Below are 139,532 nucleotides of genomic sequence, written 5' to 3'. Positions count from 1 at the left end.
ACACCTTGTGGATGCGTCGAACACCTTTTGGATGTGTCAAACACCTTGTGGGTGCGTCGGTCCGCTCTCCTCTGCTTCGTCCCGTCGGTGTGCCACGTCACTATTCTCCTCGGCCCGGTGAAATCTCGGTGAGCTACTCCGCCACGAGCTCCACCTCGACCTCCTCCTTCTTCCCGCTCCAATTTGGCCATTTAGCCGTCGCGCCGCGACCCCACCGGAGCTCCTCCACTCCGAGGCCCGACGACCGTCGTTGGTCCAACCGAGGCGAGGTCTGGCTCACCTCGATGAGGAGATTCACTTCCCGCATTGAGGCAATGCTCGTGTGCCCTTCGGTTCAGCCGAAAATGCACCATAGCATCGCCGCCTCGTAGCCCCTTCTCCCTCCCCTCTGGCCACCATGGGCAGCTCCGCCCGAGCCACTCCACTGCTGGCAAGCCTTAGAAAATTACTTCCCACATCAAGGCGATGCTCATGCACTTCCTATTTTGGACTGAGATCCACTGGAGTGCCATCTCCATCGTTGGCCCGAGCCCTCTCCACTGCGCACGGTCGCTTGACCTTCACACGTGCGCACGGTCGCTTGACCTCCGTGAGTTACGGAGGAGCGGGAGGGCCATGAGGTAGGCGGAGAGTTTGTCGGTAGGCACACTGTTCCTGCTTGTGGAGCAGCACATCGACAGCGTGGTGTGCACGGAGGAGGCCGGGTCACGCACCTGCTACAGCACGGTTGACATGAGTCACACAGGACGAGCGGGGCCGCGTCACCACATCGGCCACGAGCGCGAGGAGGCGGAAGGTAGGGTGGAGAAGAAGAAGATGCTGACAGATGACCCCCAATATAGGAGAGACTAAGTCAGCATGATCAGGCCACGTGGGAGGCAAGTCAGCAGTACCACGTGTGCAAATCCACTCTGAAACAAGTCGAGAGATGAGTTTCGGACGATTTTAAATGTTGTGGTATGAAATATTTTTGGTATTAAAGTTGAAGGATGAAAATTAAATCAACTCGATAGTTGATGGACGAATAATAGACTTTTTTCCCTTTAAAATATTTCAAACGGACTGGTACAAAACAAATGGACTACTAGAAGGAATAACTCTGCGGCCCGTCTCGCAGTACTACACAGCCGTGCGGGCCATAGAGTTGGTGGACCAGCCCATTTTTGAAATGGATCCAGCCCAGCCCAGCCCAAGGCGGCGGAAATCAAGAGCTCAAAATAGTCACCGACCTGTGGCCCCCACTTTGACCTTCGTCCTTGCAGTCCAGAGAGACATGGCTGAGGAGGCGTCGCCGTCGTCGGTCGAGCGGTGGAGGAGGTGCGCTCGTCGCTCAACGACCACGCCGACGTGGTAGCGCACCTCTTCGGCCGCGTCTCCTCCGAACTGCGCACCGGCTTCGCCCCCGCCCCCGACTCCTTCCTCGGTTTCTTCCACGCTGTCGACTGGAAGGTACACATCATACATCCCTCCATCAACACCCCTTCCCTTCGATTGGTGATCGAATCCATGCGCGGATCTAAGCTGTCCTCAACCGAATCCATTCAATTTCACATCGCGTTTGCACGCATCCAATTCCTTCTGGCGATGTGCAAGTAAAAGAGGACTACATGGCCCGGGGCTGCCTTTGCACCAGTGGAAGGGATTAATGGACCATGCCAGTCCTAAAAGAGTTAGGTGTTTTGTAGAGAAGACCACCTACTTTGTGGTGCGACAATCTTGGAGCTAATCCTGTGTTCCATGCTCAAACTAAGCATGTCAAGATCGATTTTCAATTTGTTCGAGAGAAGGTAGCAGCCAGAGCTTTAGAGGTGAAGTTCATTTCATCTGCAGATCAGATAGCAGATATCTTTACAAAGCCCCTTGCTCGTGATGTGTTTGAATGGCTGAAGTACTATCTCAACTTGGTGCTTATAAAGAGTGATCGAGGGGGACTGTCAAAGGAACTAGTCGGACATTCCGGTGAGTGTGATGCTCATGTCAAAAGTTGTTCCGGTGTGGTTGAAATAGAAACGGTATAGATAGAGGGAAGTTTATCTGTAGATTTTATTGATTGATCCCTGCTCTATTCGGCTGTAATGTTTTCATGTACATGCATGCAATTGTTGTATAAATAGTAGTTGACAGGCCTTGCTAGGGTCCAGAGCGGCGGATTCATCAATCCTTCATGTTTCCATCTATTTTTACAGTGCCACAGTTGTTTTCCACTCAAACAATACAATGTGAATAAAAACTTAGTCTTTGAAAAAACAGTTATATCTGAGAGTAAGGGGATCCAGGTACATCAACTCTGTGCAACAATCCTTGGAACAGAAGCAAAACAGAAACATTAGGAGCTGATTGGTTGGTCCAGTGTTAGTGGGCCAATCTCGATCATGATAAGATTGATTGACAAAACTTTGTTAAGTACTCCATTGGCACCATGCATGGTAGGCCCAAAAGCTCTTTCCAAATCTGGATCAACTTGATATACACATCACATTGCGTATTTCTGGGCCTACATCTAACTCATGGTGAAACTAATTTGTCGAGAACAGTTGCGGCTTGCCACATTAATTTTTCTCAGAACTTGGCGATATATATTCAACTATCACAAATGCGTAATAGAAAAATGGTGCCTTCATGTAGCCAGCAATCATGGAGATGCAGTCCCTTCACACTATTACAAAACACGCCATAAGTAGCGTCATATCAGTACCGATTGTGTAAAAACCACGACTGAAGACGTATCAATATCGGTTGTTAAACTCCCGCGTGCAAACAATGGCTGAGGCGCTAAGAACCGACACTGATAATCACTATCAGTGCCGGTTCCAGTCACAAACTAGCACTGATAGTTCATTTTCAGTGTCGGTTCCAATCACAACCGACACAGATGTGTTCGAACCTGAAATTTCTATGCAATAGAATTTTTGATCGTGGTGTCCGCTCGGCTAGGTTACGACTGGGCTTGGCCTTATCCTCTCGGTCTCTCACCTCGCATCCTCACTCATAAGTCCTTATCTCTCTCCACCTTATCTCTTCCTCTCTCTCCCTCCCTCGCTCTTGCCTCGCCACTGCTGCGACGCTCCCATGCTTGCCTCACGAGTGGGACACCGACAGGGTGGAGTGCCTCCCTGGCCAGTCGGAGAGCCCGAGCGTGTCCCAGTTCTCTGGCTATGTCACCGTCGACGAGCAACATGGGAGGGCACTCTTCTACTGGTTCTTCGAGGCATAGGCGCTGCTGGAGGAGAAGCCCCTCCTCCTGTGGCTCAATGGAGGTCGATGCTGCTTCTTATTTGCTTGTATTGGCTTTATCAGTTAAAAGTTTGTGAAAATATAAATTTTTTCAATGGGAAATTTATTGGGTTTTTACTCCTATGAAAAAAATATTGAGCTATTGAGTACTTGAGTGTACCGCTGCCTCTATGTGTTCTTGGTTACTTGCTCTGTGAAATAATTGTTGGTTGCTGCTTCAGTTGTTGTGCAATAACGATCTACCAATTTAGTTATTAGTACCTCTGTTCTTACTTGTGTGTTTGTGTATGGATGATGTTGCAGGAATAACACGAGCGCGCGGACAATTGCTTCCTGCGTGCGGATTCTTCTTCTTGTTCGATGAGCAGGGAAGAAAGGGGCACTGGAGATGCGTTTGAGGGGGTCGGACCTGATCTGGCGATAGAGTCATCCAGTTTTTGTGTTGATTTGTTCTTATGCATGAGATGGAGTAATGAAATGTTCAAAATAACATGAAACTGATTTGTTTTTTGTTGTGTTCTTGAGTTGATTTGTTCATATGGATAAGATGAAAATATTTGAGTCTGAGATGAGTCGATTTGATTGTGAGATGTGTTTGTACGGATAGGTTGAGTCGATTTGAGCATGCGGCAACAACGGCAGGAGCACGATGGTGGTGGCGACAGGAGTGGCAGCCGAGCAAGCTCTTTCAAGCCAGCTCTTTTTTTTTTTGGCTCGGGAACTTTTTTCAATACCGATTAGGGGTTCTAAACCTGGTACTGATACTAGTCGAGTATCAGCGTCAACTAGTACTGAGGCTATTTTCAACCGGTATTCTTAGACTTTTTTACAGTAGTGTCATTTACCTTATCCGATCGATCAATTGAGTAAAAGCATTGCATTCACCAGTCTAGACAGTGACAACCACAGCCATGACCACCGAAGAGCAGCTAAATTATACATCTATAGTTCTATACTGCCGTCCGAACAGACACGAATAGCAACACAATGATGAATGGATATATTGTGCTTCCCGAGGATAATCTGATCATAGTACGTATATATTGCTTCTCTCAGGTAGTGGCGGTCCCACTGACCGAAATTCCTGGTCAGTGGGCTCCAGAAGCGTAAACGTCATGCTCTTTTCCCCTGTCAAACTGAAACAAGTTGGAGGATATCCAAGAACCTAAGTTATGACTATAGCGTCTGTTCCAAGTATCACAGCCTTGCAGCACAATATAACGGCGCAATTGTTATATCTGTGCGTGCGACAACTTGTAAGTCCAAGGGCATTTAATGTATCAACGACGCATTATGCATAATTAATCTCCATTTCTTAGCAAGAAAAGAAATCTACCAGTGGACTAATTTAGGACAACTCTGGTTAACCCTTTTATGCACGAAGTGGTCCTACGATAATTCGTGTGAACTGTTCTATATATGTTGAGTTTGAATTATTCTTATGTTGTCTAATGGTCTTAATTACATTTGATCTACATTTCCTTTTGAAAGGGATTGCATTCCAGGAGCTCTGCCCTTTTATTATAGAAAAAGATAAAACAGATTGTCTTTTGAACTTTTCTACGAGATCTAGCTACAGAACGAATATAACAATCGCCATCAGATCTGCCGAGCTGAGATTGATTGTTCTCATGTAGTCTCAGCTAGTTAGTATTAAGTACTCCCTCTGACAAAAAAAAAGTAAGTCGTTTAAAACATCGATACAGTCTACTATATGACATTTTTTACTAGTAATTTCTATGAAAAATATAATATTTTAAATAAAAACGGTTACATATATATTATGAAATTATATTTCGTGATAAATCTAGTAACACCAATCTTACATTACCGATCTACTTAATTCTTAATATGTTGATGGTCAAAACTAAAAAAGATTGGCCAGTAGGAATCTTACATATTATGAAAGTATTTCTGATGTACATGCAAGTCCCTTTTGACACCTACAGTAGTTAGTGGGGTGGTGGTGGTCGCTTGGGGGCTACTTAATTTGTATATTAACCGACCAAACAAGCTATCTTTGTCTCACTGTGTTTCCCCAATCCATGTATCTTAGACTCGATCTATACCCGCTGGCTGCAGATCTCTCCACTTCCCATGCGCGCTTGCTATAGCTAACTAGCTAGATCATTGCATCATCAAATTACACTATCTCTAACCCATCTATAAATAAGTCACCCCTACCAACTTCGTCTTGGCATCGACGGTCCATCTCATCAGCATCGATCAGAGGCCATATAGTAGCTAGCTAGTACTCCTTATCATCAGCCTCGGCCTCTTTAATTTACCTGCTATAGCTACCTCTCTCCTGACTCGATTGGTGACTGGTGAGTGCCCACCATGCATGTATAATATTCATTATGTTTGTAAATATTTATGCATATAAGTTGTTAGTTGTATTACACTACATATTCTTTGAATCGTCTTAGGAAGCGCGCTAGCTTCATTCCTTTATCATGATCTGGTCGAGATGTACTGATGAGCAGGCATGCCATATATAGTTCTTCTTTTTTCTTTTTTTATCCGACATATATATATTATGTGGCCAAGACTGCAGCTTGTAGGTGAGGGAGAACGAAGAGTGTATGTATGTTTTAGTACTAGCATGATGTACACATATGGCAGCTGGTGGATTTCAGTGAGAGTAGCCCTGAAGTGCACTCCAAGGAACATGGATATACTCTACCATCCATTCCATTCCAAAAGCTAGCTTCTTCAATTCACACACGTACCAAGCTCTACAAACTAATAACTAGTTAGACATACCCTATGGCATATATCCATGCCGATCGTCTTAGATCGTACTTTATGTCTTCCTACTTTGGTATGCCACAAGCTTAATTAATTACAGATCGATCCATCTATCTATCGCTTAATTATATTTCAGGCATGCCTGTCGTCTGTAACCAAATTACTGTAATCAGTAGGTAGGTACTTCTTCTCCTCTTCGACATGATACCAATATCATATGTGATGATGTATGTATGTATGTACGGCTATACGTATGGTGCAACAACTTGATTAGGTCTGCACCTTGCATGCTGTGTCCCTGGCTATTTCTAGGAGCTTTATTTCTCTGCCTCTGGCCCCTCCAGCCGGTTGCCCAGATACACCAACCAATCTGAGTTGAAAGTTTGAAACTGAAGCTGCCGTTTCCTCGATCTGCGTGCATTGAGCAGAGAAGAAGATCAGCAGCTCATCGATCGAGGCAGGCTTTGCATAGCATCGATCATCAGCTAGATATAGCAATGGATCAGCAGCAGGCACCATGCGTACCGCCAGGGTTCAGGTTCCACCCCACGGAGGAGGAGCTGGTGGGGTACTACCTCGCCAGGAAGGTGGCCTCCCAGAAGATCGACCTCGACATCATCCGCGAGGTCGATCTCTACAGAATCGAGCCATGGGATCTCCAAGGTACGTACGTTAATTATATATGTTCTTGAACTGTTTGATTCATCGATCATTAGCTAATGGGCATGCATGCGTAAATTGATCATCGATCCTCTAGCTACATCACCATACATGAATTAATTTTACTCATGCAGAGAGGTGCAGCCATTACGGTGCCGGTGCCAGGGGGCAGGAGGAGGAGCCGACGGAGTATTACTTCTTCAGCTACAAGGACCGCAAGTACCCCAGTGGCACGCGTACCAATCGTGCCACCGCCGCTGGCTTTTGGAAGGCCACCGGCAGGGACAAGCCAGTCCTCTCTTCTTCCTTGAGGTCGAGCTCCATCAGTGTCATCGGGATGAGGAAGACGCTCGTCTTCTACCGTGGCCGCGCGCCCAACGGCAGGAAGACCGACTGGATCATCCACGAGTACCGACTCCAATCCAACGATCACGAGACCGCGCAGGTACAATAAATTTAATTTCCAGTAATTAAAACATTGAAACCTAGATTAATTGCGAATTTGCATGGTCGACGATCTCTGCAGGAGGAAGGATGGGTGGTGTGCCGCGCGTTCCAGAAGCCGATGCCCAACCAGCAGCAGCAGAGACACAGCTGCTACGCCGGCAGCTATCCCATTCCCGGCTACGCCAACATGCCCAGCTACTACTACGACGGCCCCAACGCACATGCACGTCTAATGAACATTGCAGCAGCCTCGGCGACGAACGATCACAGCTTCGCAGAGTCCAAGTTGCAGGTGCAGCTCATCTCCGACATGCCGCCGCTCCAGAGCCCAGCCGTCGACGGCGGCCAGAGCTATGATCAAGCCGCCGCTGAGGAATCGTCGGCAGTCGATTGGAACCTGTTGAGCAGCCTGCTGCCATGTACGCAGCTTAATTTCCATCAGCCTCCGGCTTCTCCTTCATGCTCCAAGAACAATGACATCTGATCCATCAAGATATATCCAGGACTGATTATGTATTAACGCGTAGCTATTCTGTAGACTGCATTGATCATTTCATGACCATTGAGATCTGGAACTGGTTCAGCTAGAGTTTAGGTGTGATCTTGATTTCTACTTTTGTGTTCACAACATCATTTCCTATAAACTATCGATGATTTTCTCCCTTATTATTGACTTGTTTCTGTAAAAACAAAAATGTGATTCTTTTTTATGTTTGCGTATGTATTCTAGTTTCTCATACCGCGTCTCCTTCATACGGGATATAATAATATACAAACGCGTGAATAATTTGAACTGTTTATGTGTAAATGAGATACAAATTAAATATATCCATCCACGGTTACTTGTTCCAGGCTTAAAAATCTAGTTGAAGTCTTCACTAGTAATCAACAAATTGAAGCCGACAGCAACTTCCACCAGCAATGCAATGATAACACGGTCGTTCTAGTAATGATCGATTTCGATCGTCTTTTGTGATCATCATGTACTTGCTTAAATAATTGTATTTCTCACAATGATTTTCATAGAATTTATTTACAGATGCCTCCATCGTTTTAGTAGCGAACAGACAAGGCTGCATTAAAATTTCGATAGAGATATCAAGTTGATAATGATCATGATTCCTTGCCACTGAAATAAGTGCTTCCCAACAATTAATCAAGGATAATCAACTAAAACAAGAAAAAAAAATACCCCTCGTCCTAAGAGAAATTTGTATGAACACCTGCAGTGTTAGGCCATCTCCAGCGGATGCCGTATCCAGCCCCTGACCCGCATCCACGTCGGATGCTGGTCGGCGTGAGGCCGGATGCGGTCTCCAGCGGATCCTGTATCGAGTCCAACAGGGTTGCAGAGAGGGCCTCGGTGACGGCAATTTTGCGGAGGGATGCGGCGTCCACTTCCCTGTAGGCGACGGGAATCGCTCACGGGTCGTGCTTCCCGTGGAGCGACGGAAGGGGAGCTGGTGGGCGCGTACGGAGGTGAGGCAGGCGGCCTCGGTAGCCGGCGGAAGCGAGAACCATCCGGCGACCAGGCGGAAGACACATCGTCCCCGGCGGCTGAGGATTGGGCCGCCGCAGATCTGGCGGCCGCGCTCCCCGGTCCCCCCCCCCCCCCCCCGTCGATTTGCTCGGCCATAGTAGTAGGTCTGTGGTCATCGCCAAGCCTCTGGTAAGTCCTGGTTCACAAATCGTTCGGTTTGCGGGGAGGGGGGGGGTGCCCAGATGTGCCGTTGGTCGCCACTGTAGGGAGGATGGGGGAGATAGAGAGGGAGAGGTCGGGGGAGGAGCGATTCATCTGGCTTGTTCTTGGTCAGTGAATCGGGGTGCTTGCTTGTCTTCTTCGTCTTGCCTCGCTCCACTGGTCGTCCTTGGTGTGGTTATGCCGATGTAGTTGAGGAATGGATAGCTTTGACGCGTGGTGAAGTAGGAGATGATATCGTTGTGCCAGAGTCGAAGCAAGTGATGTCGTCCTGCGAGTTTGACAAATTTTAGGTTGAAAGTGGAGAGGAGCTTTTGCAAGGTCTTTACTGGCGTAGATGAAATGCTTGGATCTATAGCTTGAACTCATATTCTAGTGTGAATCTTACTGATGATTAATACCTAGGTTCATGCTGGTTGATTGTTGTATGCATAGTAATCTGCCTAGTGTCATGGCAACTTGCAATTGAGAAGAACACAACGTCGGTCATGGGCTTTAAGTAGTTTGGGAGTTTTCAAAGTTCAAAGATCATACCTGCTAGGTTATGCAATTTAGTGTGAATCTTTCTGGAGTATGAACCGACTATTAGCTTGTTTGTAGCTTGTGCAATTGGAGTTGTCAAAGTGCTTAGGTCATACCTGCTAGCTTATGTTCAGAAATTGAGCAAATTTGGTTTCTTGCATTGGTTGAATGGTACAAACTATAGGATATGCTTTCTGGAGTATGAACTGACTATTAGGTTGTTTGTAACTTATGCAATTGGAGTTCTCAAAGTTTTTAGATCATACCTGCTAGCTTGTGTTAAAAAATTGAGCAAATTTGCTCTCTTGCAATGGTTGCACGGTTCGAACTATAGGTTATGCATTCTGGAGTGTAAAGTAGATATTTCTTAATATCCGAAGTTCATATTGTTTGTAGTTGTTATTTGGTCATGTCTGCTGTTGAGATTGTCTGTACTTGTTGCCATATTGGTAAACTCCATTGCCCCTGATTTTGGAAACTATGCTCATTCATGCATGCCCTGGTTCTAGATGGACGCCACAGCGCTTGGCGCTCTTGTGTCGATGCTCCAGGACCATGTGCAGGAGGCAGCTGATGCGTTGAAGAAGGTTGCCAACGATAATTTGAGTACGGATAGCTGCCTTGCTGGCGTGGATCTAAACCGAGAGCTTCTAGAGGTGGACAGCATAGCGTCGGACTTGGAGCAACTTGTGTTCCAAGTGGAAGATGCTTTGATCAGCGGTGGTGTGCCCAACCAGGTTGGTATTGTTGACAACATGAGCGTTGCAGTGGATGAGGAAGCGTCGGGATCAAAGGACATTGATGACGATGACATCCTTCCCGCTGACTGGAGCTCCGAAACCATTTTGTGTGCTGATTTGGATGATGCCATATCCATTGAATCGGATCGTTCATGGAGGCTGTAGTCGGGTAGGTTTAATAGTTAGTTGTTTGTGAATTAGCGAGGCGACTAAGCCGGACCCTATATGTTCACGGTTATCCTCCACTTGTGTGAACTGTCTACGAGTTTTTCAATAATGTTTGATAAGACATGTGGTGGAAGCCCTTTTATTTAACAGGAAGGAAACATGTTGAAGTTATTCAATACATTTTTATTTCAATGCTTATTTGCTAGTGTGCAGGGACTCTATGGAGTATGCCGACTTCCTTCGTGGTGACGATGATGCAATCCCTTGGGACGACATTGTGCCGAACACCCAAGAAGGCATCATCGGCACACAGCCTCCTTTGGCTGAGCTGCAGTCTCAAGAAGCACCGGTAGAGATGTCAACTGGGGGTGGCCATGGACAAAGCTACACCGTGAAGGAAGATCTACTGCTTGTGGTGTCATAGCTGAACGTGAGCATGGATCCCGTGGTGGGGTCAAACCAGAGTTTAGGAGCTTTCTGGCAGAGGATCGAATCGTACTTCCACGAGAACAAAGACTTCCCATCTACCCGCAATAAGAAGTCGCTGCAAGGGAGGTGGGCCTTCATCAACGATATGGTGCAGGAGTTATGCGGCCATTACACTAGGGCCATGTGTTCTAGGAGGAGTGGGACGACCGAGGGCGAGACGGTATGATGTTTTTATGTTTGTGATTTATAGGAGATCTTGCTTTGTGATATTGTCATGATAATCGTTGTTAACTTATGGCCGATCGTGGAGGCTTGCAAGATGTTCCAGGCCGTGGAGCACAAAGAGTTCACGTTGCTGTCATGTTGGCGGGAGTTGAGACATCATTCGAAGTGGCAATCGGAGTCCTCGCGCAAGAAGTAGAAGACGTCAGGCGTCGCCAGCCCCGCGTCCACACAGAACATCGAGTCATCGCCCGGAGCAGAAGGAGCGGATGCACCTGCGTCCAATGCCACTCCATGACCGAAATAGCCTCCTGGGATGGCTCGGTCCAAGGAGGTTGCCTGCGGTTCAACATCGTCCAACTCAACTTATGCCCCCATGAAGGAGATATTTGACCGACAATTCTCCTTGAAAGAAAGGATTTTGAAGGATAGGGCCGAGAGGTTCGCTGAGACGATGAATGTCGAGCGCCAGAGGCTCCAGCTGGAGGAGGAGCGAATGCAACTGGAGAAGGTAAAGGAGGAGATGCTCATAATGAACATGGATATTTCACAAATGGATGACGAGCAGAATGAATACTACAAAAGCCTCAGACAGAGTATTATTGCAGCTAGGCGCGCCTCTTCTGGTCCATCCGTCTAATGTATGATTTCATTATGAATTTGGTTGACAATTTGGATCCTATATTATGTTATGATGTACATTGGTTTGACAATTTGGGATGTTAAGCCCTCATTTCAATCATGGGGACATTTTTCCAGCAAACCGAGCTCGGTCGGTACATAATTTTTGCATTTGTTGCCATCGTTACATGATACAAACCGAGGATACAGCATTGTTACAATCCGGAATGCACTCCACAAAACACGCATTGCTTATGTTAAGGATACCCATACTAACATAGAACTAGAGGAGACTGCTAGTACTCACCCCCGTGTATCTGCCAAAGATGTCCAACTAGGTCATCCCGGAGGTGCGGATGCCTATGCCTGCTTCGTATAGCATCGTACCATTGGCTCAATGCCACCAAGGGAGGGGTTAGGTCGTGCGACAGCTGCACGTCCTCACCAGCACCCTCGTACACGTATTTGACTTCGTCATCATGTCGCTCATCTTCGATTATCATGTTGTGCATGATAATGCAGGCGGTCACGATGGAGCTAAGGGTGTCCCATCCCATAACCTTGTTGCCCCCTTGACTATGGGAAACCGGGACTGCAGGACTCCGAATGCGCGCTCCACATCCTTGCGTGCAGCCGCCTGCTGAAGCACGAAGTGTTGCTGCTTCCTACCAACTGGCGATGGAATGGGCTTCACAAACGTGGCCCATTCCGAATATATGTCGTCTGCAAGGTAGTAGCCCATGGTGTAATGATGCCCATTAATGCTGTATTGTACCTTTGGGGCCTCGCCTGCAGCAAGGTCGTCGAGGAGATGTGACCAGTGCAGAACGTCAATGTCGTTTAGCGAACCTAGCAAGCCGAAAAAGGCATGCCAGATCCACAGGTCCTACGATGCAACCGCCTTGAGAATGATCGTCGAAGCGTTGACATGACCGGTAAAAGAACCCGACCACGCCGTCGAACAGTTCTTCCACCTCCAATGCATACAATCAATGCTTCCCATCATCCCTGGAAACCCTCTACGCTCATTGGTAGCAAGCAAACGAGCAGTGTCCTCATCATTCGGAGAACGAAGGTACTCATCGCCGAACACATCGACGACGGAATGGACAAACCGTCTCATGCTCTCAATGATGGCGCTCTCCCCTAGGCGGAGGCACTCAACTAGAGAATCGGCCGACGCATCGTATGCTAGCATACGAAACGCCTCAGTCACTTTTTGCAACGCGGACAACCCTAGCTCGCCTGCAGCGTTCCTCCTCTATTGAAACCACAGGTCCTTCTCCTCAATCGCCCCCACAATCTTGAGGAAAAGGTTACATTTCATCCTGAACCTACAACAACATACATCATTACGCACAGCACACATACATCAACACATAAGACTTATGAATGTGGAGAGTTTCCATTTGTAACAATACCGGCGTCGGAAAATGTAGTCGGGGTACACAGGGGGATCGGCAAAGTAGTCGTTGTACAACCTAATATGGCCCTCTAACCGATAACGGTGGATGCGCTTCCGACCAGGCACTGAACAGCCCCAAGGTCACCTCTCCGATGCCTCTGACTCGGCTTGCCTGGCTCTCATAGTCTCTACGAACATATCATCTTCCTCATCGGAAGAGTCGTTGGAGGAGAAACACAGCTCTCTCAAGTACTCTTTCCAGGCTAAATGAGGATCCATTTGGGTGGCTTCCATATGTTACACTACCCCTGCCTCATATATATAGTGACACGCTGAGCCTTGTGAGGGAAGCCACCGCACTTCCTTCCTCAGGAAGCCACTAGTCGGGAGGCTTCCGGTGCAAGCCGACAGACCTTCCTCTACAAGCTCGCAAAAAGACATGCCAATAAATTTGGTCCCGCTACACTAAATGACTATCAAAATTTGTCATGCAACAGTCCCTACGGAAAAACAAATATTTATTTCTGAAAAAATAAAAAATAATTCACGTCCAACCGAATTTTTTGGTACTATTCAATCGCCGTTGCAACGGGAACATGTAAAAAACAACGCTGCATTGGCGGTTATGTCGGTTGGAAAAAACCCATTTAATATAGGACAGAGAAAATAGTTGATGATATATAAGGTTCCTGCTGGAGATGGAACGAATGAGGTATGCTGCAATAGTGATAGGGGGTGCTGTAATAGTATTTTAGAGTATGAAATTTTAGAGTAGCCGCTGAAGATGGCCTTAGCAGTATTATTTGAAGCAGTGTATCGTGTCACAACTTGATGTAGGATAGATGTAACTAACAACGGTGTGGAGAGCCAATCACCACACACATATATATATCCTATTAGGCGAGCGCTATTCAATGTGCTGCCCAACGCTACCATTCCTACTGAATCGGAACCCAACACCACTCAATCTAACCGCACCGCGTCTCAATCCCGTCTGACCCACCTTTTTACGCTAGAACGTACTTTTTACGGTTTCGTATTGCAACTTACGGTTTATAAATGCATATTCATTTGGGCGGACCCACCAATGCAGAATGGAATGAACTTTTCCGGTTTGTGGCTGGCGTTTACGGTTTATAATTGATTGTAATTCTGGTTTTATTGTTTTAGATTTTTTAACAATTTAAGAGACAAATTTCTGGTTTATAGTTCAAACTATTCCGGGATTCAATTGTTTCGAATGTTGACACGCATTTGTATCATACAACCAGGTTTTAACCGTAAGAAATTAGTATTTTAACCGGAATTTCATCTTTAATTTACCTTACCGGCGTAATATTATTATTCCATTTTTTAATACCTATGAAAGATTGTTTTAAAATTTTGGTTAAAATGTTATATTTGATATTTCACCCTACAATTTTATTTTTATTTTTGTTTAGAATTTTTTGGTACTCGCACCTGTTAGTTCCGATATGTGGGCCCTAATCATGTTTTGGTTGTTATGTCACGAAATCTCCTGTTAGGACCCCAACCTCAGGTCCCCTGTGCCTCTTGTATCAGTCACTGGATCAAGTAGCAGATACGTATATAATTCAACAGAATAATATCAAATACATACCTTGAATAAAATAATTACCTGAACGAGCGAGCGAAGGTCTCGTGGACTAGGATCCATGGTAGACTAGCCAAGCAAAAGAGCCTACAGCAAAATGAAGTGGTACAAAGCGGAATAACCCAATATCATAGGCAACTCAGGTGCGGACACGACCTTAGACTTTGTCTCTTTAACTTCATTTGGGTTGAGATTTATCTACATCTTAACAATCTAAAAGCATAAGAAATCACTTGTGGTAATCATCCTATTTTCAGAGGCGGTTGTTGTAAGCAGGCATCTGTGAAAATTTATTTTCATGGGCGGCTCCAAACCTCAGGGGCTTGCTCATACGATTTGTCATATGAGCCGCATGTGGAAAGACACCCTAGGTGGCAGGGACAAATACAAGTACAAGAACAACAAGCACAAGGGTTGTAACAACAACTCCTTTGGAAACATCACCACAGCTCCTGCTCTGCTGAATCGTATTGGTTTCTAGGTCAATTCCTGGAACGACACAATTAAAATCTCGCCGACCATGAATGCCGGCCATGGTACCCTCTCCAGCATACTTGGCCGTGTACCTTAGGATTTCTTGACCCCTCGCGTACCATTCCTGGAGACCAGTACTACACTGACCTCCCACAGTGCTTCTCCCAGCCTACAATACATGAGCATGCCCGTCCAGGGCCATGGCACATTTTCCCTAAGCATGGCGCCCTCATGGGATCAGGCATCCCTAATCCAGGCACTCAACGCCATGTCCATGACCAACTCCGGGAAAAATTGGATCATGGATTCAGGCGCCTCCTCCCACCTTGCCTCCGACCCTGGTAAACTATCCTCCCAAACCCTCTCTTCTCACGTCGTGGTTGAAGATGGATCACAGCTTCCCATCACAGGCTCTGGCCACACCTCCTTCCCAACTCCATCTCGTCCTCTCCACCTAAACAATGTCATGGTGTCCCCTAAACTCATTTCAAATCTCATTTCAGTCTACAAATTTACAACTGATAATCATGTTTCTGTTGAATTTGATCCCTTTTTGTTTGTCTACCAAGGAGCCCGCTCGCTCATTCTTTCTTGTGCTCAGCACTCACTTCCGTTACTCCTGCCCCCACACCACCCCTCAAAACGGCAAAGTGGAACGTGCCATTCGCACAACCAACAATGTCATTCGTACACTGTTGTTTCAAGCCTCCTCTCCTCAAACAATACATGGGATCTTGTTCCACCCCCTGACGACTCCAATATAGTCATCGACAAATGGATCTACGCCATAAATTCAACCCGGATGGTTCCCTCTCTTGTTACAAAGCTCGCTAGGTTTTGCGAGGTTTCTCAACAATCAGGCCTAGACTACAATGAGACCTTTAGCCCAATTGTCAAACCCGCAACAATTTACGTGGTTCTCTCTCTTGCCTTGAGTCAAGATTGGCCGATCCACCAACTTGATGTCAAAAACGCTTTCCTCAACGGTACACTCGAGGAAACCATTTACTGTCTATAACCTCTGGGATTCATTGACACTGACAAGCCTAGCCATGTGTGCCAGCTCAATAAGTCCTTATACGGTTTGAAACAAGCTCCCCATGCTTGGTTCATTCGTTTTCAGTCATTCATCCTCTCCCTTGGTTTCCTCGACTGCAAGAGTGACCCTTCCCTTTTTATCTTGCATCGTGACAATGACACAACCTACTTACTCCTATATGTCGATGGCATCATCCTATCAACATCCACACACTCTTCTTGAGCGCCTCATAGCTGCTTTGCGCCGAGAGTTTTCCATGAGCGATCTTGGCCCGCTACACTACTTTCTTGGCATTGTCGTGCATCGCTCCCGATCTGGTATGTTCTTATCTCAAGAAAAATATGCAGTAGAGATCTTGGACCGTGCCTCCTTGACTCATTGCAATCCATGTGCCACACCTATTGATGTTCGCTCAAAACTTCCTACTATCCCTAGTGATCCGGTCACCAATCCCACCCTCTATCGGAGCCTAGCTAGAGCACTCCAGTACCTCACTATTACACGCCCTGACATATCCCATGCTATACAACAAGTTTGCTTGCACATGCATGACCCCGTGAACAGCATCTTCAGTTGGTCAAGTGCATTTTGTGTTATATAAAAGGCACATTCTGCCACGGTCTTCAGCTGCACCACTCTTCCCCCACGACCTCATCATGTACTCCGAAGCCGACTAGGCTAGCTGCCCCGACACACGTTGCTCCACTTCCGGCTACTATGTGTTCATCGGCGACAACCTTGTCTCATGGTCTTCTATAAGACAACACACGGTCTTGTGATCCAGAGCTGAGGTGGAGTACCGTGGTGTCGCCAACGCCGTCACTGAGGCTTATTGTCTTCGGCAACTTCTCCTCGAGCTACGACGGCCTCCTCCCAAGGCCACAGTAGTTTACTACGACAACATAGTAATGTCTATTTGTCCACCAATCCGGTTCAGCATCAACATACGAAGCACCTGGAAATCAACCTCCATTTTGTCCGCAAAAGGGTCCTGCGGGGGCTGTTGGAATATTTCTCTCCCTACCGAGCTACATTCCCGTTCCGGCAACAGACGTGATCAGAGGACGAGATCAGAGACCAGCTCAGGATCCGGATTGTCCATCTTTGCTCCTGATTTGTAGCTTCCATTTATAGCTCTGTTGTTAATACTTTTATATCTTAACAACCTGTAAATCAGCTGTAAAACGTGTACATATACACGGCTAAACATCAATGAGAACTATCTTGCTATTCTCCGAGATATCTCCTTCTTTCAATTATTCCACAATTCCCGTCTTTCAATATGTGACCCGCTATTTGGAATAAACCTCATGACTAATCAGATCGAGGCATACTAAGTGCTTGTTCTTCTGCCCAAATTATCGGAGCGTCCTATTCCATCGAGCAAAGCAGAATGCAAAGTGAGCCAAAATGCCACTCTACTCCGCACATATTGTCTGAAATTACGAGAGTATTTGGATTTCCGCAAGGTATTAGTCAGAGTGAGTAATTAGCTAGCTAGAATTTGAGTTCGAAATGTCTTTATCTTTCGTTTTTTCCGTGAGAACAAAGAACAAGTGGTTGTACATTTTGCACAAATCGTGTGATTGGGGCGGCAAAGGGTAGGCGATAAACAAAAGATGCACCACCGCCAACTGACTGACCAAGCACCACCGAGTCATCGTCAGTCCTCACCCATCCCTTCCTTTTGAGTCGCAGCAGGGCGGCACGGCACTTCCTCTGCTGCTCGCCGAGGCGACGATGAGCGGAGGCCTGAGCGCGCCGGACTCCCGCGTGGAGGTCATCTCCCGCCTGGCGCAGTGGCGCATCGACACCTTCGGCCCCTGCTCCTACCGCCGCTCCGACCCCTTCAAGCTCGGCATCTGGAACTGGTAACTGCGTGTCTCCCTCCCTTCTTACCCGTCCCGATCCCCCAAACCCAGCTGCTGCCCCTCCAAGCTCCCTCCTTTCCAGCCCCTGTGCTCCAATTTCACGAAATCCGACGCCCTTTCGGCACAAATCCCTGGAATTTGGCAGGATTCTGCTGCCTGCCGGTTGGAAAACTGCGTAATTTGGTGTCTTCGCCTCGTGAGCCTCACTGCACCCTGTTGATTGAATTTTGTGCTGTACTAGGTACCTGTCGGTGGAGAAGAGCCGGTCCATATACGTGCGGCTCTTCCCGGAACCCGGTCGGATTGCCAAGGAGCAGCCACCGCTCGTGCGCTTCGTGCTCCGTGCCTCCTGGGCCGGCCCGCCACGGCGCTCCTGCGTCTCTCCCGGTATGCTTCTTAATTGGCTGGATAACTGGACTGTTCGGCGCATCATTTCATTTCTGATGGGTAAAGATTGAACCTTTATAATGACAGCTGTTGTGAGGAAATATATTTACCCATACGAGGTAAAAATGGACTACCATTCAGTTATGACTAGTTACAAGTGCCTCACATGACGGCTGTTGTGAGGAAATTTTTGTTATCCACCTTGATCTCTGCCCACTGAATCTTACTTAACAATATCATTTGAACCTTAAGAAATACCGAGAATTAGCCAATTCGGATAAGCTGAAAGTATATGAGGACGTTCTTCGATTTTATTTTGGGGAAAAAACATTCCAAAGTTCCAAACAATTGCTAGTCAGAAAGTAATTTCAAGCTCATTGATTCAGTAAACAGCTTTCCTGCAGCTACTTTGTGAAGAACAAGAAATATGTATTGTGATTAAGTCATTGTGAAGGAATATTGAGTATCTGGAATCTTGAGACAGCTCTGAACCCAGAAAATATGGTCGTTATATTGTGGTGTTGGTTGCACTTGCATCCTTTGTAAATATGAATGAAATGTTCATATTCTACTCTGTTCGGAAGGCCTTCCTAGCCTGTCCGGATTTCCCCATGTCTCTAGTTCCAGCTTCTATTAACGGACTGTTTTTGTTATCAATGAAAAAGGTGGGGAAATTCTCCCCTAGAACTTCTGAAAAAAAAGAGGATTGTTCATAACTTGATGCTATTCAGCATTAAGAGCCTACCTTGATGGGTTTCATTGTGACATGTGTGCCGTCCATTTCTCTTATTATTCTCTGGTCTCCTTGCTGGTTTAAAGACTTGAGTGAACTTTGCTGATAACACTCTCAGGCTCTGTGAACATCGCTGTTCTTAGTTTCTTATCCTTTTTTCTGACAGTGCTCGAGCATCTTCTCCGAACCAGCGATGACTTTGCCTGGCAAGTTGATGTGATGTCCCATGGGCGTTTTACAGTGGATGTTGAGTTTTTGGACCTGAGGATAGGCACTAACAATGCAAGTACCCCCCCCCCCCCCAAAAAAAAACTTGCAACAAACTTGTGCTTCTTTTCTAGAACATTATATATATATAGGCTCCTAAATGCAGAAAATTCCATTACTTGGAAGATTCATCATCAGGAGTCCTACTGTTAGGGCATCTTCCTGGTGCTAATAAATGTGCTAACATTTTCCGATGTGCTCACAGGCTACTGAATTGTCATCATCAATTTGGCCGAATGATGGCATGGTGCAGAACATTGCTAGTAAGAGCACTCTTGGGTGTCTTTCCCGCATGCTCACGGAGTCTATCCATGCTGACGTGACCATCAACACAACAGATGGTGTCCTCAAGGCCCACAAGGCTATCCTCACAGCATGTTCTCCCGTCTTTGAGAGCATGTTCCTGCATGATCTCAAGGAAAAGGAGTCGTCCACGATCAACATCAACGACATGTGCCTCGAATCTTGCTCAGCGTTGCTTGGTTTCATTTACGGGACCATAAAGCAGGAGCAGTTCTGGAAGCACCGCCTTTCACTGCTCGCTGCAGCGAATAAGTATGGCATCAGTGACATCAAGGATTGCTGTGAGGAGAGCCTGCTGCAGGATATAAACTCTACCAACGTCCTTGAGAGGCTTCACGTGGCGTGGCTGTACCAGCTCGAGAGGCTGAAGAAAGGGTGCCTGACCTACTTGTTTGTGTTTGGGAAGATATACGATGTGAAAGATGAGATCCATAGCTTCTTCCACCATGCCGATCGTGAGCTGATGCTGGAGATGTTCCAAGAGGTCCTGAGTGTTTGGAAGCCGATATGAGCCCCACCCGGCCATCTGGGAAAGCGTCAGTGCAGCATTGTGCTTCCAACGCTTTCCTTGTGAGTTGTACATCAGTACTTAAAGCTTGTTCAGTTGCAAGGTGTAGAGCAATGTGGTGGTTGTGTAAATAGTGTACAAATCTGAAAAGCTTGCGACGAATTCCAAGGGCAGCTATCAAGCATGGAGTCCTGTGTGTCCTTAATTCTTAATGCAGCCTGCTTGCTGTGCAGTTTGTATGTGATATTCCTTGTTGCAGGCAGCTTATGGCTCATATATAGGCTCTGAACTCTGGTTCAAAGCACGTGATTATGTTTGTTGGAACGCAATTTTTTTGGCGTGGTACATATGATCTAGATGGATGCTATTTAGTTGATTGCTGAAAATGGTACCTTATACGTGTTGATTTTGTCGTCGGTCGCAGACAGCGGGCATATGCTGATGATGACACATGGGAACGCTCAGTTGACTTGGCAAGCTAATCAAGCAAAAGCTGGGATTCACATAATGTCGCGCGATTTTGAAAGGCAGAACGGCCTTGGAATTGGGCCTCATTCGCAGAATTGGGGATGGTAGGAGCACAACCGGATTCAAGTGTCGAAGGAGCTGAAGCTGAACATTCAAGTTTTTTCACTAACCAAATGGATCCCTCCACCTTCAGGAGCCTTAAAGGTAAATGTTGACGGAGGATTTGACGGATAGATGCTAAACGATTTGATGGCGGAAGCTTATGCATGCAGAGATGGAGTGAGCCAAATTGTTGATTGGGGTAACCCAGATGTGATCGTGGAGACATACTCTCAGGTCCTGGTTAATCTTTGGCGAACAAGAGGAGAGCACAGGGTGGTCGTCTTACTTGTCCTAGTGCAAATCCAAGAGCTCAGCAGGATTTTCAATTCTTTTGATTTATTTTTTCTAAAACGTGATGCTAATATGGCAGCTCATGTAACTACTAAACAAGCGTCGCCTGATTTACTAGGGTGTACCTAGCTAAATCAGCTGCCTGTTTTCCACGAGAGAAATACTCAAATTTCTCTGTGTATGGTAAAATTGAGTGTGGATGTGCCAGTATACAATTGTATACGAGTAAATAAATAAAACACACAAAAACACAAACTAAATAGGAAACTTGTATCCTTTATTCATCCCTAAGAATTTATAAGTCTCCTCTTCTTACATAGATCCCTGTGTGGCTTTAATATACAGATGATTACATAATCCTTGAATTCTAGAGCCTCATAAGAACTCTAGTTAATTATATCCACATGTTGGGCCTACGAAATACCTCCGATTAAGTGTGTCAAACGCCGTCAATCTCAAGTCTCATGTCCTGTACTCCATAGATGTATGATGTGTTGCATGAGAGAGAAAAAAATGCTAGGCTCATCACCCTCGAGCAATTTAATGTCATATTCTGTCATGCACGGAGTTCAAGCTAAAAGCTTTGGATTGTGTTCGGCCTCGTCGATCACGAACGTAATGTGTCCAGCCTCATCTATCAGGACATTGTAAAGTTTTTCGGCCTCGTCGATCATGGAAAATAATGAATCGAACGTAAGACTTTTTGCTAAATCTCCGACATCACTAAACATGGTCTTGAACCTAACTCTGCCATGCTTTATCATATTGTATCTCATTTATGGATATACTTGGCACTGATCGATCCTAGTTAATTCTTTAAATAAAAACATCATGGTTTCCTGTGCTTTAGAGGGAAAACATTGCCACACATGTACGTAAATAATCATGTGTGCACTTGTGCCTTATACCCAATAAATTTCATATGACTTAATCCGCGAGAGCGTGGCCCTTTTACTCAGATCTACAGCATCGCCATAAGGCATACTTAACATCTCATCGCCCTCGATAGATTCTATAGCATTGTCATATTGATCTCATACTGATCACGAGTCATTGATTGTGAATGCAGTTTTCTGCCACCCGTACCACAAGCCCACAAATCATGAGTTGATCCCAACCAATCATACCACTTTTCCAACCACTCATATCACAAACCCATAGATCATACATCGATCTTATGTCATCACACCACTTTCCACATCATCCGTATCTACCACGGACCCATGAATCATACATTGATCCCTACCAAACATGCCACTTTTCTGTGCCATTCGTACTACCAACCCATGGATCATAAGGCGACCCCCACCATCATACCACCTTTCAAACCATATGTCTCTACCACAAACCCACGGATCATATGCCGATCCCCACGAACATACCGCTTTGCAGCCATCAGTCCCACAACCCATGGATCATAAGCCGATCCCCACCATTGTACTACCTTTCAAACCATCTATCTCTACCGCAGATCCACGGATCATATGCTGATCCCCACCAACATACCGTCTTCCAGCCACTCATATCACAAACCCATAGATCATACATCGATCCCAACCCAACCATACGTGTGTAAACGCCGATGACCAAATGACATGGGTCTCACGGACCTTTTACCTATGAAGCGCTGAAACAGCTAGCTTGTACATGTACATCGGATGGATATCATCATACAGCAGCCTGCGAGCTAGCCGGTATCTGGTTGGCACCTGCCCACAAGTCGCCTCATCGGCGTGCCAACCTAGTACATGAGAAGGAGGGAGGGGAGATGCAAGAGCCGGCATGGTGCCTCACCATTCAGCGACGATCGCCCACCTTGTGCGCTCACTTCTATGTGTTCTTGCTTCTCTCAGATGGATGGGTGTGCGTGCTGTGTATGGTGGCGGTGGAGGTTGGAAAATATGTGGTCCCAGTACTGGAGATCAAAGACGCCCTCGCGAGTGGAAACCTGATGGCCTTTTATAGGCAAGTGTTGTGGTTGGCGGTGGAAGGAGTAGAGGCGATGGAAGGGCGCCGCCACTTTTCCGTTTGACGAGAGCGTCGTCCGACCGAGATAAGTGAAGGCCGTTCCTCCCCTCGTGCGTGACTTGTTAGCTCGTTCAAGGCTCCAACTTGCTGATCCACGTTCTCGATCTATAGCCATGCATGCATGCTAATCACTGAGATAGAGGCCCAGCTGAGTGTGTGGTCCCATCGACAAGAGAGATTAGCTTAAAGACGCATGCATGTGTGTTTCTTTCTCCGCCTGCTGCCTTCTATTACTCGACGCTCCGGATAAGGAACGGCCTTTGCCGAGCTGTTATGCAGCCATGCGTTATGAGTGTAGAGTTTGCCTGGAAGCTTCTGGAACACACATGTACCTGCAACATGCAAGGTCGTCGTATACATATGTGTATACATATTTGTATTTAATTAGCATGGGCTGCAAGCTTGCTAAGGCTGAAAGATTATTGGGCTGGACCTGTCAAATTAGTTTCCTTGTATATATTATTCTTCTAGATGCCCACATACATGTGTTACTTATCTCATTTTGACAGTATTTGCAGGAGGCCAGCAGTCTGACGTGATACTCCATCGCCATTCAGCCGAACGATAGATCCCAGTCAGACCACCTCGAGTTGATGTTCCATGCATGCAGCCACGAGTAGTAGGCTTGTATTAAGGCATGACAAAAATATAGTCCAACACTGCCTAGGTATATACGGAAACTAAATCATCATTGCTTTGATGCGTCATTCCTTTAATCCTCCTGTCGTTATCTGTATGTTTCAAGATGCTATATGCTAGTACATGCATGTAGATTGTTGAGTGAGATTGGCACTAGTACAGGCCAGGAGTGGGCATTGAATGAAACCCGAACCACAAGGGTGTCATTGCAGAAACTTGTGTTTGCAATGAACAGCATCCAGTTTGCTTACCTTTGAATTACGTACCAGGTGAATCTAGCACATATTCTCAACTAGAATGTTGTTCTTTACCCTTTCCCAAATCTCTTAACAACTTTATTGACCTATGTAAATGTGTACAAATATAGGGGATATGCATCAGGTGTTTGTATAGGTAGTTATCCATTCCCTTCATTGTATTACCTGTACATGGCTATATATAAAACGACGGCCACCAGGATTGAATGTGTTGAGCCTTCCCCAATTTCGTTTTCATGGTATTAGTTCGGTTTTGATGCTCAAACAGCAAGTTATGTTGCTCCTCATACAAAGGCACCGCTACCACCCCTCTCCGCCAGCCTCTCATGGCAACCTCCCCTCCCATGGCGAAGGCACTACCTCCTCCATCAGCACAGACCCAGTTGCTTCCCTCATCTTTGTGTTCATGTTGCTCCTTCACAAACCCTCCCTGACAACGCTGACCTTTAACATGTCCTCGGTCAAGGCTCATGTCCCCGTCATCCTCTCCAACAAGGCTGCCAACTACACCTGCTGGTCGACATTCTTCGAGGCGATGGTCGGCTGGTTCGGTCTCCTCTCTCACATCGACGGTTCTACTTCGGCGAACCTCGATGACTCCTCCTGGGTGCAGGCGGACTGCACTGTCCGGATATGGTTGTATTGCTCTGTCCATGAAGAAGTCCTTGACGTCATGATAGAACTGAATCAGACGGCACACGATCTGTGGACTCGCATCCATGATTTGTTCTACGCCAACCAGAACGCCCACGCCATCTACCTCAGCCACCAATTTCACTCATTGATGCAGGGTGATCTGTCTGTCACAGACTACTTTCAGTGTCTAAAAACCACCGCTGATGCACTTCGTGATGTTGGCCACCAGGTTGAGGATGCGGTTAATGCTCTGCGTGGCCTCAGCCCACGCCTCAAGACCGCTAATGACATCATCTCCTTTCAAGATCCACTCCCATCGCTCTCTAAGGTGCGCTCCTTGCCGCTCCTTCACGAACTAAAGGTGACTAACAACGCTAAGGTCGCCTTGGCCTCTGTCCTCCTCTCCACGACAACATGCAACAACGTCTCTTCCTGCATAGGCGCCTCTCGCTCGTCTACGCCATTGCATCCATAGGGTGCGTCGTCCACGGGCTCCTCCAACCGCGGCCACACCAAGGGTTGTAACAAGAGTCGCGGCAAGGGCGGTGGCCACCGTGCTACAGCCCCACTGCCGGTCCCTTCCACTGGACCATGGGTGTGCAACACCCTGTGGGGACCACAAACTGTGACATTTGCGCTGGCACATCAACGCTCCTTCAACACTCCTGGCATCCTCAGGCCATGACCGACACCAGCGCCCGCGCAAGCATACTCCACCATGATTGCGCCCATCCACGACTACAGCTTGCAATGGGACCAGGCATCTCTCGTTGCCACCCTCAATGCAATGCAAACCCCGTCTCAGGCCGATTAGGTTGTTGACTCGGTGCCACTTCTCACATGGCATCCGACAACAGTATTCTTCATTCCTCCATACCTGCTACCTCTCATTCCGTTGTCACCGTAGGCAATGGCCACACGCTTCCTATTACACATTACGGTCATCTTACTTTTTCCACACCTGCTTCTTCTTTTCATCTATATAATGTGGCAATTGTTCCATCCTTGGTTAAAACTCTTACCTCTATGCGTCAATTTCTCATGAAAATTCTTGCTCACTTGAATTTGATCATTTTGGTTTCTCTATCAAGGATATATGCACTAGGAATGTGCTCCTCAGATGTAACAGTGACGACGACCTTTACACCATCGACTCCACTCCTGGGCGTTGCATCGCTCTTCTCTCTATCGTTGCTCCCGTCGAGGTGTGGCACTGCCACTTGGGCCATCATGGACATGATGTTATGGCCTCTCTACAACAAACTCGTTCGATTTCCTGCAATAAAGCACAACCTTCCTTGTGTCATGCTTGTCAAGTTGGAAAACATGTGTGCCTTCCCTTTGATAAGTCCAATTCAATAAGTGTTGTCCCATTTTAACTCTTACACTGTAATCTCTGAACCTCACCATTTGTTAGCAATTATGGGCATAAATATTATCTCATTATTGTTGATGATTACTCACATTATTTTTGGACTTTTCCTTTGCACCAGAAATCAGACGTCCACAACATTCTTGTCACCTTTACTGCTTACGTGCACATACAGTTCAGCTTGCCAATCCTATGCATTCAAACAGATCATGGTCGTGAATTTGTCAATCTGCTCAACTTGACATTCTTTCACAACCATGGAATCTTTCTCCGGCTTTCTTGTCCCTACACCTCTCCACATAATGGGAAAGCTGAGCGAGCAATCTGAACCACAAATAATGTCATTTGCACGCTCCTTTTTCAAGCACACATGCCCGCTTGCTTCGGGGTCGAAGCTTTAGCCATATCTACCTATCTCGTCAATAGGCATCCGTCGGCTTCCATACAATCCCTCACACACCCCTCCAGCACCTCTTCGGCCATCCTTTGGACCTCAGTAACTTACGTGTGTTTGGTTATCTCTGCTACCCTAATGTGCTCTCCACAACCGCACATAAGCTCGCACCTAGCTCTCTTGCGTGCGTCTTCCTTAGCTATCCCTTAGATCACAAAGGGTATTGCTGCTACGACCCCTCCACTCGCTAAGTGCTTATCTCTCATCATGTCACATTCGACGAGACGATCTTCCCTTTTGCCAAGACTCCCTCGCTGGAACCCCTAGACTTTCTTGACACCATCGTTTGTCCTGCTAACCCCTTATCTCTGAACAAATCTTCGCATGCAGGTACTCGTGCTCCATCAACCCAGTCGTGTTAGCGATCCGCTCCTCGCCCCACCAGATCACACGCACCACTCACTAAAGTCTTCTTGACTCCACTTGCACCAAGCACGACTCCTGTGCCCGCAACCGCGCCACGCGTGGCACCCACACCGCTGTCCACGCCCTTCGTGGTTGCTGCCCCTGGTGCGACGTGAACAGGAGCATAGCCGCCAGACATTTCAGTGCAGCTGGCACTATTAGCACCAGAAGTTCTGGAGTAGCCGACCCTGTTGGCGCTGGATAATCTGCAACAGCCACCTACGACACTTCTGCTCCTATCGTGCCCTTTACTGCTCGGCAGGAGGATTCATCTTCACCAACAACTTCATCTGGACCTTCATCCCCTGAGACGGCCTCAACACCACACATCACTGGTCCGATCGAGGCACCTCTTGCTGCCTCATCCATTCATAATATGATCATCCAGGGCAAAGCTGGGATTGTCAATCCAGTTCACCGGTTGAATCTCTCAGCAAATCATGTGGATATCTCTCCCATCCTAGACACTTACAAGATTACCTTGACTGATCCACAATGGCGCCAAATGATGACAGATGAATATTAGGCTCTTATTGATAATCACACCTAGACACTCATCCCTCGACTGCCCGGTGCCAACGTTGTTACAAGCAAATGGATATTCAAGCATAAATTTCATTCTGATGGCTCTCTTGCTCGGTACAAGGCTCGCTGGGTTGTCTGTGGATATTCTCAACAGCCGGGAATTGATTATGATGAGACATTTAATCCGGTGGTCAAGCCTACAACCATTAGAGTTGTTCTTAGTCTTGCTATCTCCAAATCATGGCCTATCTATCAGCTTGACATCAAAAACACCTTCTTACATGACACATTGGACAAGACAATCTACTGTCAACAACCTCCAGGGTTTGTGGATGCTGCTCACTCACACTATGTCTGTCATCTTCTGAAGTCGCTCTATGGACTGAAGCAAGCATCTCGAGCATGGTACCAACGGTTTGCCTCCCACATCCGCACCCTGGGTTTTGTCCCATCAGTCTCAGACACGTCTCTGTTTATGCTTCGTGCCAGTTCTGACATAGCTTATCTCCTCTTGTATGTCGATGATATCATCCTGACGGCATCCTCGACAGCTCTTCTTCACTGTATAACTGGACGCCTCCATGAAAAATTTGCTATGACCGATCTAGGTAGCCTACATTATTCTCGGCATTGATGTAAGTCGGTCCCCTGATGGTCTGCTTCTCTCACAAAGACAATATGCTCTTGATCTTCTTCAACGCACTAGCATGTCCAAGTGTCATCCTACAATAACGCCCGTGGACACCAAAGCAAATCTCTCCACCGTTGAAGGTGCCCCAATTGCCAATCCAACCAAGTATCACAACCTTGCCAGAGCCCTGCAATACCTGACTTTGACACGGCCGGATCTCTCTTATGTCATCCAGCAAGTATGTATATTCATGCATGATCGTCGAGAACCCACCTCAATATGGTCAAGCACATTCTATGTTATGTCAAAGGAACACTGGACTTTGGTCTTCACATGTCGACGTCACCTTCAGTACACACTATCACGACATATTTTGATGCAGATTGGGTTGGGTGTCCTGATACACATTGTTCCACATCTGGCTATTGTGCCTACCTTGGAGACAACCTAATCTCTTGGTCTTCCAAGAGTTAGACGACGGTCTCTTGCTCCAGTGCTAAAGCCGACTATAGTGCAATGGCACATGTTACCGTCGAGTGCTGCTGGTTGCGACCGTTGCTACAGGAACTTCACCAACCCATTCAGCATGCTACCATGGTCTACTATGATAATGTTAGTGCGATCTACATGACTTTGAACCCTGTTCATTATCGGCGTACAAATCACATTGAAGTTGACATCCACTTTGTGCGGGAAAAGGTCACCATTGGACATGTTCGTGTTCTCCACATCCCTCCAGTCACTAGTTTGCTGATATCATGATAAAGGACTCTCAATCTAGTTGTTTCAAGAGTTTCGGTCAAGTCTCTGCGTTTAAGAACCCCACGCTTCAACTCTGGGGGGTGTAAACGTGTACAAATCTAGGATATATGCATCAAGTGTTTGTATAGGTAACTATCCCTAATTTTTCCCTTTTCTATGTAATTGGAATTCCCTTTCTTGTATTACCTGTGGCCACCACGATTGAGTGTGCTGAGCCTTCCCCAATTTCGTTTTCAACTTACTCTACTTCGTGTAGTTGAAGTTTTTGGTTTAAAAGAAGCTACTTTTGCAGCGTGTTCTTTTAGGGAATAAGGATCTTGGTTTCTTTTATAGATACACATGAAAGTTGTCTGAGACATGAAAACTGCTAAGGCGGCTTAGCACTTTACATAGATAGACCAATGTTCTCTCTCAACCTCCTCGCATTCTCTTATCCAAAAAGAGTTGTCGACGATATTGTGCCAAATTTTCCTATTTCTTATGGAACTTAAACTTTATTTTGTATTCCTTCAAAACTTTCATGACCCCATCTTTGTATTTGGAACATGGAAAAAAATGAAAATCCAAATAATTCATCTCTACTTATCATGTCATAGCTATTTGTGCATGGATCTAGATCAAGGTACTGGTATAAATTGAAATTCCCCTGCAAAGCAACAGTACATGGTCCGCTGACGCTCGTACACGAGATGACAGCAACAATAAGTGATTATTGCCCTCTATTGCAAAAACGAAATTAAATTGCTACTCAACAAACATCACCCACCGAATAATGGAATATTCAGACTTAATTCAGCGATCCCAGTGTAATGATACAACTAATCGATTGTTCGCTAACAGAAGAAAATTAATTCAGCTGTCGAAAAATAAAATAAACAAAAAAGAAAAAGAATGAGAGAAAAAAATGAGAGAAGAGTGTAGAAGAGAAGGGACGCTTTCTCCTTCTTCCCCTTCTTTAGCTGGCTCCTCCCAACAAATCCAAACATTTTGGGGTTGCCAGCCTAACTGAGGTAGGTCAGTGATTGATTTTAGTACTAGAAAAAACACCAAGAAGCAACGATGCTGCCGTGATGGCATCCCGCTTCCGTGCCCTCCTCCTGTGAGGCGCTGTCCACCTGGACGAGGAAATCGACCGAATAGGAAGGGAACGAGGGGTTTCCTGCTTGGACCACGCCGGTGTCCATGGCCAAGCAGCTGCGGGTGTACCAAGTCTGGAAAGGCAACAACGTGAGATTGCATCACTCCTCCATGATCCTTCTCGCTTTCTCTTTCGTCCTCCATCCCTCTGTTCTTTCTTGGATTCTTAAAGTTCGCATTTTTCGTCGCTTGGATCGGTTTGTTCATTCTTGGGATCTGCTAGTGTGGCAGTTTCGTCTCTGCTCGTCTTAATTTGTTTCTTGTTCAGGCCTAAGTAACATTTTGCCATGTGACATATATATTTTTCTGTTCTGCTCTGCTGCTGAAGAGAAGGTGACGGGAGTTCGTGGGTAAGCCGATTAGGCTCTGTATGTTTATATGGCTACCTAATTAGTTAATTCATGTGTGTGTGATTTGCTTATTATATCACAGTGTTAGCGAGACCGGTGAATGAACTATTGGCTGGCGATTTGGAGCTGGGTGCCAATATAACTGATAACCTTGTTCTTTCCCTAATATGATAATCCCGTTGGTAGGTCTAAGTGCTCAACATTATGTGCCTCTTCTTGGTGCTGATACAACACAGAGTCATGTTGCTTACAAAACAGTGCCCAAGACTTGCTACGCATCATTGCATCTACTCCATGAATGTCTTAAGATGCCCACTTCTTTGAACTGTTTTAGGATGATAAGTTCCAGCATTCCTTTTTGTTCAGAGTTCAGGCTACTGTTGTACTACCTTTTTGTCATCATGAAGCTTTTATATTACAAGAATTATCAAGTCTCGCTGCAATATTTTGTCACGATAACCTTTGATTAATTGTATTTTACATGAATTTTTTATTTAGGTATTTGATTGTTATAATAATTTGATTTTTTTCTAAGACTATATTTTATGTGGATCCTTCTTTTTTCTATTCTAACCCCAATTTTAATTATTATTTTTTATTTGGACTCTTTATTTAGATATTTTGCTTCCTAAACTGTATGGAAATCGAAATGATAATTTTCCATAATTTTTAATCCCGAATTCAGCTATTTATTAATCGTATTCGGTATGGACTCTTTGGTTTAATCTGTACAGTTATATGTTCATAACAATGAGTGATCTAGATTTTTTTTCCGATTAACGTGGTATTTTCATTACCTTGAGAGTGAACATGGTGGCTCGTTTTAACACTCGAATAATAATATAATAGATATCATACAAAAACGTGAAGTAGCTGTTGATAGTTTTGTTTCTCTTTGTTCAGACAATCTTGTGTGGTGGAAGGTTGATCTTTGGACCAGATGCCAAGGCCGCTCTACTATCGTTATCTCTAATCGCTATCCCTGTTGCTATCTTCTGTGTCTTTGTAGCGAGGCATCTCATACACATCTTTCCTGCATATAGTGCAGGGTACGCAATTCTTGCTGTTACCATATGCCTTACAATTTATGTGAGTAAGCACTCTCTGCCTGTATATTTACTTTAGAGTTATGCTAAGGTTCTTGTGTAGGATCTGCCTTGTTGCGACATATTATTTGTCTGTTACTTTCAGTTGGACAAAGTTTTCTAATGAGAGTAAAAGTGGCAGACAATACAAGAATTTTTAGGCATATATAAATCCTGAAAGATGCAAAGTTGCTGGTTATTTTGTAATTATACTGAGTTAGTCACAAAAATAAAGGTAAATATGCTCCACAAGCTGTAGTATTGCAAGGTGATTGAATATTTGGCATCATTATGGTCATGTGGTCATGAAAGGAACCTTTTGTGGCACTTTTTTTTAGTTTAGTTACCAACTGAAATAGCAAATGCTGTGTCGTTAGATTTGTGATTTTAACCTCCAAATCCTTTCATCAACCAAATAGAACTTTGGTCCTTACGAATTCTTCTGTATAATGGGTTTGTTGATACTTTGAGCTTGCTTTTCTCGGTTTCAGTGGTCCTCTCTATCTCTTAGATATGCTCGGGTTCTTGTATATATTTGTGTTCCTTGACTTGGAATGCTCCTGATTACTTTTAGATTTGACCCATGAGCAGTCCTAAATCATTTAATTCATATTTTGCTCCAGGATATTAATATGTTCATTTAGAGTGTTCTCCAGAAATTATGTTATCTGAAGCTTGTGAAACTTGTCTTCCTGCTATTTATTTCTTGCTACTTTTTTTAAACAATTACCACCAAAATCATAGTATCCTTTTCTGCAAAACCTGATTGGTAGGTACTGTTACTGCTCTTCCTTACCTCATCTCAAGATCCAGGTATTGTGCCACGGAATTCACACCCACCTATGGAAGAGTTTTCTCGTGATGCTTCAGCTCCACATACTCTTCAGTTCCCTTGGGTAAAAGAGGTCATGGTCAATGGCATGCCTGTGAGTAAAATACTGTGAACTTGCATGATATATCGGCCTCCTTGTTGCTCCCACTGCTCCAAATGTGATAACTGTGTCGAATGTTTTGATCATCACTGCCCTTGGGTTGGGCAATGTATTGGAGAGGTCTGCTATGTTCATTTCTTCATTTTTTAAAAAGAAACAAGTTATGTATTGTTTTTCCTTTGACAGCGTGACAGCTTTTCCTATAAAAAACAGCCTAGGCTTATCTGTACCCCTTTATCCTTTGCAGAGAAATCACCGCTATTTCTTCTGTTTTGTTTCTTCAGCGGCAGTCCTGTGTATCTATGTATGTGCAATGTGTGCATTATATATCAGGTTTCTCATGAATAAGGGTCATCATTCGGTGTGGAAGGCCATTAAAGAATCTCCAGCCGCAATGGCTGTCATGGCATATTGTTTCATTTGCTTCTGGTTTGTCGGTGGCCTCACTTGGTTCCATTCTTACCTTATTGCAACAAACAAGGTCAGCCCGCTAAGTAAATGTCAAGGCTAGCCCACTATTTGAATTACAACAGTCTTATTTTACTGAACTGAATTCCTGTTTCCTTTTCTGAAGACGACATATGAGAATCTCAAGTACAAGTACAACAGCCAACGCAACGTGTATGACTGTGGTTGTGTGCGCAACTGTCATGAAGTCTTGTGCACGAAAAGGAAGCCTTCTAGGATCAACCTGAGAGCTATTGTTCAAGAGGAACATGAGATACCACTGCCATGGATCAGCCGTTCCAGTATACCGGAAGATGAGACACCCCGTCGTCCACGAGCCAAAGTTGAGGATGATCTAGAGATGGGTCTCGACATTCTGAAGACCTCAAGGCACTGGACAGATGAACTCAGCGATGAAGAGTTGGAGACTGGAAGCAATGGTGTAAAATATTGCACACCAGATTCAGATACTGAGATTCCTGTTATCAGAACCAAGATCAGGACCAAGAGCTCTGGTGAAGCTGGTGATCTGGACTTGTCGGTTAGCAGTGTTGCACGACCTTCCTCTCCTGAGCAGAAACAACCATCCGGTGAACTTTGTTGATGTATATGAACGTGCATGTTCAACGAAAAGTGTTCTGCAGATTTTCATATTGCAGATTCGCTATTCATCAGATCTGTGAATGATTGGATTTGAAGGCATTTGGCATGTGTTCTCCTTTGTCATCTCTGCCTGGGATTTAGAAGGTTCCTTGATCAATCGTAGGCCCTGCCTGTAAAGACCCCCAGTCAGGCAGTGTATGAAGGTTTTAAGAGATTCTAGGAACTCATTCAAATTCTGCAGGACGAGTGTCTGAAGATTGTTTATTGTTTGTTGTACATAATTTTGGATAACGATAAGATCACTGAAATGCGAAGTATGCCCCTTGTTTATTTACATGTGTCTTCAGGAATATACAAGCTATAGCTGGTTTCTTTGAATTAATTTCTTCAAAATCCATTGCAGCGTTGCATGAAGCAAATAATCATGGCATAAATTTTGGACTTAGAACCTAGGTTGTCCTGTAATCCGTATTTCGTATTTGAACCAAAAAGAGATGTTGCGTTGTTTATTAAGCAGTAGGTGGAGGTGGAGGTGGTTGCGCAAGGAAAATAAATCAAAAGACTGGCCTACACCCATATACATGCAGGTGAACCTGACGAATTGCAGGGTTTACAGATTATTAAAGGAACCACATGTGAGTACATCACTAAATCTGAACCGTGGTGCTTTGAAGCAGAATTACATCAACAGACAAGTACGTTGAAAGGCTCAATCCATAAGGAATTGTAATTTCGAGTACTGAGGCAAGGTCTGCATTTTTTGCTGTTACAAACAGGTTACAGAAATGAAAAATGCAGCAACCATATGCACCTCATCTACCTTGCCTGTTCTTAGGTTTGCCAAGCCACGATATAGAGGAACAAAGGACTAAATTAGAACATTAATAAACAACACCTGCACACACACAAATAATGTAGTACTACTTATTACACACACCCATCTACATGTTTTCTTATCTCTGATCTATTCACAAGCCAACTTGGCGTCGAAGCTAGTCAAACAGATGGCAAAGGCCTGGAATGCCGAGAGCGGGTACCGGTAGTCCATTGTGAACATGTCCTTCGCAACCTTACCAAACTGCAGGATCACCTTATCATGATCGGAAGTTGAAGATGAACTCGAAGGCTGAGTTTGCTGCTGGGCTGGCTGTGAAGATTCAGAAGACGCAGAATCTAGCTGTGGTGCAGCTATCAACTGGAAGTTCTTCACAGAAGCCACGGTAACCCGGCCACGGAAGTTGAGGCACCAACATTGCAGCTGCTCGTGCCACCTTGGCTCTTTATTGCGGAGAACCAAAGGCATCTCCTTAGCCTGGCCATTGTCCTCATCTTGCTGGACCCCTCCGCTTATCTCCGAGAAGCGAGAGCTACTGAAGTCCAAGGAGCGGTCTGTAACCAAGAACCTCAAGCTGGAGGAGGTGTTGGCACTGCGAAAGGATTCTTTGAATGAAGATGAACCAGGGAGCAAGAGCTGGTTGGGTTGGCCAGGCACCACACCTTCAGGGCCCAGTGCAGAGGCTGGGATGGAATGCATGGTGCAATTCATACGCCTGGGCCCCCTTGTGCCAAGCACATTTAGCTCATAGTTCACCCGGGCAATGGGATAGCTACCGGTGGGTACCTTGGGCGAAACCCTCCTTGAGATCCGACGGCTGCCACGCTCACACGAGACAAGGCTCCCGGCATTGTATGGTGGCTGCGTGTCGTATACGACGAATTTGGTGCCGAGAAAATTTGACCTATTGGCACTACATTGTCAGGTCCAAATGCACATCACCATGCCAAACTCAAGTCATTTGAGGTTAGATTAAAATATTGTTGTCAAGTAAGGTACTTCACCTCATTTTTCCAACATAGCCATTACTTGATCGTGATATATTTTTAGGATCCACAGAAATTATGTACTCGGTGTATGCTGCACGGCGATTCCTCTTTGCTGCTAGCATAAATTTTCCATTCTCGCTAAGCACAACTACATAATCCAAGGAGCTTAGCATTCAGCAAAGTTATTTAGTACTCCATCCAAGAATACAAGGCGTGTTTTATTATGGCCCAGTCTTCAAAATTAGACTTCGACCATGGTTTTCTCACAAAACATATCATTTATAGCTACAAAACTAATAGTGTGAAAGCATATACACTAGACATATTTAACTAATTGTTGGTCAAAGTATATAAAGTTTGGCTTTTTTGAAGAAAAAAAAGATGCCTTGTATTCTTGGACAGAGAGAGTAGATCCTAATTCGCTAAGGATATAAAAAAATCAACTCTTATGCATTTTTAATTTACCGTTGTTATCAATATTACATCATACATTTGTTGAGAAGAATCATTCAATGGAAATGACATTGTATATTTGCATGCACCCATTCAATTATCAAAATGTTTGTACTATAATTTACAACTTTTATATTAAAAAAATAGCAGAAAAAAAGAACAGGTCCTTTGCTATGTTATTTGTTTCATATTTAATATTCACAGATTTTGAAAAGATTGAAACATATCACAAAAGCCATACAGATTAACACCTTTACTTCTCCAACATGTGTCAGGTGGAAAATCAATAGTGCAGGGAGTGACTGCAGAATTAGTTTCAGCATTTTTCCTATTCATATACAGTTACAAAAGTACAAAAGACATTTTGCAGTTTCATGTTTCATGGCAACCTTCCCATTGTACCCAGGATTGCTCAGCAGGATATTAATGAGAAAAGGCAGAGTATATAATTACCAGGGCTAAGACATAGGTAGAGATAATACATTAACGTTGATTTGTCCCGTTTGATAAAACACTGGATTATTCCATCTCTAGGTCCCGGCTGTATATGAAAAAACAAAGTTAGACAGGTGCAAATATCTGTGAGATAGGTGAAAACATTTGTAAGTGGGCATGTCATCTGCAGAAACACGTTTCTACTTCTCAATTGCAAGAGATAAAATTGGTAATAGCTTAAAGATTTGGGCTGGGGTGAGGAGATTTTTTTCACAAGGAGGAAATGGGAAAATATTCATTGCGAAGCGTGCAGCGACAAGTATTTGTCAACAAATAAAGAGGTTAACAATATCAAGTATTTGCAAACGGCGGGAGTATATAGATTTCTCAAGATTTTGAGCAGCAAAATCATTTATTTGTTCCATGTTTTGAGAATATAAGTAAATAAATATGACACCAAAATTCAAGCTATAAATCGATAATAAGACACCAGACTGGATTTAACTTTTACCTGTTTAAGTGATACTGGAAATGTGAGCTTTCCACAAAACTCCGGACTTGGCACTATATCCTTACAGATCTCTCTCCATGTTCCGCAGACCGCTGCACAAGCAACAACATCTTTGCGGGATGGCCAGGTGCTCTCGCCTTCCTCAAGTCTTTTCATTACATCGCGAAGCAATTCAGGAGGAAGACCAACCCACCTGCTTTGATCAACTACTAAAGGTCTTTCGCGCAGCTCGCTCAGAAATTCAACGGACTTCCCTCTGTGATGGCCATACAGACCAGGGAGACCTGAAATTCTCACATCAAAACTCCGCCTAGACAGGCTACCAAAGCTCTCCCTAACGTCATTGATTATACTGCGAAAGGACATGCCCAGTGAAAAATGCACAACAACCAGAAATTCACCAAATTTCTTGTGGTGACCAAGATCTTCAGAGTGAGCTTGCTAGCACTGTGTATGCAAAAGATAAAGCATCAGTAACTGCTAGTCTTCTATAATACACCCAAAAAGGGGAAAACACTGCCAATAGTATACCATGTACTATCAGAGTATAAATTAAGCAGACACCAAGGAAGATGATTAGAGTGTATGAACAAATCCAATCATGTGAGATTCAGTAAAGCCCATTCTAGAGAATACCATTCCCAATTGAATATTCTAACAGCATCTATAAAGTCAGTGGACTACCATTTAACTACTTGTGCTTGTCTCACACTTAACACAAGATCACAACTTGAGCAACCAACCCCTCTGATGGTGAAAGGCCAACAGAGAACAGCACACTATTGGTTAAAGGCCTAATTAAATCATACACTCATACCCAGGGTGAAAAAAATTGACCGCCTTTTTGCAGAGAGTAAAACTCGGTCATTATTATCCCTACTTTGTGATCTGCTGTACAGTGCACTCCTCAATTCTATTGTTGACAAGTACAAGATCTATTGGACATTCAAAGAGTTTTACTTTAACTTGAGCACTGAAGGTCTTTTGCAGTCTGACAAATGAGAAAAGGGCCCAATGGAAAACAAGAGATTTTATCTATTTTTCCAGAAATTCGCCCTGAAAAGATGTTAGCATTAAGCAGCTCAAGCTGATGTCTGGCACGAGAAGAAAGAGGAGAGATTGCAATCAAGTAGGGATTTCCTAAGAAAACTAATGAATCAGGTGCCAAATAGAAGCTTTGATGCTAGGGGCCGACGCAATCAGAATGAGGAAAGGAATCTTACCCCACCGGGGTCGAGCTCCTCGACTTGCTCCCAAATTTCAAACAGCACCTGTAACAAAGATCCTATTTTCCCGTGCAAAGCAAGCGATTTTTGCAGAGGAAATCAGCAAAAGCGCCCAGCTTTCTACACAGAAGCCTCACGGGCTTTCTTTTCCCCCTCCAATGAAAGCTTTCTGGTCCGAATTATCTTCCAGAGCACCGGATTTCTGGCCTGAAACCTTGGAAAGGTGCGAGCTTTGATCTAAAAGGGCGAGGTTTTGAGCAACAGGGGACAGGAAGAGCCCAAATCGCACAGGAGGAAGACGAGTTCGATCTGGTGAGGTATCGGCGCTGTGAATAGAGCGATGGACGGGGAATTGTAGAGGAGATTGAGATGGGCAAATCACGAATGGGTTTGGGGAGACGAGGAGAGCAGGGTAGGAAAGGGAAGAAAATGGGGAACGGGAGGGGGAATTGTGAGGGCCAAATTTGAAAATGACGTAAAATCTATTCTATTCAATTCATTTTCGGTTTCGTTTCGATTTCATGAAGGATTCGTTCGGATGATTCCGCTTTCGTGTGCATTGCATTGGTGAAAACTGGAGTAGATTAGTTAGCCATGTGTGACTTTGATGATCAGCTTAATTAAGGGTTTATTTGATAGAATTTTTTTATTTAATTTTTTTGTGGAGAGTGATTCTTTAGAGTAAATGATTTTATGATTGAAAGTGATTCTCTAAAATAAAATATATAGAGAAAATTGTTATATACAAAAAGTGAATCAGAATAAGTTATTTTTTTCAGCTTCCTGATTTCTAATTTATTTCAGATAATCACTTTCACAGATTTCACTCAGAGAATTAAAAACTAAAAGCTACTGTTTAACATAGCTCTGCTTGATTTCAACCCAGAAGCTACTTAAGAATTCTGCTAAATAAATTTTAAATTATCTTTTGAGCGTTAGTTTCCCTAACTTTGACTTGAGGATGCCATAATATGCACATGCATAGTTCATGTCATGTGTGATATGTCCAGCAACTACTACTACTAAATTAATTGAAATGTGCATGGAACGGAAGCATCTGGAAGAAGATGGGCATGCATGCCTCGGTTTACAAATAAATGTCACTTTGACCTCTACTGTTTTAAATTTGACTAAAAATATTTAGTTAAGTACGGAGAAAGTAATAATAGATATGTTACAAAGATGCTTTAAGTATATCATATTTTTGGCTATATGTATAAATATTTGTAGAAAAGGTCAAGTGCCGGTTATTTATAAATGGACTTAGTATAATGTTTCTGTTTGATTGATGCAGCGATAGTATTAGAACGGTTAAAAAAACCTCGAGACTAATAAGCTACTTGAACTCGAATTTCTATAGGTCTCCTCTCGAGATCCTAACAAGCTAAGTTTAAATTTACTACAAACTCACGAGCACGTCAAACTCGATCTCGCTATTTTCAGGCCAATATTACTGCAAGCTAGCGGCTTTTGCAGATGAACGAATGAATGGCCATACAGTAGAGTATATCGTTACAGATGGATCGAGTATTCGAGTCATTAGCACAGTGCGATGTAGTAGGAAACACAAGAATCCACTTGCACTGGTGCTAATCGGTCGGTCGATCCGTACGTCGTGCTTGGTTTATATACTCCATCATTCAGCAGGCTTCTGCTAATGTTTTACTCCATCATACACACTTCATGTTTTAGCAAATCCTCTGACGTTATCAAGTAAAGTCACCGTGACTTAATTTGGTCCTGCGTCAACCTTACTTACAGGATCGTCCGACCTCGATGACAACGCAAACTCCTCCGACTTTTGATCGTCACTGAAACTATGTCGTTTGCTTGAGATGTCGATGCATCAGAGGCATTTTGAGAAGGAGTCCTTGCATATCTTCGATGTATCTTTATCACGTAATCTTGGATATTGAATAACTCGACGTCTTGAGAAAAATTCTCCACTTCATATTTCGTATGTCAACATTCTAAATATTTAAGTTTAAATGGTTGAATAGCTCTTGCTTGTCGCTGAACACTGTTCCGTTTATTGTGGTAAACAGCCTGGTCTCTATGGCTACCTAGCATAGAAACTATAATATTTTTCTGAACACACAAGTAGGAAATCCACGTGGAACAACAAGAAAAGAAATGCAAGAGAGGTAGCGATAAATATTTAGCCGGTGGAGGCCCCAATCAATTTCACCGGCTGAGCTGATCCATCCGACGGGCCAGGAAAAAAGAGGCCCATCCGAGGGCTCAAAGCTCACTTACTTTCTGAACACAACTTATAAATGCTTGCTTATTATCGTATTTCTAGGTCCTAGTAGTATTAATTAATTATGAAAAAGACAACAAACAAACAATGGTTGTTGGTCGTAGAAGAAGCAAATTAAGGTGATGTAATACTGAATTTCGTATTCTGACCCTGCGTAGCTTCCTGCTTAAGTTTATAGTTTCTGTATCCTTTTATTTATGTATTTTTGTGGAAAGTTTATAGCTTCCTGCTTAAGTTTATAGTTTCTGTATCCTTTTATTTATGTATTTTTGTGGAAAGTGCTTGCAGCGTATGAGTCAGGTGACTTGTAAATTCTTCCAATCGATGTCATCAAGGACACTAAACTAGTAAAGCAAGTGGATCGGAGCGCGTTAATAAGTTGCATTATGTAAACACACTAACGTTTTTTTTTTAAATTTGCGTTAACTAGATTAATACCATTATAAATATCGCGGTTTTGAAATATATCGTTATAAATCCGGTATTTAAAAACATGCCATTATAAATCTTCTGAAATTACTATTATAAATTACGCACATCTTGTGATGACATGATCTAATTTTAAGAGACTTATAATGATATGAATTTAAATTTTAAGAGATTCATAATGATATGGAACTAATTTTTAAAAGATTTGTAATGGTATAGATCTAATTTTTAAGAGATTTATAACGACATGTTTCTAAATACCAGATTTATAATGATATAAATCTAATTAACCCTTTTAATTAGTTGCCCTTTGCATATTAGGGCGCTGCCTTAGCTTGCCCGGTCGACGACAGTAATTCATGCATGGAGATCATCGATCTGATTTTTATTGTTGGAAACTATGTAGCAGTAGCTACGCGATCCTGTATATTTGGCTACGCCTGTATATATATTTGGTACTGCCCGGCCGGCCGGCCGGCTGAATGAGGCTCGATCATGAAAACTAGGCGAAGCATAAGCCGCGTCTATTTTTTTAAGACAGTATAATAAAAGAAGACTGAAAAAATTAGATTCACTAATTTTAGACATCTTAATATTTATATTTAACATATTTATTTAATTATAAAAATAGTAGTACTTTCATATATACACATAATTTTAATACGTAGATGATAGTAATACGAACCTAACAAAATTTGTTTCATATTTTTTTAATTTTAAATATTTTTCTTTACATTATTTTAACCGATTTTTTAATATAACTAATATGTACACTTATATATATACATATACATATACATATACATATCCATATATATACACATACACGACCTTCTATTTTTGCCTTTTAATATATACATAAACTGTATCTACAGTACCTTAATCCTGACCTTCTATTTTTGCCTTTTAATATATGTAATAAAAAATTATTGTGTCAATCAGCATGCGATGACACGATCGATGGATGAGGTAATAATTTGGTCCTGCTCTTGTATATATATATACTCCTCTAATTATAAATGTAGGTTGTTTTAGACTTATGCACAAGAATTAAAAAAGTAGATTAAAATATCCTGTTGCCTTTTATTTATTATATATTAAAAAGATAAATCATTTATTTGTGAGAGTGGTAATATTTATTGAAAAGGATAAAAAAAGAATAAAAAAATACATAAAAATTCACAAATAACTTATATTTAAATAATATTTAAAAATACTAAAACAACCTATATTTACAATCAGATAAAGTATCATTTATGAGAGACAGTCACACACTAGCGCTTAGGTAGCCGGTACTACGTGCTTGCTGTTCCGTACCGTAGGTAGAGGGAGTATAAATATTCCGGCCGGCAGCAACACCAACACGTACAGTTGAAATATTGATATTGACCAACACGTAAATTCTGTATCGATCAGCAGCGATTGGAACGAGGATGGAGGCACAATCAGATCGATTGCTCCAGCTGGTCTGACAAACATTGCATTCCTGCCATCTTGGCCTCCAATTCCATCCCATTGGAGAATACCATTGATCGATCGAGCTGTTGCAAGATTCATTAATTTGACCTTTTCTTTCCTTGCGGGCTGCATGCAGGATGGGTCACAGTGGATACAATATATTGCAGGATTAATTTGGTCTTTTTTTTTATAAAAAGCGGATTTATTTCAAATACATGTTACATTATAGAGGTGAAACTCACCTTAGGAGATGAAATGCAGCGCCTCTAGAACATGGCATTGTTGATCATGAAAAATATGATTACACATGAAGATTGAAGGAGGCCTATCAGGAAGTTCCGAGGCTTTTCTTTCTAACCAATGAGGTGTTGTGTTTAATTCTTTTCGGATCTTGCATACTCCAAACTGTAACTCTTTGTTGTTGTTTATTATGTCAGCTAGAATCGATCTCAAATTCCAATGATCAGGTGCTGTTATGATGTCTCCTTTATGAAGAGTTGTTATAAGCACATGGCTGTCTAAAATATATATCACCTGGTTGAAACCGAGAGCTTTCACTGTCTTGGCTACCAACTTGATCGCTTGTGCTTCTACCTGAAGGGGTCAAGGATATCAACAACCGCTTTAGCAGTGGGATCATCTTCAGTTTCAACGCCGAGAAATCAACTTCCATTAGTTCCAATTAGAACAAAACAACTTCAAATCCAAGTGAGATTTTTATTTCAGAAATTTAACTGTACATGACCTTCATATATTCATGTCATTCACTTGTTGTTCTTAATTACCTGATATCAAATTTACATATTCAAATTTTAGTAATTGTAGATGCCTGAACTACTATGTACTTTCTTATACTGGAGAAACCCAAGTCTCTGGCTTACTTAACCATAAATGATGATCAGATGGAAGTAGAAACATCGATGTATCATGCTTCTGTTTTTTATACATTTTACATGTTTTTTACATGTGTTTTCTTTATAAGAACCTCTCTAATTTACTGAACTTTTATATTCCTCTACAAGTTTCAGAAGTAAGAATCAGGATGAGAAAAAATACTACGAAGGATAAAAGAGCACGTGATTCAATGGAAGAAGATTCATATGTATACTAACAATTTTCTCTGTTTTTTCTTCTAATTTCACAAATAAGTCTTCTAATACATTTGTAATATTAGGTTGATGACAAGATAAATTCTGAGATAAACAAGTGTATCACTATTTACAACAAGAAGGGTAAACAATGAGGTAAATACATGTTACACAAGAAAATACGTTCTTTTTTTTTTGAACATTAAAGCAGTAGGGGAAACCCCCACTGCGGAAGATTATTATTAATAAAATATGGAGGACAAATAAGAGAACTGTACAAGAAGGGAAGGGGGGGAGGGGGGGAACACAGCGATCAAGCCAACCAAGCTAAACAAAAGAAGACTAGAGAGCACCACTAAGAAAGAGAGAGACACCAGCCAAGGAACAAAAGTCTATGAACTTCCTTAAATCTATAAGATTGAAGCAAAAGGTCTTCCTTAAAATTCTTCTTCCAGAGAGCAAAGCTCAACTGAGTCTGATCAAAGATGAGAGCATTCCTCTGCTTCTAGATATTCCAAGATCCAATAATGAATATTTCCATGAAGAAAGGGGAAGCAAAGGTATTTTTTTGCTTGAATCATCATATCAAAGCAGGGCTTGGAGAAGTCCCAATGAATATCAATGTAATACCAACACCTTAGACTGAAGGTACATTGAAAGAAGAGATGGAAAACTGTTTCTTCAGTTTGACATCTGCAAAGAACACAGTTGTAATTGTCATTGTCCACTTTGAAATTTTTTCTTTTCAAGATGTTCCTTGTGCTGAGTCTATCCATCAGGAGGAGCCAGAGAAAACTCTAAGTTTGTTACTGCATTTAGAGTCCCAGATCCATTTGAAAGGCTGGGGAGGAGAGATGTGCTTATAAGGCAAATTATAATATTTCTTGAAAGAATAAATCTGAGAACCCCATAAATAGTGTCAGGTATCCTTGATATTATCATGAATACAAAGGTTCTGAATGAGATCTTGCAGCTTGGTGAATTCATCATATGCTTGAGCAGAAATAGGAGTGTGGAATTGCCTTTGTAAACTATTGTTCAACAGAAAATTAGCCACTGAGATGCTCTTGTTTTTTGCAAAGGAGAAGAGTCTTGGAAATTTATCTTGCATTAAGTGATTGTTTCAAATGTTAGACCAGAAAAGCACTGTGTTTCCACATCCTAGAGAACATGAAGCAATTGCTCTAAACAAAACATGACGCCTTAAGATATTTTTCCACCAAAATGAGCCTTTTTCACTAGAAGCATGAGGAACTTGACCATTATTGTAATACGAGTTCCAAATTAACTTCACCCAAGGTAAGTCTTTTGATTATAAAACTTATCCAAATGTTTGAGCAGAAGAGCACTATTCTGATTTCTAAGGTTAACCACACCAAGACCACCATTGGATTTAGGTTTGCAAACCTTTTCCCAAGCAATCAAAGGGTTGCTTTTTGCATTAATATCAGACTTTCTCCATAAACAATGTCTTCTTGCTCTATCGATGTAATCAATTACTACAGCAGGAATCTCCAGAGTACACATTGTATAAGTTGGAAGAGAAGAGATGACTGAATTGATTAATTGCAGTCTACCAGCATGGGAAAGAAGAGAAGAAGTGGAGTTAAGTCTTCTTTTAGTCAGACTCATAAGGGGAGTGAAATGTTCCACTCTAGGTTTGGTAGTTCCAAGAGGAAGGCCAAGATAAGTAAAGGGGAGGGAACCCAATTTACACCCAAAGACAACCGCCATACATTCAGCCTTTTCCTGACTGAGATTCAACGGAATGAGGCAGGACTTAGAATAGTTAACTTTTAACCTTGAAGATTGGGAAAAGGATTCCAGAACTCCTTTAAGACAGAAGAGCTCTTTTTGAGACGCTTTCAAGAAAAGAATTGTATCATCAGCATATTGAATGATGGGAAAATCATTTGTATCTATTGTCGGAATTGGAAGGCTGAATAGGCCCTTCTCGTGAGCTTTGTTAACAATACATTGGAGCAAGTCAGCAGCTAAAATAAATAAAAGAGGTGAAAGAGGGTCACCCTGTCTAACACCCCTTTGACATTGGAAGAATTTGCCAGGAACACTATTCAAGAAAATGGCAGAGGAGCCAGATTCAAGAATTCTTTGAGTCCAATTCAGCCATTTATCATCGAAGCCAAGTTGATGAAGAACTTTCAAAATGGTACTATGTTCAATGGTGTCAAATGCCTTTTTAAAGTCCAATTTGAGAACCACTATTTCTCTCTTTGAGTGTTGACATTGGTAGATATATTCAAAAGCCCAAGCCAAACAATCCTGGATTGTCCTATTTTTAATAAAACCATATTGGTTATGATGTATGATTGGAATAATCACTGACTGAAGTCTATTGGCCATAAGCTTGGTGAGCAGTTTCAGGACACAGTTCATTAGGGAGATGGGCCTGAAGTCATTAATTCTAGTTGGATTGCTATTCTTTGGAATGAGCGTGATGAAGGAGCTGTTTATAGCCTTCAAACTGAGGTTGCCATTAAAGAAGTCATGACAAAGGGTATAAAAATCCTCCTTGATAATGTTCCAACAGCTCTTAAGGAAAAGGCCATTGAACCCATCTAGCCTAGGAGACTTGTCATTGGGCATTTGATGAACCACGCTATCAATCTCGCTCACGCTGAAAGGCGCCGAGAGATGGTGTAAGTTTGCATGGGTATTCAGGAGATCATCTAGATTATAGTGCATCTGAGGATTGGAAGAGGATCCCATTCTGGACTTGTAGGCTTCAAAGAGGATTGCAGCTTTTTCCAAGTAATTAGTCACCAATCTTCCATCTTGGGCTTCCAAACTTGTGATTGTATTAAGTCTAAATCTTTCTGTAGCAGCTGCGTGAAAAAATTTTGTACTTCCGTCTCCGAATTTAGTCCATCTGATAGTGTATCTTTTCTTCCAATACTCTTTCTTATATTGAAGTAATCTTATGATATGCTTTTTGAGAATCTCTCTGAAGTTTTTTTCTTGAATAAAGAGGGACCTTTGCTCTTCCAGCTTATCTAAGATGTCCAGAATTGAATTACAATCTTTGATCAGATTATTGAGTTTAGAGATTCCCTTGCTCCACGTTTTCAAATTTCTTCTTAGAAGCTTGAATTTAGCTGAAATCCTGGCAGCACTATCATTCACTTTCACTTCAGAGTTCCAAACACTTTCCACAGTTTCAAAGAAACCTGGATGATCAATCCAAAAAAATTTAAATCTGAAGACAACAGCTTTAGGACTGGAGGTACCAATTTGTACCATACAGGGAATATGATCAGATAAAGGCTTGGCAAGGGGTAGTAACAAAGTATTTGGAAAATCAGTAGACCAGTTGATCGAGGTGAAGCACCAATCTAACTGCTCAAGCAAAGGGTTATGTTGCATGTTACTCCAAGTATATCTTCTCCCTTTGAGGGGAACTTCAATCAAACCCAAATTACTGATAATATTATTGAAGATGAAAATATCATTCATATTTGCACCATCTCTGTTTCTATCCTTTGTTGCTCTGTAGAAGTTGAAATCTCCGATAAACATCCTGTTAGTTGTGTTATCAATCTTAACATTATTAAACCAAGTAACAAAATCATCTCTTTCTGGCCCTTGACAGGGGCCATATACGGAAGTGAGAGTCCAAGTAGTATGATTATGTCTAGAAGTGAAGTTAATTGTGATGGCAAAACTAGAGACATCGACTACTTCTCCCGTGAAACGGAATTGTTCCAACCAAGGATAATAACACCCGAGGCTCCTCTGGAGGGAGAGACGACAAATTTGTCAAATCTTTTGGGGGCAATATTTCTGATGAAGGAATGATCGAAATGCTCCCTCTTAGTTTCCTGGATGCAATAAATGACACAAGCACTTTCCTCAATTTTGGATTTGATGGCATTGCATTTATCAGCTGAATTGATACCTCTAATGTTCCAGTTTAATATATTCCAACTTTTCTTATGATGATTATCCATGAATAAACCTTCAGAGAGGAAATCGAACTCTGGGTCTCTGGCAAAGCCAGAGATGAAAAACTACCAGGATAATAATAAGCAAAATACCAGTAAGAAATCCAGAACCAGGAGACAAGCAAAGAATACTCATCCAAAGAGAGAGACCAGAGAAGTAGAATCACCACATGGATCCACTTGAGAGACATCGAACCAAACCAAATATCCAAATAGAAGTACGAAGCAACATAGGTCAACGTACACCAATCAACTAAAGTCTTCAGAAGGATCCATCTCCCATAGAAGAGACCATAGATAAGATTACACCAAAAGTCATCAGGGCATTCCCTGATAGTCGCAAAAGATCTAAGGTAACTATTCATGTCTAACTAGGCTAAGAGATTGTATGCTACTCCCATCTCCAGAATCCATTTTTTGGTCACGCTCTGCGTGTAGTTCTCCGCTTGAAATCTTCCCCCTCCTTGCCAGGAGCAGCTCCTTTGTTACCTCCAAAGGAGGTAAACTGCATTTCTCTATAGCCACCTGTTGAATTTGTGGGATAGGAATTTCCGGAAAAATTAGGCCCAGTTTGTTGTATTCATCAATCTTTGCAAGATCAGGAAATTCAACAGATGTATTGAAACTGTCTTGAAGAGAGTTACCAGCTAGGAATCTTTTGTTAGGAGTTCTCCTGATTTTTGTCCTACTCTTGGTTTGTATCTTCTGGAGATCATTGCTAGGGCCAACCTTGTGACCATCAAACTTGATCTGGAGCCTCTTGCTTCTTCTCAAGCTTTTATCAGATAAGGGCGTGGAGACTCTCTTCATTGTCATCGTTTTTTCATCTCTTTTTGTAGCTGGCTCCTTTTGGGTAAGGATTTGTTTGAAAACAGAGAAGATTTTGTCGCTAGTAGCACTTCTCTGATCATCTTTCCTTTTCTTTCTCAATTTCTTTCTGAAGAAAACTCTGGTGATGGCCGGTTTGGATGAATAGATGTCATTGGTATTCAATGTAGGCCAAGGTGACTCTGAATTTTCTTTCCATGTCAGAAGAAGGAGAGTGTTGTTTTTGATGTTAGCTTCTAAGAAATCCTTTTGGGTCGGAGACTGATATTTTCTGACTTCTATCAGGGCTTGAATTGTGGAAATTTCTTGAACCTCCAAAGAATCCAAGGTGCTGAAAACAATATCCTTGTTGTTGAGGATAGTTTTCCAAAGGTGAGCAGGTATTGAGACTGGGAAAATGTTTCTTGAGTAGCTTTGGACTTGTTTGAGGTAATTCTCCATGGCTGACCTCAAATGGTTAGCCATGAAACTGGCAACCGTATCCAAGTTATCAATCAACTGGTTGTTTGAGTTTGAGGTCTCAGCCTGAAAAGGAGAGTTTATTGAAGGTTTATGTATCATCAAGGTCCTTTGTCCGCAGGAAATCTGCTTCCCTCTAACTTCAGCATTTCTCACAACTTCAAGAGCTTGGACAAAAGGGACATCTAAAGAAGAAGCTTGATTGACAGAACTAGCTTCAGAAACTTGATCTATCTGCATTTGCTGGGCCTGATCATGAAGACCACCCTGACCAAAGAGCTGATCAGCAAACTGAGCCATAACTTCGAGTTCACCAGGAATCACATGACCTTCAAAATGATGAGGGTTGCCATTGTTGTGAGGGGGAACATCCTCATCCGGAGGAATCTCATCAGCCATCATAGAGTTGAAGATGTACACTGGACAAGTCCAAGAGCGACCATCCCCATCAAGCTCACGACCAAGCTTGATAACCATGCTTCTAGGAATATCTAGAGGATCATCAATCAGAACTTTAACCAGAACACGAGCCAGACTTCAGTAAGAGGAATGCCAATAAAGAAGCTTACCAAAGGAAGAATAGACTTGCTGGATTAAGTGAAATTCCTTAAAGTCCAGCGGGAACCCAAGGAACATAATCCAACATTTTCTGGTGAAAGGAGATCTCTTAAAGTTCTTGGCATTGTCATGTTTGACAAAATTAATCACATGGGGACCTATCCAATGGGGATTACCAGCCAACAGAACATCTCTTTCACACAAGTCTCCTAGCTTAAATATGCCAACTCCATGCGGATAAGGACTGAAGTGAAGAACATGCTTAAGGAGTTCTACCTCAATGTATTGCCTGATATCATGCATCAAAGCAAGTTCTTGAGCTGGGGAAAGTTCCTCCTCTGAGACCGCGATCGCCAAGTCTTCATGCCTCTTGGCAGGGTTGCCTGCTATACTGACAAAGGACCTAATCTTGCGATGCTGGCCACCATCTTCAATGACAAGTCCCGACGGAATGAAATGAACAGGATCAACGGCAAAGTTCGCCATGATCGAGCTTGAGAGAGAGGAAGCAGGAAGAAGGTGAAGAGACGAAGAGGGTTTTCTGGGAGAAGGCAAAGAGGCCAAGAGGAGGGGCGAGGAAGACGAAGAGGTATAACTCCTGTGCTGGGACGAAGAATTATCTTTTTTAAGAGAGAAAGAGTTAGGCCCAAACTTGGGGGCAGCAGATGAGCTGGGCTTTGAGGCCCATTTAAATTTAAGACTAAAGCGCCTTTTGAAACAAGAGGCCGCTTTATGACCATAATTAAAGCAGAATAAACACCTGGAAGGCCCTTTGCACTTCCAACAATCATGGCCCAATAGCAGACAATTTCGGCAGAGCAATAAAGAATGCTGGCGAGAAGAGGAATAGAATTACCAGACCGAGTAGCAGAAGACGAAGCGAGAGCCGCCGGAGCTTTGGCTTCCCTAGAAACAGATTGAATACCCAAGACACTTTTTAGTCTATCAAAGACACTCGAGATCGGCGATTGAGTTGAAAATTGAATGCAAGAACCATTCTCTGCAGACTGATTGAATCCAAGAGATGAACGTAGAGAAGATTTTCTCTGAAGAATTGGAATGGGACAGAAAATTTCTCCAATCTTGATCACAGAGTTAAGTTCAGGTGGTGAAGATTTTCTCAAAGGAGAATCAAGGACCAAATTATCCTTAAAAGAAACCCTTTTTCCTTGAGAAAACTTCTTCTTCTTGCAGTGAGAAACTAATGTCCAACTATTCCTTTCCTCAAGCTCCCATCTTCTTTTTTCAGAAAGCCAATTATCTCCACCATTTCTCCAAAGGTGGAAGTAAACATCAAAATGCTTAGAGATAAACCTCTTGAGGGAGCAAATATGAAAACCAACAGATTTGGAGGCAACCGAGAACCAAAAATGCCGATCACTTTGAAATGAGACATAAAAACCAGCCGAAGAACCACCCAAACAGGCATGAAGTGCAAGACTAACAGAGGCTTTATTTAGGTAGAAGGTGTAACGTCAAAAAACAGCAAGCAAGAAGAAGGAGCCTTCAGGAGAAGAAGAGCAATGATGAACTGAAGACTTGAACTTGTTTAAAACCTCAGTTTGAAAAGAAAAACCGTGTGAAAAATCCCAAAGCCTAACAAGCTACTCCAAATCCTTGTCCTCCTCAAGTTCAAGGAGGTTGGTAGGAGGACCCACCATCTCCGAAGAAATCTAGAATAGAGAGCCATGGCAATGGGGCGAGAGGAGGGAGATGAGGGCAAAGTGGAGGAGAGGAAGGAGGTGGAAGAGGAGAGGGAGAGGAGGGAGCTCCATCTCTTAAGAAAATACGTTCTCATAACTATATATTTTTTACTCCTGTTCTATATATATTCGTTGTTCCTCTTCCTTCTTTTTCTCAGACCATAAACAACAAGTGTTTCGCAATACATTTTGCCAAGTGAACTATCTCTTTATGTGAAGCTACTTTTCCAGTAAAAGAGCAGCATATCTTTTGATGTCTATAGAACTTCTAAACAAATGTTACATAAACTATGTCTTTTGATGTGTATATAGCATTGCTACCTTCATAAGATCGAACTTGATGCAGAAACCATGTCTTTTGATATATATAGTTGGAAAAGTTGTATCCAAAACTACCTACAACTATGTTTAATATAAAATTATCATAACTATAATTCATCTTCCCCTTGGCCGGGAACGATGTTATTCCCGTCAGCATTTACAATAATTTTGTTCCAGCAAGCATTTACAATAAGCTAGAACAATCTGAAATATGTCTGATTGGACGCATTTTAGGTTGTTCTAACTTGCCGTATCAGACATATTTCAAATTGTTTCAACTTATCGTAAATACTCGTAGACTCTATTTAAATTATTATTTTTATAATTAATATAGAAATATTTATATTCAATGAGCTTCTATTTTTAGTTTCGTTATGGGCGCTGAAGTCTAAGGCCGGCCCTTGTTACATCCAATGTGTTTTTCTTGTCGTTGAACCCAACAAGTTCCTCAAGACCTGACCCACGTAATAGAGTAGCTCTTGTTCCCGCCCTGACAGCAGATGGGCCCTGCCGAAACGTACTACCAATTAATAATTCAAATATAGAACAAAATTTGAATTTAATTTAATTTCTCAACCACTTGGTTTGGTTGGGTCATCTCTCATTTTTTGCACTCCAGATTTCATTTCCATGGCCGTCGTCGTCGTCTTGGTCGTCTCCAATCCGATGGGCGCTCAGCTCGTCGGCCGGCAGCCCGGAGCCCCTCTATAAATAGATACTCCCCGGCCTAGCCTACCCCTACCAAAGCCGGCCGGCCCCACGCCCGAGAATAAACCCTCGCTCGCCGCAACCGCCAATAAAAGGTTCACAGATTCCGATGGCTCCGCCGCCGCAGTCGCCGCGAGTAGGGGAGGAGCTGCAGGACTGGGAGGAGGGCACGGGCGAGAGCTCCCCACCGCCGCGGTCGCCACGGGCGCTCAAACCGGACGTCCACGAGGTGCTGAGGAGGATCTGCGAGCGCCTCAGCCGAACGGGGCGGCACGTCCAGGCGCTCGCTAGCCCCTCCTTCCACGGCCGCCTCGCCCGCCACCTCCAGAGGCTGCCGCGGAGGTACCTCGTCGACCTCGACGTCGACGACAAGGCCGAGGACGTGCTGCTGCACTGGGAGATCCTCGACGAGTGCGCTGACCCCGACAAGCGACCTGTCTTCCGCGCGCGATACGTTCAGGTCCACTACTCCCAACCCAAGACCTCTCCTTTTCTCTCTCGGGGGAAAAAAATAGAGGACTGATTTAACAATGGAGTGGCAAAAAAAAAAGATAACTTTGTTAGTGTCTCACAATTGTGTTGCTCTGCCTGCCTTGATGAGCAGTGTCTCACAGTTCGAGGGGATTATGATGGCAGCAATCAAGATCTTGATGAGCCGTGTCAAAGGTTGATGGAGGACCTCAGTTTGGAGAGAAGAAAGGCCGTCGACGGCAATGATTCCATGTCTATCTCCTCTAGGTACTTCTTCGCTTTATCTCCACCCCCTTCCTAGGCTTGCTTCTTGTCATCTTATGGTTACTGGACTGATAAAGTGCTGTTTTTTCTTTCTTCCTTTTCCGCTTTCTAAAAAAAGAAAATATGGAGATAGATGCTACAGTTTACCATGATTACATCTTCCGTTCATGACTTTTGCTTAAGACTGACTAATCAATTTTTTACAGGGGTGATCTAAAAAACCTCCTCATTCATGAGATTATTTTCTCTTCCCTCGACAGGCCGAAGCTCCTAAGCCGAGTAATGTTAACTATCGCCCTGCTAGTCAATTCCGGAACCGGTTCCTCTGACTTACCATATGCAAGCCAGAGGTGAACAGTGCTACGAGTCTATGCGAACAGTAACATACTGTAATGTACTGTTTACAAGGATTGACTGTGAGTTACTGTTTGGAAAATATTGTGCACAGAGTCACGTGCACGGTTCGCCCTCTGACTTACCTCTGGTACGTCAGAGGAGCCGATTCCGTCAATTCCATATCTTGCTCTTTTTATTTAATGTATCAAGTGTCTTACGGAAAATTGATTGTTCAACAGCTAACTGCATTGCTTTCTGAGATCGATTTAAATATTCGGGAAGCTCATGTTTACTCCACAACTGATGGCTTTTGTTTGGATGTTTTCGTCGTTGATGGGTGGGAGACAGAGGTAAACTTTAAGCATGCACATGCTTTGTGCTGTACTGTTTTTTGACATTACGAAAATATTATTTCTATTTTGTATCTTAAATTTGAATATATGAGCCCGAGAATTATTTAAACCATCAATATCTGTTACTTAGGACATCTCTTTTAGATGCAATGGTTGTTTGAAAATGCTATTCATTTTGCAATTGCTTATGCAGGAGACAGATGAGTTGATCGCGAAGATTAAGGAGACATTAACACATAAAAATGTATGATGTCCTTTTGTTTTCAACTTATTTGAATAAATTTAGTTTCGGACCTAAGTCATGAATAAGACATCCACATGCTTGTTTTATGTTACTTGTCAGAGTAAATGCGGTGTTATGCACAAATCTCTACTTTTAGTAAGCATCTCATGGTGAACATTTTCTCTGGAGTTCAATTATTTCAGTGTAATATGTAGGCATCGCCATCTAATTCAACAAATTCTTCGACATCGGAGAAAATACTTGACCTACAACAAAAGGTTGGAGATTCTGAAATTGACTCGACCATGCTAACAAAGGGGGAAAAGATTGCATCTGGATCTTCTGCAGACTTGTAAGAACTATTCTATACTTCAAAGTTGCTGGTAATATCATTACCTTATGATTCATTTATTTGAAATGTGGTGCCTATTATGCCACTTCATGCTAAGTGCTAACCTTGCTGTTGTGCCCGCCTAGCCTCTAGGATTCATCTATGTGCTGGCATCTGTCAACAATGAAATGGTTTTTAATTGGCATATTGTCATGAAGCCAGCTGACAAATTGTCGTGTGTATTAACCTATGTTTGGTTTCCATAGGCAAAGAAATACAAGATTTTATCATCCAGCGCTTCTCATTCATATTTTCTTTCACAGATATCGAGGAACTTATAATGGTCGTGATGTTGCTATAAAGATTCTCAGAATTGCAAATCTCAACAATCCTTCAGAAATTGAGTTCCTGCAGGAAGTACTTATTCTAAGGCAAGCTTTCACTGGACATAATAACTGAATGAACCAGTTCCATTTTGTTCTAACTAATTCTAGATCTTTTTCTCCAGGAGTGTTAATCATGAAAATATTCTTCAATTTTATGGGGCATGCACAAGGCATCCAAACTATTGCATCGTAACAGGTATCATCAATATTTGTTTTTGCTGTTTGGATGTGATTGAGTGATTGACTCTAACCATTGCTGCGAACTCAAATAACTGTGATATTGTTCTCATGTACACACTTACACTCGCAATGCAAATAAATGGTGATGTCATCTTCCTCGCAAAAAGAAAAGGTTGATATCATCTCGCGTTCACACTCTCAAAAATGTAAAGGATAGTACGCTTCTAATTCGTTTACTTACGTATTAGGAAATGGAGCAAAGAACAAGTTAGTGAGTCCCTCAACCATTAACAGTCCATTGTATTATTATAGGTGGCGATGTGTCAGGGCAGGGAAGCTTCTTCCTTGCCCAACTACTACTCTGTTCCTCTTCTTTGTCTAGAGTGCTGGCAGTGTAGGCAGCAATGTGTATATTCAGTTGCCGGGCGTGCTGGAACCACTGTTGTGGAATGCGTCAAGGAAGAGATGTTATACGGAAAACATTAAATGTATCCATGATACCAGCGGTCAAAGAGTTAGCAGCAGTGGGACGAGTACGTTCCGCCAGTTATCCCTACCGATCCAATCAACCCAACCATATCAGACTGCCTTGCTGGAAGTGGCGGTGAGGGTACAGCCTATCCAATTGGTGGTTCTGAGTTACTTATTTCCTCAATCTTTTTCTTTGGAGCCATGGTATGGGATAAAAACCTTCTGAATTAAGTAATAGTGATCTGTGAGATTCAACCACCTAGCAGAGATTTCACTGTTCTCTTCAAGGTCGAGATATAATTTATGTCTATCTATTGATTGATTCCATCCAGGTGTTTCTAATGTTTGTTTTTCTTTGCCAAGCCTAATGTTATGAATGCTGCTTGTATCTTAAACTCATACTCAGTATTCGTTAGTTTCCCATGAAAAATAAGTGTTTGAGTGAGTTATGCAAATTCAATGTAGTCCCATCTGTGTATTGTTCATATCTTCGCTCCCTCAATCTAATGTTTTCGCTTTCTATTAGCTCAGATGCAGATGCAGCTAATGACCTCACCTTTCTCTTATGTGGTTGGTTCTGTTCCTTTCAGAATACATGCCTGGGGGGAATTTATATGACTTTCTTCACAAGCAGAATAATTTGTTGGAACTCCTTACAGTTCTAAGAATTGCTATCGGTATCTCAAAAGGAATGGATTATCTGCACCAGAATAACATCATCCATAGAGATTTAAAGACTGCAAATCTTCTCATAGGCTATGATCAGGTATGCATACTTGTTTAGTATTTTGAAGCTATTGATTCTCAGTGCCCATTTCCTTCTACCTTTCCAATATCCTGTACGAAATCTGGAAAGTCAGTGATTCGCGTAGTAGTCCACTTGGTTTTCAATCAGATGTAACTGCTGTTGTATGGTATCATTTTTTTAAGTACCTAAAGATTTATAAATTACAATCCACTTCTGGCAGACTAGCAATGGCATGACAAAGAGCAGTTTCGGGATATCATTTTAATCTCCAAGATATCCTTTCGAGTTTCACAATATTTAGACAAAAGAAGCCCCTGCTGTTCAATGAGGATCTAGTTATATTGAGAAAAATATAAGTTTCTTATGCACTCAATTCTGATTGCAGCTCGTACTTATCTTTATTGTCAATAATGTTGAATTTGATTGTTTGTATGTTACAAGATTAAGCTGTGTTGATGACAGAGCATGGTAAGTGTTTTTTTTTTCACTGCATTCAGCTGACCTCCCAAGTTGTTAACTTGTAGATCTGCTTCTGGAAATAGGTTGTAAAGATCGCAGACTTTGGTGTGGCGCGACTTGGAAGTCAGGAGGGGCAAATGACTGCTGAAACTGGAACCTACCGATGGATGGCACCAGAGGTATGGTTCAGCTCTTGTTATCACCCTTTGAAGTTTGGTTTGTCTTTCATTTGTATAGGAATCTTTGATGCCCTGTTTACTTCTGTATTTTGCCTAGAAAAGTAATTCTTTGTTACCAAATGTGCCCCTTCCTCTGTAACTCTTTCACTAGTTTTAAACTCCTTCCTGAAATTCAGGGTCCAATCGTGCACAGGTCTCTTAAATAATTTAAGTGGTTTATCCTGTTAACATCATACCAAGTACAATTCGCTTTTACCTATTGCAATGGGTCTCCAAAGACCATTCAGGGGAAAAATGCAAAGAGCTGTTGGGCAGATATTTTCCATCCTTCTTTTCCTGAAACAAACAGACAAACTTATCTTTGCACAGTATGCTTACAAGAATTGGTTGTCTTGACAGATAATTAACCATAAGCCTTATGATCACAAAGCAGATGTATTCAGCTTTGCTATTGTTCTATGGGAGTTGGCTACTTCAAAGGTAGGCCCAGGTGTTGAATGCAGCTTGAGATTACTTCCGTGTCATTTGAACATAAATAACATGAAGTCGTGATTATACCATAGGTCCCCTATGATAACATGACGCCCTTGCAAGCTGCATTAGGAGTAAGGCAGGTATGTATCTATCTCTGATACTGGCTATGCCCGTTTCCTTTAATGATACTTCCTCTGGTGCCTTTTTTTTTATCACAATGGAAGTATGAAACCAACAGTCTAAAATCTAACGATCAGCTTTCTGAAACTGGGCAACGATAAACCATGTCATTTGACAAATACAAGTAGCATTTTTTATTTGTATCATGCATAGCATTTGTTGAGAAAGTCTTGTTGAACTGAACTACTTTTGTTCTTAATTATACATTCGCCCCTTTGCAATAGGGATTACGCTTGGACATTCCCGCAAGTGTGCACCCAAGATTGACGAAACTGATTCAGGGGTGTTGGGACGAAGATCCTGATGTGCGTCCGAGTTTCGCAGAGATCATCGTAGAACTTGAAGGCATGTTACAGCATGTTCAGGTAGCAAAGCAAGCAAAAAAAGTTTGAGCTATCATTTCCCCATTTTGTTTTATCTATGAACAACACTGATTTGAGCATTGCTTTCTGCAGGCACCAAAGGGAGCCAGTCGTCGTTCCAGGGCGAAGATGCAGAAGAAATCAGAACGTTAGAGAATGCATACCATCAAAGGAGAAGAAGTTTCCTCACCCCCTTTTTCTTTGGGCCAAACAACTTGTACCAGCCGATATGTGCCCAATTAGAACAGGATGCCGCTGCCTGTGTGATAAATAGGGTTAGGATGTCCTTTTGCCTGTGTGATAAACAGAATGGTGGTATTTGGTATGGATTGTTGTTGGTACTGCTGAATCTGAAATTAAACACAGGAAAGCACTGGGCCACTGGCAACCTTCTGGGGAAATACAGGAAACATATATATTTCTGTCCTCCCATTTCACGTGGAAGTCTGCGTTCCTGTTCGTGCACACTTGTGTGTTTTTGTTTTCGGGATACCTTTATTCATACTATATGGAGTGAGTAATAGGCTCATCCAACTCCTGAGAAGAATATTACTCCTGGCCATTCCATTCTAATTAACCTCCAACCAAGCACCTTAAAACACTAGATGGTCACGATTTGCCGTACGGCGAAATCGTGAAACACAACATTGCATCCTGATCGGTAGGAGAGCAAATACAACATTGCAAAATCAAACACAGCAATAGGCTTATAGGCATCTGCGAAATTACATACAGATTTCAAGATAAACAATGTCAAGTGAATCAGCAAGATTCAGGACAGAACTTCAAGGAAAAAAATCTGACCACATCAATTAACAGAAACAACCCCAAATTAAGGGTTAGGTACAGAAAAACAAAAGGACGTGAATTTTTGCACAACCCATTTTGATAGCTAACATCAAGGCAATATCTACCAATATTCCATTGCCAAAATAGCACGGCTGAAGTCACACAACAACAATCTATGTTTTGCAACCCTCCCTGGTGCATACTATACATAAAAAGGCGTGATTTCCTCTAACTGTGAACTCTTTTGCTGCCAAAGAATTAGTTCCCTCTTCAAGAACCTCCAGCTACAAAGGTCATTTTCTACAATCAAGAAACAGCCAGACTAGAATTTTATTGAAGGTCTGCACATTTCGATTACGGTGGCACGTATGAGCACCCAAAACAGCACCTGTTCCTGGTTCTGCAGGTACCATTATGGATATTATAGGAGTTCAAAGGCACAGATGTTGAACAAAGTTGAGTATATGATGCTTGCCAGACACCCAAAAATAAAGATGATATTGGTGCATTGGAACTTCTCAACACACATATTCTGACAGGAACACGAACGGCAGAACTCAGCAAACGGGCATCTCAAAGCAGGATAGGTCCACTTTAATCCAGAATATATCTAGTGCTCCTAGTAGGTTAGGTGCAACCGTGCAAGCCGGGAGCACGGGAGCATCTAACCCGCTGGGAGCACTAGATATGTCCTCCAGTGAATCGAAAGGTTTGGAGATCTTATCCTCGCTTAATACAGCACAGAAACATATCAGCGCCGTAGAAGTACTACCGAGCACTCAGAACCAAGGTCAAACAGCAAAATATTAGCACTAAGCCATGCAGACCAATAGCAACACAAAGGCCCAATGCCTGCGAAAAATTGATGTGAGAATCGTTGCTTATTAAAAAATAATAATAAAATTAAATATATCCTGTGAATCAAAGTCAAGATTTTACCCTCTCTTTTCCTTTTTACAGTTTCTGAAGGAATATTTCAAGCAGATGATTACCCCAGCACGGCATGCTGCTTCCTCCCTCAAGATCGCAATCAGACTAAACAACAAGCCATAATTATTCTCCAGCACCCTTGGTATCAAGACCGTGATCCCAATGATATCCGCAAGTGATTCAAACAAAGAACAGAACCAAAGGCCAGTACCATGACAGGACTTTTACCATCAGATCAAAAGAGAAACATGGATCCAGAAAACAATTAGATAGAAACAAGGCAATCCACTGAAGCTCCCGAGGAACTGGTTACAAGCCAAATCCAGATAAGAGCATTGGTAAAAAAACAAGCACAAGTCAACGCGGCTAACAGCAGCACTGAAACTCTTATGAGGCTAAAGAACAGCAAACTGTTTGCTGCATTATGTAATGAGGCAAACATACAACTTACTTAAAAGCATAAATAGCTTCCATACCTGAGGGACAACCTCCCACCATCAAGATTTGTATCCACCTCGGCTGGGGCGTTCATAAGGACCAGACTTGTCACGGTTGTATCGATCACTGCCCCCACCATTGCGGCTTCCTCCATCACGGCTCCCAGAATAACGATCACTACCACGATCAGGCCCATAGCGGCTGCTGCCATTACTTCCACCATACCTGTCATCCCTGCTACTGTACCTGTCCCCCCTGCCACCATCATCAGAAGGGCATTCCCTCGCAAAATGGCCAGGCTTGCCACATTTGAAGCAATCACCGCCACCGCCACGACCACCATCAAAATCACGACCGCGATCGCGACCACGGCCATAGTCACCATGGTAGCGATCACGCTCACCACCACCACGACTGTAATCTCGATCCCCATCATGGTCCCTACCTGAACTTTGAGGCTGAGCTCTTTCAACAGTGATATTCCTTCCATCCAGATCCACACCATTCATCGCCACAATTGCTTCTTCCATGACCTTCTTGTCATCGAAGGTCACAAAGCCAAAGCCACGTGATCGGCCAGAAAACTTGTCAAGAACCACCTGCAGATTGACACACATACTGCATCTGAATCCTTATACTAAGAGTTCAACCATAGAGCCAAAATACATAAATAAATGGTAAATCCAACCAAGTCTAACGAAGACTTGGGAGGCAAAGCCAATGATTATTAGGCCACATTTGGAGATTCCAGTAGGAATTTTGCAGTGAATTCCCACATCTACTAATAACGGATGTTTCATTTCCTACGAAATTCATCCTTTCCAAATGGGGACATCATACAGTGTGCAAACCAAGACCTTAAAATGGCCGCATCTCTTCTTTGCATGTTAACTAGATTGAAGCTAAAGTGAAAGGAGAACATTGGATGCTGTCATAGAATACAAGGATGAAGGATACAATATGCTAATATGCACTTTACCGAAATAAAAATGCATACTCCAAAGTAAATTCATGAAAAAGAAGTGACAGTCACGCAAATTGGCTGTATACAGAGCATGGATAAATCATACATCACATTCTAGCTGCAGGGACAATACAAATTGTGCAAGTGCAAAATTGTGATTCTTGGAGCAGAATAACCCAATACATAAATACATCCATTCATCTAAAAGAATCTTGCGTATGTTTCCCTGTATATACATAGATCCTTGCCCCCATAGGCCATATCGAAAGAAATCAATCTGGTACCTTTGCCTCAGTCAGACGGCCAAATTTCCCAAACGCATCCTTGAGGTCTTCTTCAGTCGTGGACCACGAAAGGCTCCCAACGAAGCAACGGTACTCGTCCACATCAGACATTTGGCAACTGGAAAACACATTTTTTAATTGCTGCTTATAACAGCACGAGAGGTGCTTTACTTGGCGGTGCTGCTTAAAATATTTCAGCGTGATAAATAAGGGAAACTGCATTGATTAGAACAAGGCAGATCAAATTGATGCATATCATTGAGTGAGCTACTATTCATATGCCAGGATGTGTTCTTCGCTTTTGTGATCTATGATGAGCTTAGTTTTTTTTAGTCTAAATTCCAGATAAGGGTTGCTGCATGTGCCACACCGAATGTATGCCAGATTGACAACCGAATGTATCAATTGCTTCACCGCAACTGACAACAGTTAGGTTAATTGCCAACCCTGAGAAATCTAGTCCGCAAATTAACAGCTATGTTGAGCCCGAAAGGGGGAAACCCTATATTCCTCACAATCAAGGCTACAGCTTTCAAGTAGAGAAACCCATTCCCCGTACAGATGAGGCATCAAAATCCTATTTTTATGCAGTATTATGCATCAGGCGAATATAGCAGAAGAGCACATGGATCTGCCTGCGCCGGGAAACAGAGGAAAAGCTCAGATCTAACCTGACAACTCAAACGCTGGTAAGATAAACATCAGATTAGATTGGAGAGATGGTATCACTCGTACCTCGATCTGCTGCGTCGGAGTCTGGAAGGTCTTTATTCGCCTTCTTATGGAACTGAGATGAGGCACCGCAGGACGAAGAAGAAAGCTTCTTATTAATGCTAGCAACTAGCGCCTAGTTTAATCAAGACTCCAGCCAATCACAGCGCTTGATTTACTCGTTTCATTAGATTAACCAAAGCGTTAAATGACTTGATTGATTTATTAGTATTTGCCTTGCCACGTATGCAGGAGCAGGGCGGATAAGGAGGCTCAATTAATGCTGACTCGGACAGCCACCGATGCTCCACCATAATTTTTTCTTAGACATTAAATTATTATGTCGCATAGTATTTTTTTATGATGTGTTAAATAATTAAAAGAGCGAGTACGAGCTAGTGTCTTCTATAAATACATTTATAATGTGTGAAAAAAGAGTCGTGAGCTAAAAAGATGATCTTAAGACCAATCCTTATATATTATAGGATGGGACTTTAAGATCCATATTGTTATAGCAAGTTTTTTAAACTTGAGAATAATAAAATATTATTTTGCATTTATTTTTCTTTTTTCTTTCCATCAACTGCCAACTAATACCAATCAGAGTCCTCGTGAAGTTTTTTATTTTTATTTTTGAGTGAGACCCACTTTAGAGTCTAGTATGAGTTCAAACTAACCCAAGCAGACGCTATCCAAAATTAGCACATATGTGACATATCCTAAGGCTCATTGAAACCTTAAACGTTAGTGATGCTCATATATAAGCTAGGTCAATATCCAACACAATAAACATGCTAAGAAATACAATGAAGTGGTCAATGTACATGTTTATGTGTTTTATGAAGTAAGCAAATAAAGATATATCAATTAAAACTTAAATGTGAGCACATATTTTAAGATGTGAAAAAAAATTGCATTGGAGAGATAATTTCTTCACTGGTGCCTATATGAAGCGGAATAAAATAGACATTATTGACATTTGTATTAGGAGTGGCTTTATCATCGCTTCTTTGGAGAACGGCTCCGCCACGACTGGTTAAGTCATCGGTTAAGATTGTGCACAGTTTTTTATTAAAAAAAAGATTGTACACAGTTTTGTGTGTCTGTGTGTGGTGGGTTTCATCTTCCTTTTGCTGTTTTTTTTATTGTTAGCTGTTGCTAGTCCATGCCATAATTGACTTTGCCTTGAAAATCATGCATCCAAGGAAGAAGTGATGTAATGAAGCTTTTCTTCGCTTAATGCTCTGAAAGTCATGGATATATATACTTTCATAGTCTTCTCCATGTTTTGAAAAAGTGTTGTAATGAAGCTTTTCTTCGCTTAATGTTCTGTAGCTCACAGATCAGACATATGACCACCAAATCTTACAAAACTCACAATATACCCTTCTAACCCTTTAGCAAATAGAGATTCAAACCGTAGTCATTATTCATAAGAAATTAACAAGTGTCATAATGTTCGGATTATCCATTGCTTTGGCGCACAAGAATGGACTTTTAGTTTATTAATATGGTTATCAAACATGTTGCGAAAGGCATGCTATTTCTTCTATTTGCAGTCCACTAAGCAAAACAAGCAAATGAACCTTCAAGAGGATTCTCTTAAGATCTGTTAGGCTTTACGATGGTTTTTCAAATAACACTTTCTTCTACATTATTTTGATATAACTAGTTGAGAACATCGTTTTTTAGCTATAATAGAATAATATTACTATGGTTAGTAAAGTAGTAATTAATTATATTAGCAGTGTAGCACAGTGCAATAACCCCAAACCAGCCTTTAAAAGTTTCTTTAGTTTCCTGTGCATGTATATATAGGAACCGGAACTATTCTATCACTTCTTCTATCCCTTTTTATTTGATTTGTATTTTTTATCCGCAAGTGACTTTGATAATTTCTTATTTTAATGTTTATAATTTTGTGTTATTAGAAATTACTTATGATAGTAGAAGAACCATTTAACAACAATTAAGTAATGTGCTTTTGGCACCTCCAGTACTGCAAAAATCATCATCAGTGTCGGTTTAAAATCATCATTAGTAACAGATTTTGAACGGACATTGATCACCCGACACTGATAGTTATTGATTATCAGTGTTGGGTATGAAACCGGAACTGAAAATCACTATAAGTACCGGTTAGAGCTACCAACCAGCACTGATAGTCTCGAACTCTATTTAACGATTTTTTGGGTAAAAAAGCTTAAAAAAATGTTGCGTGGCCAGGGGCACCCGATCAGAGGTTGTCCACCCGACTGCACCTAACATTCACAAATCACGCGATATTCACTCACATGCGGCAACCAAGACTTGATTTGAACTCAAGACCTCATAGCCTATGCACGCGTGTGACCCCTCTAACCATCTCAGCTATCGTACATTCATGAGTATAATAGCACAATAAATCCTTTTTAACATCTTCTGATCAAACATTTGAATGACTATTTGGACATCTAAATGATCTCAAATGAAAAGATTATCAACTACAAAGTTATACATCTTGTCGAGAGATACAATTTTCATATAAAGTTTTTCACCATCCGACTTCATACAATTTTTTTTAATATGAGCTATCATCGACCACTGCTGCAACTTTATTATAATTATTTGGCATTTAAATGACCTCAAATTAAAAAGTTTTGAACTAAAAAGTTGTATATCTCATCGAGAGCTATAATTTTCATATAAAGTTTTTCTATATCTGATTTCGTGTGAAAAAGTTATGAATTTTTTAATATGAGCTGTAACAGTAGCAAGCGGTTCGTGACTAGTATCAGTGCCGGTTCGTGGCTAGAAGAGGCACTGATACAACAATGCTGATACTAATACAACCACTATCAATGCCGGTTCTTTGCTCCTCGATCGTTGTTCGTGCATGAGAGTTTAAGAATCGGCACTGATACGTCTTCACTGTCGATTACTGTTGAGCCGGTATTGATGGGACGCTATATATGTGATGTTTTATAGTAGTGCTCCAATCTTAATAGCTAGCCCAAAATAATAAAATAAGAAAATGAAGAAATCTTTTTACCTGTAATTAAAATTCAGTATGTGATGGCGAGATTTTAAAAAAAGAATGAAGGGTGTTATCATCTTCTTGATCATCTATTTCCCGTTAATTTATGTTTCCTCCATCTGATGATCTGAAAACACAACGCAAGACACATTTCTGTTCTTGTTTGCTTAGTTCTAGTATTTTTTGGAAACCTAGAATTTGTACTAGGTTATATGCTCCATTGCCATTCTTTGCATGCACTCATCCTGGCTGGCTCCGTCGTTTGGCATTAGCTTGCTTTTCTAACGCATCTATCTTAAAAAATTGGATGAAGTGTAGTAGCTAATTAGAAGTATCTTTTCGGAGGCATCGAAGCAAAATCCTAATATAATTAGTAAAGGTTTTGTAATAAACTGATCCTGCAGCGCATCATAGCACACTGTGCACCACACAACAATCACAAACTGGCCCAAATATATACTATGAGGTTAAGATTCACCATTTCTAGAGCACATTCTTCTTGACAACTGAACAAATTAAAGGCTGCATATGTCGTGAACATACAGATCGGATGCATCACACATGCCCACGGTCAATTAAAATATATAGAATCCATTTCTCGTTGTGTTAATACACAACTTAATGTGGTACGACATATATGTGTGTCAAAAAGAATGAACTAAATATATATATATATATATATATCCTGTAGAACTGAATCTGACCAACCACCTCCAAAGGGGGTGCATCCTCAACTTATGTCAATAAGGGAAAAATGGGGGGAATTGAAGAAAGAAGTGTTGAAAAGAGAAGAAGCTTCGTTGCAGCTAGCAATAAACCTATAAGGCGACTCGATCGATCATGGTGCGTGCGTGCGTGCATGCATGGAAATGGAAATGGAAATGAATCACACCATCCATGATTGCAAGACCGACCAATAATTCTCGTCTGCATTCATAGGTTCTGGTGGTTGTTGAAGAGATCCCAATAGTACGCACCAGATGCGGACGGCAACTGTTGCAACACCGGATAATTTGGACTTGCACCGGCGGCGGTGATACCACTGCTGGTCGTTGCACCAAGAAATGCCGGGCTGATCAGCTCGCCGAACAGATTGATGCCGCCGCCCGCGACACCGGCTCCGGCCGGCGGGGAGAAGAAGCTCGCCGGGATCGCCGGGAGCGACCCCGGCACCGGCGACAAGATGCTCGGCAACGGCGGCAGGCCTCTGACATCACCGCCACCGCCGCTCCGCGCGGACGCCTGCTCGATGGCGGCGAGACGCGCGGCGGGCGAGAGCTGGATTAGCTCGTGCAGCCCTTGTTGCTGCAGCTGGAACGGGAAGTGCAACTGCGGGTGCGGCGCCGGCGGCGGGAGTAGTGCGGAGGACGACGCAACGTGGTGCCCGTAGAACGGGAAGGGGGGCGACGGCTGATGCGTCGCTTCTGGCAGCGCCGGGACAGAGGAGGATGACGAGGCGGACGCCGGGGCGCGCGCGCCGGTGAGGCGCTGCACGACAGACATGAACTCGCTAGGGTCAGCGTGCACGACCTTGGGCGACACCGTGTAGATGATGACCGGCTGCCGCGCCTGCACCGGCGGCGGCGGCGGCTTCCTGATCTTGTGGGAGTCCTTGCGGACCTTGAGCGGTGCTGGACGCGGGCCCTGCAGCTCCCGAGCACCACGCTGCGACGAGGAGGAGGACCTCGCGCTGGAGGAGGATTGCTCCATGTACGATGGAGCTGAGCTTGCTGATAGGGGAGTTCGTTGCAACTTGATCGAGCTGAGTTACGTTGTTGCTAGCTACAGCCTACAGCTAGGCTCCGGCCGGTGCGATCGATCGATGTATGTAGAAATTCAAGAGCGTGGCGTGCATGTATCCAATCCGCTCAGGTATATATATACAAGTAAATGAGGTGATTATATATATATGAGTTTACCTGTTAATAGCGTGTAACAGGTCAAGAAAGCACTCGGTTGCAAAATAATATATACGGAGTATAAAGCTACCGCACCGAAGAAAGTTGAGCAGAAAATTAGTTTGTCGCTGCAGCTGCATGCTTTGAACACGTCCAAGCAGATGTAGCTAGACGCTGACGCGTACGGTATCATGGATGGATTCTTCCTCCTCCTCCTGCTGCATCTGCATGCATGAGAAAGGATGGGTTTTGGCGCCAATTTGTGTACATATATGCATGCATACGCGTGGATTGATGTCTCATTGGTACAGTTACTCCACACACACACACATATATATATATATATATATAGGAAAACTAGTATGTACTCCTGGGTGTATGTACTCCCACCTCTCATATACCACTTTTACACGTGTGTTATACTTCTTTATCACTTTAAATATACTTCATTAGTAATTATAAGATACTACAATACAAATCCCACGAAAATTTTTATGAAATTCCATGATTTTTATCATAATTTGCGTATATACTTCTTTTATGTATAAAAAAGAGTATATAGCAAAAATGAAAGGCTAACATTGAATTTTTTTCATACAACTCATATTGGAGTATCTTAGAATTAGTATTAGAGTATACTAAAAATGATAAAAGAGTATAAAGTGTTTGTTTAGGTGGTATATTGCATGTGGGAGTACATACTCCTGGGAGTATAGAATAGGTGTCCTATATATATATATATATATTTGGGATTATTATTTTTTCAAAACGAACCGGCAGAAGAGCTACCCGTTATATTAAAAAGAAAGCAAAGTTTACAAAACCGTTACAACAAAGGGAAAAAAAGCCGATCAAAAAAGACAGAAAGACCTATTTTCTCGAGAAAAGAGACGTCCTAAGGGTTACGCCCCTGCAGATGCCCAAATGTCTATCTCCTCTTTTATCCTCTGGATCAAGGCGAGCGTAGCTATTTAATTAGATGCCCAAAAAGAGGTTTAATTTGGGATTATTATTGCATTTGAGTGATCCGTATATCGAAGAACCTAGCTATCTAGTCAGATAAATATATAATCATGCATTGTTTTTGCTCCAAGAAGCTTCCTTAATCGCCTGAAAAGAGAAAATATGGGTAATTATTAAGGGAAACAATAAATTAGAAAAGAAGTAGGTCAATCGAGCAAGCAGCTTCTGGTCTCTGATTGCGCAAGTCCTGTGTTGACTATATATGGACCCTTAGCATGGTTGTTTGACTGAATTCAAGCCTGGGTCCGACCGGAATCCAAGTAGCTAGATACATTTCAGATCAAGGAAGTGAGCTTAGGAAATTATATTAAGATGATAGAATCGTTTTAAAAATACTTTTCATCTCTGCATAATGAAGATACGTACAACTAAAAAAAGAAAAGAGAAAGCACAAAAAGATTAACAATGGTGATAACAAGAGATGCTAAGGCGTCCCAATCCACCTACTGGGCTGCCACCCATAAACATGGGTAGAACACTTCGTGACCATTCACTCTAAATGCTGATACACCACTATAATCATATCTTGAGAAACCGGCTTCTGTACTATAGCCTAGATACGGAGCCAATAAATACATAGATAGATAACCTACAAAGAAAAAAAATATTTCTCTTATCAAACATCATATCATTTCTGCATAATCAAAGTGATCAGTAAGTAGCAGCCGCCTCAATAGGACTTTCGGTTTCAAGTTTCTCCTAATACCCGACAGTCAAGTACTGAATATATGTGATACACTATAAGAACGGAAGAGCCCAGAAGCCGCTTGTATGATAGACCATACGGCGCAGGAAAAACGACAATCAAAGAACAAATGTTTAATTGTCCCTTCTTGACGACAAAAACAACCGTTCGTGCTCCCTTGCTAATTACACTTAGTCAAATTATCTTTCATCAGGACTATACCCTGGCGCAAGTACCAAAGGAAAATTCTGACTTTGAGTGACACCTTCAATTTCCAAAGGTGTTTGTTAACATTGGGAACATCGCTATACACTAAAGCAAGATAGTGGGGATTTTACCGAAAACTATCCATTCGGGGTTAAGTTCCAGCGGAACTCATCTTGCTCCTGAGCGAGTTCAATATTATCAATTCGAGGAAGTGAGGCATTCCACGCTATTAAATTCGACCCTATCAGATCCCTTCTAAAAGAAACATTTTGAAGGAATGCCTAAAGGACTTCTGCTACAGTATCATATTTGTTCCTTATAATATTATATAGGCATGGATATTGTTCTCGCAAAGTTGAATTTCCTAGCCACTGGTCTTCCCAAAACCTGATTTGTGTGCCATCTTTGATTATAAGGTTTTGAAGCGGAGGAATTCTCGCTTCACCTTCATAAGGCTGGCCCAGAAATATGAATTCTCAGCTTTCCACTGGACCTGCGATAGGGGTTTAGAGCCCAAGTACTTATTGCGAATAAGCTGTTGCCACATTTCATCAGTCGTGAGCAACTTAAAAAGACATTTGCTAAGTATGGCAATATTCTTAGAATCAAGATCCTGAATTGCTAGATCCCCTTGATCTTTGGGTCGACACAGAATGTTCCATTTAGCACGACAATATTTTTTTTTCTTTTGATCGTCACTGTGCCAGTAGAACCTGGAACGAAAATAGTCAAGCTTTTTAAGAACCCCCTTGGTATAGCAAAGAAGTACATCATGTATATAGGCAGACTGCTAAGCACCGAATTTATCAATGTCAATCGCCCGCCAGTTGAAAGGTGTTTTCCCTTCCAACTACTAAGTTTCATCTCCAAACGCTCTTCAACCCCTCTCCAATCCGTATTTCTTAGTTTCCTATAATGAATAGGAATACCAAGATATTGCAAAGGGAATTCACCAGTACTGCATCCGAAAAGCTCGGTCATGGCTTGGCCGTCACCAAAGCAAAACAGTTCACTCTTATGAAAATTGATCTTAAGACCCGATAGTTGCTCAAAAGAACAAAGTAGCAACTTCATTTTTGAACTTTCTCAAGGTTATGATCCATAAAGAGTATCGTGTCATTGGCATATTGTAGAATAAAGATATCATCATCTATAAGATGAGGCACCACTCCACCTATTTGCCCGTCTGCTTTGGCCTTTTTGATAAGAACAGCTACATGTCAGCTACAATGTTGAACAACATCAGGGAAAGAGGGTCTCCTTGTCGGAGTCCTTTTTTCGTTTGAAAGAAAGGTCCGACGTTATCATTCACTTTTTAATTGCTATACTGCCTCCCGAGATGGAAGTCTCAATCCAAGAGATTCACTTGGCGCGAGAAACCTTTCATCCGAAGAGTCTGTAGTAGGAAGGGTTATTTGACCTTGTCATAGGTTTTCTCAAAGTCTATCTTAAAAATAATCCCACTCGATTTCTTTCTGTGCAATTCGTGAATTGTTTCATGTAAGATGATGACTCCCTCTAGGATATTTCATCATCACATGAACACAGTTTGAGTTGGACTAACCACATGGTCTACAATAGAATTAATCTGATTTGTGGCCACCTTTCTGAAAATCTTGAAGCTGATATTCAGCAAACAAATAGGTCTATATTGTTGGATCCGGTTTGCCTCTTTGATTTTCAGCAGCAGAGTTATCACCACAAAATTGAGGCTAAATAACGGCAGTTCGCCCACATACAATTCCTGGAATAAATTCATCAAGTCAAACTTGATGACATCCTAGAATTCTTGGTAAAATTCTGTCAGAAACCCATCTGAGCCGGGAGTTTTATCGTGTTCCATGTCAAACATAGCATCCCGAACTTCCTTCTCCGAAAAGGTTGCCATAAGGAAATCATTCTTTGCTCCGAGACCTGAGAGACGTCCTCTTTCCTGGACTCATCAAGTGAGAAAGAATTGTCCTCAGGTAGCCCAAATAAAGACTTATAATAATTAGTATTATAGGCCTTTAGAGCGGTCTCACCTTCGATTTTACCTTCCTCTTGATCTAGGCAAAAGATTCGTCTCTTTCTATATTTTCCATTGGCTACTAACTCGAAGTACTTGGTATTATTATCACCAAGTAAGATGTCTGTCACCTTCGCTCGTTGGTACAACTTGAGTTCTTCTTCATGAAGAAGTCTGGCTAGCCGATCTCTAAATTGAGCCAACTGCTCTCTCTCAACGTTAGTCAAGCCGTGTACCTCGGTGGCAATGTCCAATTCATCTATGGTGGACTGAAGGTTGCTCTTTTCTTGTTTGTAAGTGCCACTGGTGTGGGCCGCCCAGCCCTTGAGATATCTGTGCTAGGCACTCATCTTGTTATTCCATCGTTAGGCATGGTTACATCCTTTTACTGATTTATTCCAGATTTCCACCACTTGTTCATAAAAATCATCCCGAGTGAACCACCATGTCCCCCGGCCAGAACATCGATGGCCCCCGGGCTTGACTTCCACCAGCCGCATGAATGGAACCAGTACCAGTACTTGCCATCACCACTTGAGCATAGGAAGGGGAAAGAAAGAGTTGATCGGTTGATTATGCTAAGGATGTGAGCAAGTCGATGTCGGAAGGTGATCGTGCACAAAAGGAAGCATGCCTTCTCCAGTATGTGCCAAAAACATCTTTCCTACTACTGCCACGCTGAAAAAACTCACCTGCCATGGAAATTTTGGAAACCTACGAGGTAATCACCATGAGATTGATTAGCCAAATTGCAAGAGGGCTTGCCAAATTTTGTTGATATTTCTCCTGGAAAGAAATCCCCTAGGACCACCACTGATTTTGCCCGCTGCTTGGGGAGAGGTCCACACCAAGGTCGCATCAACCATCCCCGACTCTTCCCATGTCGGATCCCATTCCCTGGCGCTTGAGAAGGACCTGCTAGACTCGGTGATGGGTTAGCCGCATCGCAAACACCGAGTTGCAGAACAACAGCTTCAACTAAGCGTGAGGCCAACATTGGAGTAGTCGTGCCGTCAACGATACTCTCCTCCGCGCGTAGGATATCTTCATTAGAAAAACCACCAAGGCATGCCGCCTGGATGACCTCCCAAGTTGATGGAGTTCGCTGATCGCCGAAATCATTCCCAGAGTCTGCCAATGGTGACGAATTGCCAACCATGCAGTCTCCCCCGTCGATGACAGGGTGCACTCAGAAGATGTACCAGACACAACCTGAGCAGGCCATCACGGTCCGCTGCCTGCAAGCGCAGGGGGGACACCAGCGATCACCCGTGACGTCAGAGCACCGCAGATGCAGATCCAGAGTCGCCTCCAAAATCACCACAGCAAAATCCGGTATTCAAAATTCAAAATCCCAATGTCCACCGTCCATAGAAAGCCTTTTTTATCTATTGGAATACTCCCCCCTCCCTCTGTTGAAGAATATAAGACATATTTTGTATAATTAGTCTAATTATATGCATATTTAGTATACAAAATTTGTTTCAATAGATTTGCATTTTAAAGTACTTTTAATATGATGTTGATTTTATAGAAATTGTAACATATTATGAGAGAAATCAATGGTTAAAGTTTTCTTTTGATGATTTTTCAAAACAAAATACGTCTTACATTCTTAAACGGATGGAGTGCTATATAGCTGTTGCTTTAAATTTGGTGTGTTTTGATACTGTCAACCACGCACTAATTAAGTTTATTAACCAAGTAGCAGGTATTAACCATCTCGATCAACCCGAGAATCAGTTGGTTTATGGTTGGACTTGTAAACCTGAGTCGTAGAAGTAACTTTATTTGGACCGATTCAGAGAGGAGAAATAACCAAGCTTAATATTTTTTGATGCATCTGATGGATCGATATATATAATTCTTAGTTAACCAACAAATAAAACTAGCTGGGAGAGAGAGAGAGAGAGAGAGACGCAGTCAAGGCGAGGAAGATGTTTGCACCCATCATCCGTTGTTGGGTCGCCGCCGTTGAAGCGATCCAAGATAGATAGCGCGCGTGCTGACGTAGTACTGCACCTGCTGCCTTGCTTTGTTCGACTCGGTAGTCGATGTGACGGTGTCCTTGCTCATTATTTTGATGCTTTCAACTTGGATCAATCCCTTGCTGTACGTGCATGTACATTCATTTTTGAATGATTATATAACTATACTTCTCCTCTCCCGTCTCTATCTTGTTCTTAATTTGATTTCTTCAATCCTCCATTTATAAGTACGATTTTTTGGGTCCTCGGTACGTACATTGCCGCGGTTAGAATTGGTCGGTCATTTGCCTTGCTAATTAGGACTTACTGAGGCGAAGTAGCCTAATTTGTATTTTTTTAAGAAAGATCCTCTTACTTATATTAATAATAACTATTGCATTGAATATCCTAGATGAACAGTTTGCTACTATCAGGCCATTTAGGCGATGGACATGCTGAACTTCTTGATCTTCCTCGCCGAGGGCCCGAGGTCTTGCAACGACAATATGACCACCAATGATCACAGATGCAGGAAAGTAGACTTCCATTGATGTTTATGGATCGGTAGGACTTACGTCTTGATAGCAATGTCATTCGTCAAAAGAGAACCAAAGGATGATTATTTGTAACCATCGCAATTAGTAATAATAGTTTGTGGACATGTGGAGCATAAACAGAAGAAGGCCGGTCCAATATGAACCCAGGGCCTGCACCAGAGTTTCAGCGGGTTGGGTTGGGCATTGTGATCGAATTCTTCCCTTCACAAGCACAACCCACCACCGTCGACGGAAGAAGCGATCCATGCCGGTTGCTGGCTCCTCCTCCTCCTCCTCCTCCTCCTCCTCCGGCGCCGCCCATCGGCGCCCAGGTTAGTTGTTATTCATCCGTTCCCTCGCGGCTTCCTATGACTATTGAATTCGTTGCTGGGGTGCTCAGCTCAGGTGATTTGCGGCGCTGTACGTGCATTCTCATGTGGAAATCAACGCGCAGACTCAGCTGCTTGCTGTGTGTGTGTATATATACTCTTTATTCAGAATAATATCATGAACCTAGTAGGTCCTCAAAAATAGTTTTTTTTGTTGCCCCCTAGTCTGCCTTTTCGAACAACTAGCTCATATAAGACGAGGCTGCTTGACTTCCTCTGGAACGGGGCAATTAGTGTTTGTTTTGGTTGGTTGCCAATAAATGCAGTATAGTATATATGCACTTACCACATGATGAATAATCATAATCTGGGAGCAGCTTTCAGGAAAATAACTAATATCAATATCATGAATCATCGCTCTTTCATTTAGTCCCGGTACTAACCCATTTATGTGAGGGTTCTGCCCCTCTATGCGCAAAATTTCATTCTCAGAACTTATCATAAGTTTGACAAAACTCTGCTTCTGCATACCGTACCTAATTAGTGTGCCTTAGCTGAATTGGTGAAGCGCCCTGAGTCATTTTTGGTGCTTAAAACTTTATTATACCAATCTCTGATCAGTTACTGGTAAATACAGGTTTTACAACAGATGATATCATAGTCATACAATAAAGAGAGCGATGAAATAAATCCATCAAGCTAATAATACGTAAAGTTGTCCCGTTGGGTTTACATAGAGAGAGAGGAACGATGGGGAGACGTCGCCGACCGCTGAACGACATCGGGTGGCATCGCTGGCTGAAACACGGCCCGCGGCAGAGGGCTCACCGGAGGCTAGTGGGAACGGTCGTCTGACCACCATTCTTGACAGCGAGGGCACGAGGAAGAAGGCTAAGGCACGGGGATTCCATTTTGCTGAGGAACAGAGCGGGGGAGGGGACGGGGACGAGGAGGTCCAGCGGCATGTCGCCATTGGCATGGTTCATGGAGCTCGGCGAGGAGCTCAATGGAGGCCAGAGGAGGGGAGAGGAGCAGAAGAGAGGGTGAAGTAGGTGGCTGGGGTACTCTGGGTAGCTCGATATTGGCGGATTTGAGCCGGGGGTGAGATCAAGGGAGGGGGGAGCTCGGTGCCCAACAAGGGGGGGTGGGGGAGAGGCAGGGGTGAGCAATGGGGGGATACCTTGCTCGGGATGCTGACGGGCTAGGGTGGCACAGCTTAGGCGGGTACCTTTTATAGGTGGAGGCAGCCAGCGTGGAGGTGGGAGACAGCGAGCTCAGGAGGGGCTCGGGATAGGGGTCAGGTGTGCATGCGGCGTGGCTTGGCTGTGGCTGGCGTGCAGCACATCTGCCACCTCAATGGGAGTGCATGGGAGGTAGGGGCCGAGCGTGTTCGCTGGGTTTCGTGAGAGAAAAGTGACAAGGGGGGCGGTGCTATGCACGCGCGTGAGGAGGAAGACGAGCACACGGACGGGCTGGGCCGGGGAAGAGGGAAAGGAGAAGTGGGCCGACGTGAGAGATAGAGAGGGAAGGAGGTTGGGATAGGGAGATAGGCCGCAGGAGAGGAAATTAGCCCAGAGAGAGAAAAGAAGATTTTTCTTTTATTAATTTTCTGATTTTTTTTTTTAAATTTTAGGATGTTACAAACCTATCCCACTTAGAATGAATCTCGTCCTCGAGATTTGGGGTTTCCTTCGAACAGATGGGGAAACTCCTTTCTCAGGGCATCTTCTCGTTCCCACGTGGCTTCTGCTTCGGTGTGCCTACTCCACTGTATGCGACATAGGCATATTATTGATGCTCTGGTCTGTCTGGTGACCATATCCAAGATTCTCACTGGTACTTCCTGATATTAGAGGTCATCCTGGAGATCTAGCATCTCTATAGGGACATGCTCTTCTATTACCATTAGTAATTTCCTTGGCTAGGAGACGTGGAAGATATTGTGTACATCGGCTATTTCTTGTGGTAGCTGTATTTGGTAGGCTACTACCCTAACTTTTTTTAGAACTTAGTATGGCCCAATATACCAGGGAGCCAATTTTTCACGGACTTGGAAACTTTGTGTTCCCCGTATCGATGAGACTTTAAGATATACATAATCTCCAACCTTGAAGTCTAGGTCCCTTCTTCTTTGTCTACGTAGCTCTTCTGGTGGGATTGAGTTGTCTTCAGCTTTTCTCTTATCTCTGTGACTCGGTCCTCTGCTTCTTTGATGAGGGAGGGTCCTAGTAAGGTACTCTCTCCAACTTCGGACCACATCAGGGGTGTTTTACACCTACGACTGTAAAGGGCCTCGAAAGGAGACATCTTTAAGATGGCTTGGTAACTATTATTATATGAGAACTCTGTGTAGGCTAGGCTCTTCTCCCAATCCTTTTCATAGGTCAGGGCACAGGCTCTCAATATGTCTTCTAGGATCTAGTTGGCCCTTTTGGTCTGACCATCAGTCTGTGGGTGATAGACAGTGCTGAAGTCTAACTTGGTTCCCATGGATGTATGTAGACTCTTCCAAAACTTTGAGATAAATTGAGTATCTCTATCAGAAACAATTTTACTAGGGACTTCATGTAGCTTTACTATGTTATCAATATACAACTGGGCTAGCTTGTCTCCACCATAGTTTGTTCGTACAGGTATGAAGTGTACAACCTTAGTGAGGTGGTCCACCATTACCCATACTGAGTCATATCCTTTCTTTGTCTTGGGGAGCCCAACTATGAAATCCATGCCTACTTCATCCCATTTCCACACTAAAATTGGTAGGGGTTGAAGTAATCCGGTGGTTTTCTGGTGCTCTGCCTTGACCCTCTGATAGGTGTCATACTAAGCAACAAACTTGGTTATATTTGCCTTCATCCTATTCCACCAGTATTTTTCTTTTAGGTCTATGTACATCTTTGTGGCACTGGGTGGATGGAGTATGCTAAGTTGTGTGCTTCATCTAGTATTACTTCCTAGAATTTCCCTTCCTGGCGCACACGAAGTCTACTCTTATACCACAAGATTCCATTTTTATCTACCCTGAAATTTATGACCTTATCTTCTCCGGTATGTTTACGGATCTTCATCAATCCCGGATCCTTGTGTTTGGGCCACCTTGACTTGATTGTCCGGAGTGGGTTGTACACTCAAGTTGTGGACGTTGGCTTGAGGTACTATCTGCAGGTTTAGCCTCTGCATCTCTGTCTGCAGTGGGGCACTCTAGGCCTCTAAGTGATAGCAGTAAGCTTTTCAGCTTAAGGCGTTTGCCACAATATTAGCTTTGCTTGGGTGATAGTGTATCTCCATGTCATAATCCTTAATTAGTTTTAACCATCTTCTTTGTCTTAAGTTCAAGTCTGGCTTGGTGAAGATATATTTTAGACTCCTATGATCCATATAAATCTCACACTTGTTTTCAATTAGGTAGTGCCTCCAAATCTTAAGGACATAAACTACTACCGCTAACTCTAGGTCATGGGTCAGGTAGTTTTGCTCATGGGGCTTGAGCTGCCGAGAGGCATATGCTACTACCCTACCATCTTGCATCAGGACACACCCTAAGCCTTGCCTTGATGTGTCACAGTATACGACGAAATCTTGATGTATGTTGGGTAGGACCAACACTGGAGCGGTTTTCAGTCTATCCTTCAGCTCCTGGAAACTCTTCTCACATGACTTCGTCCATTCGGACTTCTTCTCCTTCTTGAGTAGCTCAGTCATGTGTCTAGCTATCTTGGAGAACCCTTCAATGAATCATCAGTAATACCCCGCTAACCCAAGAAAGCTTCTAATCTCAGACACATTGATCGGTTGTGGCTAATGGGTGACAACTTCTACCTTCTCGGGGTCTACAACAACTCCTTCTGTTGTTAGGATATAGCCAAGGAAGGCAACCTTTGTGAGGAGGAGGAGGAGCGCGTGGCCGGGCTGGGTTGGGGAGAGAGAAAGGAGAAGTGGGTCGATGCGAGAGAGAGGGGGAAGGAGGCCGGGAGAGCGAGATGGCCAGGGAGTGGAAATCGGCCCAAATAGAGGAAAGAAGATTTTTCTTTTTATTGATTTTATGATTTTTGAAATTTTGGGATGTTACAATTGGTTGCAATTCCCAGGGCAGGAAATTGCACAGCTGCATGGTGTTGCAAAAGTCCCATGTGTCCTTTCCTTCTTCTTCTTTTTGTAAAAAAAAAAAACGAAATTATGGTTCTTGTGACACCCATCATTTTACAATGACAGCATACTCTTTCTTCCTATATTCCTCTCGCTCTCGGTGCATCGAATCGCTGGGTTGCACGCTAGGGAAGGGAAGCCATCATCTTTTTCTTTTTTATGTTCCTGGATACCTCCCCTTTTGGCTAACTATCATCAGTAAAGAGCTAGGTGCATCTTGAGCCGCAGTCGTTTTAACCAAACTCCCAAAATAATGTGGTTTGGCCTGTATGGAGACAATTTGTGGATAGGAGAATCCATATGCACACCCACACCGGGACCGGGAGAGATGACACGTCTGTTTGTGGCTGCATTAATTCTCTTTGCGGTATGAATCTATGATATTCTTCCTTTAATTTTGTTGTAGATTGGTGGGCCTCTTCTTATGTTTCTTTCGAATATACTTGGATTTCGTTTTCTGCAAGCTCCCTCTTTAGCTTTCCTCTGTGAACTTTCCCCACTTCATTATAGGCCCTTTGTGTCTTCCCCAACTGTTACTTTCTTTGTGAAAAGGTAATTAATCCTTTCTTTTTCGAAGAAACAATTAGACCTTCTGTTTACTTTCATTGCAAAGTTTGGTGCTCTTTAATTTGTACATACCAAAAAGTGCCTCCACCAATTTCCCTCTGATGTCATGCTTGTGCGAGCACAGCATTAGTGTCGTGGATGGATGGACCAAAACGCAGGAGATTCCCACTCACTACAATACTCCACTGAAGTAGATGGTGTTATTGATGGAAGCGTATTCTCTTTGCTAGTGTGTCTTCATGATGCATGTTTTTCCTGGTAGTTCAAATTTGGGCTTGAAAAGAAGTAGGATAGAGATTGAGGTTGATACAAAATGATGACTTGTTGCATAGCAGCATCACACTGAAAAGAGTGGGTTAGAAAGTGATGATGATTTGTACCTTTTTCTTATTGATCTGGCCGAGAGAGTATTAAGCACCCCCACCATTGCCATTAAAGTAAGATTATGCTCTCTCTCTCTCTCTCTCTCTCTCTCTCTCTCTCTCTCTCTCTCTCTCTCTCTCTCTCTCTCTCTCTCTCTCTCTCTCTCTCTCAAGTCCTGATCTATGGTGGCAGGTGGTTAGTAGTACTAAGTATGAGTGTTTGGTCCAACAAAACTGAAAAGAACAGGTAGCTAGAATGGAATTCTCTTGAATCGCTGAAATCGGTTCATTCATTGAGTGAGTCAACAGCAGCATCAGGTGCCTTTCTATTTCTCTGTCGCGCTAGGTAGAACCTTCAAAAATATTTTCTGCAATAATTAATTATAGGGAAGTTGCCATGCCTGATGTAAAGTGTAGAGTGTGTTTGAAGTCAGGATATTGTCCATGCTTATATATGCCTAAGATTGCTGCAAGAAAGCCTGCAACCACCTCCTCTACGGAAACTGCATACTTTTAGTCGTTTGAGAGCATGCATATTTTAGGTATGCATGTATATATTATTTTGTTTGCCTCACTTCATTCAATTGTGAAAACAAGGTATGCATGGAGCGGTCGGCAGATTTGACCCTTCCTGACTCGTGGCTGTTGCAGACCACGCAGGATGCAGGTGAGCACGACAGAAAGTCACAGTGCTGGTGTTCACTTGTTGTTAAGGCACATGCAATCGAAAAGGAGAGATTGATTTTTGATGTGTCCTACCTGTGATCATCTTACAGTCCCTCCCAAGGATAAGGATGAAATTCAGAAAACAATATATAGTATGTCTGTAATTTGTAAGGAGTAACGGTTAGATGTGAAGACAATATATATTGTTTTGATGGGAAGACAATATGTAGCATGTGGTGAGCTGTGAGCACCGTTAATTGGAGACATGCATGTTTTAGAAGCTGGAGGCCTGAGGGAAGTGGTCTCTTGAGTTGTAACTGATCCAAGTAAGTAGTCTCTTGCTTGAGTTGGGAGTAGTATATGGATGGGAGGGAGAGCTCACCTTTGATTCTTCTCTTGATCATGATCTGCCACCAACCAACCATACCAATAGACCATGCATGCTGATTATTAGTGTTCAATTGCCCCTATCAGCCATACTTTGGCACCAAGCAATGCAGGAAAGGAACATTTAAATTAAAACCATCAACAGACGAGAGGACGATGCTGGATGGATCAAAATGTGAAGTTTAGAGAGGACAGACCCTCTCGTGATGTGTCCTGAGAAGATAGGTCTCGGCAAGCACGCTGGGCTGATCGAGAAGAGACAGTTGAAGTGCCCATAGCGAATTCTCCTCAAATTGTTTTCTTTTCAAGAAGGTGATGCAGATGGCTCCTGGAACAAGAAAAAGAGCCTGGAGAGGTGATAAGGTGATGGAGAAGGAGCACGTCCCAAGTCTCTAGAAAATTTCCTGTGTTCCGGCCTTTGATTGTTTCTCTCTTTTGTTTTGTTGTTTTAGGATCGAACAGAAATTGATCGATATGGAAATGGACTGCTCTGAAAATGACTGAAGCTGCCTGACATGGACACCTTACCTGCCGCCACTCTCCTCTAACTTTCCAACTCAGTGTTCTCTTCATCTTGATACTGTAAACAAAGCAATTTCTGGCTATCATCTCGTTGAATGAATGGCAGAGTTGCCACCTCTGGTTCAAAAAGAGCCTTTGCAAGCTTGATTACTGCAAATATTTCTTCGATGACCTGTTTTTATAATGCAAGAATTATGAATTTTGGAGGTTCCATGATTCCATCAAGTATGTGCCATAGGCTTGTAAATAAATTTTTAGCACGTCAGTTATGGGAATCTAATCTACTGTGCCTTTTTCTGAGTACGAAACGTATTCGGTCAGTTGGTATCCATTTTTTTTTTCTTGGCATGCAGTGCAATTGCCAACGGTGATCTCTCCATTAATCATAATTCGAGCTAGCTAGCCTTAATTGTAGGTATACCAACTTGAGGAGTAGCACGTACGTACGATAGGGAAGGTTGCATGGCTTATATACACCGCAACCCAGCGGCTGGGTTATTTCTTTCGAGTTCTCTTCTCCTCTCTTCTCCTCTCCTGTCCTCTCCTCTCGAGCGAGCGAGCGTCCCTGTCTGTCACTCGATCGAGGGCCGGGAAGAAGAAGACCGAATCGAAAGGGATCGATGTCGATCAAGTACTGCGACCAGCACAAGGACTGCGAGCGTCAGCGCCTGTACCGGCGCTGCTGCGCGGCCATCGTCGCCATCATCCTCATCGTCCTCCTCATCGTGCTCATCGTCTGGCTCGTCCTCCGCCCCACCAAGCCGCGCTTCTACCTCAACGACGTCGCTATAGTCTGCATCAACGTCACCTCCTCCGCCGCAGGCGCCTCCTACGCCACCTCCTCCTCCTCCTCCTACCTGACGGTGACCATGCAGGCGACGCTGGCAGCGCGCAACACCAACGACCGGGTGGGCATATACTACGACCGCGCCGACGTCTTCGCCGAGTATCGGGGCATGCAGATCACCGTGCCCACGGCGCTCCCCGCCGCGTACCAGGGCCACATCGACGCCACCGTCTGGTCCCCCTTCCTCTCCGGCGCCAACGTCCCGCTCCCGCCCTACCTCGGCGTGGCGCTGACGCAGGACGAGACGGCGGGGTACCTGCTCGTCACCATCCGGGTGGACGGGTGGATACGGTGGAAGGCGGGGGCGTTCATCACCAGCCACTACCACCTCAGGGTCAGGTGCCCCGCGCTGCTCACCGTCAACGACGGACAGGGGAGCTACGGCTCCAACTCCGGCGGGGGACTCGGATACTTCAAGTTCCAGCGCGCCGCAGGCTGCGTCGTCGATGTCTGAGTAATCCATCCATCCATGGAGGCTCGGTGCAGTGCAGTACGATACAGTGCAGTCGCAGTGTGCTCCCGGCATCTATCCATGCTCAATTTGGTTAGTTTGATTTGTCATCCGTAAAAGCCCGGTCGAAACTTCTTTGGGTCTGGGCCGGGTCGGGCTCAGCCCGGCTCGGAAACTAGTTAAGCACAATTTGGTATATAAATAGGAGCATATATATAGAGAGAGAGAGGAGCGCGAGAAATAATTTGACCTTTTTTGGTTTAGTTTTGATGTTTGTGTGTCTGGGGGTTTGTTGGTTAATTTGAGTAGAAGGGAAAAGATGGCATCCATCGCTCAAAGGGGAAGAGCTTGAGTGCATCTTCCTACCTTAGTAGTGCAAATTATATATATATATATATATATGGATGGTGATCGATGGTGGTGCCTATATATATTTTTCATATCTCCATGTACAGAGGGAGGGAGAGAGATTTATCAGGAATTCAAAAGTAGTGTACGTGCACATGACATTCAAGTTACATAAGTTTTCAATCTTGCAAATGCATACGGGATGCATCCACCTCATCCCTTCAACCCAAACACACTCTAATAAAGCTACTTGCTCTCGGAAAAAGATGAGAAATAAGCTCGATTGCTAGTGGAGCATTATCCACCGATCGCCGCCCGGTTGTGGTTGGCACGTCGCTCTTCATTCATGAGACGACACTGTGCCAAGGTGCAGACATTTCTGGACGGATCGGACAAACTGTGGGTAGCACTAGTCCATCCATCCATCATGCACGCACCTAACCTGCTTCTTTCTTAATTCATTTCTTCACAATTTGATCAATTGCTTAGTTTTTTTTAAGTAGGGATGTGCACACCCACCCAATAACAGGTAACGCAAGATATCAATTACTTAGTTACTTACCGGTAGGCATATATCTCTTGATCTTGCACGCACCCTCTATTATTTTATTTTTTACTCGACGCTTTTGATTTTTCACGGTCTTTAGAATGAACATTACTTTTTATAACTTTACATAAAGATACAGTACTGATGAAATTATTTCTAACAACAAATCTAATGTATAATTTTTATATAATAAATCTATATAGTTTCAAACATATAAGTGGTCAAATCATAACTTTAAAAATGTTGACAGTACAGATTCTAGAATGTCAAGTAAAAAAACGGAGGTAGCAGTACTTGTTAGCGCTAAGGCAAGAGAGACTGGGAATTCTACCGAACTTATTTCAAGGCTTGTCTGATTAGTACGTACCTAGCTGTTTCTTCCAAGAGCTAAAAGCCAGGGAAACTGAAAAAGGATTTGCAGCTCTATATATCGATTTCACCTTACAAAAGCAATCATATTGTTTCGTCAAATTGTGCTCTGATGCTACATCCATCAAAGTGCAGTGAGAAATCCATTAAATTGAACATAGGAAGAAAAGGAGGAAGGATATGCATGAGCAGAAAAGCAGAGATCGAAAAAAAAAAAGGCTTGGAGAGAAGTTCATGTCAAAACAGAATAATAAAAGTAGAGCTCAGCTCGATCCCTTTTTTTAGGTAGAGAGGAGCTCTCGGCCAACAGATTCAGAACTAGCTAGCAAGGTCGTTGTCGAGCTGCAGAATTCAGAAGGAGCAGGGCGGAGGCAGAACAGAATTGTAGGGAGGGCTGGGGCTAACAAGCCTAACGTTAGTCTCATACGTAAATTCGGCTAGTTCAAAGCAATGTCATACATAAACATAGCAAAAAAAAAATGCAAAACACATCAAGACCATATGATCTACCATAACAGGTGGATTGTTTTCTATCTGTACAATCCCACTCTTTTTTTTCTCTCTCAGGAAAAGGACATCGAGAAATTCTCCGGGTCTCCCACATTCCCTAACTGAATTCCCCACTGCAGCTACAAATCAAAGCACGCAAAGTCGCAGATCGCGTCCAAACTCCTAATTTGCAAGAAGAATACCTTCATGCGATCGATCAAGATGCCACCCTGCATGCCTCCTGACTGCGCCCTTGCCCACCTCCCTACGCATCGCACCGCCCATTGTGCCACAGTCGCCTGCCTACTCACCGACCATGCACACCGTCGTTGCCCACCGGTGGATTTGGATCTTGAAATTAGGGAATAGGCATTTTGCGAATGGGGATGACAAATGAGAAGTTGAGGATGTGGTCAGCTGCCGTGCTCAGCCTAGTTGGTCCAGATAGTTGTCTTCTTCCTCCATCTCGATCAGCAGCTCCTCTCCCAGTACTCTTCCTCATTGCTGCTCATCTCCATAGAGTCCATGCCAAAAACAAATTGAAGGGGAGCCCCCCTCCCCTCAATAGATCCGCCCTTGAAGAGGAGGGCTTCATTGAATTACAAGACTCGAGAGGCCTTTGGTTAGTTGACAACACTATGCTAGGACTATAAACTGTATACCACAATTAGTGAACAAGGACTTTAGCTCGTTCTACCAGTGACATTATGCCAACTGGAGAAACGAATCAATGGATCGGTACTTATGTCGGACTAAACATAACTTCACATGAATGAGGAGACAAACATCCTAGAAATAGACCGGTGAGTGAGGATGCCTCCTTAAGGTACATCACAAGTGAGTAAAACCTTAGCCCCACTTCCCGCGGCTAATAATGCTATAGAGAAACAGTAACAAACAACACATGAAACCAGAGAAAAGTGGAGATAAGAAAGAGAGGTCATATACTCCGTCCAAACTTGGTGTGTCTTGCTCAATTGTCTTCATTCTTCAAACTTGTTCCATGGAAGAGGTTTCTAGAAGCCACCATGGTACGTATGACACTAACTTGTTCTCCAATGGAAAGATCTGAAAAGGATCTCTTGATAAGGAATCAAGTGCCCCGGATACCCCATGAAATAGAAATCGAGTCGATTACGCTCAAGACTCTGAGTAGGACATGACCTCTCTCCGTCCGACTTCATAACCAGGGCGGAGGTATGATCAAGATAAATGAATTCAAGCCAACTCAACTCAGGGAGATTCAAACACTCAAGCCTAGGAGAAGAACTCGACTAGCTTAGAGAACTTGTCCAATAGATTAGGATTTAGATTAGACACTTTACATTGTAATCCCCTCCTCAAGTCAATACAAAATTCTAAGACAACACACATAATATGATGCTATTATCCTTCAGAAAGACTGAACCTGTCACCATATTCAATCCCACCATCCCACCTCGCCGCTCATCTATCACTTAACCAGGGGCAAGGAGTTGATCCTCTCTCAAATGATCAATAATTTTTCTCTCTCATGCGGTAAAAATCAAAGTCAGTCAAAAGGTGGCGCGGCAAAAGGTTAAAAAATACCGGGCCGTGTAGAGAGGCCTGTAGGATGATTGGCATAACGGCCCAAGCAAGCAAGGGAGCTTCACTCTAAGGTCCGGCTTAGGTGGGCCCTCCAGGCCTACTCGGTCAACGGCAGCATGCATGGAGGAAGACCGGGCCAACGGTGGCGGGCAGTCACTCCACTCCCCCACCGCTACCTTGCTCCGACAAACATGCGCTTCTCCTTCACCGGCCATGGAATCTTTCCTTCTTTCTTGCCACTCTAGTCTAGAGAGAGAAATTAAAGCTCGATCGAACAGGCCGGGGACATGGGCAAGGCGAGCACGGTGACGTCGTGGCTGTGCTGCCCGTGCCGGTGCCTCTTCTGCGGCGTGCTGAGCTGCTTCTTGAGCGTGCTCGCCTGCGTCCTCCTCACCGCCGGCCTCGTCGTCCTTGTCCTCTACCTCCTCTTCCGCCCCCACATCATCCATGCCACCGCCGTCTCCGCCGACCTCACCAACTTCACCCTCACCCCGAGGACATGGATCCTCCGCTACAACCTCTCCCTCGCCCTCCAGCTCCGCAACCCCAACAAGCGCATCGCCATCCACTACCACGACGTCGCCGCGGAGGCCTACTACGAGGGCCAGCGCTTCGCGCACGCCGACCTGCCCGACTTCTTCCAGGATACCGGCGAGAGCAGCCCCCTCAACACGGCGTTCCTCGGACACGGCTCGCTCGTCGGCGGCGTCGCGGCAGCCGGGTTCCGGAGGGAGGCCGCCGAGGGTGCCAGGTTCTCCATCGACGTCAAGCTCGGCGCGCACATGAAGCTCAAGCTCTGGGTATTCAGGGTGCCGGGGCCCAAGCCCAAGATCGACTGTCCGCTCAGGCTCAAGCGACGGAACGCCACCGCAGGCGCTGCTGGCCCCCCGCCGGAGTTCCGTCCCACGGAATGCAGGGTCTGGTTCTGACCAAATTCCTGAGTTGATCGACTGGCCGGCTCGGTACCAGATGATCTGGTTAATTGATCCTGAGTTGCAGCCATTCATATATATACTCCATTGAATTGATTTGCTAGCTAGTTAGTAATATATGTCTCTGTACGTAGGTGCTGATCCTATCCATAGATTCTTTTCCTAATTTCGCTTCTGGATCGTTAATTCGAATTGATCTGCATGCATGAGCTTAATTTTTCTGTCATCATTGTATTTGTACATTAATTATTATATTCTCTGTCGCATGCATGCATGCATGAACTTGTTGAAATGCGCGCATGGTATCATTTGATTAAGTTCAATTGTATGCCTAATAGAGAATTTAAGTAGAAGGAAAGATAAGAACATTTATTGGGCAAACATTCCCAAGGCCCAACATTAACATCCAAACTCCACCTTCTTTTTTTCCCTTTGGAGCCCCAACCAACCATTTGCTGCCCCATGTGTGTTAGGTAACAAACAATGGGACATATATATATATTTATGTCTTGTTAGTCCCATGTCAAGAGCAGAGCTGAGTGATTCGACTCCAACAAGTCATGTTGTTAGGTAGATATACACGTAGTAATTTCAAATTCAGTACGCACATAGTGAAACTAATTAAATTTCAGACAAGAAATGCCAAGGAACATGACGAAGCCTCCGTCTCCCAGCCCATAAACACAATGTATTCCTCGATGTCCAGACGCTTGGTTGCTGCATAAGGAGAGCCAGGAGTGCTAGCCTCCACTATCTTCCTCTGCCGATTAGGTCCGGTAGGAAAGACGCCCCCAGATTCTGAACCTTGACGGGGGAGGGAACATGGCATGTGCTCATGATCACCACCTTGAAGATGTGCCTGTGCTTAAGGATTTCTATGCATGCATGATTATTATCATCGGCTGTACTCAATCTTTGGAGGGAAAAAGAGAGACATTAAGGCGAGAGAAACGAAAAGGAATATTATATTCCAACGCTTCTGTTACTTGCAGATTAGCTTATGCATGCATAGAGCTAGGCTCTTATCATTTAATCTATCATTGAGTCCGCGGAGTACAGACTATATAGATGCTGTTGGCCTGGCATGGCTAGGCTGTGCCGGCCGGGGTCACTCATACGTACTGTTGTTGATGCTGCTGCATGATCGATCGACCCATCGATCTGCAAATTGCATGCATGCATGCCGATGCAAACAAGCTAGTTCGGTGTATGCTTCGACCCTGCTGCATGCCTGCATCATGTATGTCATCTCTATGCACGTAGTAGTGGCATGGCCTTCCTTCCGGTCTCCATTTTTAAATAAAAGAATTAATTCTGGTGTTTTGCATCCTCCGATGCATACAACTCCTGTTTATTACAAACTCTCATCCTGAACGATTTAAAGGATCAAATAGAAAACAAAAAGACATATGCATCCTCCGTTGTGAAGAGACTCTTATTTATTATTACATAGTCTCACCATAAAGATTATCCGCTTATTCTATAATTAAGTCGCCACCCTATCTTGACGAACATATCCATAGTCACTACCTCCAAAGCGCCTTTAAAAAGTCTTCCTTTTGATCCTCGCTATGTAACAATCCTCTGAAAATTGCATGTAATAAAAATATATTAAAAATATAATTAAATATTATATTATTTCGACATAGAGTAAAGATGACTGCTACCCAACTAGCATCTTCCGGTCTGCTGCTGGATCTATCAGGTGGTCACTACTTTTTCTGCAGCTCTCCATGTATATAGATCGATCTGGCTACTCATGTTGGTGCTGTGGGTATTATTATCATGTGTATATACTCTCTTCTACTGCGCAAACAAGGTGATGCATGTTCTAATAATTAGTAATGAGTAGTAGAATTTTTAGCTCCAAACTGAGAAAAGATAAACGCCTATCTACCTTCACTATTACAAAATCCTCTTTTATTATCAGCTTTGAAACACTCTTTACTACCGATTTTTGAGTTGATAGTGGACAACAAGTTGGACTATCACTGCTGGCCCGGGGTTCGATAGTAAAGGTATTATCACTGATGGCTAAAGACTTTAGTCGACAGTAATAGTTGGCTATCACTATTGGTTGAAGGTTTCAGCCGGCAGTGATAGTTGGGTGTCAAATCGATATTTTCAGGGTCGGAAAAATTAAAAAATATATTTTTTTGCACCCGAGGAATCTCACACCCGCACCGTCGCAAGTCATATAATTTTTCACACGAAATACGCATGCGTGCTGTTCATGGCACTCGATACGAACCGACAGTGATACTTCACCACTACCGGCTCGCCGGCGTATAAACCTATTTCTATAATAGTGCTTTTCAATTTAATTATGTCTTCAGATGCAGTTTTGGTGATTTATTTAGCTCCAAATCAAGCTGAGAAAGCAGGAAGATTATTTCTTTCACCAGCGATCTATGTACAAAACACAGTGAACGCACAGTGGTCTTATAATTTGACTGACAAAGGGATGGCCAATGACCATTCATCACTCAGGAAAAGCGGGGGGGAAAAGACTAGTAGTGTACATGCATCTATACTATTGGAGTTACTGACAAGAAGCTAGCTAGGATGGAAATTACTGTGCTGAAGTGTACAGCTCAGGAAATTCTCTTTACCTTTTTTAAATTACTGCTGCAGAAGGCGTACGATTGCACACACGTATGGTACGTACATGCATCTCTCAAAAATGAAATTGAAAAGCTGCCGGTGATCAAACAGCTAGTTCATTAAGCATTGATCAGGTAGCTCTTGGAGCCGGCCACCGGCAATAACAGTGGTCCTGATGATCAACGCTTGAGGGAGGTGATCGATCATGCTGCACTGCCCTCCTACCATAACTCCACATGTTCAAAACTGTGATCAAATGGAGTACGTACGTCGTCACTCCTCGGTAGCAATGGCAATTGGCAACGGCCTAAAAAAGATTTCTTCTTCCTGGCTGCAGATGGATCTTCCTTGCTTGCTTTGGCAATGGCGTGGCGTCCTCAATGAAAAATTGATGGATCACATGGATGCTGCTCAGTTGATTACAAGGAGGAGGAGCAAGCGCTAGAAGAACAGCAGTTGGTGGGGGTGGCCGGAGAGGATGCTGCCGAGGTGGTGCTGAGCGCGACGAGCAGGTCGACGAAGGCGCCGACGATGAGGCCGTGGGTGCTCTTGCCGTTCGCCCTGAGGTACCAGCCCAGCATCTCCTCCAGCCACCGCCAGTCCTTCACACCGTGGCTCATCACCATCGCCTCCATCGACTCCCGGAAGTCACGGTACGGGTTCTGAGACTCTACAGACATGGCCGTTGCGCCCCCGAACGCTGCCTTCGTTGCGCTGCTCCTCATGGCGTCCTTGCCGTCGTCTTCTTCGTATACGGCCTTCATCTTGGGCTTGCTGGGAGTTTTGAGAATGCAGGAGGAAGCGCCGGGCTCGAAGAAGAGGCGGTCGGAGCGCAGGGCGCGGATGACGGCCTCTGCCTCCCCCTCAGTGGCGTCGACTGGGGCAGAGGCCTCGGACGCCGTGGAGAAGCTGTCGACGGAGGCGAAGGAGTTGGAGAAGCAGGAGTCGACGGAGTAGGACGAGTTCATGGTCTTGTAAGCCTGCTTCATCGTGTGGTGGTGCCCATCGATCTGCTGCTGCCTGAATGAGAGGGTTCTTGGCTGGCCGCAGGACGGCCATTGCCACGCAGAGGAGGAAGAGGCAGGCAACATGGAAGAGGAGGAGGAAGGGCACGGCAACACTGCACCGGCGTCCTTTTTGGAGCTGCTGCCGAAGAGAGAGGTGAGGCCACCAGTCTGCTTCTTGACCATGGCAGCAACTTGTGTTGGAGTGAGATAGATGCCAATGAAGGAGCTAGAGGCAGGGAGGAGGCAGCGAAGAGGACAAGAGTACGTAGCTGGAGCAGAGCCGTTGGACAACAAGGAAGGAAGGTGGTGTGCCTTCCTTTTATTTGGAGCAACATGCGTGTCAAATTATCCAAATTATTAACAAGCTAGTGGTGTACTCATGCAAAACTAAACTAAAAGAAGAGGGTAGGTTGCTGTTTAGTTTTTGAGAGAGAGAGAGAGAGAGAGAGAGAGAGAGAGAGAGAGAACATGGCTGCCTGCCTGCCTGCCATGGAGATGAGATGCATGCAGTGAGAGTTGTATGTCAGTTTCTCATCACCTGGTTAGGGGTGCCGTGTAACCTGTGTTGAGCTTCTTTTCCTGTGTTGGGCATCCACGTGGAGCCATCTGCCTACAACCTGTAACCTGTTGCAATTACAGGATATGTAATTATGTATGCATCAGTTGCAAACAAATTAAACAAAGTAATGTACGCCGTCCATCCATTTTGTCCAAAGAAGATACCTTAATAATACACTTGGAGGCAAGTAGCATCACTGTTTCTTCTCCAACGAACCTAGTATTAGTAATGGTCTTCACATTGATTCTTCCATCGGTGCAGGCAGATGCGGCTGGAGAAGGTTTGCAAGTTGGGCGCCGGTGGCTTAATCTGTTGGAGTACATAGAAATTAGATGATGAGTTCACAACAACAATAATAATAAACTGTATAGATCCTAGGGATCAAACATATACTAGTGTAGTAGTGCTAAGTTACAATCGGAACCTATATATTAACAAGTCCATGCGCAAGAAACAAAACTACTAAGACAAATGTCACGAATGAAGACGAATGGTAGGGTGATTGCAAAATATATCGACGCAGTTCTCCTCTCCTCTCCTCTCCTTCCCTGTGTCGCGTGTCTGTCTGTCTGTTGCTGCATTTCTCGCAGTCCATCCATCCATCTGTCATGTTTCATCGCCCTGCCCTGCAAAAGTAATCTTGTTAATCTTTCACAGGTGAGGTGAGACTGCGTTAGGTTGCTCCCTCCCTCCTTGGGAATGGAAGCACTTGTTTGCTGGCGGTAGGCTGCTTGTGCCATGCTTCAGATTCTCTTCTCCGCCCCAGGAGTTACCCCGCAGCAAAGATCAGAGTTCAGCTAATCAATCCCAGCATTTGCATTTGCATTTGCATTTCTGATAAAGTATATGGGCAAGCTCACAGAACTGAATAGAAAAATTGAAGGACAAGCAGTTTCATTTTTCTTTTTGTTTCTTTTATGGAACTTGGAGCGCTCTCACATTAACTAATTAGAACTATCTGAATCTTGCATAATTTAAAATCATGGCCTGTACAGCCTTACCGGCGCATAAATTAAGGAAAAGTTCCTCAGTGGATTTCAGTTCTGTTCGGCACTGTTTCTGTCCACTGTTCAGCCCAGTGTCGACAAAGAGTTGCACAATTTTTCAGAAAACTCTTGTGTCTTGTCTGGGTTTATGTACAGTTGCATCCAAATAGGATTGTCTGAAAAAAAATCTATTTTATATTACATAACAAAAAGTCAGGAAATGCCAATTCAATTAATACGAATGGATGAAGATATTGGTACAGGGCCTGAATGAAGAAAAAGAAGAAGCTTTCAAATGAATGAAGGTATTGTTACAGGGCCTGAAGACCAAGATGAAAATGTCATGACCGAACTAGTCTAAATGAAAGGTGCTGAGTGGTGACTGTTTGTTGGAAATATATTTCCTTTCTATTGCCATTTCAACTCTTGTTAATTTTAAACTAAGCAAAGTGGCCTTAGAATTCTAGAGCATTTATTCAAATCTGGCTAAGCATGAGACGACTTTAATGCTCACCTCTGGCTCTGGGGGCTTGTTTTGTTTCTTTCATTTCCTTTAGCCCATTGAACGCCTCCGCGTCGTATGGCATGAAAAGCAAGGCTCCTCCAATACAAGGCAGAAAACCTGTGACAAAATTTTATTGCATTTTTCTGCATGGGCGGCTATGACATCTTTAGTAGATAGCATGAGATTAATCAGCTAACGAATAACAGGTTATCTGTAGCAGGAGATCTGCACATTTGCCTCACGATACAAATACTAGCTTGTGTTGCTCTTCTTCAATTCAATGATCTGTACCCGTGCATAAGTAATCACTGATGCTACTTATTGTGTATGTACCTGCATGCATTGCTGCCATGCTAGTAAGTGATCGATAAAGGCTGGCTGGTGCAGTTGCCAACTTCTTCACTGTAACAAAGATCCTGCAGATTCCTGGGTACAAACTGTATGGAACAGTAGTATTGCCGCAGTTGCAATTTGATCATGGAGGGGATATCGATCGATCCCACACACTTCAATTATATTTGCAGCAGCTTTCAGAATCTACATGGAGTGTCTACCAAACAGGTTAGTGTAAAATTTGGAGGTAACTAAAATTTGAAGGGTAAACTACTGCTGTCCGCTGCTAACAGATCAGATCCACTATATTGGAACATGTTGCGCTGCTGAAATGCACAACTGCTCGCTAGCTGCTCATTAACTGGTAAGAGGGCTAGGCATCGTAATCACTGGTCTGTTGTGTTATATAACCTTCTATACCGCGGAACAGTGGTGAGCTCAGATCATGGGGCCTCTGGATTTTTATTTGTGGCTTAGGGCTAAGGGCAAATGATCATATGCAGATGCAATAATGCAAAAGCATGGCTCCACAGGGCACATGCCCTGCCCTACTGCTCACTGCATCTGCACAATTGAGCAGGTTACGATAAGGATTCTGATGTTCATCAATTTTCTTTAATTTAACTTACTCCGGATTGTCCAATCGGTCATTTCTATCATCTCTTCCTATAAAAAGGATGGAAAAGCAAAATTGGTCAAAGCTGCATACAGAATCCTAGCTACTGTGTTTGTGTAGTATGTGTAACAGCCACACTTGGATTTTTGTCTTCAGAGATGGACAAATTAAAAGGATCCGACTGAACGGCTCTAGGATGTATGGGAATCTGAACATAGAGGATAGCTCTGTTTGCATATATCTGGTTCAACACTGAATCAAAATGAATGCGCCAAAATTAGAAAATTTTCCCAGCAATGTAATGCAATGGTGCATGAGGAAGGCTCCATGCATTCGTCCAACCGAATGTGAATGATTGAGACCCAAAAAAAATCAAACAAAATGATGAAGCCGATAATATAGTGCAAGCTCTTCAGCTGGGAAGCCGATAATTTCCTGTGTGATCTAAAACATGTTGTGAATCAATAGGATTATTTATTTCCTTATGATTTCCTGTGTGATCTAAAACATGTTGTAAATATAAACTAATCTATTTTTCCACTTTGGTTGCTTCTAGACAATTTCTAAGTTTTTTTGCTGATAAAGTCAACAGAAACCAACTAAATTGATAGAGATTTGCACGATTCAATTGGACATAAGTCATATACCATATATTTTTGCAACCCAAAGGCCAAAGGAGACCAGGGGTGAGGCAACTTAAGCTAAACCTGTGGTTTAAAATCATGTTCTAGTTTGTCTGTTATGTGGAGTACAGACAACCTACATGTGTGAGTTGTTGGACAGGTCGCCTCCACCGTGCAACCTACAGTTTGTTCCTGAGGCAGCACACTCCTAAAATATTTTTCTGATCAGGTATTAGCACAAGAACCTACGGAGCTAACCTTAGAGCAAGGGTAATATATATATCACCTAAGTAGGTAGTAAGGTGGACCCTGTATAAAGTGAATTTTAGTTGTTGTAATTTCCACAATGCTTATAGATGAGAGGATGTAGTAAGCCAGGTCCCACCATTTAACAAAAAAATCAGCCCACACCAATGACCGGGTGTGCCATGGAGAGAGAGAGGGGAGAGAGAGGAGAGATAAATATTTTTTAAAATGCTTGTGGCTCGGTAGCAAGGCTATTGCCGACTTGAAGAATCTTTTTACTACTACCGACCCTCACAACTGTTACTACTAAGTAGTAAACCCTTATTACATGATTTTTTTTAGCACATTATGGACGCTTTTAGGGTCTGTTTGGTTAGGCTGAGACTTTTGGCTTTTGATTTTTTTGGCTTCTAACTTCTACCTAATATATTTTTGCTATTAGGTTTTACAATAAATTTTTAGCTTATCGGCACACCAAAAATCAGAAAAGCCCATCTCAACCAGCTTCCCAACTTTTAGTTCATTTTCTTAGAAGATAGCTTTTTAACTTTTTAAAAGCCAGCTCACAACTGGGCTGTTTGGTTTGGCTTCTCAGAACAGGTATAGAATTAGCACAACATGCTTTCTTTTGAGCTGATTTTTCACCTTTCAATCTTGCATCAAAGGTAACTTAACCAGAAGAATTTTTATTAACAATATGACTAAACTAGTTGCAACAGTTAATAATAAAGGGAATTGGCTCGAAAAATAGTTACCAATAAAGGGTGCTCCATGCCTAGATTGCCTACAGGTTTCATCAAGTGCAAATATGTTTTGGTTTTACCTCTGAAACTGAAAGTGCTTCTGCTTTGTGGTTGCTTTTGTCTTGCTCACTTCCCCACATCCCAATTAACCACATGTTCTTGTCAAGCATATTAGCTGCATTTGAAATGAAGTTTCAGAGCAAAGTTGCTTTCTTCTGGATCCAAACAGTGAAGCTTTGCTGGCCCTGACAACACAAAGTACACATTTTTCTGAGAAAGTTTAGTCATGATCGGGGGTTCATCTTTCGTCTGTGATAACAGGTTGGTCATTTCAATTCTTTTTCCAACAAATTACCACAGTAAGTATTGAAGTTGTAAGAGAGTAGGGGCCCTATTGTAGGACAACACGAGCTGTGGAAAAATGTACAGCTGAGCTTTTGATGGGCACAGGCGCATAGCAGGAGCATTTAGACTTACACAGTATCACCTGGACTCCAAGAATAAAGATTTCACACCTTGGCACTCTGCTGAATATCACAGTTCAATTCCCACCAACCACAAGTTAGATCATGTGGTTTTTCTAATATGTTTTCCAGATTTTGATCTCATGACTTGTAATTCTTAAGCCTTGCAGCGAGTGGTCACTAGCCAGTTCTACCTACACTCTCTGAAGAGAAAGAAAGAAAGCTAGTAAAAAAGGCTAGACATCAATGTGAGATGTGGATGAACAAAACATTTCCAACTCTTCACTGGCTTGTTGCTGGATATGAATGAAACAGGCCCGCTGTGCCTAAACCTTGATCTACATATTAGCTGGGCCAATTGGTTGCCTATAGCAACTACTGGGTATTTAACTTCTGAAGCTTGATGAGTGGAATTTATCTCCATCCACAACATAGGATTGGAGTACAACATAGGATTTGCAAACCTGAAAAGCAAGACAAGATAAAATGGGGATGAAAGAATGCCGCTTGACAGTGAAGTGGCGTGCATGCAAAGTCGGCCATCTAAAGTGTCATGCGATCAGTAACAACAACACATCAGGGCAGGATTTGATGTGTTTGATTGGACTGGACTGCTTCAGCTTTTCCTTCTTACATATTTCATGCATCTAATTCAGTTGGGTAGCTGTATCATCTCCTGTTATAATTTTATGAGAAAGAGAAACTGGACGGAGGTTGATTGATTAGTCGCGTTACTGGAAAGGCAACGCAATTATTTCTGCAGGTTTAACCCTAACATGACCCACTAAACATTACATTTTCAAACTCAAAAACACAAATTTAACTGAAGTGATGCACTTTTAGAATTATAATTGTATTCTAAATAATTAAGTGACAACTTGCTGCAATCTAGGTCAAGTTAACCGTGAGACACCTTAAGGGTACCACTTAATTTTGTTGAAATTAGCATGCGCAGAACACGTACACCTGTCAGCATCATTGTAGCTGCTAATAACTTTCACTAACTCATGAAGAAGAGAAGTACACATGTTTCCATCAACCTGAGTTCCAAAAGTCTATATTTTTCTTAAAGGAACAAGAAAGAAGGGATTCTAATTTACAACTCCTAACTCTTTTCATCTTCCAGCCCTCAAACTTCAGTTGGATACATCACTAAATAACCTCCTGAAAGAAGTGAGTACTACTTTAGCCACTTTTCCTATGCCATATCAAACACTTTGGTGCATAATTTTCTCAAATTATTGAAAAAAATGAAAAGTCATTATATACTAATATTTTCTAGAAGATCACAGGAGATAGGTTTAGCCGTATAGCATTTTCTTTAGAATAGCACAAGAGCACATCCCTGACTTTCTTTAATCAGATAAGGGATCAAATCAGATATCAAAATCGCTGCAACTGAGGTGAATTTTTCGTGATAGAAATGAGGATGGAAATACCAGTGAAACTAACTTAACCACAAGCATAAATGAAGCACGGTTGTATCATGTGATCAATACTTGAATGGAGCAGCTATGCCCGTGAAATGAAAGATCTGTGTTGTGGAGCCCACATCACAGACATACACACAGAACGTGAATATTTTTAATGAAAATTTAAATAAAAAGTTTAGCACAATGAAAATTTTCAAAAATGTTATAATCTCATGATGTTAGTACTCTAATCTGACTAACAATCCTAATCAACTGTAAGCACGCAACTTACAATTAGCCCTCCAAAGTCCGGTGCCCAAATGGCTAGTAGTGATAACAAACTATTATTAGGACAAGTTCTAGTCAATATTAGCTGTTGTGTTTCTTTATAGATTCGATAAATAAAACTTCAAGATAATACATAAATCTCAAAAAATCTAGATTTCTAAGCAACATTAGTGCCGTCTTGTGCAGGAGCATTATATTCAAGTGGAATTGTCTCTACGAGAAAAAAAAAAGGCTATCAGCTTAGACAGAATCGTACCATTTGAAGCAAATTGGTAGTGCTAAATTAGATTAAAGTTAATTGATTGAAACTGTTGTACTGGTATGTGCCAAACCCTTGAATGAGAGAACAGTTATCACCTGTACATGATTGGACTTGAGCTAAATATTGGGTTTACAAGGGATTTCTCCTTTGGAATCAGCCTAACTGCAGCGACGGTATACTTAGAAGACACCTCCAGCCTCTGAGCGCCCTATTACGCCTAAATAATGTGATGGTTAAAAAGTTATAATAAGTTGTACTAACTGCCTTGTATAATTTGAGAGGATTTATTATGACTTGTGATCCTGTAGTTATGTTTATTATGCCTAGCGCTTACTGCATCTCTTTTTAAGAGGATACAATAAGACGCACATTACACATTTTATTTAGAGAGGATACAACAAGACGTATACTACACATGTATACCAAACGCACACATATGTATACGCATCCATACACTAGACAAGGGATTGGGAGGCTTCAGACCTCCAATACGCAAGAACACATAGTACTACTGAACGTGCACGTGTATATATATCCTATCCTAGCTTTACTCGAGCATGAATAAGCACCGAACACAGATGGACTCGTCACTCACCTGGCGACTTGCCAAACCAGCTGCAGCTCGTTCTTACACTGCTTCCTTTTCTGAAATCCTAAGAAAATATAGAAACAGCGCTATTTGCATATTATTATTAATCATTCAAGTGTAGTGTGTAGTGTGACTTGGCCCATATAGTCTAGGGTTGGCCCATGAGGCCGTGCTCTCTCTTGCGTACATACCTAATTGCTAAATGAGTAAAATGTACAGTTGTAGATTATTCCCTCTTTTCTTTAAAGAAATCAAAGGTCATGACGAAAACAGAATGTTACAAGCCAGATTGAACTGAGAGAACTTATAGTCCCAGCATAGAGTTAGAAAGTATAATGAATTCCTTCATCTCTAAGTGGATGGCATCAGAGGTTCAGAGCTATGACAAATAACGCAAGTCCTTGGGGTGGTTTGGTTGGAATTAAAAGGTTTGGAATGGAGTACACATCATACAATTAAGCTCAGTAGCTTATGCAAACAGTGAGCCAAAAGAAATGGAAGGAGCTTGAAACGATCTACAGCATTTTTGGAATGTAGTTAAAGAAATCTTCATGCTTCAAGTGAGAAGAAATCAGGAGATCAACTTGGCAGGAAGTAAGTGGGTATCTAATTGGGTGGCGTATCGACAGTGGTGAGTTTAGGATATGGAGTAGTGGATTAAGGATAAGGATATGAAAATTATGGATTTATATTATGTTTGAATAAGTTAGATTTGAGATTGAAATAAGAATTTATTAGACAAAAAATACCCTCCTTCTATCTATGGGGCCAGAAGCAACTCATCTTATTGTAGGCAGTTTCTTTATTTTAGTTTTCCTTTTTTTTTTTGGAACCGTGCGGCGATTTCTTTTTGGAAATGGTGAGAAAAGATTTGAATTATGCGAAAGAAACCCGAGATCAGATCAGCACTGCACCACCAATTAAATTCGCCGAGCAGCGGCGGCGGCGGCGGCGGCGGCGGCATCTGCATCTCCGCCTCATCCTCTTGCTACTGCTGCTGAGTTGAGCTGGATCGGTGGCCCCGAGCAGCAAGGAAGTCATGTCTCCCTCCGGCGAGGTGCTGGCCTCCATCTCCTCCGCCCTCGCCGTCGTCCTCGTCCTCCTCGCCTGCATCGAGCTCGGCGACGCTGTCGGCGTCTACCGCCTCATCCAGTACGACCTCGCAGGCGCCCCGCTCGGCTCCCGCGCCGCCGCACTCAACCACCACGCCGCGGCGCTCCAGCTCCCCGCTGCCGCAGACCTCTCCCGCTCAGCTCTCGTCGCGCCGCTCCTCGACCTCCCGCTCTCCTTCCTCCGAGGTAACATCCCCTCCTAGATGCCACTAAATCTCTTCCTGCCTCTAGACAGACATGTCCGCGCATTTCCTAGCTATCGTTGCTTGGATCCACATGACTTGCGACTGCGTAGTAGCTTTTGGTTGCGAGGTCACGCCCAGCATAGGCACTGTGCTTGACCATTCGATTGTGTTTTAGTCACCATCTGGCTTGGTTGCTACCAATTATTGCTAAATTGGATGTGCTCATGTCGCATTACGGGCCATATGATTGCTAGTACCATCTAAACAACAGCGCTGATCGATGATGATGTTTCAAGTGTTATTACTGCCAATCTGAAGGGGTGATTTTTTTTTTCATGTTTCCAATTCCTTAGCTAAAGTGTGTTTTGGTTTGCATGTACAATTTGCTTGGATTAGTCGTGCCAATCTATGTTGCTGAAAAATCTCACAATGCATACTCAGAGTACCTGGCGGAGAAGAAACTTCTGGGAGGGTTGCTCATTCTGCTCCCAGAAAAGCTCGGTGATAAGGATGGTGCAGGGAACAACGATGACAAAGGGCAAGTAAAGGGTGTACTTGCTGAGCTGGAAAAATTGCTTGTTCATGAAGAAGTTCCGGTAAGTCGTAGATTTCTCTTTAATTGAAGCGAATAACTTAATTCGCCTCAGGAATTTATCGCTCTAGTGTTGCTGGGCATCTATGCGTTCCTTTACTTGTCCAATTATAATTTGATGTGCCTCCATGGATATAAATATGTAGCACTTGAAAGAGTGATTTTTAACACAATTATAATGCATCCAGCTTCTTTAATTGGTTATATACCTCCATGGATATGTTACTATGCTTGGGAATCATGATGACCGTTCATTTGTTCAAATCCAATTATCAAGATTGAATGGTACCTATTGAAAGGTATTTAAGTTGTGTGCTGGTACCATTGAATGGTGGACCCGGTACCAATTAAAACATTAAGTTGTGAGCCGGTACCATATTTTAGAAGGAAGGTCCCGAGGTACCTCCCAAGCACCGTAAAACTTCTATTCCTTTATTGGTATAAATAATGGCTACACACTCAACCGTCTAAATTTTTATTGCATTTGAATCCTGAATAATACTTTTTTAGTGTTAGCTTATAAATTTCTTTCATTTCAAGTTTCACAACCTTTTATTGTTCTTGGGTCTACCATCTATATTTTGCGTTCTCTTTTATTGTGTAATGTTTTATTACATCATTTATTTTGGTTTTGGTTTCCCTTGTCTTGTTCATTGTTTTCTAGTCCAAACATGTCTATTCCCCACTTGCTTGAGAAAATCTACTTCTGTATTTTTATGTGATATGTTGACTAAATGATGTGCATTGATTCATGCAGTATCCGGTGTACTTCGCTTTCCACGACGACAGTTTTGATAACCTGCTGGCAGATATCCGTAAAATTGCCTCTTCAGGTCAACCAGCCTCTGCAACAACAGGAGGGTAATACTCATAAGAAATTGAGAATAGTTTAAAAATGCCAGCCTTTAGCACTTTGAACTGCATAACTCAACTGCAATGTATGGAAAGTTACAAACTGTCAGTCTCCTGCATGGTATTTTCTTTTGATTGCTTTATCTGGACTTGTAGTTACAAACTTGTAGTGTCCTCGGCGGAACCTAGAAAAGTGTCATCTCCGACCATTTCTAATATCCAGGTAGCCTCTCTTATAACATCAATTTACTACCTTATTAAGCATTTTTCAAGTTACTTTTTTATTTTCTTTAGTTCACTGTAGTATCTTGTGGATTTTTCCCCCCTTGGGAAGCAGCAGCAAAATAAACATAAATGTCTATATATTGGAAGTGATTGTTCCAAACTGATATCTGTGTTAACAAAAGAATGCTGTTTTCCATGTTGTTTTCTGAATTTATATGAACATAAAGCTGAATCTTTTTGAATTGCAGGGATGGCTACCTGGACTGAAAGGAGAGGGCGATGCTGAACAGCTTCCGACTATTGCCATAGTTGCAAACTATGACACCTTCGGTGCTGCACCTGTATGTTCATCCAAAAAATGTTCTCAGGATATTCCTTAATATTATTTTAGATACCTTGCATAACACGTAATTTGCCAGGCGCTTTCTGTGGGAAGCGACAGCAATGGAAGTGGAGTTGTGGCTCTTCTAGAGATTGCAAGACTCTTTTCACGCCTGTATTCAAATCCTAAGACCAGAGGCAAGTACAATCTTCTCTTTGGGTTAACATCTGGTGGACCCTACAATTACAATGGAACTAACAAGGTAAGTACCCATCTGTGCCATTAGGAAACAAAGTCCTCCTTTGTGGCATCTACTTGAGCAATTTACAGCTGTATGTTTTTTAATTTGATGCAGTGGCTTAGAAGTTTCGATCAGCGTGTACGCGAGAGCATTGACTATGCAATTTGTTTGAACAGTGTTGGTTCCTGGAGCAATGACCTCTGGATGCATGTATCAAAGCCTCCAGAAAATCTTTATATCAAGCAAATCTTCGAAGTATGTTGATCATTTCAAGCTTGTTGGTCCATAACCTCAGTTATCTGTAAGGATAGTCATATTGACCCCTGTGAATTTATTTGCTTCAGGATTTTTCGGATGTCTCTAAAAAAATGGGTGTTTCAGTTGGAATCAAGCACAAGAAGATTAATGTCTCAAATCCTAGAGTATGTACTTCTCGAAATGTTTCAAAGATTAATATACCCTCACATTAATTATGATTCCCATCAGGAACGAACATAACATATGCAATATGCATTAAATGGCAACATCTTTTTGCAAGCTAAGGCTATTCCTTCTGCATTCCAATGCATTTATGCATACATTTGTCATTTGGATCCTGTTGTCAACTTTGCATTCTAATACAGACCTAAAGTTCTGCCAACTTGGACCAAGCCTCATTGAAGATGTGCTGAATTTTGCTGTGCAGTTGAATGCTCTACAGATTGTGTCTCGTTGGACGTGCTAGTTGGACTGTTCATATTTGCAAACCTACCATATGTTTGCACATGCTACATATTAGTTGATGAATGCAATCTCAGAAATTTGTAAAAAAAAAAAATACTTAAATACGAGTCACGGAAGTATTCTACCCCAAGAGGAATACCATTTTCTAGGGTCATTGCTCCAGGATACATGCATCCAGAGGTCATTGCTCCAGGAACCAACACTGAAGTTCAGATGCATGTATGAACTTCTAACAAATTAAACAAGCACTCGAACCCTCATAGCCTCCAGACCCTTTTCTAGGGTCGGTGTTCTTGCGCTTTTGGTCGTTTCCTTTGTTTAAGTGTGGCACGCTTGTTTTAGTTGGACTAGAGGGTTCGAGTTTTTGGGTGTGCTGTGTGTGTGGTGTTGTACTTTTGGTACTCTTTCTTCTTAATGAAATGACATGCAATCTCCTGCGTCGTTCGAGAAAAAAAGGAATACATTCGAAAGAAATTATTGAAGGGGGCCCCAGCGAAATTTCATTCAACCCGGCCAGTGCCAAGATACACTTAAATTTATTTGGCCATTTAATTAGCTTTCCTGTTTGAATACCTGGAAGACTCCTGTACGTTAAGTATTTGGAATACAATATTTTTTTCTTATTTTGTTCTCATCCAGCTGTCTATTGACAGTAGAATTTTAGTAAACTTCCTATTTGATGGGCATCATAATCAGCACCACTGTTATTGCATGTTTGCACCACAGTGCCATCTTCAGTGCATAGCACGAGTCCCAAAAATGTACTAATCAATTTTGCATTTCATATACATTAAGCACTGTTTATACTGATTGCTAAATTAGTCCTTTTGGCACGATAACAGGACATGGAATTTTGAATGCATAACGATTAAGATTAACTGGTAATTGGCATTAGAATCAGTTTAGAAAACAGTGCAGAACAAGAATTTTTTTTAGAAGTTCAGATGCTTGTTTAATTTTTGCTGTATTGGAATCAGGAAGTGCTTAGTTGGGCTACTTAAGTGTCCTATTGCATTTCACTGTCTTATATTTCTATCTCACTGGGCGGCATGTTTTGCAAACTTGCAGGTAGCATGGGAACACGAGCAATTCTCAAGGTTTAGAGTGACTGCACTTACTCTTTCGGAAATGTCTGCCCCTCCTGAATTTTTGGAAAGCACTGGTGGTCTTCATGACACTAGGTGAAGTCACTTCTAATGCATCCTGATTCTTTTTAGTGCAACTATTTCAATCTGTTTTAATATTTTACTTGTATGTTTTTTTCTTTTTGTAGAGACTCTGCAGATGTTGAGTCAGTAATCCGAACTGTCAGATTAGTTTCTGAGAGTCTTGCGGTGAGCTAAATCATTTACTTCTATCAGTTAGTGCTCAGGCAATTATTCATTCATTATTTTTTTCTGTGTGCGTGTGTTTTGGGGCGCGGTGGGGAGTAGTGTTAGTGTGGATCCACTAAACGCTTGGGTGCTTCCTGTTTTTAGGTATCCCCTCTGGCAGGATGCTTGTAGGTTACATACATTTAGCTTATTTCACTGTGCATGAAGCTTCTTATGTTCATGTTGCTTGATGAAATATTTAAATGTCAGTGGAAAAGTTCATGCAATTTGGAGAGTTTTCTAGCAAAATCTCCTGTTCATCTATATTACAATGGCTTGCACTTGCACGATGTGGGTAGCATGTTTGAATGTGATGAGTAAAAGTTATTGGAGGCTTGGAGCTTCAAAGTGCAACTATGATGATGATAGAAACTAAAATTCACTGGCTGCCTCTTGCTCTTTTACAGAGACACATCTATGGATTGAAAGGAAGGAACATCGATGTTTTTGCAGAGAATAGCAGCTTAGCCATTAATCCTCATTACATCCAGTCCTGGTTGGATCTGTTATCACGGACGCCACGGGTTGCACCGTTTCTTCAGAAAAATGATCCCTTCATAGCAGCACTTAAAAAGGTTTGGACGATTCCTACCAATGATTTCATCTAGCTCACATGGTTCATAGTTTTCTTGCAAGCCATGACGTTTATATTCTGGTGCAGGAACTGTCTGAACACACTGCTGACGTGCGTGTTCAAAATGATGCCCTTGATGGCATGTTCACTTTCTATGATGCAACGAAAGCAACTCTAAATGTATATCAGGTATATTCAAGTGCGCAAGCTTCTTTTCATTACTTCATGTTTCTACATCATTCATACTTCTGATGGATTCCCTGACGGATTAATTGCTATGAATGGATATTCAGATTTTTTGAGACATCACCGCATTGCAATTACCTCACACAGCCTTTGTTTCCTCAACTCACCAGGTTGCAAGTGCTACTTTTGATCTGCTGTTCCTTCTGGTGCTTGGTTCCTATCTAATCGTTCTCTTCAGTTTCTTAGTAATTACTACACGGGTACGTATCTTTTCTTTACTTCGGCTGGAATTTGATCCTGTGGTTTCCTGCAATTGAGAACGTATCTTTTTTGCTATAACAGGGTCTTGATGATCTCATAAACATATTCCGTCGGCCTCCATCACGCAAAGTCAAGGGAGCATAGGCTAGATTGTGTTTTGTGTACTAGTTTGGAGAAACGCATGCCTAGTTAGAAGAGCTAGACATCAGGATGACAGAGGCAACCCACAGCACATAGACATTGTAATTGCATAATTTCACTGTTCTCTCCAGCCAATGTGAGTGGCTTCAGATTCCGCTGCGCAGAACAATTTGTTTCTTTTGCGCGAGGATTGTTGCTGTAATTTGGCCGTATTCTTTTTATGAAGCTTACAATTTTGGCTACTGTGGGTCCAGGGCATCCTTGCATAATGATCCTGGTGGTGTGTTATGGACTGAAAAGGCCCCCAACTCTGAACTTGGATGCTGTGAATCTCAAGACTTGCGTACCTGTGTTTCCGTACAATAGTTCGCCTACTCTTTTGGTATAATGAGACATAGCTCGAGCAGTCGAGTTTCCATACAATAGTCTGTTCACTCACCACGATAGCAACATTACTTTACATTTGCAGGAGTCCATTTTCTAACAGCATTGGCTGTTACTAAGCAGTCTAAAACTAGGGACATTCAGAGCTTCCCAAAAATAATTCAATACAGCCGTTTGCTCGTAGAAACTTTCAGACAGCTTCCCTTCCTAGGCTGCAGTTTTGCAGTTGTCGAGCAACTGCGGTCCGCTGCCAAACCATGAATGCACAGAGATGACTGACGAGGCAGTAATACACACCACAGAAAAAGCTCAAATAAACAAGTTCATAGCCCATTGTTCTAAAAATTCATGAGCTGACAAAAATATACCAAGATTACTACAAGGCACAGTTGGCGACAGTTCGCTAGGAAGACCTTGACTGACTGCGCAGTGCATCAGGATCTAATGCTAAATATGATACCTATGTGATCACCCAGTCACAGGAGATCTCAGTCAGTCCTCGTCTGTCGAATCAAGAGCAGGTATTCGTCGGAAGCGTCCTCCGTACCTTCTGCCTGCTGATATGTTTGGCGATCTTACATCAACTCTTCTCTTCTTAGGCGTGGAATGTTCACCAGTTATAGATTCAAAAAGCTCTCCCATATTCGACATGTTCGGCCTCTTTTTATCAGCCTCCTCTTTCAGGAAACTGAATATATGCATCAGTAGAGGAAATGTTAGCATGTTTTGAGTACACATTCAGATGTTAAGCATTGTTTTACTTGAGAAACAGATTTTTAAGTCACGGGTGCAGGCAAGTGGTATGCAACTAGTTGCCAGAACAACATGGGAATCTACACTTCCATGAGAAGAAAGAAAGTGTTACCTCTCCCGGATGATTTTAAATGCTTCCATGGTTGCATAAGGCAACCCTGTCTTCGGATCACGGTATCTACAGGAAATAAGCCTCAAATAAGCATAAAAAACCGTAAAGAGTTCTCAACTTAATGCATATTGCTTAGTACTTCAATCGGTTCTATAGAAACATGAAATCCTGTTTCAACTCTACTTCTGGCATTACCATTTCGGATTTCTGAATCAAGAAGATGCTACTAACTGCCTGGTAAGCTCATTTCAAATTCGTTACATGATGAGTGAAAAGATAGCTAAAAAAAGGATGTGCGCAGAATTCAAGCAATAGAACGCCTCAGCGTTTTCAGCTCATAAACGCATTGGCAAGTCCTGAGTGATCCAGAACGTATTAAACCATATACTCTAAAAGAAAATGCAGCTCTTAAGCGTAGGATGCATGTCAGTTTAATTTATTACCTGTTGTCAAATAAAACATATACAAACACTGAAACATAGCAAGGAATTAATGTGCAAGGAAAGGAACATATAAGGCCAACAAGAGATTTTTGAAAAAAGGTGGCAAAAGCATACTTGGCAGGAAGTCCTGTCACTACACAAACAGATTTCTTGGGATCTGTAATAAACAAAAGTATTATGAGAAGATGAGGGTTAATACAGAAATTTGAATTCAAACTGCCAAGCACATATTTTACAGTAACTGCAGGAGCCAAAAGAAGAAATAATACAGCACCAACGAAACTGACACTTACAAGGAGTTGACGTTGTACAAAGTTCAGAACCAAATGATGCCCCATTTATGAATTCCAGACGTGATTCCCCTAATTGAGCACAGCACTGATAATTAGGTGATTGGAACTGGAACTCATAGGATATGGATTTTTATAATGGGGAGAGGGAATTTGCTATGTTCACAGTTCATATGCAAACAAGTGATTGATGATAATCTGATAAACCAGTTACCATCTTTTGAGCAAAATCGAATTGTAGGACCGTCGTAAGTGTCCTTATGGACAACAGCTTTTTTCTTCACTTCCTCCTCTCTTGCCAGTACACGTTCTAGGTTTCTCAAGTTCATGATCTCTGAAAACATAGACAAAGGTAAATAAAATAAAAATAAATAGGCACAACTGATGCTGGTAAATTCCACCTATATATTTTCAGATAAGGAAAAAGGAAGCAAAGAAGACCTGTTTCAGCTGCTTCCAAAAGCATCTCTTCTTGCGTCATTCGCTTTTCTTCTCCCTCCTTTTTCTTCTTAATTGGCTGGCACAGTTTAGAAGAGGAAAAAAATAGTCAACATAAATCCCAAAATGACATGGGCTGACAAACTAATTTGAGCACTACAAGATCCTGTTGCCCATGAGTAGCGCTATGCACTTCCAACATTTGAAACAAAAATTGGATAGCCTGCACATGGATACATACCTTCACTATTGCTTCTTTCTCAGCACGTATCGCTTCTCTTTCAGCCTGTCTCACCATCACAGATGTTCTGGTTGATTTCCTGATCGTCTTCTCAGTTTCCAGTTCATCAGGAACATCTGCTTGTTTGGATGGATTTGGCTTATCAGGAGACTTGTCAGTTTTTGCGTCATCTTCTAGTTTTGGGATCAGCTTCTTCTTCTTGGGTTTGGTCTTTCTCAAAGTCTTGCCAGGGAACATTAGCCGTTTTTTTATCGGTAATCTGCTTCACAGTTGAGTTGGGAGATGAGAATAGCATTCATAACAAGTTTACATGATGCAATCTAGCATGTTTATCAACTAACGTGTACCTCTCACGTACTTCCTTTTCTGGCTCATCATCAGGTTCAGATTCCTGTACAAATCCACAGAAGTTAGATTGGCATAAGCACTAAACAACAAGGTGGGATCTTAAGTACAAACAAAGAGAAGACCTGTGCCACTAATGGAAGCTAACACAAATAAGTAAACAGGATGGATGGAAGGAGGATCAGAAGGGATCTCACATCTTCACCAAAATCACTGTCGAATTCATCGCCGGCATCCTGCTCTTCCTCGTAGTTGTCATCGTTTTCGTCCTGCGAGGAAAGATTGATGGAACAATCAAGTAGGAGTATTTCACACATGTCCCATCAGGAATTGTAAGTGCAGGAGCAATGTGTATCTGACCTCAATCCGCTACGATAGGAACCAATCGCATTGACAATGAGAATAAAAGCTCAAGAGAAACGAGAACAAAAGAAAGTGCAGGAACAAAGGGGAAAAAAGGTTCACGAAGAAGCAGGGGCGAAGCCAGCAGCCATACCAGGGGGGTGCACGGCGCTTACCGCTGATCGTATAAACAGTAAATTACTGTTCAAGTTAGCTATAATTAGCAGCGTTTTTGGATCGGAGGGGGGATGCCTGTGCACCCACACACCATAACGTGGCTCCGCCACTGCGAAGAAGAAGAAGAAGAACCCCCCAAAAAAAGTTTTTTTAGGAAAACAACAGGGGAGGGAGAAAGCTCCCCCCATATTTTACTTAAAAAATGTTGAAGAAGAAGAAGAAAAAACCGAAAGAGAATGAAGGAAAGACCGGGTTGCAACCTACCTCCTTGAGGGCGTCTTGATTCCAGAAAACCTCGTCCTGCTCGACCTCGTCCTCGACGAGCTTGGTTATCCTGCGCCATTTAGTTGAATCAAGGAGCAGGCAGGGTGGGCGGAATTGAGCATCCGGAACAGGCAGATGTGGGGAGGAAGATGGGAAGGAGAAGGGAGGGCATCAGACCTCTTGCCTCGGGTGGCGCGGGCGGCGCGGTCCAGGAGGACGGGCGGCTCGTTGTCGTCGGCGTGAGCGTCCATGGGGGCGGCGACGGAACGGGTTCCCTACCTGATGCGGTGGGGGTGGGAGCGGAGGACCGCGAGGGTGAGGAGCACCGTCAGATGTACAGATGATGGTTGAGATCGAAGACGCACGGTACTCATAATGCAATTTTTTTTTTCCAAGGAATGTAAAATGCACACTGGATACAGGAACTAGAACGGTGCAATTTATATTAGGTCCCGTTTGGAACGTGGAAAGAATTTTTGTATGATTCAAATGAAATTCGTTCTCATTTTTTTAGATTATTTATTACTCTCTCTGTTCAAGAATGTAAGGCGTATTTTATTTTAAAATATCATCAAAAATAAATTTTAACCTTTGATTTCTCTTATAATATATTGTCAATGGCTGTAAAATCAACGTAATATTAAAATTATTTTGAAATAAAAATCTATTAAAACAAATTTTATGTACGAAACCTACATATAAGTTAATTAATTGTCGATCAAAACTGACAAATTTGACTTTTTTTAGAGTGAAAGAGTGTGTGGGTGCCAAGTACACCAAGAATAAAGAGTTCATGGAAAAATTTCATAAAATGTTGAATGAGATGTTGATTGTTGAGGAGTTTGAATTTGCATGGGGTTTGTTGCTTAAGGAACATGACCTTGAGAAGAATCCTTTTTTAAATCAATTTTATCGTGATAGAGATATGTGGGTGAATCGGTGAAGTTGTTCTTCAAAGGTGTATTTTGTGCTAAGCAAACCAGTACCCATCGTAGTGCTGAAAGGGCATGTACCACCCACCAAGTTCCACTATTCATAATTTCATTCAACAATATGCAAAGTTGCAACGTACTTGTAAGAGGAGAAGAGAACTAAATTGGTATGCTTATTTTCGGTGTCTTTTCAGCTTTGCATTTTGCAAAGAGTTTTTGTTTGTTGGCTATATTGTTTTAAATGAAGTAATTTTTTTTTTATATAGAATTCTAGGAACTTAAAATCTGGTAGTCCGTTGGTGATTCATGCTAGTAAGATATACACAATGAAGGTATATGAAATGTTTTGTCAAGTGAAGAATGCATCAGAGTTTTATGTTACCAAGGTGGTAAGAGATGGGGAAGAACACATAACATAGCACTATGAACTTGATTGTGTTCAACGTTGGTGCAAAGGTATATGGTAAAATTGGATGTAGTCTTTGGCTCATATATATGTGAGTGTGGTAAATTTTAGCACTTTGGGTTACCTTATTGCCATTCACTTAGAGTAAGTGTCTAATATACAACTATTACGTCGCTGGTGATTATATCTGTTTCATGTACCGTTTAATTAAGCTTTTGTAATTGTTATGTTAATTTTTTAAAGTCATGATCAACACAGGTGTGAAAGAGGTACCTAAAAGCATGATACATAAGTGATGGACAAAGAAAGCTAGGTACATAGTGCCTGACCATGTGACTGAATAGAACAAGGAGAATCATGGCATGTTAGCTCAAATGCAATGTTATTCTTCCTGCTCAAGTCATCACAGACCTTATGAGCTGCATCCAACCATGGCCATAAACATATCGACACTAATTGTACTTCTTTATCATGTCTGGATTCTTAAGAGCCCCACAATAGTCTATGTTGCCATGGTCATACTTTGTGGAGGAAGTTACGAGATGGACGATCACAAAGATAAGGAAGGATATCTTGAACCTATCCACTTCATGCCTAGTTGATTTTTTTATCAAGGTGCTATTCCATAACAAACTCTAGACCCTTGAAACTTCTTGAGTCCTTACCAGTGAGACCAAGGCCGTGACACAAAAAATCTACTGCGTTAGAGGTGATAGCAGTGGCAAGAATATCTATGTCTCAAGGTGGAATATCAAATACAATGCCCACATCCTTCTCATGAACGATGATACGATTGGTCTCGGATAGTACGAGCTCACTAGTGCTTAGATCCAGCCTACTCAACAACCATATGCTAAGCTTGAGATTTACCTTAGATATTCTCCACTACTTTAAAAAGCACAGTCGGTGGTGGTCGTCCATCACCACCCCACCTCTCTCATAGGATAATTGGTGCCGACATGTGGGCCCTGCAACACACAGAGCAACCTGCCCATCCCGGCCCCTCACTTCTGAAATTACTGTCGAAGATTCATGCCTGACAATATATTCGTAATCAAACAAGAGTACCTTCACAATTAGGAGTAAAGTAGGAAAAGACACAAGACACACGATATATACAGGTTCGGATCTTCGATTGGAGTAATACCCTATGTCCTGTGCGGATGAGGCTCCTGTATATTGATGATCTCGATCGAGTAAAAGCAATGTGTCTAGACCTATTATAGGGAGTAGATTGGACCTAAACTAAATTAGGGATAAAAGTCGCAGAGTATCTCCTATGGTCTTGGTGCTTGCGTTGAGTTACGAACGTGTTGTGTTGAATTGAGTTGCGATTGAGTTGTACTTTAGCTTCTCCTAGAGTTCCTTTTTTTCCCTAGGGGTCTAGATCCCCGCCTTATATAGGGTCAATGTACTGTCTCCTATTTAGTTGTAATCAATATGGAGTCTTTTATCCTGCCTGCCAAGGCAAAGCAGATAAGTCCGGCCTAGATACTAGTCGTTCTCAAGTTGGGTAACCAATTGAGACCTTTCTAGTATATATCTTCTATATTTTCGGGTGCATCAAGTACCGCATATTCGGTTTCGTGATATCCAGAGTTGTTAGAGATAGATATAGTATACCCTATATGTATGTGATATATTCCTTATGCATATATAGCTTATAATTAGATATTCGACAATAACTCTCTAACTCTACTCAGCAGAGAAGATTTCCATAAGAGTCTACTCGAGTACTGCCAAGTCACTTATGTATAAGGAAAAAAAATAATAGCAACGTGCCGCTGCCGCTGTATATGTGTTAGTACCGCTTCAACGTGGTACAATACCTGCGCCAAGAAATTGTGAGGTGGAGCATGTTTTAACACAACACAACACAAGCAAGAAAAAATGGAATACACGAGAACTAGAGAGGGCCTCTATAGGAGCAATGCAGAGCCGCTTGCTTTTTAGTGGATAAGCAAGTGATCCGAGGCCACCCAAAGAGAGAGAGAGGCATGCTGCTTGTGCTTGTATTGTATTGCTCTCTCATCAAGGAGAGCCCTCTGCTAGCTACCTCCTGTCCTGTCCGAGACCCGCCAATCTGAATCGCCATGCGAGCTCAGATGCAGATGCAGCCCCGCCCCCGCGGTTTGGGTTTGCTGCGCCCCCGCCATCCCAGGACTCCCACCACCTTCAACTTCATCTTGAAGAAGCAGCTGCCCAGCTTCAAGAACCACCCTGCATTACCATCCCCCAGTGACGCCTTTGCCGCCGGCGTGAGCCTGACGGTGTCGGACGCGGAGCTTGCGTCCCGGGGGTTCGCAGTGCGGCGCACGACGGATGGCCTGGACGTGCCGGCGCTGAACGAGGTGTTCGCGCGCGTGGGGTTCCCGCGCCGGCAGGAGGAGCGTCTGCGCCGCGCGCTGGAGCACAGCCGGGTGGTCTGGCTCTCGGCTGCGGGGGAGGAGGAGCGGCCCGTGGCGTTCGCGCGATCGGCGGGGGACGGCGTGTTCAACGCGGTGGTGTGGGACGTGGTGGTGGAGCCGTCGTGCCAGGGCCTCGGCCTGGGCCGCGCCGTCATGGAGCGCCTCGTCGACGACCTGCGCCGCGACGGCGTCTCCAACATCGTGCTCTACGCCGAGCAGCGCGTCGTCGGCTTCTACCGCCTGCTGGGCTTCGCCATGGACCCCGACGGCATCAGGGGAATGGCATACTACCGCAAGTCCACCGCCTCCAGGCCGCCAACAGCACCAACTCCAAACTAATTCATCGATTTGATTGTGTTCACTGTACATCAAGTGTTGGAGGAAATGAATTCACTCCCGATTCGAAGCATGCATGCATGCATGCATCCACCATACATTGGTTGGTTGGTAGGTACACGAGTGAACGAACAGTTAATTCCGTTACTAAAACACACTTACACGGTCACTTGCCGATGTGATCTTGTTACTTATATGAATATGACACAAGGGAGGTGATACATAGACGAACTCTTGATACTTATATGAATGAGAGAAATCAGAAGCCAGACATTTCAAACAGAGCAAGCACACTGAAAACAAGAATCGACTCAAAGACACTGGCTATATGCCGGCCGGATGCATTCTCGTCTCTGTTCAGCAGCTGGACAGAGAGCTCGCTAGCGCCTGCGGATGGCGCAGACAGCCATGAGGATGAGGACGATGAAGACGAGGACAGCGAGGAACGAGGCGACGACGGCGCCGCTGGTGCGCTGGCAGAAGCCATGGAACTGCATGCAGATGGGCACCCAGTTGGCGCGCCGGTTCCCCCAGTGCGCCACGTACACTATGGCAGCCGCCGCGGCGCCGGCCGCCGTCAGCAGCAGCATCATGACCACGTCGCAGACGAGCAGGAAGAGCCTCACGCCGGTGGCCTTGGGTCGGATTATGCCGACGGCGGAGAAGGGCAGCGACAGCACCAGGTAACCCGCCGCGATCGCGTTTCCCACCATGAAGAACCTGCCCGCGATTTGGAGTAGTTCATTTCTTAGTCGATGAACGGATAATAATCTGTTTACGCATGATCGACTGATGGTAGTGGCTTACGTGAAAGCGGGAAAGTCGTCGAATCTTGCGTGGAACTGGAAGAACTGCGTGAACACGGACAGCCTCTCGTCGGAGGTGCCGGTCGAGATGGCGGCGGCCAGCGTCGGCCCGAAGGCGGCCACCCTGAGCAGGAAGTCGATGACGGCCAGGCAGCGCCGGAAGCCGTCAGCGCCGCTGCGCAGGAGGAACGGGAGACCACCACCAACAGCGGCCTTGCGCGGCGCCGGTGCAGCGCTACTGGGAGCAGTGGCGTCGGACGCGGACGCGGCTGCTCCTGCTGCTGGTGGGGGTGCAACCGGGGCCTTGCCGTCGTCCATGTGGATGACGGTGGCGGCCTCGCTGGTGCTGCCGTTCATGTTTGCTGGCCAAGAATTGTCGGTTTTGATTCAGATGGCAATTAATTGGCAGATGAACTGATGGATTGCATGAACAGGAAGGGAGCAATATATAGAAGCAGATTGAAATGCAGGGGAGTTGTTTGGTGATGACAATGCAGCAGCTGGATATGCTTTGGCAGTGGAATTGCTGGCTAGCTGCTACATTTCGTTGCATCGCAGGAGTGGTTGCTTCCCCAGCAGCTTGATTGCTTCACTTTCTAACTGCCCTGCATCCCGACATGCAGTGCTTTACATATGATCGCAACAAGGGCAGTTCAAGAAACAGCCAGATTACTTGTTTCTATTATCAACTCAGCTTGAGATTTGGTAGAATTGACACCACATCTTGCACTGCAAGACAGATGATCCATTTACACACAGCTGCAGTTTCTGAATTCATGGCGCAGCTGGTTTTTTATCCTCAAACGGAAGCGACCAAAGAAATTACAGGTTCTTGGCGCTGCAACACGCTGGAATCTGCACAACGCCAGTACCTAACTTCATTTTCCACACTTTCACATATTCAGAAAAACTGCATTCTGATTGGTGCAGGCTTCCCCCCCCCCCCCCAAATTAAGCTAATCAGACAGTGAATCTCACGCGATAGCAACTATGTACTCCATAATCATGTGCATTTTTCATGCAATAGTACACTGCACAATATATAACAAGTGCCACTACATTCCCAAAAGCACAATGACAGGTTGGTAGCAAAACATAAGTACAGCAAGATATCCTATCCATCCACAACCACAGCGACATCAAAAGATACGTGCAACCCCCCTCCCTTGTTGCCCAGGCGCCTCAAAACAACAACCCACATACTGTACATCCTGATCCCATTTTGTACGAATCATTTCACATTAACTCCTCTCAGCAAAAGGCCAACTCCCTCCTACAGAAAACCAAACAGCAAACCTGTTTCTCGAAACATCTTTCTAGCTCTGAAAGCGTAAGTGCTCAGCAGATCTTAACACAGCATGCATCATTCCATGGTATTACACTCCAAATGAGGTACAGCCATATGGTGTGTTATTCATGATCTGCATGACGGTAGGGAAAGGCCTCCACAGAAAGCGGCGATGATCAAGTAGAGTAGCAGTACTATGACCACTGTCAACACAGCTCTAGAACAAAGGCAAGATAAGAAATACCTTAGAAGGTGCCAAATATCTTAAATCTTTGAATATAGCGTAATTCAGAAAAAACAAAATTTCAGTTTGAAATAAAGCAACTAGAAGTTGGCTGCACCTGCTGGTAAGCATATGTCGAATGCAACCAAGTTTTTCTGCTCAAAAAATGGGATTGTTATGTTTTTAAACCGGATATCCCACAAATTTATAGTATTACTCCATTCTACACAAGCCTCTATATATACTCCCTCCGATCCCAAATATATGTCCATTTAGGTGTGTCCTAAGTCAATCCTTTTTAGCTTTGATCATCGATAGCTAAAAAATCATATAGATTGACAACATAAGGTTAATGTTACTAGATTCATCATGAAAAATACATTCATAATATATAACCTTTTTTATTTGAAATAATATATTTTTTTAGATATAATTAGTCAAAGTGACATGTTAGAGACTGTGCCGATGTCCTACTGAGCTTATATTTGGGATTAGAGCTAGTACAGTTTAAGGTTGTGTCAGGCATGTCCCCCATTGTTCTTTTTAACTAAAACACATAATATATTAATTTCACTACTTGGGATATGTATAAACATCAGGGCCCTTTTCTATTTGGTCCAAACTCCTGTAATTGGATAATATGATGGAAAACAGCCAAAGAGAACCGGAGAAAATGGTAAAACTGTAGCTGGCAGGAAAACGCTAGGAACAAGCACGGAACCAGTAGCACTGATCATCTAAGTAACAGATGTGGAAGGGCTCTGCAATATTGCTATAGCGGTCAGGACCGCTCACTGCTAGCAAGTTGTAGAATTTCACCATGAAGTCTTAAGTTAGCAAGCGCATGACTTGTCCAGAATTGACAGCTACTGTCATTTAAAATACACAGACAGAAAAAGGATAGCCCAAGTATGAAAGACGGGGAAGGTGAAGCGCTTACAGAAGCTTGGCATTCTTCATCCAAAGAGCTCTGCGGAGCCTCTTGGATTGCTTGCGAAAGTGAAAAGCGCTGTCTTGCATGGTGGATGTCTTGTCCACAAGAAGTGAGATGCGATCACCTCTGTCAAGAATTTTCTCTATGTTGTCGACCATGACAGTGTGTATCTGCAGAAGTTGAGGCCAAGTTGAGCACGGTGATGCGCAAAAATTTCAACTTGAACCAATGGTACTTGCCTCGCTGACTTCGCCGCGGAGACGGTTGAGTGTGTCTGCGCTGGGGTTGCTGGAGAAGAACTCCATTTGCTGATGTAGCACTCTGGAGAACTCATCGTTCATGGCGTAAGCCAGAGCGGAATGCGCGACTCTGCCGTAATTCTTCATAAACCTCATCTGGATGTCCTCGAGGTAAAGAAAGGGTATCCTTCCTGGAACATGAATGAATAGACGGATCGTGGTGACAAGCCAAGAGGTCGTCCAATTCAGAAGGTGACAGAGGAGAGAACAGATAAAATGAAATCCTAGACGGGGACCGAACGCCGACCACACAGACCCCATGGTGGGGGGAAGCTGGCTCGGATGGAAAAGAAAGGAGAGGAATTGAGGATGAAGAAAGCGTTAGGAAGGGAGGGGATGAGCACTTGACTTACTTCCGAAGGTGTCATTGGCCATGCAGAGGAAGGTGATGCCGCCATCCGCGCGGAGGACATGGAAGATGTATTTGTCCTGCGCCAAGCAGAGGCGCGCCTCCGCGTCCGGCGGCAGCTTCTCCAGGATGCGGCGGGCCACCGCGCCGGCGTTCCCGGAGACGGCGGCGAACTCGGCCAGCACCACGGTGCCGCGTGCCACCAGCGCGTACACGATCGCCATGCTGACTTGCTGAGCTCCTCGGGGATTTGGTTTGGTTGGTGGCCTCTGCTATGGCTTCTGTTTGGGGATTCAATTTGATGTGATGATTGAGATTTGGAGCAGCGTGGCGTGGACTCTTCCAACTCGACTCGATTGCCTCCTCTCCTCTCCTCTCCTCTCCTCTTCTAATGTTACCATGTTTTCTTTTTTCGTTTCTTATCTTTTCCACCAATTTCCTAAAACAAAAAAGAATATACAAAAATGTATAGCTCGCAAATCGTTTGGAATGTATAACTAGTAAGTGTGCACCTGAAATCCACTTCATCACTGTGAAATCTTAGACGGAAATATAATAGTATCAATAATATCAATTCTGACAAATTGTTCATGCCTAAAACATAGTGCTCTGTTGTTGCTATATTGTGGACAAATATACCAGCTTGAGTTAATTTAATACCAGGACATTAATTCAAAATTAGTAGAATTCTTCACAATTCTTTCAAAGCTTTATATTAAGTCTCACATGAGGAAAAATACAGCATCATCACAGGGCAAAGAAAATAACAAGAACAACTATTTGAAAAACAAAATAGCATGGTTTATGTGTAATTCTGATGTTCGCGAGGTAAACAGGGATGCCGCTCCATCTTTCGAGTAAGAAATAGCAAGACACTTGTTTAGAGCTTCTGACCCCTTTTCAAAAGGGAAAAAAAAAAGAAATAACAAGACATTTTAGCACTGACACCAGATCTACCACTACAGCTACATTCTCACTGATCGATCTCGACATGGCCATACATTGGGAGGATGTGGGTGTCCCATATGATGGGAGAGAGCCAGGGACCAATAGCAGCAGCAGCAGCAGCACATGTGAGGCCTTCACTTGTTTCGAATGGAGCCTTGTCAGGTGCGTACAAACCTCGTACAGTTATCAAGATTGGACTGGACCCCTTGGAGCTATATATACATATGAAGCCATCGCACAAAACAAGCGCATACGTATAAACTTGTTGATTGGAGGTTGCCACCAGGGCCGGCCTTAGGCGGCCACCCGGCCCTCTGAAACCTAGGGGCATTTCATAAATGAAGTATTTTTGTTTATTGGGATTAAATTGCTGTTGTCCCTGAACAAAGAGACCCAAACGATTTAAAAGCCTCAATCTCTAAATCCATACAAGCTCTAAAGATTTGGAAGCCTGGGACAAGATGGCCTCGACTCCTCGTTTCCTCGAGATGGCAGGACTCTGAGACGTGGAGTTCAGAGTTGAAGTGGATCTAGTGGTCTACTGTGTCGAGTTTCTCCTCCAGGTCGTGTACTCGCACTTTGCTACGCGGAGGGCGCCAATCTCATCGGCGTGATGTTGTGACCGTGTCGCGAAATAATTTTTTAATACACCGAATATTATCTTTACAATTTATACATTAATTATTTTTTAAATATTTTAATTCAATGAGTCCTATTTTTAATTTTATCTCGGACCACCAAAATCTCAGAAACGGTCCTGTTTGTCACCATGGCTGAAACACGAAACAACTATTAATCTATTCACATATATACTCGACCAATTAAAATAAATGTACAGGACTGTATCCATCCGTTAGATGGCAGCAAAGACAGCAACAGAAAAGACCCAAGCAACACTCTCTGTACAAAACCCTATACATGTACCACAAAATTAGTACCAGCACGGTGTTATCAATGATCATAAACAGCTAGCTAACAACGGGTAAACCAGACCAAGCGTAGTATATTTGGCTCTATATATTTCATTCTTTTTCTCCAAACCAAATAATATTGTGTGACTAATATGGATTTTACATCATCCGTGTATTTGCAGTGGTCTAGCAAAGTTGTGGTTTTTTGGCAATCAATACTATTTATTTCTAATTACTCTTATTAGAAAAAATACATGAAACTTCAGACCTTTTATTTTCTGGCTGCGCTATCTGGTCAACGATCTTCATCTCATCACTACTTAAAAAATGCGAGTTGGTGGTGGTGGTCGTCCTCCACCACCAGGCACCCTCCTATACGCTCACTCGCTGCCACTAGCACCGACAAGTGGACATGTCTGCGTCTCTATCCACGATCCTCATCCATCGCCAATTTGGGCATGGAGGAGATCAATTTGGGCAGGGAGCAGTTCAATCTGGCGCATCTCCAAGGAAGGGAGGTCGACTTGGGTGTTGGGGCTCGATTCGGCGCAGATCCGAGGTGAGGAGATTGATTTGGGTCAGGGAAGCACATTCTTGTGTGCGAACTTGATTTGGCTGCAAGGGCTCGGTTTGGTTGCAACGAGGTTGATTTGTTGTTAAGTCTTAAATTAGATAACACTTATGATTAACTAGGTTAAATGATTGAATTATAAACAAATAATATTTAAATCTAAAATTAGATAATACTTATGATTAACTAGGTTAAATGATTGAATTATAAACAAATAATATTTAAATCTAAGATAAATTGAAATTGTTCTGAAAAAGTACACTCAAATTTACAAAGTTGACTAAACTTATCAAAATCAATATTATAAATATCATTTCTTAGAATATATTTCAATTTTTATATCAAATATATGTATTTTTAAAAAATATGATACAAAATAGTATGTTGTATTCTTCAAAATAGTATGTTGTATTCTTCGCTGTTAAGTCATTTCGTGGTGAACTGATCCATATGAAGGTACATACTAACTGAGTGATTCTTGACTGGAAGATTTTCAAGGAAATTTTTTGTTTGTTTCATACCATTCCATCTACAATTAACCTCCACATTAATCCTCAGAGGAGGCATGCTAGAAAAAAAAAAGAGAAATGCGATGAGAAGGGGAGCTCGCTCGCAATTCGCAAAGAACCAAACACAAAATGCCGGCCCGACGACACATCGTTCATGAATTGAAATGCATGAGAGTAAGACTCGTCCCTCTCCCTCGGTTCCATACACGAGAGACAGTTTCGCCTGGTGGTTATAATGATCGTCATCTGCTGATCAATTAATCATCAAGTTTGTTAATTTGAAGGCTCCAATTCACTCAACCGATCGATGTACATTTGTCATTATCTCGAATTTCATGTTACTGCCTCTGATCGATGCAGTCATCTAATTACGCTAGCCAGCTAGCTACCTCTGCTCCTCCATCATTTTCTGCACTTTGGTGCGCACCTCCTCCTCTCTGCGGGCCATGTCCCTGAGCTCGTCGGCGGTGTAGGGCGGCGGCAGCGTGCATGGCTCGTAGTCGGCGACGTACCTCTCCCTTGACTCCGTCATGAACTGTCGCTCGCGGCCCTGCGCGGGGCACGCCACAGACTCGGGGCAGAGCTCGACGGCCTTCTCCGGGACGGTGGGCTTGTAGCGGAGCAGCTTGGCGTACTCGGTGAGCAGGTGCAGCATGTAGTCGTACACGTAGTCCATGCTCATCTCCTCCCTGGCGAAGCCGCTTCCCTCGTCGGCCATCCGCCGCGCTTGCGCCGGGTGCGCGTTGCCCCAATCGACGGCGAACTTGATGGAGGGGCACTTGCGGGCGGGGTCGATGGGCCAGTAGTGCCTCCCGGCGACGAGGCCCCGGGAGAAGAAGTCCTTGTAGGGCGTGGCGACGAGCAGCATGGGCGAGTCGCAGGCGAGGATGTACTTCTCGCTCACAGACCACGACCGCCCCCGCACGAAGATCTTGTACCTGTACTTGCACTGCTTCGCCAGGTTGGAGTCCTTGAAGCCGGCGCGGATGGCGGCGCCCCAGTCCTGCCGGAACACCCGCGCGTTCCAGTCCATTTCTTTGGAGACGTTGCAGCGGAGGAGGTCGCCGCGCGCGGCGGACACGCCGGGGTTGCCCTTCCAGTGCGCGTAGGGCTCCCTGTCCGGCCAGGGGAGGCTGCGGCTCTCGCGCTCCATCTCCTCGAGGAGTGGAGCCCAAGGACGGATGTTCACCTCGGGCCAGCCCCAGAAGGACCAGTCCGGGAAGACGATGTCCAGCGTGGCGTCGTCCTTGCAGTACCGGAACAGCGGCGGCGCCTCCGACTGGACGGGGAAGTCGGCGGCGCGCAGCTCGGGCATGTCCTCACAGTTGAACATGAGGTCGAGGTCCGGGACGCGGCCCGGGTAGCGCGCCAGCAGCTGCGCGATGCCCCACTGCGTGAAGCTGTCCCTTGTCTGGAACACGCGGTGGTACGTCTCCACGTACCCGCGCCCGCCCACCACCACCAGCCGGAACGCCGCGCGGTCGCGCCCGCGCTCCACCGCCTCCCGCGTGATCCCCGTCTCCCGCCACGGCGAGAGGTCCGAGTGGATGTACCGGAAGTACTCCGGGCACCGAGGAGGAGGAGCTGCTCGTTCGCCTTGGGATGAGGACATGTGCAGCTCAACTGATGAAGACGGAGATGGGGACGGCGACGTTCCAGCAGCTGCGCGACGGCGGTGGCATGTTCCCGAGGAGGAGGAGGAGGGCGTGGCGTTGCCGCAGCTCAAGGGTATGGGTACGAGGTTCCCTGCAGACGAGGAGGCGTGGTGAGGAGGCCGTCGTCCATGCTGCCTGACGCCGCCGCCGCCGCCGAGCAGAAACGACTGCATTCACCGTTAATTGTTCAGTGATGTTGCCTATGCTGCTGCTATAATTATACCCTAGCAAGCGCGTACGCAGTTGACTTGACTTGGAACTCAAGTATATACTGTCATGCAGCTGCAGATCGATATGATGTGCCTAGTAATTAATTCTATTGTATCAGTAACTCATCTTTCACTCTCAAGCCTAAAAACTACCATGTTAATAAGAGAAAATAGAAAACAAAATATCCCTATACATATTTATAAATTACTCATCCCTATACCTGCTTCTCTATTACCCACCTCTGTCATTATTAAAAATAAAGCTAAATGCTGGCAAAAGAAAGGCAACATAATTTGATTAATACATAAATTCGTTGCACCCTGCATGCATTTAAGAGTTTAAAGTTACAATTCAAATGATCTTTTGGTGTAAAATGTAATAGAGAAAAAAAATAAACATAATTTAATATTTGAGATGTAAAAGAAAAAAGGAGATAAGATCTGATACAGGGGGTGATTGATCTATTCATTGTGAAAAAACCAAGCTTCCACTCAAGGAAAAACATATAGATTATCTCTCCCTCTCAGACGATGTAGACAGGTTGACGGTTCAACTGGCCGACACCATTGCTCGCTCTGCAGTAGCGGAAGCAGATGGGTACGATATTGGGCATGAGAACATTGACCCTAAGGATGTCACAAAATGTAGTGGTATTGAAGTGGGAGACGCGCTCGAACCATGTATCCAATGGGGGGTGACCGAGGTAGATGTAACAAAAAAGAAAAGCTTATAGACCATTACGACCATCGACATACAGAGAGAAGGATTGGTAGGGGAGGATACAAGAGTTGTTGTTAGAGATATAATTGTGTTTTATTGTGCCTATAGAATATCCCCATCTTATAAGGGGCTTTCTGCATATTGCAAACCTATACATGTATATATATTAGTCTAAGGCCTTTAGGGAATACAAGTTGCTATTCTTAACATGGTATTATAGCAAAGTTTTTTTTGGTGTTGCAACTCGTTCCAATCTAGCTAAAATCGTCGATTTTTCCTTCCTCCGTCGACGCTCTCTCCCTCTCTTCCCGCCTCCACCAGTTGGTGTTTTCCCCGCCGCCCTTGGAAGGATCCGTTGCTACCATAGTCTTCTCTGCTTGCTCCTGGTCGGCTCTAGTCTGTCACGTGCGTTGTCACCTCCGTGAGCAGAATGAGATTGAGCAGCCAATTTGGTACGCTCACGAGGGGGAAAAAGAACGTAACAAACACAACCAAAAAGGCAAAGACAAGAGTAGTCAGGAAGACACCACTACTACAGAAAAGGTCACCACTACTGGTTTAAAATTGATATTACTGTCGGATTTTGAATTGGCAGAGGATTAGCGGTAGTGATAATCCATGATTATCACTACTGGTTTATGATAACGTAACTATCACTATCGGTTCATGTCTTGAACCGACAGTGATAATCCTTCCAAATGTGTAAAAAATACTCTACCGCGAACTCTTCAGCATGAGAATCTGTCTTAAGTTTGATCTCAAACCTAAAATAGAAACCACATGCCGAAATATTTGTGGTAGAGTATTTTATACCTAAATCTAAAAATAGGAATGGAGGTTGCGAAGTTACTGTACCAGGAGCTCTTTAGACATTCCACATCAAAGAGCTCTTGATACAGCAGCCCTGCGCCATCCGTTATACATCTTGCGCTAGCCGAGTGATAATATTATCTGAGTGACAATAGTAAGTCTAAACGAACAGCAAAAGTGTAATCTTTAACACTCAAACTTAGCTTGAAGTGAATATGTTTTTTGCCATTCATTTAGAATTATCTATTGCCACAACCATCATCACACAACATTTGCACGCGCAGTGGAGACGAGATGACGAGACAGGGAAGGCACGCGGCCGCACGTTGGCTCACGAGATGATGGGCTCGGTGAACATACGCGAGGTGGCTACGGCTCAGAGGACAGCGGACGGCCGCAGTGGAGACGGTGAGAGGAGATGAGGAGACCACGGTGCGAGGAGATGAGGAGACAAGGGGTAGACACAACCGCGGGTTGGCTCGGGAGACAGCGGGCATGGTGGATGGCTAGCTTGGCAAACGTGAGGTGGTTACGGCGAGGAGCTCATGTGAGTGGTGTCGAAACCGGGCATGAGGGGTAGAGGCGGCCACAATGCAGATGACATGTGACCACTGCTCCACTTCGATCGCCACTAGTGGGTTCGGGGAGAGCGAAATGAGATAGGCACGACTGAGGGAAATGAGTTATATTTATAGAAAAATTGTCACTGCCGGTTGGGAATACAAACTGGCAGTGATAATAATTAGCACTGCTAGTTTGTCTTCGTCAATTATTGCTTAGTCAGTTTCAATTATGAACTGGCAGTGATAAATATTATCACTGTCGGTTTGGAATACGAACCGGTTGAGATAATTATTATTACTACTGGTTATTAAAGGCACATCTTTTATGCACGTCTTTTTCAGAACCAGCAGTGATAATTTGACTGCCGGTTTAGAATATGAACCAGTTAAGATAAATATTATCACCGTCGGTTATTAAAGGCGCATCTTTTTAAGAACTAGCAGTGATAATTTGAAAATCATTGTAGCACTGCTGGTTTGTAACAAAAACCGATAGTGATAACTACTATCACTGTCGGTTCTTACTGGCTAGACTTTTTTATGTGCACCTGGAGCTTAAGAACCGACAGTGATATATTATCATTGCTGATTATTGCTGAATCGGCAGTGAAAGGGGGGTAAGGATGATCATTCTGCAGTAGTACGCCCACATAGATGCTCAAAAGGAATTCCACCCTTGAGAGTAGAAGAGGATGAGATGTTGACCAAGTAGGTGGTAGTGGAGACCGTCTCAGCCCAAAAATGAGACTTTTGCATTGGTGGACCACATGACCACAATTCATAATCTTCTTATTGTTGCCTCTGTGTGCCAATGGTCTATCTCTCAGCTTGATGTGAAGAATGATTTTTTTAATGGTGAGCTGCGTGAGGAGGTCTACATGCAAGCACCACCAGGGTATTTTGTTCCTGAGGGTATGGTGTATCGTCTCTGTCGCTCTCTCTATGGCTTTAAGCAAGCCCCTTGAACCATGTTTAAGTGTTTTTCTTTTGTGATCATTGATGCTGGTTTTTCTGCTCATGCTTATGATCATGCACTCTTTGTTCACACTTCATCTCATGGTTGAACTCTTCTTCTCTTGTATGTTGATGACATGATCATTTCAGGAGATGATTATGAGTATATTGCATTTGTCAAGACTCGTCTCAATGACCAGTTTGTTATGTCCGATCTGGGTTCTCTTCGTTACTTTCTTGGGATTGAGATTTTTTTTACATCTGAGGGGTTCTTTCCATCCCAAGAGAAGTATATTCAGGATCTTTTTTATTGTGCTTCTATCATTGATGAGTGCACTATTGAGACTCTCATGAAGCTTAACCTTCACATTCGGTCCAAGGATGGTGATCCTTTTGTGAATCCCACCCACTACTGTCATCTTATTGGGAGTCTTGTTTACTTTGGTGTTACTCGTCCTGATATTTCTCATGCAGTGCGCATTCTCGGTCAGTAGGTTTATACCCCCAATCAGCTCTACTATAGTCATTATATGTGTGTTTTGCGCTATATTCATGGGGCTATCCCTCATCGTCTCCTGTTTCTACGTTCTAGCTCTTTACAACTCCGTGCTTATTCTGACACTACTTGGGCTAGTGATCCTTTTGATCGCTGATCTCTTTTTGCCTACTGTGTTTTTCTTGGTGGTTCTCTATTGCTTGGAAGACTAAAAAGCAAACTATAATTTCTTGTTCTAGTGCAGAGACTGAGTTGCGAAACATGTCACCGTTGACAGCGGAGCTCAGTTGGTTCGGTGGTTACTTGAGGATTTTAGTGTTTCGTATCCTGCACCTACTCCTCTTTACTCCGATAGTACATGTGCTATCAATATTGCACGAGATCCTAAGAAGTATGAGTTCACTAAGTATATTGGTGTTGATGCTTTTTACACACGAACATAGATGCATGATGAGGTTATTGCTCTTTAGTATATTGTTTCAAAGCTTCAGTTGTTTGATTTATTCACGAAGGCATAAAGTACAACTTAGCACATGTTCTATCTCTCCAAACTCAGTGTGGTTAATCCCCCATAACTTTGAGGGGGTGTTAGAGATATAATTATGTTTTATTATGCATGTGTAATATCCCAATCTTATAAGGGAATTTCAGCATATTGCAAACATGTGCATGTATAATGTTGGTACCTGAATCACAAAACAATGAACTAGTATTTGGTGGTATATTAACTATTCATTCCATCATAACAATAGGGTGGGGTATTTATAGCCATATCCCAACCACTCCAATTAACATTACATTAGTGCCATGTTCCCTAGAATGTTCTCAGAATATTCTAAGGGTATTACAGCCACTACACTATTATAGGTTATGTCATCCCAAGACGTGACACGTGTTTGCCGGTACATGTGTCAGCCAGCCCTTCGACGATGTGGTTGGCCACCTTCGGCCTCGTCCCCTTCGAGTCCTCCGTCCCGCATCAGGTGGTCCTTCGCTCCTTGTCTACACCTTTGGTGACCCTCGTCCTTCCGACTAGCACGTGGGGGTCTTTGGGACCTTCACTCCTCGTCGAGTGGCTCTTCGGGCCTCATCGATGCATTCGGTGACTCTCGCCCTTCGAGACTGAAGACTTGACCTTTAGACCTCTCACTTGGCTTCAGCTATCCCTTCATCTTTGCATCTGCAAGACAACTTCAAAGATAACTCCAATGTTATCTTAGCACTATCAATTCCTATCTAGAGTTGGTCGAGGTTGGCCGAAGTCAAATGGGGGGACTAATGTGGTACCATTCCCGAAATAGTGGCCCCTCGACTTCTTCCCCCCTGAAGTCAGACCTCAACCGCGAGGGACCCACATTAATCCCCCCAATTTGACTTCGACCAACCTCGACCAACCCCAGATAGGAATTGGCAGAGCTAACATAACAATGGAGTTATCTTTGAATTTGTCTTGCAGATGTGGAGCCGAAGGGATAGCCGACGCCAAGTGAGAGGTCCGAAGGCCGAGTCTTCGGTCCCGAAGGGCGAGAGTCACCGGAGGCATCGATGAGGTTCAAAGAGCCATTCGGCGAGGAGTGAAGGCTCCCATGTGTCCGCTGGAAGGACAAGGGTCGCTAAAGGCATAGATAAGGAGAGCAGGGCCACCTAATATGGGACAGATGGCTCGAAGGGAACGAAGCTGAAGGAAATCTCAAAGGTGGCCAACCACGTTGCCAAAGGGTTGACTGACATTTGTACCGGCAGGCACGTGTCACATCCTGGGATGACATAACCAGTAATAGTGTAGTGGTTGCAATACCCTTAGAATATTCTAGGAAAAAGGGGCATTAATGTAATGTGAATTGGAGTGGTTGGGTATGGCTATAAATACCCTCACCCTATTGATATTATGGAATAAATAGCTAATATACCACCAAATACTAGTTCATTATGTTGTGATTCAGATCCCAACATACATATACTAACATATGGCCTTTAGAGAATACAAGTTGCTATTCTAATAGCTGCTACACCGGTAGCAATGAAGACATGACGGATATTTCCTACCCGACCAAAAGCTTGCGATCAAATATGATGCAACAATGTCTATCTGACACTACCCGTGCCCGATTCCTACTCCGAGAAAAAAAGGTGAGATATGATACAGGATAAGTGGTCTCCGTTTGAAATGTTCGGATGTTAGATGTTACAAGGAAGCCTATTTGTGATTTCACTTAAAAACATGATAATAAATAGGTAAATTATCACATATGAGTACACAAAATACCAAATACTTTCGTTTTCACATCTCAGCGATCACTTTCTTTAAGCTCACTTTAATTTCACCATATATTGTTTAATATACTGTGTGAGGATGCAAATGAAGTGAATAATTTCCATCCGTCGGATCAACCAAAAACTTGCGGTACTATCCGCTCCGACTCCGATTTTAAGAAAAAAAATGTAGGATAGGATATAAGATAAAGAAATAATTATTCGGCACTATCCTTATCCGACTCAGACTCAAATGAAAAATATAGATAGGATACATGATGAACTATATCCATCCATATCTGATTTGATTACACCCCTATTTGCAACATGTAGCTCAAAGTCACGACGTCAACCAGACAATAGAGTAAGATATATTCTACAGATCGTTGATGGTGGAATCATAACCACTAGCAGCGACAAGGAACACTGATGAAGCCATTGATATGCAGAGCAAGACGTAAGAGTGAAACGATACAGGAGGATATAGGCTCCGTTGCATTAGGCTTGAACCATGTAGCTCAAGGTAGCGGTGTTAAAAATGTGATAGGGAAAAGTGCAGTCCGTAGACCACGCAGATGATGTAGCGTGACCTCCCAACCCAAATAAAAGTTATTCGATTGGAATAGTATAGAAAAATAAGAATAAGTGCATGCAAAGCAGAATATATATGAAATAGAGCAAAGAGATGACGATATATAGTGTTCGAACAGATGAAAATGTTATTATTGTAGGTCTAATTTCGAATTATGTTTATCAAAGAGCAGATATAGTAGTAGCAGAAAGAAGAGGAATGGTAAAGTAAAGCACCAATTGATGATAGCTCAGATGATACAATGGTACACGTAAAGTTAGATTCTTAATACTAGCCACGTGATTGTGCAGCCTCCCAGCTAGTTATTGGTATATAAACATTAATTAGGCAAAAGTAAGGCAATTAGGCACGAATCAAAAAGTCGAGACAGTGCCATACATACATATATATAAAGGCAGCCCAAAGCATGGTTCAGACTTTGGGTTTTAAAAATAATATCGGAGGGCATCGGTAATTTTCGAAAATTTCGGTCTGATTTCGATCAGATTTCAATCAATTTTGGATCAAATTTAGTTCAAATTTGAATATTTCGGCCGACAAACTAAATATTGGGGGTGGCCGATAGAACTGAAAATTGCCAAAAATCGGTGATTTTTGGCCGAATTTTTTTTCCATGGCCCAAAGTCAAAACTATGAAATTTGTTTGCTGGCAAGTATGTTTCCGTGGGCCGGATCGATCTTTCGTGTGGGTGTATATAGAGCTTGAAATGAAGCAGGTAGGTAGAAATGGAAGTAACGATCGATGGCAACGACCACAGAAGCAGCTTCCAGTTGCACAAAAGATACGGCTCTTATCCCGTGAGACACTTTCCTCGTGAATACCACTGAACTCTCTCTCTCTCTCTCTCTCTCTCTCTCTCTCTCTCTCTCTCTCTCTCCCCACTTTTTCTTTTAGCGGGCGCGCGAGAGCAACGTAGCCACTTTGAATTGTTCGGTCAGTGAAATTGATATTTCTGTTTGTTCATTAGCGGTCGAGCTAGCTTGATTACTTCAATTCTTGACCATATAAATATGATGTTCTTCCTTTCAAGAGCTTCAATTCAAAGTCGAATTTGATAGACAGACAGATCCGTAGAATCTATTGGTAGCAGCTTTTATATATATTGGTCCAGGTGCAAAAGCAAGATTGGACGAGCGAGCTAGGTACCACCAAGTGCAAATGGTATTTCCATGCTTCCAAGTCAACGTTGGAAAAACAACAAGGAAATGTTCAATTTAGCACCAATAGCTTGGTTTCCCGTCATGAACGGCTGCTGCCTTTGACTATACTACTAGTAATATTTGGCTACCTGGACCATCTATCATCGATTAGACTTTATAGCTAGATAGAAAATCTCTGGACGAGCAGTAGAAAACGATAGCTGTATATACTAGTATACGCATATCCTGGCCATGTGTGCATTTTCAAAGGACATTATTTCGCGCATGGATTCATGCATGTAATCTTAAACCTTAATTTAGACTAATAGCTTTCGATCCAAGGCCATGCACACATGCCAGCCCCTAAAACTAGCTAGCAGCTCGATCGCCGTGTTGGTGGTGACTGTGATGCATCCATCCATCCATCATATGGATCTATCGCAGATGATTGATAGCTAGATAAATCAAATCGATCCAGCTACTGTACATGTGATCGATCGATGTTATTAGCACATGCATGCATATCGTCGACAGGATCGTGTATATATGTAACACAATTAATTAAACAAGAACGACCTAGCTGAATTAGCCAATCAGTTCCATATATCTCTTACCGACGAGTCGAGGTGGATGTGGATCCACCAGCTGCTGCCTCTGCTCCAGGTGATGGAGGCGACGAGGAGGAATAAGGCGAGGAAGACGAGACCGCCGATGACCATCGCCACGCCCCTCGTCGGCACAACCGTGCTCCCCCACCTCCTGCTGCTACTCCACGACGAGGACCACCACCACGCCGGCTTTGCCTGCAGTTCGGTCGACGTCTGAGAGGAGCAGTAGTGACGATCAAGTTGTACCGCTGCCGGATGATCAGCGGCGTCGTCCTTGCACGGCGGCGGCCCATCCTCCTTCGGATCCCTTGGAGACGGCGGTGGCACCAAGGCCGCCCCCTCCTCCTCGTCGTGCTGCTGCCGCGCTGCAGCTGATGCCGGGAATACCCAGCTCCTCATCTATCGATAGATAGGTTGCCAGGTGTGTGCAAAAGTCAGTTTGAAGCTATAAGCTGTTGGGCCGGAAGCCTGCAAGTGCAAGAGGAGCATGTAAATATGCAGCTGGCTCAGGGATGGAACTAACATTAATCGACACACACACTACACATATGTGTATAGCAGGCACCCGAGCAGAATGGAACCGGCAGGTCATGTGCTGTTCTTTTCTTCTAAGCTAGTTTCGATCGTTGACTAAGACGTACAATTGTGTGTAGAAGCTACATAGAGTATTTGCACCACTGCTATTACCGATCGATCGATCCATGGAGATCAGGGAATCGAACTGCAGATAGGATAGATAATGATCGGGCTGCATGCCAGCTTAATTATATATATTGCATGCATGGTTAATGAATTTCCAACTAATTGATTATATATCGATCATCGCCACGTACAATTGACGACTAGTTAACCAACGTACGTGCGTGCCGAGCAATACCTGCAGGCTACTTCTTCAATTATTCATCCCTAGCTACGAATCCAAGCTGCTGCATGCTCCATGCTTGTCTCCATGCTTGTACATACTGTCATCGAATTAACAGCTACTAGTACTGATTGTATGCTATGTCAATGCCAAGTATGTACATGAGCGGTACAGGTACCATGTCTTTCTTCAAAGATTAATAAGTCTGCTTTTTTAGAAAATTTTAATTGACAGTTCTCGTAGACAAAAAAAGAAGAAGAAACCTTAACAGAAAAGAAGTATATCAAAAAGGCTGCACGTCCTGATCCTGACTGCCCCAAGTCGTCTCTGACAATCATGGAGTCCATCCTGCATTCCTGTGTAGGATCTAAAAGTCTGAGTAAGCTGCAATACAGGGGAATCAAGCGTTTGTCTTATCAAAATCGTGCTTTCTTTTTTGCCGAGAATTGACTGCTCGATATCATCCACTTATGGTCTCATAGATTGTTCTATAAACTGTATAGTTGGGCGAATTCATAGAGACGCTTGTCTTTGCATTGGTATAGGTGATCACCTACAATTCGACAGGTCATACAGTGTATCTTCGATCCTTTGTCTAGAAGATTGTGCTCCCTGCATCACCATGCATCAGGCCAACCATAAACCCCTAACGTCCAAGCCTTTTAACTTTTCGGAAAAAAATAACAAGGGAAAAATCAATGAATCCACGTACATACTATGCCATTAGTTTTTTCCTAAAAAATATTAGGTCATTCGCTCTCTTCATTTTTTTTCTCTGCTATTTATTATGTTAATTTCTCGAATAAACCTGTTATGCTATACCAAACTACCGCAAACTGAACCAGTTGACGTGCGAGTTCATACAGTCAAGAGACAAGGCCTTCTGGAGCTCACATCGAGAGGGGGAGGCCTTCGAGGGGAAAATAATCACCTGAGACCTGGGTGAGAAAAACAAGGGTGAAAATAAAAATGGCACGTGTCACATCATGAACATGGCCTATCCATCAAATGCTTGAGACTAGGTCTGGTAGAATTATTTTCCGTCCCAAATGTGGGACAACTGAGCTATGTCAGCTTGTGCCGTAATATGTGTGGAATAATATCACATTTTATGTGATGAGGAATTTATAATTAATGATTAGGATATTATCAGAAATATGATATTATCTGAGGATAGAATCTCCATCTTTTTTAGAAGTTGTTATGATAAGTACAACATAAAATCGTTCTTTAAGGGTAACATCTATCTGTACTTAGAAAAATCTCCTAATAAGGAGATAAGTGCCTCGGTATCCTGGGAGGTGTAGATCAAGTGACTCTGAGTAGGACCAGACTTCTTTGTGTTAATATCTTATGCATCTAAATATGAACTAAACATAAGGATCGATAGTCTAAAGACATAAACACCTCAATTAGTACATCAATAGATCACATACCGATTGGAGATGCCCCTAGGCTGCGAGGTCCCCTTCCTGCTCAATGCAGGCGTGCGGTGATGAAGATGTGACCTTGTGTCTGTGAACCTCTGTCATGTGGGTGCGACCATCGGGATGTTTCTAGTGTTGCTGTGTTCCTCCTGGTCGTGGCGTCGACACAGATGGCCGACGATGGTGATGAACTTTGATTTGCAGCAGCACATCTAATGATCAGATAGGGTTTTGATCTTGTGTGTGGGGGATACCCCTTGGTACCCGACTCCCCTTTCTTCTTATAGTGTTATGCAAAGCGGGACCAAAAACGTTGGTGGTGGTCAGTGTTGTGTGCTCCCGATCGCAGCGCATAGGTGGGTCGCTTAACCCCCTTAAGACGGTCAACTAGTAGTTAGCCGAGATCACCAACCCAATATTCTCTCACTTGATCGAAAGGCTAACAACATAAGTTCCACTCTCAACAGAACAACATACCAAGATACAGTGTTACAACAGTTAATGAGGCACCACTAAAATATCAGCATCTATAGTATACTATTATATCTCGATAGGAAAGTCACTTATACTTATTTCGAAGATGACTTATACACGTATGGTCCTTTTATGCAGTTTGTTTTCATTTGTCATCATGTGCACATGGAAAGGGTGAAAATAATTTTTGTAGTTTCCACAATCGAAGTTTGAGATCTCAACTTGTTCCAAAAGTATAGGCTATCAATAAGTCTTATGTTGGAACTAATTTTCAGACAAGCCATTAGCAGGGAATCATCAAGCTAAACATGATGCATAACACTTATATGCTGAACATAATACTTAACTCTTATAGGCTGAACATCAGTAATTTTGATTCTAGATTATATCTTTTACAACGTCATGTGTTTGACAACACCACTTGATATGTTCTTTTACAACGTCATGTGTTTGACAGCACCACTTGATATGTTGTTACTCGAAACAAAATTGCACTCTTGCATAATAAATTCCAGAATAGAATCTTAAGTTAAAAGAAAATTTCCTTATTCTTAAACCACAATAGTCTATTATGGATTTTTTATTATCTAATAGTCTTATAACAAGCCACAAGTCAGCTTGCATCATTGATGATGCCTTAAGAGATTGGTTAGAGCCATTCCACAATATGGCTTCTCCCACAAAGGAGAAAATTTGACTTAATGTGGATTTCTTAATATTAACACACTTTGCATAATCGGTGTTTGAATAATCCACAACTTTATGGTTATCAGACTTCTTATATATGAGCATGTGATCATTAGCGCAAAGATGTCTTTAGTAGTTTTCCAGTGGTCCAATCCTGGATGAATATCTACCAAGTATCCCGGTTACAAATGTTAATGAGGGTGCATACAAACTTAATTTTACATAATGTTCATGATAGCGGTAGCGTAAGAAAAACTTGTATCGCCCTTAATAATTGGAGTGAACTCCTTATAATTGGACATATCTTGGTGAATCTTAATAGTCAAAACACTACTACAGAAATAGTCATCAGTGTTGGCTTAAAAACTCCATCAATGACAGTGTTTGAACCGGCACTGATAATCAATATCAGTACCAATTCGTAAAAAAAAAATCGGCATTGATAGTGCTAGTATCAGTGCCGATTCTTATTACCAACCAACGCTGATACATATTACAGGGCAAAAAAAAGCTCACATTTTAGAAACAAAAAATATTTTAGCTAAAATATAGTAGCCTTGTATAAAGATGGCCAAATGGGCCAATCGGGCCGGCCCGGCACGGGCCCATCTCGGCACGGCCCGAAATCGGCACGGCCCGATTGGCCCATTTACTGTTACGGGCCGTGCCGTGCCGGCCCGCGTGCCGAGCCGTCGGCCCACGGCACGGCCCAACTGTCACCGTGCCGTGCCGGGCCGGCCCACGGCACGGTCGGCACGATGGGCCCGGCCGGCACGATGGGCCCGTTCGGCACGGTGGAGGCACGATAGGCCCGTTTGGCACGACGGGCCCGATCGGCACGGTGGAGGCACGACGGGCCAGGTCGGCACGGGAAGGCACGACGGGCCCGGCCGGCACGGGAAGGCACGACGGGCCCGGCCGGCACGGTGGAGGCACGTTGGGCCCGTCAGCACTCAAAAAAATAGGAAAAAAATCAAAAATAATAGCTAAAAAATCAAAAAAACAATAAAAAATATGGAAAATAAATACATAACATCTTTATTGATTGGTTGCCTCGTTAAAAACCTTTCTACTAGAAGGAAAAAAGAGTACAACCAATGATTATGCTCCGAAAATTACATGGTTTCATTAGAAACCCCAGAATTATGCCGTGGGCCGCCGCGTGCCGAGCCGGCACGGTGGGCCGTGCCGTGCCGGGCCGGCCGTGCCGTGATGGGCCGGCCGTGCCGTGATGGGCCGCCGCGTGCCGTGCCGGCCCGGCCCGGCCGTGCCTCCTGGGCCAACCGTGCCTGAGCCGGGCCGTGCCGGGCCGTGCCGTGCCCGTGCCGCCCGTGGGCCGGGCCGTGCCGTGCCGGCCCGTCTCAGCCGGGCCGTGCCGTGCCGGCCCGCCGTGCCGCGCGCTCGGCCCAGGCACGGCCCGTGGCCTCGTGCCGTGCCGGCCCGGCCCATCTCGGCTCGGGCCGGGCCGTGCCTGGGCCGTGCCTACAGTTCCGTGCCTCGGGCCGGCCCAATAAGCACGGCCCATTTGGCCATCTTTAGCCTTGTATATATAGTTCAATCCAACATATCTTGTACACATGTTACAACAGACACCAGCACAACTACAACAATCTACATACCAAATGGCCTACTACTATAAGGCAATCATGATTTGATATTCATGTAACCATTTAAAATTTCCTAATGGGAAAAAAATATGACAATGCCACTGTGATCATGCAAGTATAATTCAATACCACCACTGGTAGATCGAGAACACCATCATCCACCACTATGTCATCACCAGCTTCTCCTCTGACTCCAACACATGTCCCTGCACAACCCATGGTGACACACCACATGGTCACGCATGCGAAGGTAGGCATCATCATCGCCAACCCCGCTACGCACAAGTCACGACCATGATGCCTCCACCCGTCATGCCCGTGACTGTTTGCACCACTATGCATGATGCTGATTGGCTAGCGGCCATGCAAGAGGAATACACGGTTCTTCAGGCAAACAATATGTGGTCCCTCATCCCTCGACCCCATGGCACCAATGTGATCGCCAGGAAGTCGATCTTTTGGAATAAACTAAAGTCAGATGGATCCCCGGATAGGCGCAAGACACGATCAGTTGTCCGAGGATTCTCTTAATTATAGGGCATTGACTTTGATCAAACTTTCTCTCTGATCATCAAGCCATTGACTATTGTATCGTTCTACAACTCATTGCTTCCCGACAGTGACTAGTCCATCAATTGGGCATGAAGAATGCATTTCTCATGGGAATCTAGCTAAACAAGTGTACTGCCAGTAGCCAAACGGATTCGTCAATGCAGAACACCCAGGCCATGTGTGCCTACTTGCTCTGTGATGTATCCTTGTTATACGCGGTTGTTCTCCCAATGTCACTTTGAAGAAATATGAAATCTCTAGAGCGACCCTATGTTTAAATATTGATCCATCAGGGTAGCAATTGGTCTGCCAAGCTTGCACTATGATCTTGCCCTATAATAACTTAACACTTTGGTTTTCTACATCAGCTCCTGTGTCCATGACACCGACGCCTACGTCCGTGGAGCTGCTACTGATACCTGTACCAGCATCATGTCAATAGTTTGTGCCCTCTACGCCACTTTGAATTGACCCCAAGGTTCCTTCTCCTGTTTCATATCCAGCTCCCATGACACTAGTGCATGCGTCTTCATCGACTCAAGCCAGCATTGGTGGATCGAGAACACCATCATCCACCACTACGTCATCACCAGCTTCGCCTCTGACTCCGACACATGTCCCTGCACAACCCATGGTGACACACCACATGGTAACGCACGCGAAGGTAGGCATCATCATCCCCAAGCCCTCTACGCACACGTCATGACCACGATGCCTCCACCTGTTGTGCCTATGACTGTGTGCACCGCTATGCGTGATGCTAATTGGCTGGCGGCCATGCAAGAGGAATACATGGCTCTGCAGGCAAAAACAATATGTGGTCTCACATCCCTCGACCCGGCACCAACGTGATCATTGGGAAATGGATCTTTCGAAATAAACTAAAGTCGGATGGATCCTCGAACAGACGCAAGACATGATGGGTCATCCGATGATTCTCTCAGCTACAGGGCATTGACTTTGATCAGAATTTATCTCCATCATCAAGCCAGTGACTATCGTATCGTTCTACAACTCATTGCTTCCCAACAGTGACTAGTCCATCAATTGGGCATTCTTCATAGGAACCTAGACAAACAAGTGTACTGCCAGTAGTCGACCGGGTTCGTCAATGCAGAACACCCGGACCATGTGTGTCTGCCTCCTTTCTGATGTATCCTTGTTATACGCGGTTGTTCTCCCAGTGTCACTTCGAAGGAACATGAAATCCCTAGAGAGACCCTATGTTTAAATATTGATCCCTCAGGGTGGCAGTTGGTCTATCAAGCTTGCACTATGATCTTGCCCTATAATAACTTAACACTTTGGTTGTAATGTAGGGGATTAAATAATTATAAATAGAAAACCCTAAATAATAATCTACTATTAAATGCAAGAAGTAAATGGTGCTAAAATTAACAAGGATGACAATGATTAAAAGTAGGGTAGAAGACACGCCGGAACCATGTAGATAGTTAGTCGTGCAGTTCGGGAGATGATCTACATGTTAGTGAATAAATAAGATAAAGATCAACCATGGAAACTAAGTATGTTTGTCACTTGGGTGGCACACCCTAATCTTCTCTTGCCTGCCAATCTCTTATGTGGGCTATTAGACAAGAACAATCATCCTTCAGTGCACACGATATCATCACCATACACATCTATTAAGGGACAAATCCTACAATAACACCTCATGTGCCGTTGTCGGTGGATGAACACCGCAAGCGGGGATCCTGAGAGACCCCCTTTGAGATTCGGCCGGGGGGCAGATTCTGGATCTACCTCGTACGGGGGATTAATGCAAATGTATGAGATCTAGGCAAGACGGATAATCGTCGGCTAGTAGGAGTAAATGCTCAAGGGATTAGACAGGTTCGGGCCACACGGAGCATAATACCCTACTCCTGTGTGTATGATGTGCTATTCATACTCTTGGAATGCCTTTCTCTGGATCTCTGTGTTACAAGGTTTTTTGGTCTAAGTCTTAAGCTTCGGACTTGCTTCTTGCTTCTATCCACCCCAAGTTAGCCTTTCTTTCTACGAAGTGCTCCCCCCTTTTATCCTATCGGGGGAGGCTCGGCGTGCCCAAATCGGGGGCACAAGTTTCTGTAAGCCATAAATGGAAAGCAACCATTATGGGTCTACAGTTTGATGTTACAGGGGTTGAAATGTGCCCTTCGGCCGGTTCTGTCACTCATTACACCCCAACTTTAGCAGGTGCAGGGGGCCCACCAGGCAACCGCTGAATATCCCCGCATGCCCATCCAGACAGAGCAAACCTGACACGGTCTGACGCAGCAGGGTGGCAGGCGATACGCCTTGAGCCCAGCGACGATATCTTCAAGCCATTTCCTTTATGGGCCCCGCAGGGTGACGTGCGATGGGACCCGTCGCATTAAATGTCTCCACGCCTTCCTGCCAGGCGATGGCAGGGACTGACGTACTTAGTACGACAGGCATGGGGGGGAGTGGTAGGATGTGACAGGCCACGCTCCCTCTTAAATGCAGCATCGGGCCTCCCACCAATTGACACCTCACCGTGGAGCCCTTGTGAGGTCCACCGGCAAGGGGCTTCTCAGGTCATCGGGGAACTCTGGGTACTCGGGGACCAACTGTTCTTGGCCCCGAGCACCCTCTCTCGGATTCGTCTCTTCTCGGGTCCTCGGGGAACTCCGGGTACTCGGGGGCCAACTGTTCATGGCCCCGAGCACCCCTCCTGGAACTGGCTCTTCTCGGATCCTCGGGGAACTCTGGGTACTCGGGGGCCAACTGTTCATGGCCCCAAGCACCTCCTCCCGGACTTGGCTCTTCTCGGGTCCTCGGGGAACTCCAGGTACTCGGGGGCCAACTGTTCATAGCCCCGAGCACCCCTCCCGGAACTGTCTTTTCTCAGCCTTCGGGGAAATGATCCCCGAGGGATGGCGCCACGTGGCGTTGTGTTGTCCTGGCCTCGGGACTCGAGAACCCCTGGTTCCCATGTCACCAACAGCCGTCGTTGTACCATTGATCCCCTTTGGAACTTCTTTGCTGCAGTTGAGTATAGTCCCTGTAATGGAGTCCCGATCTACAACTTGTCATCCGCACAATCTTTGCCTCCCTCTGTGTGCTTGATCCTCGTATTTACGACCAAACAAACTTGGAAAAGGCGAGAAACAAACAAAAATATTTAAATAGAAAAAACCATGTTAAGATTATTCCCAATCTACACTAATGGTGCGCTACATGACGCCTAAGGGCTCCCTATCCCTAAGGGAACTACTCGCTCATCATAATAGAAATGAAACACATAATAAAAGCAAGGAGGATCAACATAAAATAAATGAAGAATGCAATTGAAGGTAAGATGAATAACTTCCTTGATGCAATAAATGTTTACACCGATAAATAATGGAGGAGACTTATTACAATATATCTAATGGAGGGGGGATGTATAAACTATGGTGAAAATAGCAATGGCTAGGTCTCTCTCCTCTCTTCTCTTGGTGGCCGCCCCTTTGATGTAGATCGGTGTCGTCTTTATGTTTCGCGGACTTGAAACATGCATTCGAATGTATGTAACTTTGAATGTAAAGTATGCAAGCGTGCCAGTATACGCGAAGTATACAAAAGACAGGATAACGATGTAACAGAAACATGATCTTTATTCATTCTTGTCAAATTCATAAAGTATAGTTTCTCTTATCGCAACGTGTTACTCCAACGCTCACACTAATCTGATTGTATAATAAGTGATCATTTCATCTTGGTTCCCAGGGCTTCGTGAAGCGTCTTCGGTTAATTACGTCCGTCTTCGGGCTATTTCTGATTAAGCTGTGCTGGAGGTCATCATATCGAGGTCATCTCCGAGTCTGTAAGGCTGTAGTCACACGTAACAAAGACCAAGCAAAGTAAGAGCGGTAGAAATAAAAGAAAGTGGCGGGGAAACAATCTAGCATCGCATCATTGACTATTTATGCAGGTGGTCATCATCGGCCTCGTATCATTGACCTCAGTATAGTGTAAGTTAGAAAGGTGAGTTAGGAGCACAGCACGATGCATAGCTTCTACCGGTAGCGGCAGCTAGGCCGTGACTAGGAGCTCAACGTCATGCTTAGCTCACTAACTCCCTCGGGGCCTCGGACACATCCTCATCAGCCATCTCTGAAGGCAACAAGCCACACATGCAGGATAGTAGTAACGAAGCCACAAAGGCATCTGCCGCAAAGGCACCATATGAGCCACACAAATAGGGGTAATCACCAATGAGCCACAAAGGCTATGAGCCAATAGTAGCAACTTGCAATAATATCTCTTTGGATAACAACAAGCATCAGCAATATGAAGTCAATAACAGGGGCAATCCTCATAAAGCCCTCTTGATAGCTTTGGCCTCAATACTGGAACAACCAGCAACAATATAGAACCATCAATAGTAACAAGTAACTGGCCACCATATAAAACAACCTGCAAAAGTATTAGGCATCCGACAATATCACAGAACCAATAAGGCAATAATAGAACAACAATGGAACTACTCCGGCAACAGGCATAAGCAGCATCTGCATCATAGCATACATGCTTCACCAATAACCGTGGATTAGCATTAGCATAGAGATTTGGCAGGATATTCGGGGCAGTAGCAAACAGAGCGCCTAATAACACATGAGGGACAGTGGCAATGATGAACTAACAAATGCAATACTAGATCAAAACACAGTCGTACTCGAGAACCGACAACAGAGCACATCACGATGGCAGTCGGGCTAGCATGAGCCCAACAGCGAGCACACAAGCATGCGGGCACCCAGCCTCAATGATGTCATAACGGCCAGAGCACATGAGCATCTAGAACATGGCTAAAGCGCTTAGCTTCAATGGCGAGTTAGGAGCCCATAGCTTTCGCGACATGAGGCTAGAGCACGGATCTCTACGGCATGACATCTGAGACAAGCATAACCTCGACAGCACAGTGGAAGGAACAGCGATGAGCTCCACAGCACGATAGCCGGATACAGACACACAGAGGAAACAGAGGTGGCGGCCAGAGGATGAGCTGGCGGTTGGAGCGAACAAACATATGGACTCGCACCTTGAGAGATAGTGACGGCGTGACCTCCCATCGTGGCAGCAGCAGCACAACAATGCGGCAGTGACGTGCTTCGATCAAAGATGATGACAGATTCGGGCGGCGGCGGTGAACTTGCGACGTGTGGCAAAATTTCGGGGCAACACAGCTTCCCCGTCCCTCATGCTTATCCACCGAGCCCAAAACCGATTTGAACTCTAGAAGATAGAGATAGAGCTTAGGGAGCAACTTGATTTAGGGTGGCACGGTCGAATCAGGCAAAGGCGTGATGCGGCTCAGGGAAGAAGACGATAAGGGAGCATTGTGTTGGGCCAATCGGCTAAGGGGAGAAGGTGGCCATGGGAATGGCGGGCTGGCCCAAGTGGAGAGATGGGCAGCCTAGCTCAGTTGGGAGAAAGAGAAGGGGAGAGGAATATTAGTGAATTTTTCATTTGTTTGAATTAAAAAGAGAATATCACATAAAATGATAAAAAAAGGCATAAAAATAGAGCATTACAAAAGAACTTATTTTTTCACCAAATAACCTAGGGTTGGAAATATTTTTAGAAATTAGTAGATCACATGAGAAGAATATTAGTGAGTTCTTCCTGATTTTTGGGACTTTATTTGAGGCATTAAAAATTGCTAGAAGTTATAAAATAGGCTTCTTTGGATAATTTTAAATAAATATTGGCTTAGGATTTTTGGATCAAATCAATTAAAATGTGTTGCTAGTGAGGACTAGTTTGCTCATAAAATGTTGGAAATTTTTGGATCCCTCTTGTACTCTCAGATAAAATCAAGAGTTAAATGAAAAAATGAACACACACATACACTAGCACGTACGTACAGAGGATATGAGTGAACCTGTGCAGCAAGATCTCGCTCATTCAATGGGTGAAAGCAAGGTCTCGCACATATTGTCTGACCGCATTTTTCATATTTGTTAATCTTCTAAGCGACGTGGCCCACAAGTTATCACCCGTTCATTGGGTGAGACTTTGATCTAGCCCGATGAACGAGCAGCGGTAGCCTATTTTTGAAATTTGTTGAAACAACTGTGTAATTTTGCAAATATTAGGATACAAAAAGAGAAGGGGAGAGGAAAAGAGCCCGGGCTGACTCGCTAAATAGTGGCCCGAAGGATAAAGGAGACATGTGCCTGGGCCGCTGGTCCTTGGCTTCTGTGCGGGCCGACCAGGCGCCTTGGCTAGACAAGAGAGGGGGAGAGGCAAGAGGGCCCCGGCTAACTAGCCCCTTTCTCTTTTTTATTTTCTTTCTTCTCTCCTTCTCTTATATATATATATATATATATAT

The 139,532-nt window shown here is 43.5% G+C and overlaps 18 protein-coding genes and 1 pseudogene across 25 annotated transcripts in view; 10 read left to right on the top strand and 9 right to left on the bottom strand.

Moving 5' to 3' along the window:
- LOC133899389 (uncharacterized) overlaps positions 1-2,158 on the top strand; it is a 13,379-nt gene extending 11,221 nt beyond the window's left edge. Inside the window, exons 2-4 of the mRNA XM_062340380.1 lie at positions 670-796; positions 1,283-1,449; positions 1,686-2,158. Coding sequence (XP_062196364.1) covers positions 670-796; positions 1,283-1,449; positions 1,686-2,018 — 627 coding nt within the window. The 3' untranslated portion in view covers positions 2,019-2,158. The remainder of the gene's footprint in view (positions 1-669; positions 797-1,282; positions 1,450-1,685) is intronic.
- A 3,120-nt stretch (positions 2,159-5,278) lies between these two features.
- LOC133899226 (NAC domain-containing protein 30-like) lies at positions 5,279-7,738 on the top strand. Of its 2 annotated transcripts, XM_062340200.1 has the most exons (4): positions 5,279-5,561; positions 6,414-6,648; positions 6,780-7,090; positions 7,172-7,738. In XM_062340200.1, exons 2-4 carry the CDS (start codon positions 6,483-6,485, stop codon positions 7,574-7,576), a joined length of 882 nt encoding a protein of 293 aa, XP_062196184.1. In that variant the 5' UTR covers positions 5,279-5,561; positions 6,414-6,482; the 3' UTR covers positions 7,577-7,738. The 2 variants fall into 2 exon arrangements, with proteins under 2 accessions (XP_062196184.1, XP_062196183.1); XM_062340199.1 differs by lacking the exon at positions 5,279-5,561 and having other exon boundaries at positions 6,225-6,648.
- Positions 7,739-12,019: 4,281 nt separating this feature from the next.
- Positions 12,020-12,691, bottom strand: LOC133899387 (uncharacterized). Its single transcript, XM_062340377.1, has 2 exons — positions 12,481-12,691; positions 12,020-12,342 (listed from the first exon to the last, which is right to left on the bottom strand). Exons 1-2 carry the CDS (start codon positions 12,689-12,691, stop codon positions 12,020-12,022), a joined length of 534 nt encoding a protein of 177 aa, XP_062196361.1.
- Positions 12,692-17,652: 4,961 nt separating this feature from the next.
- On the top strand, positions 17,653-20,469 carry LOC133899439 (BTB/POZ domain-containing protein At1g21780-like). The gene is made up of 4 exons (XM_062340428.1): positions 17,653-17,897; positions 18,139-18,284; positions 19,184-19,299; positions 19,490-20,469. The coding sequence occupies exons 1-4, from the start codon at positions 17,767-17,769 to the stop codon at positions 20,096-20,098; spliced, it is 1,002 nt and encodes a 333-aa protein (XP_062196412.1). The 5' UTR covers positions 17,653-17,766; the 3' UTR covers positions 20,099-20,469.
- Positions 20,470-24,331: 3,862 nt separating this feature from the next.
- On the top strand, positions 24,332-25,201 carry LOC133899386 (uncharacterized). Its single transcript, XM_062340376.1, has 2 exons — positions 24,332-24,877; positions 24,992-25,201. The coding sequence occupies exons 1-2, from the start codon at positions 24,332-24,334 to the stop codon at positions 25,199-25,201; spliced, it is 756 nt and encodes a 251-aa protein (XP_062196360.1).
- Positions 25,202-29,573: 4,372 nt separating this feature from the next.
- Positions 29,574-33,553, top strand: LOC133899180 (protein S-acyltransferase 8-like; annotated as a pseudogene).
- Positions 33,554-33,919: 366 nt separating this feature from the next.
- On the bottom strand, positions 33,920-38,142 carry LOC133898877 (tubby-like F-box protein 12). 2 transcript variants are annotated; one of them, XM_062339675.1, is made up of 5 exons: positions 37,666-38,142; positions 36,443-36,889; positions 35,950-36,037; positions 35,059-35,191; positions 33,920-34,967 (listed from the first exon to the last, which is right to left on the bottom strand). In XM_062339675.1, exons 2-5 carry the CDS (start codon positions 36,806-36,808, stop codon positions 34,184-34,186), a joined length of 1,371 nt encoding a protein of 456 aa, XP_062195659.1. In that variant the 5' UTR covers positions 36,809-36,889; positions 37,666-38,142; the 3' UTR covers positions 33,920-34,183. The 2 variants fall into 2 exon arrangements, with proteins under 2 accessions (XP_062195659.1, XP_062195660.1); XM_062339676.1 differs by having other exon boundaries at positions 33,920-34,958; positions 37,666-38,141.
- A 13,172-nt stretch (positions 38,143-51,314) lies between these two features.
- LOC133899749 (serine/threonine-protein kinase STY8-like) lies at positions 51,315-57,286 on the top strand. The gene is made up of 14 exons (XM_062340808.1): positions 51,315-51,902; positions 52,047-52,180; positions 52,384-52,456; positions 52,753-52,863; positions 53,060-53,110; positions 53,305-53,441; positions 53,744-53,851; positions 53,929-54,002; positions 55,048-55,223; positions 55,748-55,843; positions 56,243-56,323; positions 56,407-56,457; positions 56,722-56,862; positions 56,953-57,286. The coding sequence occupies exons 1-14, from the start codon at positions 51,552-51,554 to the stop codon at positions 57,010-57,012; spliced, it is 1,644 nt and encodes a 547-aa protein (XP_062196792.1). The 5' UTR covers positions 51,315-51,551; the 3' UTR covers positions 57,013-57,286.
- Positions 57,287-57,561: 275 nt separating this feature from the next.
- LOC133899750 (glycine-rich RNA-binding protein RZ1A-like) lies at positions 57,562-61,144 on the bottom strand. Of its 5 annotated transcripts, XR_009906403.1 has the most exons (5): positions 61,000-61,144; positions 60,265-60,382; positions 59,055-59,615; positions 58,588-58,799; positions 57,562-58,500 (listed from the first exon to the last, which is right to left on the bottom strand). XR_009906403.1 is itself a non-coding variant. In XM_062340810.1 (4 exons), the coding sequence occupies exons 2-3, from the start codon at positions 60,373-60,375 to the stop codon at positions 59,076-59,078; spliced, it is 651 nt and encodes a 216-aa protein (XP_062196794.1). In that variant the 5' UTR covers positions 60,376-60,382; positions 61,000-61,144; the 3' UTR covers positions 58,830-58,883; positions 59,055-59,075. The 5 variants fall into 5 exon arrangements, 4 of the variants coding, with proteins under 4 accessions (XP_062196794.1, XP_062196793.1, XP_062196796.1 ...); XM_062340810.1 differs by lacking the exons at positions 57,562-58,500; positions 58,588-58,799 and adding an exon at positions 58,830-58,883; XM_062340809.1 differs by lacking the exons at positions 57,562-58,500; positions 58,588-58,799 and having other exon boundaries at positions 58,830-59,615.
- A 3,537-nt stretch (positions 61,145-64,681) lies between these two features.
- On the bottom strand, positions 64,682-65,775 carry LOC133899792 (protein MKS1-like). Its single transcript, XM_062340855.1, has one exon. It carries the CDS (start codon positions 65,699-65,701, stop codon positions 64,925-64,927), a length of 777 nt encoding a protein of 258 aa, XP_062196839.1. The 5' UTR covers positions 65,702-65,775; the 3' UTR covers positions 64,682-64,924.
- A 14,038-nt stretch (positions 65,776-79,813) lies between these two features.
- Positions 79,814-81,094, top strand: LOC133899747 (NDR1/HIN1-like protein 1). Its single transcript, XM_062340805.1, has one exon. It carries the CDS (start codon positions 79,915-79,917, stop codon positions 80,593-80,595), a length of 681 nt encoding a protein of 226 aa, XP_062196789.1. The 5' UTR covers positions 79,814-79,914; the 3' UTR covers positions 80,596-81,094.
- Positions 81,095-83,987: 2,893 nt separating this feature from the next.
- LOC133899566 (NDR1/HIN1-like protein 10) lies at positions 83,988-85,021 on the top strand. The gene has a single exon (XM_062340562.1). The coding sequence runs from the start codon at positions 84,202-84,204 to the stop codon at positions 84,841-84,843; it is 642 nt and encodes a 213-aa protein (XP_062196546.1). The 5' UTR covers positions 83,988-84,201; the 3' UTR covers positions 84,844-85,021.
- A 2,262-nt stretch (positions 85,022-87,283) lies between these two features.
- Positions 87,284-93,944, bottom strand: LOC133898698 (transcription repressor OFP13-like). 2 transcript variants are annotated; one of them, XM_062339372.1, is made up of 4 exons: positions 93,149-93,944; positions 90,517-91,506; positions 89,181-90,178; positions 87,284-89,081 (listed from the first exon to the last, which is right to left on the bottom strand). In XM_062339372.1, the coding sequence occupies exon 4, from the start codon at positions 88,638-88,640 to the stop codon at positions 87,870-87,872; it is 771 nt and encodes a 256-aa protein (XP_062195356.1). In that variant the 5' UTR covers positions 88,641-89,081; positions 89,181-90,178; positions 90,517-91,506; positions 93,149-93,944; the 3' UTR covers positions 87,284-87,869. The 2 variants fall into 2 exon arrangements, with proteins under 2 accessions (XP_062195356.1, XP_062195355.1); XM_062339371.1 differs by having other exon boundaries at positions 90,517-93,944.
- Positions 93,945-96,561: 2,617 nt separating this feature from the next.
- On the top strand, positions 96,562-103,113 carry LOC133898696 (uncharacterized). Its single transcript, XM_062339369.1, has 14 exons — positions 96,562-97,381; positions 97,822-97,976; positions 98,730-98,833; positions 98,981-99,047; positions 99,298-99,390; positions 99,469-99,633; positions 99,727-99,867; positions 99,957-100,034; positions 101,404-101,516; positions 101,609-101,669; positions 102,116-102,283; positions 102,370-102,471; positions 102,639-102,728; positions 102,811-103,113. The coding sequence occupies exons 1-14, from the start codon at positions 97,123-97,125 to the stop codon at positions 102,871-102,873; spliced, it is 1,659 nt and encodes a 552-aa protein (XP_062195353.1). The 5' UTR covers positions 96,562-97,122; the 3' UTR covers positions 102,874-103,113.
- Positions 103,114-103,530: 417 nt separating this feature from the next.
- On the bottom strand, positions 103,531-107,043 carry LOC133898697 (SWR1 complex subunit 2). The gene is made up of 11 exons (XM_062339370.1): positions 106,837-107,043; positions 106,660-106,729; positions 106,074-106,145; positions 105,879-105,922; positions 105,532-105,790; positions 105,294-105,369; positions 105,067-105,186; positions 104,856-104,924; positions 104,677-104,719; positions 104,120-104,185; positions 103,531-103,942 (listed from the first exon to the last, which is right to left on the bottom strand). Exons 1-11 carry the CDS (start codon positions 106,908-106,910, stop codon positions 103,747-103,749), a joined length of 1,089 nt encoding a protein of 362 aa, XP_062195354.1. The 5' UTR covers positions 106,911-107,043; the 3' UTR covers positions 103,531-103,746.
- A 2,890-nt stretch (positions 107,044-109,933) lies between these two features.
- On the top strand, positions 109,934-110,814 carry LOC133898868 (serotonin N-acetyltransferase 2, chloroplastic). The gene has a single exon (XM_062339661.1). It carries the CDS (start codon positions 110,091-110,093, stop codon positions 110,742-110,744), a length of 654 nt encoding a protein of 217 aa, XP_062195645.1. The 5' UTR covers positions 109,934-110,090; the 3' UTR covers positions 110,745-110,814.
- Positions 110,815-110,881: 67 nt separating this feature from the next.
- On the bottom strand, positions 110,882-112,457 carry LOC133898866 (casparian strip membrane protein 2-like). The gene is made up of 2 exons (XM_062339659.1): positions 111,549-112,457; positions 110,882-111,461 (listed from the first exon to the last, which is right to left on the bottom strand). The coding sequence occupies exons 1-2, from the start codon at positions 111,902-111,904 to the stop codon at positions 111,122-111,124; spliced, it is 696 nt and encodes a 231-aa protein (XP_062195643.1). The 5' UTR covers positions 111,905-112,457; the 3' UTR covers positions 110,882-111,121.
- An 83-nt stretch (positions 112,458-112,540) lies between these two features.
- LOC133898867 (vesicle-associated membrane protein 714-like) lies at positions 112,541-115,013 on the bottom strand. The gene is made up of 4 exons (XM_062339660.1): positions 114,645-115,013; positions 114,232-114,422; positions 113,999-114,162; positions 112,541-113,052 (listed from the first exon to the last, which is right to left on the bottom strand). Exons 1-4 carry the CDS (start codon positions 114,862-114,864, stop codon positions 112,962-112,964), a joined length of 666 nt encoding a protein of 221 aa, XP_062195644.1. The 5' UTR covers positions 114,865-115,013; the 3' UTR covers positions 112,541-112,961.
- Positions 115,014-117,803: 2,790 nt separating this feature from the next.
- LOC133899328 (uncharacterized) lies at positions 117,804-128,168 on the bottom strand. Its single transcript, XM_062340317.1, has 2 exons — positions 127,587-128,168; positions 117,804-119,401 (listed from the first exon to the last, which is right to left on the bottom strand). The coding sequence occupies exons 1-2, from the start codon at positions 127,977-127,979 to the stop codon at positions 117,965-117,967; spliced, it is 1,830 nt and encodes a 609-aa protein (XP_062196301.1). The 5' UTR covers positions 127,980-128,168; the 3' UTR covers positions 117,804-117,964.
- Positions 128,169-139,532: the final 11,364 nt, after the last annotated feature.

Source organism: Phragmites australis, chromosome 18 (genome assembly GCF_958298935.1).
Source record: "Phragmites australis chromosome 18, lpPhrAust1.1, whole genome shotgun sequence".
Classification (NCBI taxonomy): Eukaryota; Viridiplantae; Streptophyta; class Magnoliopsida; order Poales; family Poaceae; genus Phragmites; species Phragmites australis.
Note: the sequence above shows the minus strand (reverse complement) of the source record. Positions and strands in the feature narration are given on the sequence as shown.

Bases quoted from the DNA above. Each gene is read 5' to 3' on its own strand.
- LOC133899226 (XM_062340200.1), top strand. From the start codon at position 6,483: ATGGATCAGCAGCAGGCACCATGCGTACCGCCAGGGTTCAGGTTCCAC. The intron at 6,649-6,779 runs GTACGTACGTTA...TTACTCATGCAG, and splicing joins CGAGCCATGGGATCTCCAAG to AGAGGTGCAGCCATTACGGT. The intron at 7,091-7,171 runs GTACAATAAATT...CGATCTCTGCAG, and splicing joins ACGATCACGAGACCGCGCAG to GAGGAAGGATGGGTGGTGTG.
- LOC133899387 (XM_062340377.1), bottom strand. From the start codon at position 12,691: ATGCTAGCATACGATGCGTCGGCCGATTCTCTAGTTGAGTGCCTCCGC. The intron at 12,343-12,480 runs GTATGCATTGGA...TCGGCTTGCTAG, and splicing joins GATGATGGGAAGCATTGATT to GTTCGCTAAACGACATTGAC.
- LOC133899439 (XM_062340428.1), top strand. From the start codon at position 17,767: ATGAGCGGAGGCCTGAGCGCGCCGGACTCCCGCGTGGAGGTCATCTCC. The intron at 18,285-19,183 runs GTATGCTTCTTA...TTTTTCTGACAG, and splicing joins GCGCTCCTGCGTCTCTCCCG to TGCTCGAGCATCTTCTCCGA. The intron at 19,300-19,489 runs GCAAGTACCCCC...ATGTGCTCACAG, and splicing joins TGAGGATAGGCACTAACAAT to GCTACTGAATTGTCATCATC.
- LOC133899386 (XM_062340376.1), top strand. From the start codon at position 24,332: ATGTCCTCGGTCAAGGCTCATGTCCCCGTCATCCTCTCCAACAAGGCT. The intron at 24,878-24,991 runs GTGACTAACAAC...TTGCATCCATAG, and splicing joins CGCTCCTTCACGAACTAAAG to GGTGCGTCGTCCACGGGCTC.
- LOC133898877 (XM_062339675.1), bottom strand. From the start codon at position 36,808: ATGTCCTTTCGCAGTATAATCAATGACGTTAGGGAGAGCTTTGGTAGC. The intron at 36,038-36,442 runs GTAAAAGTTAAA...TTTCATATACAG, and splicing joins TTCCAGTATCACTTAAACAG to CCGGGACCTAGAGATGGAAT. The intron at 34,968-35,058 runs GTGAAGTACCTT...CTGACAATGTAG, and splicing joins GGCTATGTTGGAAAAATGAG to TGCCAATAGGTCAAATTTTC.
- LOC133899749 (XM_062340808.1), top strand. From the start codon at position 51,552: ATGGCTCCGCCGCCGCAGTCGCCGCGAGTAGGGGAGGAGCTGCAGGAC. The intron at 51,903-52,046 runs GTCCACTACTCC...CTTGATGAGCAG, and splicing joins TCCGCGCGCGATACGTTCAG to TGTCTCACAGTTCGAGGGGA. The intron at 56,863-56,952 runs GTAGCAAAGCAA...TGCTTTCTGCAG, and splicing joins GCATGTTACAGCATGTTCAG to GCACCAAAGGGAGCCAGTCG.
- LOC133899750 (XM_062340809.1), bottom strand. From the start codon at position 60,375: ATGTCTGATGTGGACGAGTACCGTTGCTTCGTTGGGAGCCTTTCGTGG. The intron at 59,616-60,264 runs GTACCAGATTGA...GTCAATCTGCAG, and splicing joins GCCGTCTGACTGAGGCAAAG to GTGGTTCTTGACAAGTTTTC.
- LOC133899792 (XM_062340855.1), bottom strand. From the start codon at position 65,701: ATGGAGCAATCCTCCTCCAGCGCGAGGTCCTCCTCCTCGTCGCAGCGT.
- LOC133899747 (XM_062340805.1), top strand. From the start codon at position 79,915: ATGTCGATCAAGTACTGCGACCAGCACAAGGACTGCGAGCGTCAGCGC.
- LOC133899566 (XM_062340562.1), top strand. From the start codon at position 84,202: ATGGGCAAGGCGAGCACGGTGACGTCGTGGCTGTGCTGCCCGTGCCGG.
- LOC133898698 (XM_062339371.1), bottom strand. From the start codon at position 88,640: ATGGTCAAGAAGCAGACTGGTGGCCTCACCTCTCTCTTCGGCAGCAGC.
- LOC133898696 (XM_062339369.1), top strand. From the start codon at position 97,123: ATGTCTCCCTCCGGCGAGGTGCTGGCCTCCATCTCCTCCGCCCTCGCC. The intron at 99,048-99,297 runs GTAGCCTCTCTT...TTTGAATTGCAG, and splicing joins CGACCATTTCTAATATCCAG to GGATGGCTACCTGGACTGAA. The intron at 99,634-99,726 runs GTAAGTACCCAT...AATTTGATGCAG, and splicing joins ATTACAATGGAACTAACAAG to TGGCTTAGAAGTTTCGATCA.
- LOC133898697 (XM_062339370.1), bottom strand. From the start codon at position 106,910: ATGGACGCTCACGCCGACGACAACGAGCCGCCCGTCCTCCTGGACCGC. The intron at 105,923-106,073 runs GTGAGATCCCTT...GGATTTGTACAG, and splicing joins ACAGTGATTTTGGTGAAGAT to GAATCTGAACCTGATGATGA. The intron at 104,925-105,066 runs GTAACTGGTTTA...GTGCTCAATTAG, and splicing joins TCGATTTTGCTCAAAAGATG to GGGAATCACGTCTGGAATTC.
- LOC133898868 (XM_062339661.1), top strand. From the start codon at position 110,091: ATGCGAGCTCAGATGCAGATGCAGCCCCGCCCCCGCGGTTTGGGTTTG.
- LOC133898866 (XM_062339659.1), bottom strand. From the start codon at position 111,904: ATGAACGGCAGCACCAGCGAGGCCGCCACCGTCATCCACATGGACGAC. The intron at 111,462-111,548 runs GTAAGCCACTAC...AATCGCGGGCAG, and splicing joins GACGACTTTCCCGCTTTCAC to GTTCTTCATGGTGGGAAACG.
- LOC133898867 (XM_062339660.1), bottom strand. From the start codon at position 114,864: ATGGCGATCGTGTACGCGCTGGTGGCACGCGGCACCGTGGTGCTGGCC. The intron at 114,163-114,231 runs GCAAGTACCATT...CAACTTCTGCAG, and splicing joins TCCGCGGCGAAGTCAGCGAG to ATACACACTGTCATGGTCGA. The intron at 113,053-113,998 runs GTAAGCGCTTCA...CCTTTGTTCTAG, and splicing joins ATGAAGAATGCCAAGCTTCT to AGCTGTGTTGACAGTGGTCA.
- LOC133899328 (XM_062340317.1), bottom strand. From the start codon at position 127,979: ATGAGGAGCTGGGTATTCCCGGCATCAGCTGCAGCGCGGCAGCAGCAC. The intron at 119,402-127,586 runs GTAAGAGATATA...CGGTGAATGCAG, and splicing joins ACATCCACCTCGACTCGTCG to TCGTTTCTGCTCGGCGGCGG.